The 113719-nt window shown below is 40.3% G+C and overlaps 3 protein-coding genes and 1 long non-coding RNA gene across 10 annotated transcripts; 1 reads left to right on the top strand and 3 right to left on the bottom strand.

Annotated features, from left to right (window-relative positions):
* Positions 1 to 4111: 4111 nt before the first annotated feature.
* On the bottom strand, positions 4112 to 52554 carry Pcbd2 (pterin-4 alpha-carbinolamine dehydratase 2). Of its 5 annotated transcripts, none has more exons than XM_076855854.1 (4): positions 52072 to 52554; positions 48199 to 48330; positions 5567 to 5647; positions 4112 to 4352 (listed from the first exon to the last, which is right to left on the bottom strand). In XM_076855854.1, exons 1-4 carry the CDS (start codon positions 52153 to 52155, stop codon positions 4257 to 4259), a joined length of 393 nt encoding a protein of 130 aa, XP_076711969.1. In that variant the 5' UTR covers positions 52156 to 52554; the 3' UTR covers positions 4112 to 4256. The 5 variants fall into 5 exon arrangements, with proteins under 5 accessions (XP_076711969.1, XP_076711970.1, XP_076711971.1 ...); XM_076855855.2 differs by lacking the exons at positions 48199 to 48330; positions 52072 to 52554 and adding exons at positions 23974 to 24089; positions 43875 to 43932; XM_076855856.2 differs by lacking the exons at positions 48199 to 48330; positions 52072 to 52554 and adding an exon at positions 47121 to 47192.
* Positions 51688 to 53039, top strand: LOC143399140 (uncharacterized). The gene is made up of 2 exons (XR_013091391.2): positions 51688 to 51798; positions 51879 to 53039. It is a non-coding gene; the product is annotated as an uncharacterized LOC143399140 (long non-coding RNA).
* Positions 53040 to 55325: 2286 nt separating this feature from the next.
* On the bottom strand, positions 55326 to 69903 carry Txndc15 (thioredoxin domain containing 15). Its single transcript, XM_076856641.2, has 5 exons — positions 69491 to 69903; positions 62797 to 63284; positions 60584 to 60747; positions 57866 to 57996; positions 55326 to 56033 (listed from the first exon to the last, which is right to left on the bottom strand). The coding sequence occupies exons 1-5, from the start codon at positions 69555 to 69557 to the stop codon at positions 55837 to 55839; spliced, it is 1047 nt and encodes a 348-aa protein (XP_076712756.1). The 5' UTR covers positions 69558 to 69903; the 3' UTR covers positions 55326 to 55836.
* Positions 69904 to 89922: 20019 nt separating this feature from the next.
* On the bottom strand, positions 89923 to 100115 carry C5H5orf24 (chromosome 5 C5orf24 homolog). 3 transcript variants are annotated; one of them, XM_076856640.2, is made up of 4 exons: positions 99846 to 100115; positions 93875 to 94304; positions 92103 to 92176; positions 89923 to 91029 (listed from the first exon to the last, which is right to left on the bottom strand). In XM_076856640.2, the coding sequence occupies exons 2-3, from the start codon at positions 94299 to 94301 to the stop codon at positions 92136 to 92138; spliced, it is 468 nt and encodes a 155-aa protein (XP_076712755.1). In that variant the 5' UTR covers positions 94302 to 94304; positions 99846 to 100115; the 3' UTR covers positions 89923 to 91029; positions 92103 to 92135. The 3 variants fall into 3 exon arrangements, with proteins under 3 accessions (XP_076712755.1, XP_076712754.1, XP_076712753.1); XM_076856639.2 differs by having other exon boundaries at positions 89923 to 92176; XM_076856638.1 differs by lacking the exons at positions 89923 to 91029; positions 92103 to 92176 and having other exon boundaries at positions 93729 to 94304.
* Between the last annotated feature and the right edge of the window lie 13604 nt (positions 100116 to 113719).

Raw genomic sequence — 113719 nt, 5'->3', positions numbered from 1 at the left:
CAAGAAAGATCTGCTTAGCTATATGTTGTATTAAATGTTTAGGGGCTAAATTGGTCGGTTCCTCGAAACCTAAATTCTTGGACCATTAAAAAATGAGGTAACCACCCCACCATCTCTGCTGTCCTTGATATTCTAAAATAAGTGCATATGTCCATTCCTGGTAAGAAAATATACTGAACTGGGTGACAACATCTTATTTACTCCTAGCCAGACAGGATGAAAAAGTTCCAGTGAATTATTACACAGAGGGTGATTACAGTTAACAATACTGTATCATAAAATCCAAAACAAAAGATTTTTAACATTCTCAATATAAAATAATGATAGATGTTTGAGATGATGGGGAACCTAAGCATGCTGAGTTATCAATATAAAATGTATAAATGTACCAAAACATCACACTGTACCCCATAAAGATATACAGTTATTATCTGTTAATTAAAAACAAATCATCACAGCAAATTTTAATCAGCTTGATTACCAAGATTACCTAAGATTCAAACTTTAGCTGCACCCTGAGTCTACCCCTTCTCCCTCAGAGAGCAAGAGACCAGTTCTTTTTTTTTTTTTAAGTATTTTTTTTAAAGAGAGGGAGAGAGAGAGAATTTTAATATTTATTTTTTTTTTAGTTTTTGGCGGACACAACATCTTTGTTTGTATGTGGTGCTGAGGATCGAACTGGGCTGCACGCATGCCAGGCGAGCGCGCTACCGCTTGAGCCACATCCCCAGCCCGAGACCAGTTCTTCTTATGACTCCTATTGCTTTCTTTGGTCATGTGTCCCCCTAATGCCACAGTGGCCTTCTGCAGCAGTTGCTCAGAAGGGCTGAGTTAGCTCTGCATCCCCATCTGCCCCAAGATGTTAACCCACCCTCATCCCCTGCAGCACACAAGCTAGATGAACAGGATACTGAACTGAGCAGCATCACTCAGTTAGTGTGGCACAGTGGAAGCGCATCTGCAAGGACCCCAGAGGGACACTTCTGGGACTTCCTCTGGGAAAAAACAGAAAGGAGATTAAAAATGTAATGCTGGGTGCGGTGGTGAGGAGAGACAGCCAGCTGCAGGCAGGAGAAAGAGCCCAGTTGTTCCTAGTGAACCACATCAGCACGGCCCATCACAGCTGAATGCGGTTTCGGAAGCCACTGATGAAGACAGTCTGGGAACGGAACTCCAGCTGGGAGAGTGGAGCACAACAGGAACTCGGAGGTGGTGAGCTCATCCAGGGCCTCCTGAAATCCAGATCTTCCCACACGCAGGTGGGCAGGACAGGCATTCCCAGATGACAAGCCCAAGTGCCACCTCTCCCGCCCTATCAGCAGCAGCTCACTCTGTGGGGCCTGGGCAGCCCTACCTCAGCTGCCTCAGCAGGCACAGCAGCCTGGGGACCCTTCAACCATGGTCCCAAGAAATTGGTGCTGAAATACAAAGTTCACATATTATAACAGCCAAACCTATTACTGGGATGGGAAGTTTACAAAACTGAAAGTTCAACTATTACATTTTTGAGTGTGAATTAGAAAGTATTCAGATTGTTCCATACTAATACTGTAGTCCAATTATTCAATACATTGATAAAAGTCGGGCTTATTTCAAATATAATATACAGGCTTCTGCTTTCTGCCTATAGTGAAAATACAAAGAACCATGCTTATTTTATTTATTTCCAGATTTCTTAAATCATATCAAAGAAAAAAAGTAGCCATTATTTCCCAAACTTTCATTAACTTTTTTTAGAAAAGGACAAAGTCAAACGTGCTGGCCCTGGTTTGTTACATGGAAGTCACTCAAGGAGTAGACTGTGTCTGTTTAACTCCTCTCTCCTCTGGTGATCACTTACCAGAAAACAGGGGGAAACCAAAGCTTACCACATCAGAGAAACCACTGTCAGCACACAAGGATTTGGGAGCCTTCAACTTTGGCAAAGTCTCTTTCAAGTTGCGAAGTCAGTTACTTGAAGTAAGTCTGGGGATTCATCTGCTGGAATTTGGTACCCTGAGTGTCTCTACTGACTTCTGACACAGGATCTTTGATTCTAAACTGTTTTTGAGTTCCAGCAGATGCAATCCCCTTAACATGGACCTTATGTCAAACCCTCACGTGGATGCTGACCGGTAACTCTGCTCCAGGTCTTTGTAATTAGGAGCTATAGCCTGCTTTCCCCACTGTGCTCTATGTGGCATATGTTAATGCAGCCATCTGTCTAGCCTCAGATACATTCAAAATAGGAGGCAAGGCTTACAATGGTGGTGAGTGGAACAAGTTAAATGACACCAAAGTCAGAGGCAAATATTCTACCAGACAACTGACCCAGTTTTGATAAATCAAATACATGGAGAAAGGGTTGGGGAGAGAAGAGGGGTGGTTGCTCTAGGCTCAGAGAGAATAAAGACACAGCCACCAGATGTGAGGGGTAGACTTCATGTGGATCCTAACTAGAACCAAATTACTGTCCAAAGACTTTATTGACCTCAGAGCAATTTGGTTTGGCCTGGGTATTTGGTGGTGCCAGGGAATCATGGCTTATATTGTTATATATGACAATGGCATTGTTGTTTTATGTAAGATGATGACAATATTTTCCTAGAAATGCTTACTGAAGAACACAGAAGAGTAATGACATGCTATTGGGTATTTGTTTTTAAATAGTTTATCAACAGAAATGGGATTATATGAAGGAACTGGGCGTAATCTTGGTAACTGCTATATCTGGGTAATCAATACATAAGGGTTCAATGTACTATTCACTCTACTTTTGCATATGTTTAAAATTTTTCATGTTTAAAAAGTCCATGTGAAGATGGTGGAATGAGACAGATGTCATCACCCTAAGTACATATATGAAAACACAAATGGTGTGACTCTACTTTGTGTTCAACCAGAGACATAAAAAATTGTGCTCTAGGGCTGAGGATGTGGCTCAAGCGGTAACGTGCTCACCTGGCATGCGCGGGGCGCAGGGTTCGATCCTTAGCACCACATACAAATAAAATAAAGATGTTGTGTCCACCGAAAAACTAAAAATAGATATTAAAAAATTCTCTCTCTCTTTTTTAAAAAAAAATTGTGCTCTATTTGTGTAATATGAATTGAACTGCATTCTGCTGTCATATATAACTAATAAAATTTAAAAATTGTTTTTAAAAAGGCTCACGTAAAAATTGAAGCAATGAACTAAAAATCTTTGGTAATAAAATGTATAAAAGTTCCAAATCTATAATGTAGGGAAGAGATTATAAAAAACACATAGCTTTGCCTTTTCCTTTGAAAAATTCTAGGCAACAGAAGTCATAGTATGAAGGCTTTTGCTCCCCTGGGGCCATAGAGCCTGTGGCTCTCCGCTCCCTTCCCCTCCCTGCATATTCCATGCCCACGGGGCCAACTGACCAAAGCTGTCTTTCCTTGGCTAACAGAACCAGCCAAGCATGGACTTCAAGGAGAACTCAGCCTCCCTGTCCTGCTGGAGCAGGGGCTGGGCTGAGGAGGGGAAGGTTTGCCTGTTATAACAGAATGCTGCTTCTGGCCTCTGAAGTAAGGTGTCTTACAAAGATGATCCTTGTTAAATCTCGAGATCCCAAGGCTGCAGACCCTCAGTTCAGGGGTCACAACATACAAATGATGCAAAGAAATGACCCTCAGTTCCTCCTTAACCCTATAAGTCCAATAATGGCCTGGTAAGCAATCACCGTGACAGAGAGTCCTTGTGTTGCCACATCTTGCAGGAAGCCACGAATGAGACCCTCATCCTCTAACTCCCTGTCTGAAAGGTAAGACACACCAAGACAGCTCATTTTTGTGACTTTCATGATCTAATCAATTAAGTAGTAGCAGCACCAAAATCCAAATCGACTTTAGCTTCCTACAATTTGTTACGTAAGATTAAAACCCATTCCCTGCAAAGTGCCTAATTCCTGTACCTTACAACTATTCTTCAACACAATGCTTTTATGAAGTCATGATTTTGAATTTCTGGGTTATGAAAAATGTGACTATTCCCTTTCCTAAGTTCTGGTTTTTAAGAATCCATTTCTCTCTTTAAATATTATTAATGTAATTGCTAGGTTGAGTTATCTTATGCCTGTGAATAGATGTAATAAAAAACACCTTAGGCTCAGGTTTAGGTCATCTTGTATTTACACACTGATTATACAAAATGTAGAAGGATGAACTCCTTTAAAACTTGATTTTTGTTCATGTAAATTGCCTTCAAGATATACTGCAGCAGTATATAAGATTATGCGTGCGTTTTGAAGAAATCACACAGAAGCAGCCACTTTCTCAATAAACTTGGCCAGTCTCACATCTCTTTTGGTCAGTCCGCCAGAGTCATGAGAGGTGAGGGTTATCTGGACCTAAGAAAGAAGAAAGCAGCTTTTAAAACCCTGAGCTACAATTCATGGAATTCTCCTTGGGTGGTTCAGAAATCAATCTATTATCCAACATTCATATTTGAGAATAAGGGGGATCAAATGATTTAGAAAATACATTATAAACAATAAACACAGCATTTCCAAAACCCAGCAAACTCCAGGACCACAGTCTTCATCAGAGGGGGCCCGGCAGCCACCCAGGATAAAAAGGTTGTCTCATACGAGGAGGAAATTTAGCTGCCAGTATCTCAAACCTCGTTTCTTGAGAAAAAAAGAGAGACTGGGGTTCCATTTTAACTCCCATTACTTTAATTACACCAACTATTTTGGGGCCACTGAGAAAAGCCAAGCTATCAAATGCAATATCTTAGCAGTGATGTTAAAAAAAAGCACATTTCCAAATTAGGGAAGGGGTGTGTGTTGGGAACACTACCTCTTGACAAATTGGTTAAAAAGCAAAAATGAAATTATGGGCAAAGAAAGGCAACTAGGAAAGAAAAATTGATGCTAGTATGGGGGTGCTTTGAATTATTAAAAAAAAATATATATATATATATATATATACACACACACACACATATATATATAAAATCAAGAATGGTGATGTTTCTTTTTTCGAAGAGGACTTCCAGAGAGAAAATAAACCCTCACAAAACCTGGATGGTAAGATAGTTCAAATGGTGTGACCATAAAGACAAGGACACTTTTGGGGGGAAACATGATTCTTCTCACTGTGGTCTCTAAAACTTTGTAAATTTTGAGGATCCAGAATTTAATAAACAGTTATTTTATAAAGTATAATTCCTGAGAAAATATATTTCAATAAGATAATTAGGACATATCTATCTTATTTGCAACCCTTTCTTTCAATAAATTAGTTTCAATTTAAAAGTTTACCTGCGTGGCTGATATTCAAGTTTAATTCAGGAACCTAATTAGGCCCAACTTTCTTTTTATTAAAAGTTTCAGTAGAAGACAAACATGAAAATAAAGAGCCTATTCACTGTTCTCATGAGCAGATCTGAAATTTGTTACTAATTTGCAATAATACACAGAGATTCTAAGAGAAAGAATCAGAAAATACTTTCTTAAGCACAAGCACATTTAGTTGCACAAGATGACAAGGAAGAAAAGAAGAAAGAAGTTTCTCGAACTCCATAATTAAAATTGATCCCAAAATAAGGCGATCCGTTTACCTTGTTGTACACATTGAGCCACTCGGGGTGATGATTCATCTTCTCCGCTTGTAGGGCGACTCGGGACATAAAGCCAAATGCCTGTATAAGATGAAGTCAAGAGCAATCACTGATATTGGCCTCCACCCTGTCTGTGCCTGAGAGACTCCAGAGCAACCCCACCAGATAAAGACATGCTAGAATCCGTAGGAAGCCTGGAGAAATCAAAAATGAAAGGATCGCTCTCTGCAGGCCTGGGGTAACGGTGTGGCAGACTGTGTCCGGCTGCTCAGTGGTGAAAACAATCAGGCTCAAATAAACAAACCAGGAAATTGGTCTCACCCAGTGACCTGTCTGGACTATTTAATTGTCCTCAGGACAAGACCCTCCAAAATAGCACAGGAATAATTTCCCCAACTCGGTGCGCTGGATTTCACTACCTGGCCCCAAATCTTAGGAGTCACTTTGTTTGCAGCTCTGTGCCGTTTGTTTTAGTGACTGGGTTGCTAAGGCATCAACCATGAGATGACGGAAAAAGGCCTTCTGAGTGTGACTTGAACAAAAGCACTGGCAGACCTGAACTACTTCCTCACCCCATCTCTCAGGTGGGAGGAATGAAGGGCTATTTTTCACTACATTCTAGAGCAAAAGAAAAAAGAACAGCTTGCCTGCTCTGGGTCTTCTTGCTACTGCCGGCCCTGTTGCTCTGAGGTATCAGTGCGTCTGCCTCAGGACACAAGACAAGCTGGAAATGAGCAGAGGACTAAAAACCAGCCACAGGCCAAAGTCTGAACCTATGGGGTTCTGTCATCTTACCACAGAAACATGGAAACATGAAGCAGAAGACAAACTTCTCGCTTTCAAATTTTTATGAGAGTAATTACAAACAATAGCAGAAGTCTGTCTCTTGTGTGCAGAAAGCAGAAATACTTGGTCAGGTTAAGGCAATGGCACATTAATTACAAAGTTAGAGTGGAATTCACAGGGCAGTGCCCATTACACCCACATAAATAAATATTTAACTTCATTACCCCATCCAGAAAAACCAATATGTTGTTGGTTGGGCAATGTTTTTTGGATCACCAAATGACATAAGAGCACATTTCCTAGTTAACAGTGGAAGAGTATGTTTGATACCATTTTAAACAATTCTTTAATTGATTTTTTTAAAAAAATAAATGACAGTGGAATGTATTACAATTCTTATTACACATATACAGCACAATTTTTTATATCTCTGGTTATATATAAAGTATGTTGACACCAATTCATGTCTTCATATATGTACTTTGGATAGTGATGTCTGTCACATTCCACCATCCTTGCTAACCCCCTGCCTCCTCCCTTTCCCTCCCACATCTCTGCTCTATCTAGAGTTCGTCTATTCCTCCCATGCTCCCCCTCCCTACCCCACTATGAGTCAACCTCCTTATGTCAATCTCCAAAAACATTCGGCATTTGTTTTTTGGCGGATTGGCTAACTTCTGTTAGCATTATCTTCTCCAATGCCATCCATTTATTTACCTGCAAATGCCATGATTTTATTCTCTTTTATTGATGAGTAATATTCCATTGTGTATATACGCCACATTTTTTTTATCCATTCATCTACTGAAGGGCATCTAGGTTGGATCCACAGTTTAGCTATTGTGAATTATGCTGCTATAAACATTGATGTGGCTGTGTCCCTGTAGTGTGCTCATTTTAAATCCTTTGGGTATAGACTGAGGAGAGGGATAGTTGGGTCAAATGGTGGTTCCATTCCCAGATTTCCAATGAATCTCCCTACTACTTTCCATATTGGCTGCACCAATTTGCAGTTCCACCAGCAATGTATGAGTGTATCTTTTTCCCCACATCCTCGCCAACACCAAGGACCTGAACAGACACTTCTCAGAAGATGATATACAATCAATCAACATATAAATGAAAAAATGTTCATCACCTCTAGCAATTAGAGAAATGCAAATCAAAACTACTCTAAGATATCATTTCACTCCAGTCAGAATAGCAGCTATTATGAAGACAAACTACCATTTTAAACAATTCTATACTGTTTGTTACAGTTCCCATCTCTTTATTCGGGATAAAGATTTCCATTTTGACATTTAAGAACTGAATGTTTACCCCATTAGGAAAAGAAAGCTCAAGCAAAACCCACTTAACCATATGTGGAATTATTCGTGGAAAAACAGCATTTACTCTCCCAGCCCTTCTCAATCCACAATCTGATTCTCCAGATTCTATGGAGGTTGTGTACAAGCAGGATGGGAAAGTCTGTTTTAATTATTCAAACACAGCTAACCTGTATTAAATGGCGTTAATGAAAATTTCTCCTCTGCAGTGGAGGTGTCTTATTTAGTATTAGCAGAGATACAATGTGTACTTCTTTAGATGAGTTATTTTTTTTTAATAAATTGTATTTACATGATAGAAGCTTTTTCTTTTATCAGTCTGCAGTATGCCCCTTAGGTATATAGAGACAATACAGCTGTTCAGGGCCTGTCCTTTGGGGCCTGGGAATCCTGGATTGAAACTGACTCTACCATTTAACTGTCATGTAACCTAACTTCAAGTCTGTTTTCTTATTATTAAAGTGGAAATAATAATAACTCATGTAACCATTTTAATAAAAAATTATATGGGTACATACAGGCACTCAGCAAGCATTTGGCATAGAATAAGATATCAACAACGGCACACACTGATACCTCTACTGCTTCTGGTCAAGCTGAATAAGATAAACTTGACAAAACACATGAGGGGTAAAAAGTTTTCCACAGGCCTGAGAATCTAAGATTCAGTTGTTTAAGAATGGCCCTTCTTTTCCCATTTGTCACGAACAGAGACCCCCATACGTATACGGATCGCACAATGTCTGGGGAAATAAGCTTAATGGCAAGAAATTATGTGGACACAGTCGGTCACCGCTCAACTTCTTAAGCCCTGTGGTCATAATTTCTTTGAGCCATGTCACCCTAAAACATCCAAAGTGATGCCTTGTTACGATTTGGTTGTGAGGTGCCCCTCAAAAGCTTCTGTGTCAATGGAGGAATGTTCAGAGGTGAAGTGACTGGATCAGAAAAGTGTGACCTTTCCTTTAGTCCATTCATCATTTGAATGCACTGACAGGGTGGTAACTGTAGGCAGGAGGGGTGTGGCTGGAGGAGGTCAGTCACCAAGGGCACACCCCAGAGGGGTCATCTTCCCTGGGCCCCCTTCACTGGGTTCCCTCCCCCACCACCCTTCCTGGCCCAGCCAGGAACTGAGCAGCTTTCCTGCACTGGGCACTCCCCCATGGTGTGCTGCTCCAACTGAAGCCCCGAGGAATGGATCCAGCTGTCTATGGACCGAGACCTCTGAATCAGTGAGCCCCAAATAAACGTGTCCTCCTGTAAGTTGCTCTTGTCAGTATTTTGGTCACAGCAACAAAAACCTAACTAAAAACATGCCGAGAATCCCTAACCACTTCCTAAGAGCCAAGTGAATACAGTGAGACCTGGACATGGTCAGAAGTGCTCTTCAAATCTTTGACAATCTTCAAATCTTTGACTCTATATAAATATTTTAAAAGCACACATCTAAAGACCATTCAAGAACCAAAGTTTTGTTAGGGCTGGTCCAAGTTCCAGAACATGGGTTCTTCTTGTCCCAGCTTCTGCAGCCTAGGAAGGTCACCTCCCCCAGTCAACTCCACACCCCCAGGTGCATCCAGAGAGCCCATCTTCCCATCAGAAGCTCCCTTGTTTAATAACTGCTGGAGTTGCCTGGTTCTCTCGAGGCTGCAGGCCTTTCCGTGTACTTGGTGGCGTGGACACCCTGAAGCTGGACTACACCCAGCACATGGTCATCGGCATCAGCATTGCTTGTTGGGGTGCAGCTATCCTGACAGACCTTAAAGGAAAGGCCTACCAGGCTGTTGAATGTACCAACCGTGAATCTGTCACCTCCTACCCTGGACCCATGACACAGGAAGCATTGGGTTTATGGTTATTCTGCACAGACATGGGTTGTCTTCACTCCTGTGAAGACAAGACTGCAAAGACAATAAAAACCCTGGGTGTCATACTTTGGCTGTGAGCATGGCTTTCTCTTCAGGTTATAGAGGGACCAGTAAAACCCTCAGAAGAAAAAAAAAAATAAAGACTATTCAAACTTGTATTTTCCTCAGTTTTGCATATTTCCCTTCAATTGATAGAAAGTATCACAAGCCTGATAAGCCATTGTATAGGACATAGTCATAATTCTTCCTTCTGGGAAGAATACGCAATCTGCTTTGTGGGCAAAGAGACAATTCCATAATCTTCCTTCTACATAAAAGAACCAAAAATTTCCAAAATATTTATTTTCCAAAATATTTATTTGTAGTTTTTAAAACTATAAATCTAAAACATCCATAAGAATACATGTTTGGGCTGGGACTGTGGCTCAGCGGTAGAGTGCTCGCCTAGCAAATGCAGGGCCCTGGGTTCAATCCTCAGCATCACATAAAAATAAATAAATAAAGGTATTGTATCCAACTACAACTAAAAAAATAAATATTTTTTTAAAAAATACACATTCAAACTATAAGAATGACTACATAAGGAACTTAGATGAGTAGATAAGAGAGGAAAAAAGAAAAAATTCAAAGGGGAATTTTGATTATCTGAAATACAATGAAGAAACATTACCAAACACTCAACGAATGATGAAAGGCATCTGTCCCTTTAGAAGATTTCTTTTTACAGCATAGCTATTTACTGGCAAGGACTCCAGTTGGAAGCAAAAGGTCTTGAGCTAAAAGTGTAGGCCTCTAAAACCACTGCATCAAAGAAAGCTGTAAATAGCTCAAGGCAGAAGAGATACCACCAACAACTCAGTAAGAGACTTACACGACAGACCAAGAAAGTGGGCAAAAATGAAATACAAATCAACAAGAGTTTAGAAGATTACACAAAAATAAATATACAAGGAAAATAAAGGAGAACTAACATAAGAGTTAATTATCACAATGAAACAAAAAAAGATGGAGCAGCCAGGTGCAGCACACTCACCTATAATCCCAGCAACTCAGGAGGCTGAGGCAGGATGATTTCGAGTTCAAAGCCAGCCTCAGCAACTTAGTGAGGCTCTAGGCAACTTAACAAGACCCTGTCTCAAAATAACTAAAAATAAAAAGGGCTGGGGATGTGGCTCTGTGATGAAGTGCACCGGGGTCAGCCCCCAGTATAAAAAAAAAAAAAAAAGAAAAGAAACAGGAAAAACATGGAGATAGAATTTTAAATTTTTCCAGAAATAAGAGATTTAAATCTATAAATTATGAAAATTTAACCAGGTCTACCCATCCTAGTAATGTTAGTGATCTTAAAAATTTTTTAAACATCTTTTTGGCATCTAGTCAAAAAGATTAATTCATGTGTAAGGATGAAAAGGATCTGCTGACCTCAACTTCTGTATACCAACATTCAACATTAGAAGTCAGAGAAATAATAATCACAAAGACATTTTAGAAAGTGAAAGTGCAAACAAAATTTTATACCCAGCTAAACTGTTCTTCAGAAACTAAATACAATAGACATTTTAGAAATGAACTTGAGGGAATTTCCCATTCCCCCATCTTGAGAAAACTATTAAATGATGAACTGTAATAGATGAATGGGAAAACTGTACCAAAGGCATTGGCAGTAAGTAATATATTCATTCAGCTTCAGGAATCCATTTAACAGAATTGTGGGGATTAAAGTTACAGAATAAAACATAAATGTTATAAACAATTTAAGGGGTTCAAAGAAAAGGGGAAAGCAATGAGAAAGACAAATGAGAGTAAAACAAAATTTTTGAGTAACACAAGATTCAGTGTTAGAGAAATAAGTATATTGAAGGTTATAAAACATAAGCACTAGAACTAAAAAATAATACAGACTAAAATTAAATAGTAAAGTAGGATAGAGTAGAAGCATAATTCTGAAATTGCTTAATGGGAATGCTATCTAAAGAAACAGAGGACTAAAAATTTTATGTAAAAATTATAACAGTACCCACAATAAAATAAAAATAAACATTCCCAACAAAGTAAAGGAAAACAAATAAGAAAATTTTAAAACATATCAAAAATCATATATAGATGATATGATTTAAAATAAGGAAGAAAAAGTATGCTAGTTCTGTTATGTTTTTTAGACCAAACGTCTGTCTACTCAACAATGTAAAGAGACTAAATCCAGACCATTCAAGAACCAAAGTTTTGTTAGGGCTGGTCCTAACAATTAAATTAAAATAAGAAAAAACTTTCATACTGGATCACAAAGCAAAGTTCAATCACTGAAAATAAAAGCATATGAACAAGTACAAAAACAAAATTTTTAAAAATATGGTATTTACACACAGTTAAAGGAGTTACACTTAGCCATAAAGAAAAAGGAAATAATGGCATTTGCTGGTAAACGAAGGGAGAAGGAGAAAATTATGCTAAGTGAAATATGCCAGACTCAGAAAATCAAGAGCTGTTTTCTCTCATATGTGGAAGCTAGAGCAAAATAAGGGAAAGAAGGTGGCAAGGGAGGAGACTGGATATCATGGAAATATAAGGTATTATCAGTAGAGTAGAAGACAAAGACAGAAAGGAAGGGAAAAAAGGGAAAGGGGTAGAAATATGGAATGCATTTGACAATAGCATGTTACATAAATATATAAATGTACCAAAAGAACTTCTCCTTGTATGTATATATAGAAAATACCAATCAAAAATAAATAAAGAGGGCTGGGGTTGTGGCTCAGCAGTAGATCACTCGCCTACCACGTGTGAGGCCCTGAGTTCGATCCTCAACACCACATTAAAATAAATAAATAAAATAAAGGCATTGTGCCCAACTACAACTAAAATAAATAAATAAATAAATATTTAGTAAATAAATAAATAAAGAGCTTTGGGCAGTGGCGCATGCCTATAATCCCAGCAACTGAGGAGGCGGAGACAGGAGAGATAGCAAGTTCGAGATCAGCCTCAGCAACTTACCAAGGCTATAAGCAACTTAGGGAGATCCTGTCTCAAAAAAAAATAAAAAGGGCTGGAAATGTATCTCAGTAGTAAAGTGCCATCTGGGTTTAATCCCCAGTACCAAAATAAATAAATAAAGGAGTGAAAGAAAGATAAGAGAGAAGAGGAGAAAGAATGGGGGAGGAAGGAGGGAAGGAAAAGTGAGGTAATAGGAAATTAAGTCAAATTCCTTGCATGTGTTATTTTGTTAAAATGAACCAAAGATTATAAATATAATGCTCTAATTTTAAAAAGTCATGGAAAAAATAATATTGGATAGGCTGATTTAGGATAAAACACTAAAAATTACAAAAGAAGGGCAATTAATGAAATGAAGATTGAATAATTATGAATTTTTACACCTCAAATAACACAGGATCAAAATAATGAGACAGAAACTATACAAAATATAGGACAAATATAAACACTTAGTGTTGGTGACTTTAATTTCTGTCTTTAACCTATTACAGATTAAGAAACAAAAAGGTAAGGATATGAACTACTTGAATAATAAATAATAAAAGATAGAACTATTGGTATATTTTAAACTCTAAAAACTGAGAACACAGCTTTTAAAGTACCCACTGAAAATTCACAGAAATCAAACATACTTAGCCCACAAAGAAAATATCTCAATTAATTGTAAAAGTAGAAAGAATACTGACAACATTCTGCAATAAATTAAAAAGAAAATTCAGATATAAAGCAATAAAATAAAAAAAACACTACCTGGAAATTTTTTCAAATCCTTCTTTTAAAACTCTTGGGTCAAGCCAGGCACAGTGGCTCAGGCCTGTAATCCTGGCAACTCTGGAAGTTGAAGCAGGAGGATCACAAGTTCAAAGCCAGCCTCACCAATTTATTAAGGCCCTAAATAACTTAAAGAGACCCTGTCTCAAAAATTCAATAAATAAAAAGGGCTGTGGATGTGGCTCAGGGGTAAAGTGCATCCCTTGGTTCAATCTCTGGTACAAAAAAAAAAAAAAATCCCAGATTAGGAAAAAAAAAAAATCTAAACAACAAAAAGAAATATGCCTAAGAGTGACACCAAAAAATAAATAAATAAAATAAGAACAGATCCAGATCATTTCAGAAATCGAGATTCTTTGAATCAAAAAGAATTCTAACCTTCAAGGAATACTTCAATCTAACATCAATTAAACTATCCAGAGTGTAGTAAAAGAAATAATCCTAGATTACTTTTATAGTCCAACCTAATACTGTCTCCATGATCCCATAAAGATAGCTTATATAATGAAACGGCAGAGTTTTGATATATTAGTAAAAATCCTAACAAATAAAACCTAATAACATAATAAGAGAACAAAAGAACATGATCAAGTAAGATTTATTCTAAGAATGCAAGGATGGCTCAATATTAGAAAATATATTAACATAATTTACCACGGTGAAGTCAAGGCAAAAATCATATGATTTTCATAAATTCTGAAAAAATGATTGATAAATTTAATAATATCTGTTATTTTTAAAAATTCTCAAAAGTTGAGTGTGGTGGCATGAGCTTATAGTCTCAGGGAGCTGAGAAGGATGAGGCAGGAGAACCACTAGAACCCAGGAGTTTGTGGCCAGCCTGGGCAACACAGAGTTTTCCATCTCAAAAATAAATACATAAATAAAAAAACTTTTAATGATAGGGATAAGTGGACCCCTCCTTAATGTGATAGAACACATTCTCAGTCCAAGGTAGCATCATTCTTGAGAGAAAAACATTAAAAGAAATCTCAATGAAGAGTACGACCAGCCGGGCACAGTGGAGCACGCCCGTAATCCCAGTGACTCAAGAGGCTGAGGCAGGAAGATCAAGAGTTAAAATCCAACTCAGCAACTTAACAAGGCCCTAAACAACTCAGTAAGACCCTCTCTCTAAACAAAATACAAAATGAGGCTGAGGATGTGGTTCAGAGGTCGAGTGCCCCCGAGTTCAATCCCCAGTACCAAAAATAAATAAATAAGTAAAGAGAACTAAAAATGTCAACAGTATTCTTGAACAAACAACAACTGATTAGAAAATATATTGGAAGAAAAGATTCCATTTAAAATGATACCAAAAAATTACTTAGAAATAAACAAGAAATGTACAAATCCTGTAAGCAGAAAATTTTAACCACTACTAAAAACTAGATAAATGTTACTACATTAAGAATATTTCTCTACACAGCAATAACAACCAGGCAACAAAACCAAAAGACAAACAGTGCGCTTGCAGGTCATATTTTCTTAGGATAAAAGAACTCCTGCCCATGCATAAGAGACAAACCACCCATTATTTTTTAATTTGCAAAGGGCATAGATAACAATAAAGAAATATGAATGGTTCTGAACCATAGAAACTGCTCAAATCTCATTCATGAGACACAAATCAAAATTATATTAAATCCATTAGTTTGGCAAAGATAAAAAAGTTTGATAATACTTTGTTGGTGAAGATATAAAAGAAAAGGCACTCTCAGAGATGGTTGGTGAATATAAAATGATATGCCCCGAGAGTTCCCATTGGTTGGGGAAGTGCAGGAGGAGGGTTTGGGGGGGGGGGATATTTCCGGCTTCGGGATTCCTAGAGGAGCCGCGTGGCATTCGGGAGATTTCCCCAGGAGCGTGTGTGAGGTTTTTTCTTGCAGTTCAAAAATAAAGTTTGTTCCTGCTTCAAAATAAAATAAAATAAAATGATATGCCATGGAAGTCAACCTGACAATATCTATAACAATTTAAAATGTCCACACCCATCAGGCCTGGTGGCACAGACTTAAAATCCTAGCAACTCCAGGCTGATGAAAAGTTCAAGAGGAATCACAAGTTTGAGGTCAGCCCCAGCAATTTAGCAAGACCCTGTGTCAAAAATAAAAATTAAAAAGGGACTGGAGATGCAGCACAGTGGTAGAGCACTCCTGAGTTCAATTCCCAATGCCAAAAAGCAGGGGGCGGGGAGGGGGTCCATACCCTTAGGGAAAAAAAATAACCAAGCTTTTAGACCAAACGGGCCTGTAGACTCTGTCCTACAGACACACTCATACACAATGAGTCACTGCAGTACTGCTTGTTATAGCTATAGATTTGAAACAGCCAAATGTCCATCAACAGGGAAATAATTAAACAGATTATTACAGATTACACTGGAATACTATGCCGCCATTAAGCAAAATGAGGATATTACCATCTGACATGGAAACACCTCCAAGATAAGTTCCTAAAAGAAAAAAAAAAAAAGGGTGCATAACAACAGTCTATGAATTGCCTACAAAAGAAAAGAAAATCTCTGGAACAACATGCAAGAATGATGGAGGTAGCAGTGAATGGTGGGGAAAGTAGAGAGTGGGAACTGGGTGATAATCAGGAACAAGAACTGACCTACTATACACTTGGTGCCTTTGGAATTTGTATGTAGATGACCTATTTTTAAAAATTAGTTAGTTTGGGGAGAAAATGAACAAGCCATGCAAATGAAGTTCCCGCTGCAAAGAGAATAAGGATCCTACAATGTATGTAATATGGTTCATATTAAAATATTTTGGCTCATGTTAACTTCTTAACATATGCCTACCTGTTTAGGTGGGTTTTTAGTGCCAATTTACAGCATAGTTTGTCTATGAGCCATGTTCTGTTGAGCCACGGCCATTTCAAACAAACATATGGCCAACAAATAACATATAATGGCTGATAATAGTTTCAGTCTTTCCTCTATTGCAAATTACAAACATTTTATGAACAAGTCAATGAATGCATGATGAAGTATGACTTTTTAAGTCACTCTGCCATTTTCAGGAATGTAAGCATTACAATCACAGTAAATTGGGCCAATGAAGTTTGTCATTTGGAAATCTCCAAACCATCAGCAATTAAAGATTTTTCCATGAACCCCAAATCAAGTATTCTTTGGGAACTTTAATTTTTCTTAAAGTTCCTTTTGTTTCATTTTATTCCATGGAACTATGAAAGACTATCAGATGCACAAAACCAAAACAAAAATCCTGTATCAGTCTGTGAAATGTTTAACAGCACCCTGAATTTAAAATGCAGCTTGAGTCCAAATAACATGTATGATTTATTAAAGTTCTAAGACTTAACGTCTAGCACATATTTACAATACGAATCTTTCATTACTCAGAGCAATTCTCTTTGATATATGTTCTTTAAATCAGCTGCCTTTTATATTTTGATTATAGACTATTTTAATTATGTACTAAAAAAGAACATATCTCCCACTAAGAAAATGAGCACCAGCTACTCCAAAGTAATTTCCCCAGTACAATCTCCATTAAGCCTCTAAATACTTCCTTTACTAATTCAATGAATTAGAACTCTATTGTTTATGAATCACCTCTATGTTTGTAGGCCTATAACCCTTCTTTTAAAAAACACAATTGCTATGGAAGGAAATGATATTTATGTCTGATTAGAAATGAAAACACTATTACATAAATCAGTTTGGGCATTTCTTCACGTCTTGAAACATGATCGGCAATTTACTCTAATTGGTGATCAAGGAAACTATCTTGTGATCAATTAAAGTAATTACCAGATTCCGGCAACACAACCTACCTTAATTTCAGCTAGAGTCTGCACTTCTTCAACTTTAATTAAAAATAATGAAAATTATTAAGCAAAATGCAAGGCAAGATCATTGCCAAGCACGCACATGTCACAGGACAGGACCTTCCCTTGGTGTTGGTGACTTATCAATCACATAACATTGCTTGGTGTACTGAGGAAAAGCAATCTGTGCCCCAAAAAACATGATTACATGTCTCACCATGACTTTCACATGAAAAACACTATTCACTGTTTTAGCCACTACAAAGGAAACATCAGATCTTAATTTGCAGGCAACACGAGAATATTCTCAACTAGAATTGTTAGGAACAGATCCAGCCAAAGATGTATTTCATCCATGTTTTTGTTTCCTCCCTCTGACACTGAGCCATATTTTGAGCCCAGAGGTCAACTGCAGAGACTTCAGAATCAGAGACCTGGGTTTAACTCCTAGCTCCACTATCACTAGCTATGTGATCTCAGAAGTTATTCGACCTTTTAAACAAGCTTCAGTTTCCTCATATGTAATTCATGTAACACCCCTTACAGTACTCCTGGCACTCTGATGGTATTCAGTTAATGTTAGTGTCATCATCAACAACACTTCAACATAATAATGTCTGTGGCCAGAAAAGAAGAATCCCATTCAGACCTAGAAGACCAAACTGAAGGCAAAAATATAATAATAATAATTCACCTTTGCAAGGCTGAGGAAACCAAAAGCATCTCTAAAATTGTTTCTCTGAGTGGGTGTCAGCAGGTGGCCCTATCTCCCTGAGGAAGCAGGACTAAAGGCCTGTCCTGAGGACCACTGCCTGGGCCGTCTATTTTGTGTGTCTGGGAGCAGACACAACCCACCAATGCTGGGCTACTAGTTTACCAGACCTCAACTGGATCCACTACAGAGCTCACCATTCCAGTAATTCAGACCAAGAACATCCAACTCTAAAACTGACCTGGCTTTCCCAGGGACCAGAGAAAATGTCCACAAGCCACTGTAAGACAAGCATGCTCTACCATGCCTCGGGTTAAATTAGTTCCCCCTCAGCTAGTGGAATCAAGTACACCACCTGCGAGATAGCATGCACACTTCTAAACTTTTCCTTCAAACACGGTGTTCACAGACCATAACATCTTAGAACCTTTAAAAAAAAAGTTCTTAAGTCACCATTTCTCGAAATTGCCATAATGTCCTAAACAGCCAATTAGCAAAATAAGGCAGCTCTTGACATGATACATCTTCAATATATACCATTACATGAAAAAGCAAGGCACAAAACAGTTTTCCTTTGCAGAATTAGGATGTGTCATTACATTAGTAAATTCTTCTTGAGTTCCCAGCTAGGAAGGTTCCCCTTTGACAGGGTTCTACTAATTTAAGTCCACCTTCTGCAGGCAACAGAGTTTAACCATCATAAAGCATCTCTACACACAATGTTACCTAAGGGCCCTTTCTTCTCCATTTTTAGTGAAAATTCTCCAACTAGATAGATTTCAACACAGCTAATGTGTGCCAAAAACATTCTGGCCAAGATGATTTTTTCCCTGAAAGACACTACTCATTTCCGAATTCCTCTGAACATAAGTTTAAATTACATTTGCCTGTATCTTCATCGGTTACTACTGGGCAGTTGATCTGCCCAGTCCGATTATCTGCTTCTTGGATTTCTCACAATCCTTCAATTTTCCTCCCTTTGAATCAGCACATTTCACCAGTTTTCTGTCCACTCTTTCCCTCTAATACAGACCAAAACACTGGTTTCAAAACCGCCCCCAAGAGGAATCCACCACAGAAGCCACTTACTGGAGTTACCTGACACCAAAATAGCCTCTGAAGCCTCGCTGGTCACGCTGGGCACAGGACTGCTCTTTATCACCAACCCTCGGCCTGATCAAGGCTTTCTTCCCTAACCTGCTGATAATCCCATTCGTTAGCTTTCAGGGTCTCATGAGGTGAGAAGTAATTCAAATACTACGGAAGTTTTTTTGTTTTGGTTTAGCAATCCCTTTTTAAGTTCCTTGGTATTTTCATCACTATAAAGTTTATAAAAATTCAACTTCATACAGAAAAATATCCCTAAGTTTCTACTCCAAGTATCTAAGCCAAGAGGATACAGAGTATCTGACCAAACACATCTTTAAAAATTGAATGATATGCAAAATGGCAGTCTGCTTACTAGCTTTTCTTCTTTATAATCAACTGGCTCCTTTCAAGAGACACAACTACTACTAACATCATGTAATTCCAGTTTATATCTGACATGAAACTGTCTTTCCCTGTTATCATACTGAAAAGAATCTTAGTGCATCCACTTTTAAAAAGAGAGAGAGAAAGGGCAAAAAGGCTTCCATTCCATTGGGACAGGTTAAACTGAAAGTCAAGATCCTGTAATGATAATCAAGAGGGTAGAGGGAAAAAACAAGGTCTCGGGGCAGTCAGAACACCTACTCCCCATCATGTGAGGGGCTCAAAAATATTTTAAAGAACCAAAGGAACACCTATTTTGGCTTAATTGTACAGTAAATACATTTTCTACAAATAGAACACATTTTGTAAAATAGAGTATCATCCCACTTCAAATCACAAAAGAGCTGACGGTACAAAGAAGTCTGCGAAACATCAACGAATAAGTATTTATCCTCTCTTTTACTGAATCATAAGCTGGGAATCAATTCCCCTTTTAAGAGTTTTTAAGCACGGTTGCTGCAACATTTGCCAATATTCTCTGTAAGAAAATACATCACCCCAATGTTGGAGCCCAATTGGACATCATGATAACTCCACAGAGAACCTCCAGTGACAGACAGTGGCAAAGCATCCTGGAAGAGAAAAGCCTGCCAGAGACACATTTCAGAAAACTGTGCCCAGCAAAAAGCAGCCCAGGAAAGAGACCATCTCGTAAGTTATCTGTTTTGGTTTCAAAGTGCACTCACAGGTTGTGAACTTGGAAAGGTCCCTGAACCTGTCTTCAGACACTGAGCTAAAGCAAACCACAAATATATTCAGAATTTATCACAACCTGTTACGAGGAGGAGGCTTAAGGAGAGTTAAATTTTTACCCTTAAAGACTGAAAGAAGGGACTTTTTTGTTTTTGTTTTAAATGGTATTACTAAATAATTAAAGAAAGATTTCAGGGCTTAAGGCCACATAGAGAGTCAAGTAAGCTTAGCACTCAACTCTATTTTTGGTATCAAAGACTTGCAAGTCTGGTGGGTGGTATCATTGTATCCTGAAAATTTCTAACTTCAGCCACGTCCAGATCCATGGCATTGAGCAAATCCCAGACCTCTCTCACCTCTACTAGTCTCTGTAAATCTGAGACTACTTCTGAACTTCACTGTGGGGTGTAAGGAGGCCTCATAAAAATGCAGAGTGCTGTGCACAGAAAATGTGCCACGAAGAGATTCTAAACAGGTTCCCATTTGCTTGAATCAGACACGAAGCAATTTCGTGCCATTTTTTTAATCTAGAAAATTTGTTCTGTGAGGCCGAATGAATTTAGCTGCATCCTAAATACAAATTTAGCTGCATCCTAAATACAATGAGAAATTATAAGTCTGCCAAAAATTCACAGATAATGCTAATTACTCAGAAAATGATGAATAATAGAGAAAACATAGGAAAAGTTGGTTAAGTCCATTCTTTTTCAATGTTCCCATAAATTAGCTTAATTTTAGCTGTTGATCTGTGGGGGTTGTTTTTAGTTTTTATTTTTATTTATTTATTTTTTAAGTTTTGGTTTTGTTTTGTTTTATAATTACTATCCTGAAAGAAAAAAATTGATTTTCTGATTATATGTAAAGAAGAACGTGTGCTCTCCTCCTCAGAGCAGACTCCCACTCGGGTCCCCGCACAGCAGTCCCTTTCTCCAGGCAGGTGAGGCTGGTGCAGGCTACACGCAGCAGAGCTCCATCTCAGCACCAAGACGGCAGAGCTCCTTCACGTCTCGCCACAGCCAACGGTTGTAATGCAACCAGCTCCAAAACACTGGGGCAAAAACCATATGATAGAGTGGGAGTGCTCTGCCATGTCATGCAGTTGCTACAGAGAAATTCTTCCCTTTTGTTTTTAAAAGTTTATTATTTCATACCTTATGCAAATCATACTTTATATATTAGGCAATAATATTTGAGAAATACTCAAGTCAAATTAAAGGCTTCAATAGCCTTGCCAAAAGCACTGTGATTTTCCTATAAAAAAATTATTCCAATTTGTTGATCTTACATAGGATGAAACATACTGTAACAATCTTCATAATTTATGTCCTGTTGGGACACAATGATTTAAAGTAACATAATACAGAGCCGCATCACAGCTAATCTAAACCACCTGACCAGATAAACACCAGCTTCCCTTCTCTCTTCAGCAAGGGCATTTCTGTTTATTGTCATATCATTTCCTCATTCTAGGAACATGCAGAATAAATGCAGCCAACCTGCATTTCAGTGGGAGGCTGAGCCGTCCTTTCTCATGTCAGGGAGTCTGTGAGCACACAGGTACCAGCACAATGTCAAGGGCTTACAAGACAGAAAACAATCCAAGAATTCCACCCTCAAAATCATTTACAGTGAAGCAACTATGGACTCATCCAGTACAATCTGGGCCAGGTGCAGTGTTATAAACCACAGTCTTTTGGGTTGTTTTTTTGCTTTTTAATGTCACTGAAAAGGTAATTCTTTAAAACAAATTATGAGGCTTACCATGAGCCAAGTTTTTGTAAGTGCATCAATCCTATCTCTTAGCGTGCTCACAGAGAGGATTCATGATTTGATTCACCAAACTGAGATGCCCAAATTAACCAGTGTCTTTTAGGGCGAGGACTCCTGGAGGAAGAAAAGGACAAAGAGCCCAATATGGCACCGGCTATGTTCATTTCTGGCATACGACCATACAGGCAGATTTCAAATTGCAAGTTTTCTCCAAGGTCGGAATCCCCTCACTGGCTTCACATATGCAAAACCTTACTAGGTACAGGGAACTTTTCAGAGGAACTTGAGGGAAAGGTTTAAAGTTTCAATCGTGAAAGAAAAAGTGCAGGAACACATGTGCATTCGGCAGATAACAATTCACTGAAAATATTTTAAATCAAAACAAAACGCCTGTCTGACCAAATTTTTATAAACTTGGTTGGGGAAGAGGAAAACAAACAATTGTTTAAGGGTGGTTTCAAATATTGCTTTCTGCTGTTACTGAGAATTTTCAAAGCTTTTCATGCTCCATTGGAAATGGCTCTGCTTCACAAGCTGTTCTGGTCGGTCCTGCCAAAGAAATGGTCTGATACACTTTATTACAAGTTTATCAATTTGCTTACCCAGGCAAATATATATAATTATCTTTGCCCAAAAAGATCAGTGTAAAGTAGGACTCCTCACTGAACAACGAGATTACTAAGACATGAGGGGATGAGACAGGACCAGCGTGTGCAGGCATCTGCTCTTTAATCCCAGCTCTGCTGTGGTCCACCTAACACAACTCTGCCATCCCCAAGGGCACACAACCCAGGAAACCTGACCATCCCCATTTTCCAGTCTCTCACAAGTATTTGTACAGGAATGGAGAGAGCAAGTAGTGACACTTCTGTCACAACCAACAACCTTTTGATTTGGAAAGGAAAATCTAATTTTGGAGTATCCTTTCTTTGGGGGTTGGAGGCAATAGAGAGGATTGAACCCAGGACCTCGCATATGCAGGCAAGGAGTCTACCACTGAGTTATAGCCCTAACCATTTTTATTATTTATTTTTGAGATAGAGTGTCATTAAATTTCCCAAGCTTTCCTTGAGCATGTGATCCTCCTGCCTCAGCCTCCCAAGTACCTGGGTCGGCAGGCATGCACCACCATACTCAACTTCAGGCAATAGACATTCATTAACTTGGGTTTAAACTTGATGTCATGCACATTTGTAAAAATTTCAGGCAGGAGAATACAAGCAGTATTGATGATATTCTAAGTTTAGTGCTATCAACAGTGAATTTTTGTTAATAATGGGTATTTTGGAGGCCTAAAGTATTCATAAGCTGGACTGAGGCCCTACTTGCTAATTGCTTCCATGATCTTTGTATCTTATGTATACCTTCCCAGTTGTTCAGAATCACTTCAAATATAGCTCATATTGTTCTGAAATGTCAAGGGCTCAGGTTGCCATGGGTTAACTGGCCTTGTACATAAGCACAGGTTCTCTGATAATATAAAGCCTAGCCCTGAGCTACAATGTGACTGTCAACAAGTCCTGTAAACTTTCATTTTTATTAATCTGTATACCAGAAGGTTGTCCCAGCAATTCCATTTCTAGATTTATGCCCTATGGAAACTCTCATATCCATGCACAAGGAGACAAACTTGTACACAAGTTGCAGTCAAATTATTACTGGAACTGACCATAATAGCAAACACTGGAAAGAATCTAAGTGTTCAATAGGGAAATGGATAGACTACAGTTATTTAAATATCTGATTTGCAAAGAATAGGCCATTTAAAAAAATACCTCAAATATATAAGAAGCAGTGCAATATAATGGAAGATTATTAGATCTGAAATCAAAAACCTGAGCTCCACACTTGAGCAAGATACATACTCAGTTGGGTAAGAGGAGGTGATGTGTACCAATCACACTGCACAGAGCCCTTACGCACACAGTAATTAATGTTTAATTACAAAACAAAAGTTTTAGGGCTGGGGATATAGCTCAATTGGTAGAGTGCTTGCCTGGCATGAACAAGGCTCTGGATTCAATCCCCAGCACCAAAAAAAAAAAAAAATTAACTGGGTAATGATATCATCTAGTATACACAAAGAAGAGTGTGTTCTGGTTATTTCTGTGTATGTTACTTTTTTTATTTTCATCATTCATATGGAAACACCTGAGTAGACTCTCCTGATGAAGAAGCTCCTCTTCTGAACATAACTGATTCTCGCTGACTGCAGATCTACTGGATCTCAGGGCTATTGGTCTGACCACTGATTCTCACTGTTAGGTCTGAGGACAAAGGAAAGGGAGAGATACAGTGACTATTTATTTAAAAATCTACTCTACACCAGGTCATACACACAACCCTGTGAACAGGTTTACCATTCCTATTTTACCAGAGGAAAGAACTGCCTCCGAGAAGGTGAACCACTTGCCTGGTCACGCACTGCATAAAAGTGAGGCTGGGATTCAAATTCAAGTATGTCCAACTCCAAAGCCTATGTGTGTGCTTGTAGGTACAACCCCCCAATGTCAGATTGTACTTTATTTTTTCCTGTCTCTAAAAGTAAATTGCAGCAAAAATAGGCTTGCAGTGAATTTTATTTTAAAATTTTAATTACAAGAGAAAAGTATTACAGAAGGTTTAGAAAAAGGAAAAAAGCTATTATATATTTTGTTTTTATTTCCTCCCTGTGCCTTTTTCCCCACAATTGTTATAACATTCATTTATCTGTGTATCCTGAACCAAACCACTTTATAACAAAACATCCTACTCATTTTCCATGTGGCTCCATGATTTTCCTAATTTTTAGATGCTTCATAATCTCAGAGTGGGTAACTCTGTTTTAGAAAGTATTTTATGTAAATGGTTCAATCAAGTAGAAGAGAGACATGTATAAACCAAATATATCTTTTAAACCAGACTTTCTGAACATAAAGATTCTTTGAACTCTCTCCCAATATATGTTGCAGAGTTTCAGAGACAAAATTAAAAGCGTAATTGCATAATTGGGGTTTTATGGGATGAATGAGAAGTCTTAGAGAAAACATTAGATAATATGATAAAGTCCCTTACCAGGGCACCTTTTAAAACAACCAATTATTTCAGGTATTAACAATTTGTTGTGCCAAACAATGACAATTAAACCTCTGGAACAAATAATCTATCCACCAGACTTGAGCCAGCAGGGACACTGTTGTCACATCCTCCAAGGTGCAGGCAGAGTATGTTGTGGAGAGATTCCCGGAGCAGATTTCTCTGGGGACCAAATGAATTCTTTCTTTTTTTTTTTTTTTTTTTTAATTTTTAATTTTTTTTTTTTTTTAGAGAATTTTAATATCTATTTTTTTTAGTTTCCAGCGGACACAACATCTTTGTATGTGGTGCTGAGGATCGAACCCGGGCCACATGCATGGCAGGCGAGCGTGCTACTGCTTGAGCCACATCCCCAGCCCCCGAATGAATTCTTGTGCTCAAAATACATCCAGCCATGCGTATGACTGTGGACCTGCCACCCAACCTCTACACGCAGGGCCTGCACAAGAGGCACTTACAGTGGGGCTGTGAGAAGGCGGAGGAGTTGGGGGCAAGCACGCTTTCTATATTTCTTTATTCTTTGGTGCTCAGAGAACAGAGTTCTTCTCTGAAATGACCCACATCTCAAAGTTTTCAAAATTGAGACACTGGAAGAGTTTCATGATGAGGTCAAAGTCTCACTGCCCTTCTTGGTCGCCTAATCTCACCACAAGCACCCAGTACTAACTTGAGAGCCATTCTTACCTTGGAGTGCTGAGATGCATTCTTTCATGAAAGCTTGGGAACTATGACCAGTTACAAATCCAGGTTCATAATAAAAATACACTGTGCTGTGACTGTGAGGTGTGGGCATGAGCTCAAACTAGGGTGGCTCTGAGAGGAGTGCAGAATCTGGGGAGCGATGCCTCAGGAGACCAGGAGGGTTGGAGCCGGCAGGGACTACATGAGTTACCTGCCCCAAATTCCTGAGGCTCAGAAAAGCAGGCCTGACAATTTTTAGAATTTGAATTCATTTTATTTACAAACATGGTGTTCTGCTTTAAGTCTCTCTGGATCCGTGCAGAATGTAATGGAAAAGTACCCAGAGTCCTGTGACATAGGGAATCCCACAGACTGAAAAGGAAAAGGCCAAGTTCTCTCACCTTGGATAGTTACTGCTCCCTCTCAGCCTCAGCTTCCTCAAGATAGGAGGAAGGGTTGGGCCAATGACAAGTGGAGTTCCTCTCACTATGTGACCACCACAAGGAGAAATGTGTTATGTTCCCTGGTGACTTAAAAAAGATTCTTCTCTTCTCGGCACATTGTGGGATCTCCCAAAAGCCAACAATCATATTATTTAGGAGCGAGGGTTTTTTCCAGGGTACTTGGAACAGAATTCAGGGTTCTCTGTCTGGCCTAAAGGACCTATGTGGGGCCTGAGAAATGTTTTTTACAAGCTTCAGCAAAACTTTAAGGTAATCAAACATCCAACTTATCTTTCAGATTCATATACTGGTAGACAGACCCAAGTCACAGATGTCTGTCTCAGTCTTTCCAGAAAGAGGATTTTTGAATTTTTTTGTATATTTCATGTGAAGCTTCTGCTCACAGTAGGCAGAAGGCTGTGCCTTCCTTATGTGGATTTAAGGTTTTTAGACCTGCAGAGTTGTCTACACATGATGGGTGCTGTGTAGAATTCTAGTGGTCTCTGTCTTTTTTGTAGAGACTAGGACACTCTGTTCCTGTCATTCTCCTGACTGCTCCAGATTTCCCTAAAGACATCCCCCAAAGAAGATGAAGCGTCCTTCTACGACCCAGCAGATGCCCCATATACATTAATATGGGCTTCTCAGGTTATGAATACAAACTTCTAAAATTTTCAGAATGTCAAAACAAATCAACAAAACCTGAAACTAAGAAAATGGCTATATTAGAATAAGCTTTTTAAAAACTTTGGTTATTTATTTATTTTTCTTTATGTGGTGCTGAGGATCAAACCCAGTATCTCACATGTGCTAGGCAAGTGCTCTACCCCTGAGCCACAACCCCAGCCTTAGCGTAAGCTTTTAATAAAGTTACAAATTCTGACTGGCAAAAAAGAACAATGACAGATAAAAGAAACTTAAGTATACCTGCTGCCTACCTAAGGCTGAATGCAAGTTAGAGTTTTCTCTCAAAATTTAATGCTATTCATTGTTTTCCTTAAGCATCTTTCCTTTAAACATAAGTATGAAGCTGGGCGTGATGAGGTGCACCTGTAGGCCCAGTCACTTCAGAAGCTGAGGCAAGAGAATCACTTAAGTCCAGCAGGAGTTTGAGGCCAGCCTGGGCAACAGAGTGAGACCCATTCCCAGCAACAAAAAAGCAAAAACAAAAAAATCGTATATGTGGCCAGGTATATCCCAAGTATGATATTTTTGAAAGAATAAAAACTATTATAATAATGGACTTAAGAAAAATCTGCTCACAAATATGACAAGAAGGAAAATGAAGGTTACGATAATATAACCAGTACTTACCTCATTCCATTTATTTAGATGTGCAGCTAGTACTACTTTATTAAAATGCTTAAAATATCATAGCTAAATAAAGAGAGTTTTTTTGTTTTGCCAGTTGTAGTTTTATGCACTAGTGAATGAGTTTGGTTATGCCAAAACAAATGAGAAATGGATTAGGTTTTAATGCAATATTTTAAAAATCTGATAATAAATTCTTTCAATGGCATCCTAAATATATACAAAGTATAATTTATTTTTAAAATGTTCTAATTTATTAAACATTTACACAATGATTGGCATCATGCCATAAAATTCCTATGCATGATCTCAAGTTGGTGACCTTATGAAGTAGACTTTATTTATTTATTTATTTATTTATTTATTTATTTAAAATTTTTAAGTTGTTGATGGACCTTTATTTTATTTATTCACTTATATGTGGTGCTGAGAATCGAACCCAGTGCCTCACATGTGCTAGGCAGACGATCTACTACTGAGCTACGGCCCAGTATGTATACTTTTAATACATATGTATATTTTTAAGTAATTAAACTTTCGATGGGGTTGGGGATGTGGCTCAAGTGGTAGCGCGCTCGCCTGGTATGCGTGCGGCCCGGGTTCGATCCTCAGCACCACATAAAAACAAAGATGTTGTGCCTGCTGAAAAACTAAACAAATAAATATTAAAAAATTCTCTCTCACTCTCTCTCTCTCTCCACTCTCTCTTAAAAAAAAAAAAAAAAAAACTTTCGAAACCTCTCAGACATCACTTCCCAGCCTCCCAACTCCAGCTCTCCCTACTGCTGCCACTTCCCAGCCTCTCCTCACACTAAACTGAGTCAAAGGTTAACTTCCATTCTGAGACACACTCTAAACTCTAATCTTGTGCTGCGAAGGACCCCACCCAATATACAAACTACCAAGCAAAAAGACTCTCCAAAATTAGTAGGGTCACAGAGGGTGAGATGACACCCTCGTCAGAGAGTGGAAATCGGCTGTAAAACTCAGAAGTCATGTAGATACACCATTTTATAGACAGAAATTGGTCAGCTGGTGCAAAGGCTCCTTTAGTACTACCTCTGCTGCCATTTCTTAGTGAGAAAATGACTTTTAAAAGCAAGGCAAAGAGCCTCGGGAGACGACTGTCAGGGAACCAGAGCTGTCTCCACTCCTGGCACCAAAGCCCATGGCAATGGTGACAGACCTGGAGATATGCATGATGACAAATGCTGAAAGGCAGAGGCATCGTGGCACGGAGACGGCAAGAACTGTGGACCCAGAATCAAGCCCTCAAACCCCCACACTCACAAGCCAAAACATTTCCTCATGTGTGAAACAGAACTACTACCAACAATTTTTGGAAATAATATTTGAGTCTTGGCTCCCAACTGAATAATTTTGTTCTGCACCAAAAACAATTCCATTCAAATTCCCAAAGTCTTTGCGTAGCTTTGTGCTAATTTCAGAATGGAGTTTCCTTCCAGAAACCCAATGAAATGAAAGGCAGAAACCAGGAAAAGAAAAAAAGAATTAAATAACATACATAAGATAGCTTGCCGCTTTATGAAAAACAAATGAAGAATTACACTCACATCACACTGATAAAATGAGAGGCTGCCAGTGGTTCTCAGGGCAGATGTAACATTTTAACAAATGTGATTGTTTGTGAACGAAATAATTCTGATCAAAAACTTAATTGCAGCCAAAGTGAGCCCTGGGCTGTGTCACCATAATCCATTCTGACAGGAAGCAGTGAGTGGAGATTCCTACTGTGAACGGAGCACATGTGAAAGGTCAGCTTTGGCCTGGAACTTCAAAACCGTTAACGTGTAAAACAGTGTGCATTAGAGCCTGGAATGGCTAACCACTGGATTAGCGGATGTCCGCTGTGTGGGTCTGATGTGCTTTTGGCAGGTAATGGCTAATTGGTAAATAGGCAATGTATTGTAACTTCCTTCTTTGCCTCGTCCCAACATTTACCAGCAGAATCTATTCTTAATTATAGTCCTAGAATATTGCAATATTAGATTTATTACATGGTCTTGGTACAATGAAATAATTTATTTCTCAAATAAAACACATTTTTAATAATTTAGTGAAGGAAAAGTTGCATGTATTTAAGAAATAAATGTCTGTGCACAGGAATGGAAATTTTTTTCATATAAAATGGATATATATATTTGCTCATCAAATAGCAACTATAACTGCCAAATTTTGCCAAATAAGGATTTCATTAGAAGAAATATGTACTTTACTCTCATACAATAATCTGAAAACCCAATTATACAAGAGAATTTTATGTGGCTTAAAACAAAATTCTAAATAAAAATGCAGCTAATACCACAGTTTTCATTTTTCAACATGGAATGTTATTTATGAAAGAACCAAGTTAAATATTGCCTTATAAGTCAATGCATGCAACAGTATTTTATACCTATTTATTGCTATAACATTGGTCTGTTTGGTTTTAAATTACAGCCATTTCTCCTCTATCTAAGCCACTTAAGGTAATATGGCATTAATGAGTGATAAAAACTGGCACTGGACACTTCAATGATTGCTTTAGGATCTTAACTCATTTCTGAGTTTTGGGGAAATAATACTTCCCTTTAAAAATATGCAGGTCATCTTCAAGTTTAAATTCTGTTCTCAAAACTATTCTCTAAGGTCATGTTTGGTCATTGGGCAAAGAGAACTCCTGGGCCCACTGTGAGTCAAAACAAAGAAGGCTACTTGGTGAGGGAGCCTCATCCCCAGCAACTTCATGATTCCTGTTGCTTTCAGAACATCAACTGATACCTTTGGAAACAAAACCAAACATTTGCTTCTAACTGGAATGGATAGCTGAAGAGAAAAAAAATCCTGGACAGCAAAGTAATCAATTTCTTAAGTTTCTGCTTTTTGTACAGGATCTGGAAACTTCAATGTATTTGGAAATTCCAGAACCTTCCCAACAGTCTGCTCCTGAAAGTATGTGCTATCCACAGTTACCAATCCACCACTGTGCACAAGCACCTTCTCAGAGTCTAGGCCCTCATCACAGGGGCTGTCCCCCAGCTTTCAGTGTGGTGGGGGAGCCCAGACAGGTCAAACATGAAGAGCTGTAAAAAGGCAAAGGAGAGGCCGGGCATGATGGCACATGCCTGTAATCCCAGTGGTGGAGAGTCTGAGACAGGAGGATTGCGAGTTCAAAGTCAGCTTCAGCAACTTAGTGAGGCGCTAAGCAACTCAGAGAAACCCTGACTCTAAATAAAATTCAAAATGGGGCTAGGGATATGGCTCAGTGGGTTGAGTGCCCCTAAGTTCAATCCCTGGTGCTCCCCAACCCACAAAAAAGAGGTAAAGGATGGGGAGAGGAAAGCAATCAAGAAGCTGCTGGACACATCCACTTGATGTTTTCACTCCTCCTTTCAGTAATGTTCAAGTAGACACCACAACAGCCATCTAGATTCACAAGTCGGGCACCTAAGTTGTCCAAGGAAATCAATTTATCCTAGAGACACAAAAACAAGATGTCACAATTCCCCCCGCAAAGAATTTTACAAGGTTCCAAGCTGGTCATTAAGAGCATTTTCTGTTAAGTGACTAATTATACCTGGTAACACACTAAGTCATCCTTTTAGTCTCTTTCCTCATCATTTCTTCCATCATCACAGCTTTCCAGTATAATTCTTGGCTGCTGTTCCACTTTCTTGGTGACACTTGGGCTCAAAAAGAGCTTACAAACTTCCCTCTAGAAAAGTGACCAGCAGCAGAAAGTTGTTCTACACTAATTTCAATTTAAAGCAAACACGTCAACTCAGGATGATGGACACGGAGCGGAGAAGCTGCACCCTGGTCTAACCTCAGTGCCAACACTCAACATCACCGTCTCACTCAGGAACAAGATTACTGCCAGCCAACTGCAACTTTTAATTAAGAAACACAGTTTGCTTACTTCTTAATTGGTTCATATTTGTTTACATGGTTTAAACTACAAAATGTCCCGAAGGTTGAATTTAATCTTTAATTCAGTTCTGGTCTATGAATCAATTTTTTTGCAAATACAAAGAAATATGTTACCAGTTTCTTTTCAAGAAACCATCTGAAATGGGAGGACACCACAGAAATTGATCATTCAATGCTTATTTGTAGGAGCATATTCTCTGTTACTTGTAAATTATTTTGATTTACAGTGAATCATTATTGTATTCATAAATGCTGGAAAGTTGGTGAACAACATGATATAATGACACTCCAAAATTATTTTATAACTGCAGGTGTGCAAATCATAACACGTGGGAGATGACTCAAAGGATAATGGGGACTAGGGCAGTTTAAGAAGGGTCACATAAAGGAGGGAAAGGGATAAGCACATGGGCCTCCAATTTTCTGAGATGTCTTTAAAACACACCATGCAGGATAGGAAGATGCAGTGGAGCATGGGCTGCAGAGTCAACAGTCACACTTAAACAACCCAAGGCAAAATGCTTCATAATTTACAACAATCCAATCACACCGCTCATTCTTTTGAGGTTAAATGCTACTGACATAAGCTACACCTGAATCCAATCAGCGCAGAGACGTTGAGAAGATTCACACGAAAGGACTAAATTTGTCACAAATGGGTTGGTTTCCGATCTTAATGTAGCCAAGTTGCTTTACTCTGACCTCCATTGAACAAATCAACTTAATGGGCACTAGGAGTGCTATAAAACTTAACAATGGAGTGATTTTTAACTTTTAAAATATAGTTATGAAGCAAAATGTTGGATAGCTTCTACAATACTGGAAATCAAATTAAATCTAGATGTTTTTTAACAGTCTTGACAGATATAATCCTAGTTACCATGTAAATTTATGGTAAGCTGCTGTGATATTAGCCACAGGTGCTACTTTTAATATATGAGCCGCATCTGGCTGGGAATAGAATTTCTCAGAGGACTGAAAATGACCTCACTATCAGACAATGGAAGGGGGGGGGGGGAGCAAGACCACTGTGGCATATAAAAAGCTGAAGATGTGGCCCACAACTAAATATTTCACATAAAATTCATTTTAACTCTGCGGTTGTAGGTTAAAGGATATTATGCTTTCAATATTTAAGAGGCGTAGATATATTTCAACCAAATAGCCAAAAGATTAAGAATGTAAGATGGTTATGAATACCCTAGCTATGTATATAATGCTAGTTTGCCAACCTTTGATCAATGTTGGAAAAAATGATGTGCTAAGACTTGAAAAGAAAATTCTTTCATGGTTCCCAAGCATACGACATGAGTGGACACCACTGAGCACAGTAACCCAAGATGTTATAATTACAGATCTCTAGGCAGAAGCAACTCTCCAGTGCCTGGCCAACAGCACTGGCTGTGTTTTTAGTTCTTTAGAGTCATTCATCACAACCAAGAAAATATTTTCACCAAGTAAATCTGATTTTTAAAAAAATCACTACAAGTAATTACCATTCTGGGTTTACAAACTAGTAATATCACCCAGAGACAAATACAAAAGGAAAGTACAAGTTTACTACCTACAATGAAAAATTTTTAAATAAAGATAAATATGTATAAAACACAAAATTGTTTGCTTTTAAGAAACCCTGAACCATTTGAAAGCCATCATTTGCCAGATAACTGGCAAGTGTGGAAATGTGATAGAGGATTTACAAAGACTTGATTTCCTACGAAATAACTCTTCCTGAATTAAACAAGCCTTCTTTATCTGAAAAAACTCTCAAAAAGTGAAAGCTTTCTATGAAAATATTTCCTACACCCTTGCACTAAGCTGTGAGAATAGTAGCTACAAAGCCCTATAACATAATATTTTCCTTCTGGGCTTCTCAAGTAACTTGAAGGGCTTGATTTTTTAGCTTTAACAGATTAATTCTATCTAGGTGATGATTTCAGTTTACTTTTTTAACAAGTGACTAGATCTATACCTGATCTTAATGGGCATCAACATCCTGAGGACCTTTAGCAAGAAGGACATGGCAGCTCGCTGACATCTGTGTGCTCAACCAACAGCATCAATGTGGAGCAGTTAGAAAAGGGAGGCTCACAAAGCCTCTCTACTGTGACAGCACTTACTTTATAAAAGTACTGGCTAAAATGACACATGACCTTTCTGTCCAATGTGATACAATGTACCTCCCACCACTAAAAATCAGGAGGCAAAATATTTAACTAATTCAGAGAAATGTTTACCACACATGAGGTGAAAAAAGAAACTGACTAAAAATTATCTACAATATAATCCCAATGTATATTCACACACACAATAACATTATTTTTAAGTGTATCTTTCTGTGTTTTCTAAATTATAAGACATATTATGCAACCAGGAAAAAAAAAAAACATTTATTAGCCAGTTGAAGGTACCACACAAATGTAGCATGGTGGTATCCTTCCTGTAAGAGAGAGAAACCTGGCTGATCTCCATGGGGAATGAGTAACCCACAAAAATTAAAGACTCTTGTTTATGGCTTGCAGTTTTAAACAAATAGAAGATGTAAGGAACATATCTTCAAATGTACACTAGAGAATCATGCTGTGAGACTGAATTGCAATGGCCTCTTGTACACATCTGTATCCATGGCTATATAGTCAGTGGCTTAGAAAGATGGATCCCTCAATGCACAACATGTGGGTCTCTCTGTGCAGAGTTCCATTATTCCAGGTGAAATTTCCAGTTGCCTTTTGCAGACCTTCTTTTCTGGAAGTGACTTTCCCCTCCCAATAGAAGCTGACCTCCAAACTGTAATAGATTTAAGACTGATAACTGGTCAATTGAGTATTATAAACTAATGTTTTCCAGGCCCAGCACAGGAAACCATGTAGTAAGTTTCAGGTCAAATTCCTATCAGTAGCTGGCTACCTTTTTGTTCAAAATATGCCAAGAACGCACAGCCTCCCATGTGTAGAAAAACACTCAATTTGGAATAGCAGAGCTGTTCATTCAAAGGTCTAAGACGTTCGCCAACAAAACTAAAAATCTACATTCTGAGTTATTCTACAATTCTTCAAAAAATAGATTCGTGTTAAGAAAAGCCATCACCTTAGCATAGGAAGGCTTGAAATATGTCGCCACTGCCTGCTTCCTTGGTAAGTCTGAGCTCATTCCTTAACTTCTCTGACTTTTCTACTGTTCACAGAATGAGGATACCAACTCCCATCCAGAGAAGGCTGCTGGGATGTTATTGCACAGGGCAGCTAACAGCAAGCTACTGACACCCCATAGACCTCACTCACTCACTAGTCCATAAAGTACTTTGTGATTCTCCAGACTGTCATAAAGAAAAGTGATCTGGCTATGTTTCAGGTAAATAATGCAACGTTCATTGTCACCTGGAGGCTGGGCATGGTGTCACACACCTGCAGTCAACTACTTGGGAGACTGAGGCAGGAAGCTCACTTGAGCCCAGGAGTTCAAGACCAGCCTAGGCAACAGAGAGAGACCCCATTTCAAAACAAACAAAATGAGTCACATATATAGAATAATCTAAAGCAACATTTTTACATTAAAATTTCTATAAATAATTCTCCCCAAATAGGTTCAATATATTTTTAACTTTTCTATACAGAACCCCATCAAGTTATGATGAAAGAAAAAAAAGAAAGAAAGAAAAATCAGCCAAGAGTGCTTCACCAGTAGTCACAGAAAAGAAAATAAAGAATATGAAACTAAAAAAACTGTCAGGAAACAGAAATGAGTGCCTAACAGATATGAGGTAGACAGGCCTGTGGCAGCCTCCCAGTGTGGGTCCTTCGTGGAGTCTTGGAAGGACCTGCTCTGAGCCCCAAGACACCAACATTTACAACAGACTGTGGCTGTGGCTGTGGGTGGCTGAGGCTATGGTATGAAAATACTGAGTGAATGCAAGTGTGAGTGCTTTTTCTTAGAGGCAACTGACTAGAGGTGCCAGGAGTAGCCCGAGTCCTTTTCTTTTCTTTTTTTTTTTTTTTAAGAAAGAGAGAGAGAGAGAGAATTTTAATTATTTATTTTTTAGTTATCAGCGGACACAACATCTTTGTTTGTATGTGGTGCTGAGGATCGAACCTGGGCCGCACGCATGCCAAGCGAGCGCACTACCGCTTGAGCCACATCCCCAGCCCGCCTGAGTCCTTTTCTACTGCTTCAAAGTTACACACAGAACTTTGAAAAGCCATTCTTCTGGGAAGTGCCCAGTGGCATAGAGACCACCCTCTCATCCCTGTCAATCACTTAGCGGCCAACTCAGGAACCATCTGTGACTAGGAGTAAGGAGATGGGAGGTGAGGAAATGTCTCTAGTGAGAACAGGTTTTAGGTAATAACCCGTAGGAAGCTAAAAGAAGAAAAACGCTTTATTCCTTTGAGTCTAAGTAAACTGACCCACAGTGAACCAAATCAAGGGACCCCATGTATTCAAATACACATAGGTAATGCTGAGCTGCATACTATGGGAGAGGTACACAAGCACAACCAACCCAAGTCTCTGCCATTGAGGTGCTTATACCTGAGCGGGAGAGACTCAGGTGAGTAGCTGTGTTGCCCTGCTGCATGATGTAAAGTGCACTAACTCTCAACCGAAATCTGCCATTGATTCACTGTCACCCTGGCAAATCACTGCATCCCTGGGTCTTCTGGTCACCTTCTTCTTTCCAGCTCTGATAGTCATAGGATCAATTCAACTTTAAGATTCACAAGTTTAATATCAAAACGTGGATGAAAGAACTTCACACAAAAAACAACCTAAAGTCTGAGTCCTAAAAGGAAAGAAGACAAAAAACCAGCATCCGAGTCATGGGAGGATCTGTGTAAGCCAAAGAGCTCCTCTTCCCCTCCAGGCTGGCCTGCACCTGCCCCACCAAAACCATCCTCGCCATGAGCACCGAAGACCTCCATGCGGTTTGACCTAATGGTCATCCTTTGGTACTCACCTTGCCTGGCATCTTAGCAGAACTGACCCTTCCCTTCTTTTAAAATGCCACCTTCTTTTGGATTCTGTTGTACAACACTTATCTCATTTTCTTATTCCTCTAACAGGTCTGAGTCTTTTGCTAGCCCCTCCTCTTCTTTCCAGTCTCTAAACAGCCCAAGTCCTAAGCCTGCTTCTCATGCTATAATTTCTTCCTGAGTGACGTCATCTATTATCTCAGCCTTTTTCCATACATACCTATGACCCTCCCATTATCTGTGACCCAGACCTCACCTCTGAGTTCCTGATTCAGACATCAAACTACCTCCTTGAAGTTGACATTTGGATGTCTCACAGCAACTCACACTTAACAATGTCCCACACAGAAATCCCTGCGCCCCAGTCCTGTCCTCTCCCACATTTCCACTCGGTAACTAACATCTCCAGTTACCCAGCTCCTTCAGACCTGAAATCTGAGAGCCATTCTCAGGACCCTCTGCTCTTCTTCCCTACCACCCACCAATCTCTCCTCCCTAGTCAGGAGAAACTTGAGTATTCTCTTTGTATTTGCATTTTCCATAAGAGTTAAGTGTGTTACTACCTCTGGTTTCTTCTCATGTGAACTCCTAAATATAGTCCCAGCCCTCGTACTTCTGTGCTTCTCCTGTCCCTGCCCCAGTCCACCCCAGCAGTGATATCTCATCTGGAAGAATACAATGGCCTCCTCAGCATTCTCCCAGTTTGACTCTGGCCTCCTCCACTCATCTTCTACATCCTGTGATTGGTCTTTTCTAAAAAATGCCTCAGCTCATCACTTCCTTGCTGATCCCTTCCCTCCCTTCCCTGACTGCTCTCTTCAAACAGAACTAGGTCTCCCCAATATCTCCTCAATAATATTAGGCCTCCCCACTACTCTCTCTCACAGTGCCCCCTGCTCTTGTGGTGATGGTCATCTGTGCTTGTGGTCTTCCAGGGTACGCATCAGCTGGAGTCCAATCCTGGCTCCATGCTTACCAGCTGTGAAACTGTGGCCAAGTCCCTTAGACTAAGCATCAGTTTTCTCATCTGTAAAGTGAGGGAAACATCTACTTCACAAAGTTTTGTGAGGATTAAATGAATAAATGCATGTAAAGTCCTTAAGTGTTCATTAAGCATTACCTATTAGGATTTTCCTTCACGGCACTCACCGTAACTTGTGATTATACTTTCCTTTTTTCTTTGTGTATGCTCTCTCCCCCACTAGGCTGTAAGCTCCGTGGAGAAGGGGACAGTATCTGCCTTGTAAACTGCTGCACCCCAGCATCCAGCACAGTGCCTCACCTAAAGTGAGTGCCCAGTTGTTGTGTATTAGCAGGGAATAGATAAAAATAGAGGTGGGTAGAATGTGGACAGACAGGGGCAGGATGGGCTAGGATCTGGGGTGGCAGGGAGAAGAACAGTTTGAATAAAAGAAGACAAGAATGGAACTGAGATGGCAGGGGTCTTGGCCCAGTCCCAGCATGGCCACTAATTTTCCATGGCCTCGATCAAGGTACTCTCCTGCCTTCGGCCCCTCACTTCTTTAGTCAGTGACCTCTGGGTGACCTCTCAAGTATCTTATAGTTCTAACCTGTAAATAAAGAGACTTCTTGCAGGGCTGGGTTTGTGGCTCAATGGTAGAGGGCTTGCCTAGCGTGTGTGAGGCACTGGGCTCGATCTTCAGCACCACATGAAAATAAATAAATAGGGGCTGGAGTTGTGGCTCAGTGGTGAAGCACTTGCCTGGCATGTGTGAGGCCCTGACCTGAGTTTGATCCCCAGCACCATATATAAATAAATAAATAAGATCCATTGACAATTAAAAAATATTTTTTTTTAAAAAAAGAAAACAAATAAATAAAATAAAGTCCTATCAACAACTAAAAAAATTTAAAAAGAGAGAGAGACTTCCTGTAGGAGTAACGAGAGACAGGGTTAGGGCAGGACTGCAGGCAACTTTGAAAGCTTCTAAGAAGATGAAATATATTCCGTAAAACACAACAGAAATGTGTTGGGATTTCTGAGCAGAGACCGAGTCAAGAGAGTGGCATGCAGGCCAGTGGGAGCAGGGAGCAGGGAGCGTCTAAAGGTGACAGACGGTGAGAAAGCTCCTGACAGAACTCTAAGGGGAAGGCAGGGACACCCGGACCAGAGCAGAGTCCTAGGAAGACACCGAAGAACAATGGAGCAGTTCTTGGTGACTGGTCTCCGAGACAATTCAGCTTCAGGTCTGAGTGCTTGAAAGGATGATGGCAAAGCGGAAGTAAAGAAAGGCCAGCGTTGGCTTTCAGACACCCCAAGCCTGAGGCAATGCTGAAGGTGGAGGAGACTGCCCCGCGAGGGACCCAGCTCACAGAACCAACAGAGGGCCCTCCTTTCCCCAACACACCCCCTCACAGAACTTATCAGATCTCCAAGGACCAACTAAAAACTCCCCTTCTCCAGGCAGCGACCCTGGAGTACATCTCCTTCAGCTTACCCATACTTCACATTTTAGTGCTGATTAATAGAGCAACTTGAAAAACTAAACCGCCTTGCAAAATTTAGATGCACCACCTCCCCAGCAAAACTGGGAGCTCTTGTAGGCAGAGACAGAACCACATAGTTCTCTTACATCTTCTTCCTTCCACACCTTGGGCTGGACAGTGCCAGTCTTTTGGCAGCTGCCAATTCAAGTGCCTTGCAGCGCTCACTAAGCCAGACAAAACCAGACCATGCGGTTCCCGGCCTGCCCAGCTGGGGCGGCTCCAGGCACCTGGTCTGTGTCCACAGCCAGGGCTGCAATGGCAAGGGCAGAGTATTTGAAACTGGTTTGATGGATGAATATGGCAGAAGACCACAATCCTGCCCTGCTGGCTAAGAGCACACTGGCAAACAGATTCGTCAGATGCATTGCTGTTTTCATAGGACTGATTTTAATGATACAATTAAATGACCTCTGGTTGCTCAACAGTGATACCTAGGTTACTCCCAAACAAGCACAGCTTTGTTTGTGTCAGCTGGTGAGTATCCCCATTCTCAGGGAAGTAAGGTGAAACTCATTTAAGGAAGGAAAGTAATCCAACAGGAAATCCCTGGAAAACAACATATCTCCTAAAAAATAAAAACAACAACAGCAACAACAAAAAAAAAGCTTTCTATATCACAGTAAGATAAAAGTGTTGTTACCAGAACCAGTACGTGAGTCTGGCACCTGCTAACTGTGACATGAGCCAATGTGACCACAAGCAATCCTATGGTCTCAGTCTGGTTCAGTGCCGTCCTGTAAAATTCTGTGAATGAGTTAGAATGCCCATGAGTGTGCCTAGATCACAAGGGCAATATAATATGCTGGTGAATTAACTGCCACACAGAGGAGAGGATGTTATGCTGTTTTATTTAAAAGGACACACACAAAAAAAAAATAAATAAATAAATAAAAGCAGAACACAGAAAGCTCAGAGCCAGGGAAAAAGGACCTCACCCACCTGTCCACACTGTTGGACCAAATCCCTCCTGAGAACAGTCAGCAACTGGCCACTATCCAGCCACCATAACATGAGTGCAACCGAGAACCCTGAGTAGCTCACACAGCCTCCACATAAGCACCCAACATCCATATTCTGAAGCATCTGAATGTATATTTCTTTGACACAGTTCGAATGCACAAAACTTGCAGTGCAGACCTAAATGCCATCGATGATGGCTATGCTGAAGCAGCGAGCAGGCACACCAAAGAAAAACAGAAACAGAATGAAAAAGAACAAGACCGAGGGGCTGGGGATGTGGCTCAAGCGGTAGCGCGCTTGCCTGCCATGTGTGCGGCCCGGGTTCGATCCTCAGCACCACATACAAACGGAGATGTTGTGTCCGCCGAATACTAAAAAATAAATATTAAAATTCTCTCTCTCTCTCTCCCTCTCTCTTTAAAAAAAAAAAGAACAAGACCGAAATACTTTTATTATTTAAGGTCTCCTTCCAATTATTTTCTGCAATTATTGAACTGGCAGTCCGCTGTTATTAATTCATATTCAACCTATTTAAGCGGCACCAGCAATGTGGGCTGGAAACAAATGCCTCAGTAATTTCCTAACTCTTGAGCGTTATTTTCTTGTCAGTTAAATTTAAAGCAACCCATTTGTGACCACTTTATACCAAGTTAATCTCATCTAAAGTGCTTCACAAACCCTAACAGCTACGCTAAGGTTTTATACTAATGAAAGCAATTTACATAAATGAAATTTATGTCAATGCATTTCATGACAAATTTTTTATTTTATAATAATTATGGTACTTATATGATAACATCTGTTGATATTCACAGTCTAAACCTGGCAAAGATTTAAAATCACAACACTTTCCATGCATTATGTACATTATCTGTGAAAAGCAATAAAAAAGCAATGAATGCATTAATCATACCAATATCATCTGCAAAGCATAAATCTGAAATACCTTTCACGTCAGCTCAAACTGCTTTTTTATTTTTTACACACCTGATTTTACGCCATCTGTAAAAGGGCAAGACAAAGACTGTTGAGGAAATTATATGTCTTGGCTGTTTGACTTTTACAAAATACTCAGGCTAAGTTCTGTAAACAGAAGATTTACTACACGACTAAGAAAGACTGATGCAGTTAAAAGTCCGTTTTTATTAAAGGGCGGTGTAATGACCACAGTGTTTTCGCATTGCAGTGTGGCATCATATTTACATTGTTGACACCTGTTTTACATTTCTCCTGTCTATTACTGTGTGTGCTTTTACAAAATGCACATCAGGTTTAAGCCAATTGTATGGCACATCCAGCAGAAGCAAAACTTCTAGGCTCTAGTTTCCCCACCTGGGTGGACACCAACACTGATGTTTCGGCCACCATGTGATATCATCAACACAGTCCCACCTAGGGCTCCCCAGGACTTCAGGAAGAACTCCAGAGTGAATGCCAAGATGAATACCACACAGATATTTTGGTTATCTTTTCCAAGTCTAGGAAATGTGTGTTAAAACACATTCATCTCTCCTCTCCATTCCAAGGAAAACCATGGACACTTTCTCAGGTTTCCTGTCTGCTATGGTTACAAAGCCCATCAGTAAGCACATATTAAATGTAGGCTACTGTATGTGATAGCCACATGAGTTTTCACTTTACCTGCTCCCAGACACACAAACATCAGCCCATGCCTTAAGCAAATGGCACTTTCTAATCTACACCATGCCCAAGTCTTGGGCACCTCCTCTCCGGTATTGCTTCCCTACCCTGCACAGGCAAAATATCTCTTCCAAGACTGCACAGGTGCACTGCTGACTCATAACTGTGATGTGCACAACAAACAATAATAAAACCCAAACTAATTCATTCACAATGAGAGTTGACTGAGACCTCCTCCAAAAGCCTGTGGAGGGTTGTTAAGACTCGATAACGGTTGTCTTTCTTCTGGTATCATCTGTCTTTCTTCTGGTATCTGACTTCACTAAACATTTCAAAATGTTAACCATAAGCCTATTATCAAGTCCCTCAATAAAACATTTTTATAAAGTCAGCAACAATAACTTTCAACTGCTCTAAGGCAAGAATCTCTCTGGGCACAGGAAGAGAAACATTTTACAAACCCAAAGCCACGTGTAGTGCTACCACTGCGAGGTGTACAGACCACCACCACGCAGCCACAGCCATGCTAGCAAGACCTTCAGGAGGCTCCTCCTCACTCCCATCCCAGCTCCAGAAGTCCTTCAATGGCAGCAGTTATAAACGTGAATGTGATGAACAAGCTGGAAAACAAATAAAGCTTGGGCCTTGCCTTGCAAAAGGTACTACACTTGGACAAGCTGTTAAACTGAACCTTGTACCCCCTTCAGAGGCGAAAGCTGGCAGAGTACTAGCCAGTTCATAGGAGTCAATGTCAGACACCCAGCAGCCCCTTGGGAAGGAAAGACAAGGCTCCAGGAGTACAGGGAACTGGAGCCCCTCCTCACAGAGCATGGGCCCTCTCCATTACCAGCAGGAAACTCCTTTGTAGCCTCCACCCAGAGTCCTTCCCAAAAGGTATCAAACCAAATCCAGTGCCCAGTCATGGCTGCTTACCTACTCCTGATACTGAGCTAGTTTCCCTGCCCAACAAGGGTGATCCCAGGTACCCAGTAGTGTGGAAATGAGACAGCTTGCCCAGGGGGTACGTATGGCAGCTGGCCAGGCTAGGCTCCTGCCCTGGAGGGCTCCACCTGCTGGTATCTGGAGTTGCTGTTTCCTGAGTTCCAGAGCCTCACCTTCTGCACCTACTTGTAAAGCTGAAACTGTCCTGATTTTGTACATGACAATACACAACAAAATTCATCTTTATGGGACACTCACACCCACATTTCTAACATTTTGTTCTTTCAGTGCAGACACCCTGCAGTTGCCAAACACCCAAGAATAAGTTTATATGTCAGTTACAGACCTCTCCCTCCTTATGTCTACACAAATAGAAAAGGAAAGTCAAGCTCCTTTACAAATGCCAACCCCACCCTGTCTGAGACCAAGCACTCGAGTATGGAAATTCTGTGCCTCAAGTCCCAACACTGTCATGTTGTCTACTCTCAAAGTGTCACCATCTGTCACCATCTCACTGCCCATCAACCCACGAAGCACTGCAGACCCTGTGCACACTGCCAAGGGCAGAGGTCAACAGCAACCCACACCCATGGCTACTACATCTACCTATGCTGAGAGAATCCCTTGGGGATTTTCACATTTATCATCTCAGATTTGTCCCCATTTGAGCTACCAAATAAAATTGGGTTATGTGAAATCAATCATATCTTGGTAAAACCTCTGAGAAAAAAGAAGGTCAAACATATTTTGCTGGCTCTATCACTATAATAAAATGTGAAAAAGACCAAAGCTCTGAGAAATAGGTTTCCATCCAGAGCCCCTGAAAATATTCCTAAAATGTACAGTTCATTTTCTAAAGTAATAAAAGAAATAAAGACAGACGCAAACTTGTGATACCAATTTACAAATACTACATAAGCAAATCATTTAAAAATTATAATGTCCAACCAAGTGTAATCTTACTCCTGAATTTTTTTTTAATTTTTGTTATTTTCGATGGACAGCATGCCTTTATTTTATTTATTTATTTATTTAATGTGGTACTAACGATTGAACCCAGTGCCTCAAACATGCTCTGCCACTGAGCTACAGCCCCAGCCCCAACTCCTGCTGAGGACAGGACTGTAGCGAGGGAGATGCAGTCTTACACAGTGCACATGTGAATACACAAATGCCTGCTCTCACACACATACACAGAAATAGGCTCAGGGTTTCAATGGTCACCCTCACATACCCAATTTGCATACACACAGGGACTGTACCTAGAAGACATATTCCTAGGTTAGGACCATAGGCGCGTAGATTTTAAAAGTTGACAGGCATGGGGGCTGGTAGTGTGGCTCAGTGGTAGAATCCTTGCCTAGCATGTGTGAGGCCCTGAGTCTGATCCCCAGCACCACTAAAAACAAAAAGGAACAAACAAAAAAGGTTGGCAGCCATTGCCCACTTACCCTCCAAAAAGATTATATCAAATGACACTCCCAGCTCCTCACCAGCCAGCTCCCTGTCATAGTTGCACTTCCTCACCAGCCCAAACTCCAAGGACCAATGTTTTAATCCCTCCCTTGCACACACCCTCCCCAACTTTCCTTACTTTGCTCCTGTTTCCTTCGATACTTATTTGACAAATGTTCAGCTTTCCTTCAGCCCAACTCCACACCTACTCCAAGCCTGTGTCTTCGCAGCTAAATGTGCCTAGAAAAACAAACAAAATCTTCACTTTAAATATGTGACCAAACTCTGAAGAGACACTAAGAACTTCACAGCAACTGGCTACACCTTCCCAGAGAATTCATCATCTTAGTCTCCAGGATGACCATTCCTCCCACTCTCTCCCCAGCCCTCCAACACGCCTCCCTTCCGCATTCACTGGCTACCCATCTATCTCCCTCAGTACCCGTCACTCTTCCTGCTTTCCCATGACAGTGCACACACCACCCCTAGGCCTGCACTGCCCCTCCAGTCCTGTGTTCTCACAGTTACCCCTCTGGAAATGCTCACACTGGTCTCTCCAGCCTGACCCTAATGCCATATATCCACCTGCTAACCTGATTTCTCTCCTTGGATGACCTGTAAGTATCTTAAACCTGAAGTGCCCCAAGCAAGGTTCATTCCCTACTCCCCTCCCCCACGCCCTGTCTTCACAGCTCAGTAAGTGGCACTAATGCCACCATCCTTCACCCTACAGCTTCCACACCCTGAGGTTATCCTTGAAACATTTCCAGTCTATCAGCAATATTTTTTTTCTTTTTTGGTGGTGGTGGCCTTGCACATTCTAGGCAAGTGCTCTACCACTGAGTGATACCCACAGTTCTATCAGCAAGTCTTGATTACTCCACCTTCAAATGATATAAAGAATCCACATCTCTCTCCACCTCCACTGCTTCCTCCAGTCTCCGGTTGTCTCTTGTATATAGTTTGCTTGCTTCCACTCCTGCCCTCCTACCACCTTTTCTCAGAACAGCCAAACATGATTTGTTTAGAACATAAGCCAAATGATGACATTTCTCTGCTTGAAATAGTCCAGCAGCTTTCTTCTACAGAACAAAATTCAAACTCTTCACCAGGCCACAAGGCCCCAGAGCCCTTTCTTCTCTCTCTGTCTACTCCAGAACACTAGCTTTCTGGCTCCTGCTTAAGCCAAGATCATCCTGCTTCAGGAACTTTGTACTTGCTGTCCTCTCCATCTAGAATGTTCTTCCCTTGGATCCTCACACACTAAGCTCCTTTGCATTACTCAGGCATCACACATCTCCACCCGGAGAGACCACTTCAGACTATTCTATCTCAAAAAGGGTCTCCCCCTTCACCTTCTGTTCCAATCTCCCAGATAATTCTTCTTATGCCACTTATGAGGTGATATTGCATTATCTACTTATTATCTATCTTCCCCACTGAAATATAAGCCACATGAGCTTAGAAGAATGCCCAGCACAGAGAAAAAGATGCTTAACAAATATTTGGTAAATCAATGAGTATTATTTTTTTAAATTATTTTTTTTAAATTTACCTGCATATACAACTGTTACATTGTGAGTAAATTATACCTACAGAGAAGACTAAAAGAAAATGGAAAAAATAAAAGTAGTTATGATGATTTAAAAAATAAAAGTAGTTTTTTTTTTAATTTATACAATTCTATTTTAACATTATGTTGTTGCTTGAAATAAAAAGACAGTGGCTTTTCCAAATGATAAACGAGGATCTGTTAGGGCCAGGAAATTACTACCCTACTCATGGGTTGTAAGCAGGAGCCAAGCAGCTCCTGGTGTGGGGAGCTGGCCCGGGAACATGAAGGGGCCTTGGTGCTCTCCTGTTGAACACAACATCAACAGCAGACAGAGCCACTCTGCAACCATGATGGATCAAAAATAGACCATTCTGGGAGCCGGGGTCGTGGGTCAATGGTAGAGCACTTGCCTAGCATGCATGAGGCACTGGGTTCGATCCCTGGCATCACATAAAAATAAACAAAATAAAGGTATTGTGTCCATCTACAACTAAAAAAAAATAAATAAAAAATATATAGTCCATTCTGTAATGATATCTGAACACAGACAAAACAGGAATGCTATCCAAGCCACAAAACATGAAACACCCCCCTTTCCCAGCTAATGAGGAACTACTGCTTCTTTTCCAGTTTTAGCTTTGGCCCCACCTTAGTCTGTTGTCCCATAGGTAAGGTTAAAATACTGAATCATAGAATTGTCTCTTTCCAGGCAGCATACAATGCAGAGCAAAGTCCTGATTCCTTCAGCACTCTCCAAAATCACTTAGCACAAGCCCAAATCCTGTCACAAGTCTGCAACACAGTCTTCCTGAGATGCCCACGGTTCCCTATAGGGTGTGCTTTCCCTTGCTGCAATGAGCAATAAAGCCAACTTGTTCAACTAGATGTGTGCTTCTGGTTGTCTTGGCTGGACTGCCGTGACAGTTGTCATGACATCAGTGCCATTACAGGAAAAGTCACAGCAGACTGCTGGAAAATTGACCCTGAGATATAATGTCAGTGCTGGTTCTCTGAATACATTCTCTGACACCAGCTGATTTTCTTAGTATCTATGGTCTTCTGTTTCCTAAAAGCTGAGTGAAGGTGGGGGCGCCTAGTTAATGAAATGTCCCAGTGAATAATATTAGTTAATCAGGGATGCCCTGCAGGCTTCCCTTCCCCCATTTCTGAAAGTGGTCCAGAGTGCAAGGTTGGAGTGGTGCTGGAGGACTGACTCATGGGCAGGGCCTGAGGCAACACCACTCAAGTACTTTAAGCCACATGTTCAAGCCCAATAAATTAGCCCGGGCTTAAAGAAGTCAAGCTGTACACATGTAAGAATTTTAATAAGCTTGGAAAATGCTACCTAGAGCTTATACACAAGCTTACTGTACCAATGGGATTCCTTGCCACCAGCCACAGAGTGCTAAGCCCCTGACAAGAGCTGTCGAGCACGTGGGGCAGCAGGGACAGGGAGCCTGCTTGGTCCAGGTTTCCTCAGGAGTTGAGGACTCAGAGCAGATGGCTGGCAGCCAGATGGATGGAGAACAGAATAGGGCAGGCAGCTCGGTGGAGCCAACGGCATTTACTAGGAAAACATGCCGAGGGTTTCTTTGGTGGAAATCTGGTCCTCACACACCCTTCTAGAAACTAGCAAACACTACAATCAATGTCTGCATTTATCAAATGCCTGTTTGTACCAAGAACTGTGCTAGGTACAATAGAGAGTTATTTAAACAAACATGGTCTCTGACTTCTAGTTGCTGACACCTAATATAAATAAAAACAATAAATCTGTCCAAAGGATTACCAAACTAACTGAACAAACACGAAATAGTCAAAAGCATTTACCTTATATAAATGCAGCAGAGTAATAATTGAAGGGTAAGTCATGGGAGATGACTCTCTAAACAGGGTGGGACCTAAATGGAACAGTTACCTTGTTGAGTCTCCAAGAGGGAGGTCAGGTTTTAAGAAAAGCTTCCAGGATTGGCTACTGGGCTTGAGGAAAATGGGCCAATTAGGGAAGAGGGTACAGCTTAGGAGATGACTTGGAGGCAGAAATACAACTACAGGAAGAACCAAAACTACCTAGGAAAAGGAAAGGTAATCAGTTCAATAGGTGTGTGTTTCTATTTTGTTTTATTTTGTTTTGTTTTGTTTTTGTTTTTTAAGAGAGAGAGAGAGAGAGGAGAGAGAGAGAGAGAGAAAGTGTTTTTAATATTTATTTTCCAGTTTTTGGTGGACACAACATCTTTATTTTATTTTATGTAGTGCTGAGGATCGAACCCAGTGCCCCGCACATGCCAGGGGAGCACGTTGCCGCTTGAGCCACATCCCCAGCCCAGGTGTATGTTTCTCAATTGGTCTTATTCATACCCCTTTCTGATAAATATAAAAATTTCACACCCTCCTTTAAGGTTATTTAAAATTCCAAAACAAATTTTCTATCCAACACCAGATCACATCAACAGTGATTTCAGAATTTGATTTTCCAAATAATAGAAATTACCTCTTCCCCGAGAAGAGGTAATTTTTACCTGGATGGACAGCAACAAATATCAGCAAGGATGCCCTCTATCTCTCAATTTTGGGTTTTTTTTTGTTTTTTTTTTTTGGAGGGCAGATACCAGGGATTGAACCCAGAAGCACTTACCTACAGAGCAATATTCCCCAGCCCTTTTTACTTTTAATTTTGTGACAGAATCTCGCTAAGTTGCTTATGGCCTCACTTAGTTGCTGAGGCTGCCCCCGAACTTGCGACCCTCCTGCTTCAGCCTTCCAAGTCTCTGGGATTACAGGGGTGTACCACTATGCCTGGCTTTTATCAATGAATTCTTAAGAGAGGATGTGCATCCTGGGCCCAGACAACTAGTAGTAACCAAAAGAGTTACAGCCTGCGGTGATGCTAACCAGAATTTATAATTACCTGATTAAAATTTTTGAAGGAAAACTCCTTGTAGATGGCATCCCGCTCACTTAATTCCGACCATCCTGCTGCTTTGAGGTCAAGCATAACTTGGTTCCTCTCCTCTGCTGCCAACAACTGGGCATCTGAAGACTATAAAGAGAACACATTTCATATCTGAAAATGTAGAGGTTTATTAAACTCTTTAAATAAACTCATAGCTCTCTACCTTAAGAACAGATGTAGAAAAGTCTCAAGAGCAACAAATTCTAACCAGCTTTCATTTCTTTGTTCTAAAAAAACCCAGACAAAAGCAAGACCAGCTCTATACAAAATAAGCTGCCTCCACAGTATGGCTCTCCTGCCCCGTACTCCTGCCTCAAACTTCATGTTTTGGCAACTCTGGTTTCTTACAGATGCCCATGAGACTGACCACTGCCACTGGCCTCCAGAGACCGTGGCAGAATTTCAGGACTTGGGAAACTGAGGTAAGAATACCCACTGAAGGAAATTCTGCAAATCCATTAGCAGGACCAGGATTCCAACTCAAAGCTCTGAACTCCTGTCTTAGTGCTCTTCAGGAGGGTCCCCTGTCACCTGGTAGCCCTCACCAACTAGTCATATGGGTTGTAACTATTTTTGATTAATAATCCCTTTCATCTCTGACAAAAACCAATCCCCAGAGGGAAAAACCAATGTACATTTACATAGAATTTGATATCATAACTTCTGGGGTCCACAGACCCTCTACTATAAATAAAAAAGACCTTGTCTTAATAGAGTACATTTACGAAATCCTTTTCTCAGAGCACCAGTATGAAAATCTTCCAGGAATGATACTGGCCAAATCATACTGTTATACTGTACTGTGTGCATGCATTAATATGGAACAACAAATCCCGTAAGTATGTTCAACTCTAATGCACCAATTTAAGAAAACTTGGTAAAAGGGCTGGGATTGTGGCTCAGTGGCAGAGTGGTTGCCTAGCATGCACCAGGCACTGGGTTCTATCCTCAACACCACATAAATGTAAAATAAAGATATTGTGTCCACCTAAAAATAAAAATAAAAATAAAAAGACATGGTAAAAAAAAAAAAAGAAAAGAAAAGAAAAGAAAAACTCCCTCCAGAGTTTGTCCAGAGTACTATCCAGTCCAAAGCACAGGGGTGTACAACCCACCTTGCGCCTTCTCCCCCTGGTGATAACATTCACAAATCCAGGTTCTTTGGTAAATGTGCCCACATTTCCTATGACATTTGCTTTTTAACTTTCAAAACTCTAACCTTCAGGCTAGAGCTGTAGCTCAGTGGCAGAGCACTTGCCTAGCATGTGTGAGGCACTGGGTTTGATCCTCAGTACGATATAAAAATAAACAAATAAAAAAGGGCATTCTGTCCATCTATAACACACACACAAAAAAAAATTAAAAAAAAAAAAAAAAACCCTCTAAACCTCGCCAGGCACAGTGGCACATGCACATAATCCCAGCCACTCAGGAGGTTGAGGCACGCTCAGCAACTTAGCGAGGCTCTAAGCAACTTGGTGAGACCCTGTCTCTAAATAAAATACAAAAAGGTCTGGGGATGTGGCTCAGTAGTTAAGTGTCCCTAGGTTCAATCGCTAGTACCAAAAAAAAAAAAAAAATCATGGCCAGAGAGAAGGTTAGGTTCTCACTCCAGTATAAGTGACAACCAATATCTTATGCCTCACCCACTTGCAGGGCTACTGTAGTTTCAGGTGAGAGACTGGCACTCAGAAAGTCTGAACTAATGTCATCAAAGGACAACTGGGGATTCTCCAGATTCTCTGCCATGAAGCTGCAACTCATGCCCACTCCTAAAATCCTAAAATCTTTTATCACTGATATTAATATAGTTAATACTGTTTTGCCAGGTATGGTGATGCATACCCATAATCCCTGCGACTTGGGAGGCTGAGGCAGGAGTATCAAAAATTCGAGGCCAGCCTCAGCAATTAAGGGAAGCCCTGAATAACTTAGTGAGACTGTCTCAAAATAAAAAATAACAATGATGGGGGGAGGCTGTGATTGTGGCTCGGGGTAGAGCGCACACCTAGCACATACGAGGCACTGAGTTCAGTCCTCAGCACCACATAAAAATAAATAAATAAATAAAGGTATTGTTTCCAACTACACTGTGTGCATGCATGAATATGGAACAACAAATATCTAAAATACCTAAAAAAAGGTGGTGGGGGGGATATAGCTCAGTAGTAAAGCATCCCTAAAGAAGAGGAAAAAAGGAGGTAATGAACAAACTTTCTAGTTTTTCTTCCTTGCTACACTTCCCCGAAACTAACAAAAGGAAAAAATTAGAATACCTCTTCAACAAAAACATTTGAAGGCCTGTTGCTGAAAAAGCATTTACTATTAAGAGCCAAAGAGCTATCCATTAGTCTTACACCGAGTTCTGAAAATTTTCACACTAAGGTCTACCACAAGAATTAATCTAAAATTTCTATTGAAGACAACTATTTTAAGTCAACTCAGAATTTCAGAAAAGAATCAGAATCTATGTTCACACTGCATAGTAGGTGAAGAAAATTAAATATGCCTTTGTTGTGCAGTAGTCACTTGAAGGCTGTGGAATGCGCACTCTTGCAATGCTTCTCTCTGGTGCCATCCACAACCCCACTGAGATCAGCGGTAGTAACTCTGGCTCATCACAGATGTCTGCCCAGCCCAGGAATCATGTCCAGAACTGTGAAATGGAGCCATTTCATCTACATAACACCTATGGCCCTCTTGAGGACATGAGGACACACCCTCAGCAGAACCTTTCCTTGGAGGCCTCGAAATTTTTTAATGGCAGTGTGGGGAGAGAAAAGCACAGGATTTGAAAGAGTAAACTTGACTCAAGGGCTAACTTTGTTACTTTTTTACTGTGGGATGCTGAACTTGGCCTCTCTTAATTCCAGTGTGTGTCTGTAACGGGGATATTATAGTATCTACTTGCCAAGATTTTTTCAAAGGTTTAAAGAGAACTTAAATGTGAAGGTACCCAGGAAAGAGCCTGGCATGTGACAGTCACTCCAATCAAATCCTTCCTTCCCAGACACCATGAATTTCCGTGGTCACCCACACCAAGAGCAAAGGTATGCCTTAAGACATGCCTAGCTGACAGTAAGCACTCAAGTTGTTCTCGCTTCCGTGGCTACGAAAGCAGAGTGCTTATCTTCTTCCACCATCCAGCGATTTTAAATTTCTTCTATTAAAGAAATTTGAAACATGCTCTAACTTGCAAATTGAGGATATGAAACGGTGCGTTTAATGCAAAACTGTTCCACTAGGTGGTGCTGCATGTTAAAATTTTTCCTCATGTTAATTGACTCCAAAGTATTAATTTCCACAGCAGGAAAACTGAACACCCCGTCGGAAGTAAGAAAAATCAATGTGTCGCAAAAAAAAAAAAAAAAAAAAAAAAAAAAAAAAAGGCAATTTATTTATTAATAGTTCCCCCAACAACTCAGCGCTAAGACAAACCAGCCCACTACCGAGGGAAACAGGCGACTGCCAGCCGCCCCGGAAGGCCCTGCTCGCACTGAGCGTACCGTGTCCAGGACCCACCTGCGCCTCTGGTCATTAGCACACAGAGTGGCCGTAAGCATCAGTTTTGCAACTAATTTTCATGTTTACTTAAAAAAAAAAAAAAAAAACTCGTCCTCTTTGTTTCCGGCTAGGAAGTTCATAGGCTACGGAGGAATTTTTTAAACCAAGGCGAAGTGCCACTGCTGGGGACATACTTACTCCGACCCGCGCGCAGGCAGGTACCAGTTTGCACAGCCACGGCGACCCCGCGTCCGAGTCCGCAGGCCCGAGCCCTCCCGCCCCTCACCCGGCGCCGCGGGACCGCCACGAGCGCTTGGCACTCACCAGGGCCGCCAGACCCGGGCTCCGGTGCCGCAGCGCCGCCAGCAAGGGCCGCGTCGCCCCCAGCGCCCCGAGAACCGCCGCCATGGCGTCCGCCGCGAGCTGCCCCGCGCGCTACTTGCCCGCCGGCCCGGCCGCCTCTCCCCGGAGTCGGCTCTGAGTCGCAGGCAGCGCCGAGCCGCGAGCCCAGCCGCCACTCAGGCCCCGGCGCGCCCCAGGGGCCTGCAGGAGCTGCAATGGCCGCTGACCGGGCTGGGTGCCGGGCGGACGGACGCGGCGCTCTGTCCGCGTGGTCCCCGCCGAGTGCCGACTGGCCGCGGCAGGGAGCAGCAGGGCGCTAGGTTTGCCGCGCAGCCCTGACCTCGCCTCGGGCCTCGGCCTGCCTGGGACTCGCGCACCGTCCGACCTCGCGGGGCTCCCTTCTGGGGACGCCGGCGATAGAAGGCAAGGGCAAGGGGGCACGAGGGAGCTGCCCTCTAGGTAGTTAGTTCAGTTCTGGGGACAGCGGACCTTAGTGATTCACCTCGAAAGCATGTAAATCAGGCAGCCGTGGGTTCGAATCCATCTGTGGCCCACCGTATCTGTCTTGATAAAGTAGTAAGAGCTGCATCTTTAGCCTCCCCGCGGGCTCAACACCCGAGCCTCTCCAGAGACAGGTGAGGACAGGAGAACTGTCTCGTGTGTTGGGAGGTATTCTTTCTTTTATGTATTGTATGTGTGTATTTATTAATATTTTTCTTTTTGAGATGTAATTGACAAACCATCAGGTTCACCCTCTAAAACGTAGTGTTTTTAGCATTAACTTGTATTCGAAATAAGCATATTAATGACATAAGTAGGTTTGGAGAGTTTACAGCAAAAGAATAGATATATACAAAAGATCAATTTAACCGTTGTGAGCCGTCAGTTTTTTATCCCACATGGACTTGAAAAAATATAAAGCCTTTTGCCTCAAAATGGCCTAAAATTCATGGGCTTCTGGCTTGGCCTGCTTTCTTCCCTTTTGCCCACTTGACAAGACATGGCTATCTGAAAAGCAAAACCCAGGGGAAGACTCAAGCTGGGGGTGCGGGATGGGGGAGGCCTGAACAGATGTCACTGGCAACAGGCATGTTAGACACTGGCTTCTTTCGCAGGGTTCCTGAGGCAGACAGACTACAAGTGTAATTAAAGTTTGTATTTCCAATATTTACACTAGGTGTTTACGATCATGAAAAATATTCTTGAAATTTGCTTATTAAAGTGAGAACTGAAAAATGAACTGCTATGTATGATTTAACAAATTAGTGACCCTTCATCACTTTCCTTCCTTAACACTTTATGAAACTGTAGCATCTCAACTCTAGTCAGGCAAACAGCCAAAGAAAGATGGTAAGGGTCAGGGGAGTGATGTCATCTGAATGCTCTGCCTTCACACATAGTTCCCAGATTACTAGGATTTAAGCCCCTTAGCAAAGACTTAACTGGGTACATCCTGTGCAGTGGTCAACCATGTTTGGCTTGCGAATGTTAGGCTTATCCTGGACTGCTTCCTTTCCTCCTGCTACTTCCCTTTCCTTCCCTCAAAACCAGTGTTTCCTGACAAATCTCTGCATCTCCTCTGTAGGGAATAGCCTTGCTCCTTATTTCCCTCCAGGGGAACTCCACATAGCTGGTCTTAACTGAGTGTTAGAAGCAAGCCATGGATATGCTGGTCATCCTGGGAGCCCTCCCTCCCCTTCCAGACTAGAATAGCAACCCAGTATATATTACAAGGCATGAAAACACTTAAATCTTTTATATATAATTACAACACTGGAATTTGCCCCCAACAAAATTTGTAATTCTTTTATATTCCAAAATGAGACTATATGCAATTATATCCAGCCAAAGAAGACAGGTAAGTATGCTAAATCTATTCAAAGGTCTGTTAAGATTAAGAAAACTACTAGCAACAGTGAGATGTTAGTCATTTGTTAAGCAAAAAAAAAAAAAAAAAAATCCAGTTGCTAAATTTTCACAATAGTATGACTACAACACACCGGAGAAAGCCTAGAGGGAAAGGCAATCAGTGGTTTCCTGGGACATGGTATGGAGCTGGGGAGGGTCCCATCTCTCAGAGGTTCTAGAGTAAGAAGGCTTATGTTTGAAGCTTGGTCCCACCACTGGAAAAGCAAGTTCTGGGGGCCTCCTTTTACTCTTTGAAATGAGGCTATTTAAGAGTATCCATCTCAGGGTTATTTTATGGATAAATGAAACAATATGAGTAAAGCATTTAAAATAGTACCTAGCACTCACAGTAACAGCTCAAATGTTAGTTACTATCACAGATGGAATCATTAAAGGTTTTTTGTTTTTTTTTTTTTAATAACTGGAATTACAAGTATACTTGTGAAGTTCAAATCCCAGCTTCATTAATTTACTATCTATGTAGCTTCAGGAAATTACTTAACCTCGTTAAGCCTCAGTTTTCTTATTTGTAAAATGGACACCATAATGCTACTGTCCTGAGCTATGGTCCCCTTCTGCCAGAGGACATCCTAACCATGGCTGTTCACAATATGACACGTAAAGCTGTCAATTCTCATTCAGTGTAACACTCAGGAAACCAAATTCTGTAGAATTTAGGGTATAATGATATACACATTAAACTATCTAAAACACTGGAAATAATTAGTACTGTGATTACAATATGCTTTAGCATAGAACTAATAAATTACCTTGAGTTATAAAAATATTTACTTTGCAAGGCATGGTGGTGGACGTCTGTAATCCCAGCTATTCAGAAGGCTAGACAAAAGGAAAAGATGATCACTAGTTCAAGGCCAACCTGGGTAACTAAGAGCCTATCGCAACATAATTTTTTTTTAAACTGGGTGCAGTGGCACACACCTGTAATCCCAGCAGCTCCAGAGGCTGAGACAGGAGGATCAGAAATTCTAAGCCAGCCTCAGCAACAGCAAGGTGCTAAGCAACTCAGTGAGACCCTGTCTCTAGATAAAATACAAAATAGGGCTGGGGATGTAGCTCAGTGGTCAAGTTTCCCAGAATTCAATCCCCGGTACCAGAAAAAAAAAAAAAAAAAAAAAAGATCAGGGATGCAATTTAGTGGCAGATTACTTGCCTAGTGTATGCAAGGTCTTGTGTTCAATCCCTAATACAAAAAAAAAAAAAAAAAAAATTTTTTTTTAATTACTTTTTCCTAACGTCTGTCTTACCTAGAAACAAGTGAAATCACTTTAAATTCTTTCAGTGAAAGCAGAGATCACAAACACCAAGATATTTCACTTTTTTATTTTCCATCAGTTGCAACTGTAAGGATACACTGTCAGTTCTAATTATTCTTCCCATAACAAAACATGTTCCTGCTTAACCAACTCTGGAAGAGAAACTGCAAACAGAAAACCAACTTTCCTAGACATAAACAAGGAACCAAGAATTTTCTATTTCTGCCTTGTACACAGTAATCACAATGGCACTATACTTATTATTATACCATAAAATGTCTTCACATTTCAAACTGGATTATTCCTAAAATATTGGGTTATATTCAAGCAATGAAAACAAGAAGAGTAAGTTCTAATGAATAATTTTTGCATCTGCTTATTCCAAAACTAGTTAAAACACCAGTTTGTAATTCTTTTACCCATTCAACAAAGGCATGATTCTTTTAACTTGACTGAAGTTGCAAGTCAACACTTCACTGGAGAAAATGTATGAGATTACAGCAATAATTTCTGAAATGAAAAACTACAAGTTCTCCTCTCTTCAACTTCTTTCAGTCCATCACTACTCAGCATGTTCCTGCTCTTGTCCTGGAATTAGCCACCGAATACTCTCAGTTCGAATGGTAGCATACATAATAAAACTAATTAAAAAGAATAAGGAAAATACGAGCAACCAGTCCACGCTTTTTATCAAAGTGCTGGGAAGAGGGCCTATTTGGTCAGCTTGAGTTACCACCACATTTTTCTTGGCTTCTATACCTGAAAGAAAAATCAATTGTTTCAAACCAGAGAGAAAACACATCCGCCACAGATTTTTTTGAAGTACGATGCATGGTATGCAAAATGACATGCAATCCTAAAATAAACACCACCGCTATTATATCTGGGATGAATTTCACCTGCTTGTCAGTATAATTTGTAGCTTGCCTTTCTCCCCACCACATCAAAGGATCAGGAATCCATTCAACTATTCCAAGCTAAAATTCCAGAATTTCTGTGGACTCATCAGAGTTTTCTTAGTCAATGCCTTGTAAGAGCTGCCTTTTGTTCTCCTGAGACCAAAGTTTAACAAGCAACTAGTAAAGCTACTTATTTGCAGGAGTTCACAGAATGTTTTCACATGTTTAAGTAATGCTGAATTCAAAATGTTTTTAAATAAGTTACTAAAAAAATTGGTAGAACTAGCAACTATTAGGATTGGTAATCACCAAAGACACTAGGACTCCTAGATTTTGTGTGTTCTACATTTTCCTAGAACAGAGAAGAAAATGGCTTCCTCTCCACACACCAGTCTGGGATCCAGTACTAGACCTGGATTCCTAACCACGTTGTGGCCCACTTGCACCCCTCCAATTAACTTAGCACTTTGCTCTTTAGTGTTAAGAGAAAAGTGATTGCATGCAACTTACTATATATGGGAAGTGTGTTCTAATTTGAACTTTTTTCCACTGAGTACACTTCAGAAAGAAGGTATACTCTTAGTTAAGACAGTAAGGCTTTTGAGTAGTTAAGTTTTACAATGGAGGAAATTTTCTTCAATTTAAATGCTCAAACTCTTACAAAGAGTAAAAAGTGAAATTGTGTTTGTTTGCTTTGGTTTGATTGTTTGCAGTGCTGAGAATCAAACCCAGGGTCCTGAGCATGTTAGGAAAGTGCTCTTACACTGACCTGCACCACCAGCCCTGGCCATATGTTTAAACATTAAGGAATTAAATTAAAGAATTAGAATAACATCTGCAAATAGATTAATAAATGAATGCCAACAAAACAAAAACAATGCAGGCATATCTCATAAGCATAGTAGTTGGATGAAATAAGTCAGACACCCAAGAATGTACACAATACATCTCCACTAATACAAAACAGGTAACACTAGACTCTGGTATGGAGTCAAGACTGGCTTTCCTTGCAGAGGGGCTATTTTGCTCATGTGTTTCTTGTACTGAGTACGGGTTACTCAGGGTATAGATATCTTTTTACATACATTTTCAGTTGTATGTAATGTTGAAATTTCACTTTATAAAAATTCATCACTAATGATTTATGTAATTTTGTGTAAATATTAAATAACTAAAAATGAATATAAAAAGGTGTCTATAGGTAAAGTGTATGATATGTTAATTATATTTTAATAAATCTTTTTTTTTAAAATGGTATCTATAATCATTAAATTACCTACTCATGTTAAGCTTGCCGCTGATGGAGAGGTATTTAACAAGATCACGAGTTCATTAGAAAAGAACTTTAATTAATTAATTAATTAATTTTTAAATAAAATAATTTTGACACTTTAAAGTCAATCTAAAGACTTAAGCAGATCAAAAGGTATACACTGCCAGGCACAGTGACGCACTCCTGTAATCCCAGTGGCTGGCAAGGCTGAAACGGGAGGATCGTGAGTTCAAAGCCAGACTCAGTAACTTCAAGACTAATAAGCAACTCAGTGAGACCCTGTCTCTAAATAAAATACAAAATAGGGCTGGGATGTGGTTCAGTGGCTCTGAGTTCAATCCCCAGTAACCCCCCAAAAAGAAAGGCATACACCCCCAGAAGTAAGATATCTTCTTCCCCAGCATATTATTTCTACATACCTGTCTGGTTAAAAATGAAGATTTTCAGTGTTTCCAGTGTTCGATCTGTATGATTGAATCTAGCCATCGGTTTAGCTCCTTGAAATAACAAAATGTTAGGAACAGCTACAGTGCCAAACCTGGTAGAAAGGCTGAGAGAAAGAAGTCAATTAGAAAACCTGAGTTAATTAACAGCAAGCTTTCTCATATCAGAATGGTTGAAATAAATGAGAAAGGATCAGTTTTGTGTGACCTGAGGAGATTTCCGATATTCAAATTTGAAGCTTTCAGTTTTTTCTTGACCTCTTTCCTTATGGGTCAGGATTAGGGGTTTTCCTGAATTGCTTTCTATGACCGTGTGGATCTACCCATGACCCAATTATTCCACTATTTAAGTTCCTAACTGTTAAACATCAGAACAGAAAATTCTAATTCATGGACAAAGCACACTGTATCAATTTATTTGACAGAAGAAATTTCAATTTCTTCAGAATGCCCATCTCCATCCCTAAAACAAACAAAAACATCAACTTACAGAAAGCAATTGGTTTGGTAAATTAGTGCAAGGGAATATATAACGTAATGCACCAGGAAGTTCACAATTAGGGGAAGAGGACTTGGAAGTAATCTGACCTGGGTAGGATTATTTCACCTCTACAAAATACAGACCAGTCTGGGTTCTAGTCTCAGGCCACTGAACCAGTTGTGACCTATAGGCAGATTATTTAACCTCCCTAAACCTCAGCTTCCCCCATTAGTGAAACAATAATATTGGATAATCAAAATATTCTTCTCATCAAGTAACATGCTATTTGCATATTAATATATGAGATTCCTATGTTATGATTTAGATTTTTTTTTTAATAGTATTGGGGATTGAACTCAGGGGCACTTGACCACCTAGTCACAACCCAGCCCTATTTTGTATTTTATTTAGAGACAGGGTCTCACTGAGTTGCTGAGGGCCTTTCTTTTGCTAAGGCTGGTTTTGAACTCACGAACCTCCTGCCTCAGCTTCCTAAGCCACTGGGATTATAGGCATGCGCCACTTCACCTGCCGCCTATGATTTAGATCTTAAACGTCCCCAAAAACTCATGTGTTGAAGGCTTTGTACCCAGTGCAGTAGTGTTCAGAGGTGGGGGCTTTGGGAAGTAACTGGATCATAAGGTCTGACTTCATTCATTAAATGATTGACCCATTTATGGGTTCACAGCTTAATGTGTTTGGGGTCAGGCTTGTGACTACAAGCAAGCTCCGTCTACTTCCTGGCCACCAGGAGCTGAGCAGCTTTCCTCCATCAGGTGCTTCTGCTATGATACCTTAGCACACCGGCAGGGCCTGAAGTGACCAGGGGCTGAAGCCTTGGGAACCATGAAACAAAATAAATTTCTATTTCTTTTATTCCTTTATTCTTTTTCCATAAAAGTTTCATGTAAACATTAGCAGTTATAGACCAACACTGAAAAATATCAGTAGAGTACTAATTAATAAAGCCTTTACCATCACCTTGACCAGGTTCCCAACATTCTAGACTGATTCACATACATTGTTTTGTGACCTGGTAAGGAACATCTGATTTAGAAGAAGTGGGAACACAGTTTATAAACTGGCCATGATCACAGCACTTAAGAGTAAATGCAAAATATCTGAATAAATTCTCTAACTTGTTTTATTAGACATTTTAAAAAGATGAGCTAAGGGTGGTGGCACATGCCTATAATCCCAGCTACTTGGGAAGCTGAAGCAGGAGGATCAAGGTCAGCCTGGACAATGTAGCAAGACCCAATTTACCCTCCCTCCCAAAAAAGATAAAAACTGAGTGGGCAATATAACAGAAACATAAAACAAAGGTAAATGTTACTTTAATGGATTAAATTAATTCATTACTTTATTGAATGTTTACTGTGGAACTTACATGCAAAGAGTAGATGTAAGAGCTGGGCGCAATCCCAGCAGCTCAGGAGGCTGAGGCAGGAGGATCACAAGTTCAAAGCCAGCCTCAGCAATGGGGAGGCAGTAAGCAACTAGTGAGACCCTGTCTCTAAATAAAATACTAAATAGTGCTGCGGATGTGGCTCAGTAGTTGAGTGACCCTGAGTTCAATCCCTACTACTCAGAAAAAAAGAGTATATGTAAGAAGAAGGAAGGAAAGAAAGGAAAGACAAGAGAAAATACAAGGAAAGGAAGAATGTCAAAGTAAACACAGAACAAGGGTCCTAAGAGTTAGGCTGCCAGGGATGGGGACCTAATCTGCAGGTTAAAGTCACAAGAGACCTCATACTGTGACACCAGTTGCACTAACTCACTCTGGCCAGGATCCTCCAAAGTCCTTTGGACTTTATTCTGCCAAAATGTGACACCTTTAAATCCACCACACAGAGACGAAGCCACTTTTGTTAAGGGTCTTCCAAAAAATGATGCCACTGGTTTGACACTCTTGCACTAATTCACTTTTTTTTTTTTTTTTTTTTTTGACACAGGATCTCCCTGTGCTGCTCAGGCTACTCTCAAATTCCTGGGCTCGAGTGATTCTCCCACCTTAGCCTCCTGAGTACCTGCGACTACAGGCATGTGCCACGGCACCTGGCTCACACACCTCAGTCTTGCCTTTCCCTTCCTTCCATCATCGCATAGTTCCCCCTCCTCCTCCTCCACTTCTAACTTATCTAACTGCAGCCTCCACAAAACCGCACCATCAGCCAAAAGGATGAGCCATAAACCCCGCCATGGGAAGATACCTGCTGTGCTGAGATGCATCCAGTGCCAAAAAGTGAAGCGCTGGAAACGCCCGGGGCAGAGAATTAAAATGAGGGGCCAAGCTGGCAGAAAACCGGCACCATGGAGTGTAGAACAGTACCAGGGTACAGTCACTACCATTGGGGTTTAGAAAATCCATAAGGTCCTGTGGTGAAAGAAACAGCACTGACGTCAGCAATAAAGTACATACACATGCTTCTGGCCGGACACTCAAGAAAGAGAAACGCCTGCTGCCTCCAGAGAGAGGAACTGCAGCTGGGGCAGGGAGAGCTGCGCAACTTCCTTAGGAACCTTTGGGATTCTAACCACATGGATCCAGGAATTAGTAGAAAAGCAGTACCAAATGACACAGTATGTATTTTCCTCTAAGGTTTTCGAATATGACTAGAGAGCTGTTTTAGTATTTTTCATAATTCATTACTTCAAATGCAAATACTCACAGGGTATAGGCCACTGCCCATGCCTTTGAATTGTGCATCTCAAATACTATGATTTAAATCCCAAAGGCCCATGGTGTCACTGGGAGGTGGTGAAGCCTGAACAGGATAGACCTACTGGAAGGTCTTAGGCATTTCGGGTGTGTACTTGAATGGGATTTGGGGACCTTGGTTTCTTCACACTCTCTCTTCCTTTCTAGCCTCCATGAGAAGAGAGCTTCTTCTGCCACACACTCCCAACATGGTGTACTGCTTCACCACAGGCCCAACAGTGACAGGGTCAACTGACCATGATCTGAAACCTACAAAATTGTGAGCTCAAACAAACCTTTCCTCTTTTTAAGTTGATTATCTAAGGTATTTTGTTAAGAGTAACAGAAAACTGACTAACACATCCATCAAACAATCTCAAATGATATTTGGGTCTGATACTATGATATCAGACCCAAACTATCACTTTAGTAGAGCTAAGTCTCTACCAAGCAACTGGATCAATGCATGAGGCCAAAGGTTACCTAAAGTCAAGAGTGCACTGTCCTTACCACCAGCTATTTAAACTATAACTCAGACTATCCTGGTTATGTATGTGACTCAGTAAAACAATACTGCAGGACTAAGGCAAAATGTTTACCACATTCAGGAGGGGATGTGAGACCCCAGGCTGACCCTTGTTCCTAGAGAAGCTACATGCACTAACTGTATCATGCCCTCCCTGACAAGAAGCAATCACAGCTTTCAGAGCTGGGATTTATTTTTCTCATACAAGCAGCCTGACTTCATCCTGCTCTTCTGGCTTCTCAACTACAGAAATCGTCAGTCATTGTCCCAGAATTCCCTTTGGAATCATCATTTATCCAACTAGCTGGAAAAGCATGGCTGGGTTTAGGACAACGGTCTCAGCTCTCGCTCCAGAACAATTACTGGTCCACATTCTTTAGAGGAAAGAAAATGACAATCAATGTGATATAACTTCAAGGGAATTATAAATACGTCTCATCTAAATACTGCTAAATTATAATTTAGTTCAATTTTTTTTTTTTTGTCTTGTTTTTTGAGACAGTGTTTCACTACTCTGGGTTCAAGCCAGCCTTGGAAGTAGCTGGGACTGCAGGCACAAGTCACTGACCAGTTGTAACTCAGGTATTTTATGTTGCCTCTGTAATAAATACTTCGTTTGAAAGCAGGGCAAGTGTTCTACCACTGAGCTATATCCCCAGCCCTGGAAGTCAAATGCTATGATTCTGATGCTAACCAACTATCTATCCACTGGGGTTTTTATCATAAGGCATGATGATGAGATTACCCAAAGAATGACTAGAATTTGGCCACCTAAAAAGCATAATTGAGCCAAAGTGGTGCACTCCTGTAATCTCAGCGATTTGGGAGGCTGAGGCAAGAGGATAGAAAGCTCAAAGCCAACTTAGCAACTTAGTGAGACCCTGTCTCAAAAGAAAAAAAAATTTTTAAAGGGCTAGGGATGTGGCTCAGTGGTAAAGCACCCCTGGGTTCAATCCCCAGTACCAAAATAAAGCATAATTAAACTGTGAGCTCAAAACTGTGAACTCATTAATTCTATTTCCTCCTTTTCCTATAAACTTCACCAGAAGCAAAGTCAACTTTCATTAACAGGGCCACTCAATGTTACCCCCCACTTAGAACATGATAAAGATGGTGGCCCTCCCTGTGAGAGCTGGTAGAGTATTCATCATAGGACTCATGCGCTGAAAGGAGAAAAGTGCTAAGTGTTTTTTTCTTACCTGGGACATATTTAAAATTTTCAGAGTGAAATTCTCCAACCCTGTCACATTCCTCTCCTCACAGTTCACCTTTGGGGACTTGAGGCTCTCGGTGTTATTGGCGTCCTCTGCAGGGGCAGGATCAGGTTCCACCACCTCGGGCTCCGCATAGTACTCCTCTTCTCTTTCAGGGAAGCTTGTCCTACCTCTGTCCAGAGAGAAGAGGCTGTCTCGGGCGCTGCACCTTGAGTCTTCCTCTCCATCAGCACCACAGGTGCCACCACTGGGCTCCGAGCTCCGTCTGTCCTCAGCTTCCCCAGGAATCACTGACAGCACCACCATGGGATCTCGGTTAGCGTCCAGCCCCAGCCCAGCACCGGCCTCCTCCGAAGCCCTGTCCCGGCCCGTGTGGTCATGTGGGGGCTTCTTCTCGCTCAGGTACACAGCCCCTGCCTGGAGATGGGAAGCCGGCTGCCCCTCTGACCATATGTGATCATTTTTCTCTGCAACTAAAATATGCCAGCATGTTCAGTGATACTCAACTCAAAAATAAATGAACTCTTCAAAAAACGAAATTTTCGCCTGTGGAGAAAAAGTTATGCTTCCCATCAGACTATCAGAGGGCTATCACCATTCTCCTTTTCAGGAAGATTGTCACCAATCTAGATTAATGGATACCAAATAAATAGACAAATACATAGGTTCACCTGGAACCCACTGCCTACCATGTGGGTTATAATCAAAAGATTCTGGTGCAGACATCCGATCAGGAAAATATGATATAAACACTTCAACATTTTCGTTTGCTTGATGAGAATACTTAATAAAATAACTGTTGTTGCTGTTGTTCGGGAGTTTTTTGCAGGGAGGGGGTGGTGCTATAAACAGGGATTGAACCCAGGGGTGCTTAACCACTGAGCCACATTCCCAGCCCCTTTTTATACTTTTATTCAAAGACAGGGTCTCACTAAGTTGCATAGAGCCTCGCTAAATTGCCGAGGCTGACTTTGAATTTACAATCCCCCTGCCTCATCCCAAGTGGCTGAGATTACAAGTGTGCACTACCCAGCAGAAAATAATAGTTTTATGCAAGACCCTACTAGGTCAAAGCATCTATGCACCCTTGGAACAGCTCTATGAGATGTGCCAGATGGGATGATCAAGCCCACAATAATAGATGACCAAGATAAGGCACAGAGAAACTCAGTGCAATGCCTGATGGCACACAGCTAGTGACAGGCAGAGCCAGTTCTTTTTTTTTTTTTTTTTTTAAAGAGAGTGTATGTGAGAGAGAGAGAGAATTTTTTTTTTTAAAGAGAGAGTGGGGGGGAGGGAGAGAGGGAGAGGGAGAGAGAGGGAGAGAGAGAGAGAGAGAGAGAGAGAGAGAATTTTTTAATATTTATTTTTTTTAGTTCTCAGCGGACACAACATCTTTGTCTGTATGTGGTGCTGAGGATCGAACCCGGGCCGCACACATGCCAGGCGAGCGCGCTACTGCTTGAGCCACATCCTCAGCCCCAGCAGAGCCAGTTCTAAGGACAAAGGCTTCTGGTTGCTACTCCAGAATGGGCCTAACTCGCCCCACAATGAATCCTCGGAGGATGCCAGGCCATTCTGCCTAAGGAACACTACTCAAGCCACAAAGCATCTCCTTCCTAGAATGACCTTGACAGCTGGACTCTGCTGTCCTACCAGTCAACCTTGAGCTGCTGTTCTTGGAATGCTAAGAGATGGGCCCAGCAGTGCAACCACTACAGCAGAAAGGAGAGGAGGACTTTCCTCCCAATTTGGAGCCAGAAGGTGGGTCCTGGGCCAAATATTCAGAAAAGGGAAGAGTCCCGGGCAATCCTGGTGCCCATTTAGCAATTGCCATAGACCTCTGTAGGTGACTCCTGCTCTCCAACTCAATTCAATGCCAGACACCAGACACTGACCAATGGAAACAAATGATGCTGGCTGCCCTCAGAAAAGCTCACCATGTGGCTTGGGAACTACCAGTGAATTGTGTCACCAGAGTGAGAATGAGGGGGAAAAATCATTTGTGTGTGTAGGGGTGTGTGTGTGTGTGTGTGTGTGTGTGTGTGTGTGTGTGTATGTGTGTGTATATAAAAATCATATGATAACATAATATATAGTATATAAAAAATGAATGAGTCGGGAGTGGTGGCACATACCTGTAATCCCAGCAGCTTGGGAGGCTGAGGCAGGATGACTGCAAATTCAAAGCCAACTTCAGCAATTTAGAGAAGCCCTGAACAACTTAGTGAAACCCTGTCTCAAAATTAAAAATTAAACAGCTGGGGATGTGGCTCAATGGTTAAGCAACTCTGGGTTCAATCTTTGGTACCAAAAATCAAACAAACAAAAAAAATGAATGAATGAAAAATATTTTTTAAAAGTGGGGCTGAGGATGTAGCTCAGTGGTAGAGTACTGTCTAGCATGCATTGGACCCTGGGTTCAATGCTCAGCAAAGAAAGACAGACCCCAAAACTCTTCTACTTGATAAAAACTATAAATCCATACATCCAAGAATCTCAACAAACCCCTAGCTCAACCAACTACACCAAGGCACATCAAAATCAAATTGCTCAAAATTAGTAACAAAAAGAAAATCTTAAAAGTGGCCAGAAAAAAAAACAAACAGATATATGCAAGGACAAAGGAACAAAGACACAGATGACAGTGGATTTCTCATTAGAAATAATGTAAGCAAGAGCAGAATTTTAAAGTACTGAAGGAAAAGAAAAAAAAAAAAAAAACCACAAATCTTGAATTCTATACCCATCAAAAATATCTTACAAAAAACAAAGATTTTTTTTTTTTTTAAAGCCCTGCAGGGACTGGGGTTGTGGCTCAGCAATACAGGGCTCGGCTAGCACATTTGGGGCACTGGGCTTGACCCTCAGCAGCACATAAAAATAAAATAAAGGTATTGTATCCAACTACAACTAAAACAAAATATTTTATAAATAGATAAATAAACCCTGCAGTGGTGCACAACTGTAATCCCAGCTACTCAGGATGCTGAGGCAGAATTACCTGAGTCCAAAGTTCAGGACTAGACTAGGCAACAAAAGAAGACCCCCTCCCTAAAAAAAAAAAAAAAAGAAAAAAAAATCCAAAAGCTGAGATAGGGACTCAGTGGTAGTATGCCTAGCATGTATAAGGCCCTGGGTTCAACCCCCAGCACTGAAGAGAAGGAGAAAATTATTATTATTATTACTATTACTATTATTATTATTCACTGCCATAGACTCACACACAAAAATCTTAAAGGGACTAATTCAGGCAGAAGAAAATGAATACCAAAGGTAAATAAAGATCCACACATAAAAGAATAAAGAATGGCTGAGTGGGAACTACATGGATAAATGCCCACAATTCTTTCCAAAATTCTTGTTATGAAGGGGACAAGGAAGACGTAGTAGTTTATATATTTATATATATATATATATATATATATATATATATATATATATATATATAACCAAAGAACTAAGAGAGGTTTTTATTTGTATTTTTAGGACATAGGAACAATTTAAGGATATATAACACCAATGGAAAAAGAGGCAGGGAGGGACAGGTGACAATGTTAGGCAGCAAGTGAGTCTGGTCAAGCACTTCTGTGACTACAACAGAGAGAAGGGCCAGGGTGCCCAGGCAAGGAGCTTTGGCAGTTTGGTGGGGAACAGGATCACACTAGTGCTCCATCTATAGCCTTTGGTTGATGAGCATAAACAAGTTTGCTGCGCAGGAAAAGAAACCAGAGAGTTGGAGAAGAAAGAAGGTTTGGGGGTCAACCCTATACCAAAACACCCCAGCTCCATGGAGATCTGCCCTTACTAACCTAGTTAACATTCTAGATCCCCTAAGTAAATAGAGAATGATAAAACATTGAATCTCCAGAAGAAAAATCTCAGGGTACATTTTTTTCTTTTGTTTTTGGTACTGGGGATTGAACCTAGGGGCACAACCCTAGCCCTTTTTTTTATTATTATTATTATTTTTATTTTGAGACAAGGTCTTGCTAAGTTTCTATGCCTTGTTAAATTGCTGAGGCTGGCCTTGAACTTGCAATCCTCCTGCCTCAGCCTCCCCAAACACTGGGATTACAGACAGGTGTGTGCCACCACACCTGCTCAGAAGACAATTTAGCCTCCAGGTAAAATTCCAACATGCCTATAATCCCAACATCCTGGGAAACTGAGGTAAAAGGATGGTAAGTTTAAGGCCAGCCTGGGCAACTTAGCAAGACTCTACTTCAAGATAAAGAAAAAATTTTTTAAATTTCTTTTTAAAAGGGCTGGGGATGTTTTTAGTACCACAAAAAACAACAACAATAAAAAACTTGTACACTGTGCCAACAGGGACAATTTAGAATCCAGATCTTTCTGATCATCCTCAGATAGATGTTCCCAGCAGAAAACCAACAGAGAATCTCGGTGATGCCCAGAGTTGGTATTTTGAGTTCAGGAATACAACCCCTTTCCCCCATGAAGATATATGTGTACATAGTACAAATTAGGAACAACAGCAATCTTACATTGTCATTTAGCTATTAGGAAGAAAAGAAACAATGACGGATGAGTGCAGCGGCCCACATCTATAATCCCAACTACTCCAGAAGCTGAAGCACGAGGATCCAAAGTTCAAGGCCAACCTGGGCAACTTAACAAGACCCTGTCTCAAAATTTAAAAAACAGGCCCCACATGACATGGCTCTGTCTGTACTCTCAGTCCCTGTTTTGTCTGGTTCATCACTGAACCCTCAGGGCCCAACTGTCTGGCAGTAAGAATCTACTGGCTGACTGCCTAGTAATGACTGGTGGCAGGGGTCTTGAGGCCAGGAGTTCACTCCGATCCTTAGGCACCTGGGCAGCACTGCCGCTCCAGATGCTAATCTGCCAGTGGTGCTCTCTACAGAGAAAGGCCTTAGGTTTTCAGCCACTCTGGGAAGGAACCAGCTGGTGAAGTTTCCTTGTTCTCACTCTACTCATGAGCAGTCCACGATGACCAGTGGTCCACCCCATGGCTGGTATCATCCTCAGGATCTGTATGAATGTGACCCCGACTACAAGATGGGCTCACATTGACTCCAACAAGTCAGTCCCCTGAGTTAGCCGAGGATTCTGCCAAGAAACAACACATTTAACTTGGGCAATTGAAGAACTGAATAAGCGGGCTGGGGTTGTGGCTCAGTGGTAGAGCGCTGCCTAGCACATGTGAAGTGCTGGGTTCAATTTTCAGCACCACATAAAATAAACAAATAAATAAATAAAATAAAGATATTGTGTCCAATTACAACTAAAAAAAAAAGAATTAAAAAAAAAAAAAGAACTGAATAAGGGACCACCAATATAGAGACTAAAGCAGTGATAAGGAACTCCAAGGCCAGGAACAGCAGAGGGGAAGGCAATCACTGACTTTACTGGTCCAGAGGCAAAAGCAGTTACAGAACCTGGAAGAACACATGCAGCTCAGAGAAGGCAGCTTTCTAACATGGTGGCCTTTCAGTCAGGGGACACAGCCCGCCTGGGCTAACCCCTGAAGGGAGACAGCTAAGAAAATCAACATACTGACCTCACTTTCCCCCACCCACTCCAACCCAAAGGCAAGAGACCAGCTGTTTTTCTACACATGACTTCCTACCTCTGAGGCTAGTGGCTAAGTGTACTGGGAATACAGAGATTTGGCGTGAGGTCAGGCAGACATGGGCTTGCCTCATGTGACCCCTTAATTTCCGACTATATGACCTTACCAAAGGACTTACTGGCTCTTCAGTCTTCGTTTACTCATCTATAAAATGGGAACAATAACATCTACTGCATAATATTTAAAGATTAAATAACACTTTGCACTAAGCACAGTACCTGGCACACAATGAGTACTTTCATTAATGGTAACGGTGTGACTGTACCTCCCCCTTCCCCCAGCTCAGCAACAGTCAGCTGCCCTGCCTCTGTTTTTATTAAGGTGTGAATGAAAAACAAGGCCAAAGGTTCTGGACTGTGAGGAGGCGGGCAGAAGAGCAATAAGACTAAAGCCTCCATTACCCACTCTCGCTATCGTCCAGGATGACTGCCTTCCCCCACTTAAAGGAGTCCCTGCAAGCCTGGCTTTGGTGGTCTCCAGTAGTTTTTCTAGTCTGTCCTTTATGGAGGCACCTGAGGCTTCCCTAGAAAGTGGTCCAGCAGAATGAACTCCAGCGTGGGCTTTGAAGTCGGAGACAGGTTCTGGCATTTACCAGAGATGCAAACTTGGGCAGATTGCTTGGCCTCTTTCATCTCAACTGTAAAATGGAGATGTTAATGAAACCATGTCGTAGGGTTGGTGGGAGGACTAAATGGGATAAAGGTGCACAGCACTAGGCACGGTTCCTGGCTTCTAAGAAAGGCCTTAATAAACGTCGGCTATTCGTTATGATGATGGTTATGAATAATAAAGAGCTCATAGCAAGAGAATACACCTCGATAGGCGTTTAATACACAATTCCTCCTGACGGGGTCACTGCCGGCGATGCCCGCCCCGCCATCCCCTGCCCCGGACCACTGATCGGCAGGGAGCGGGGGAAACTAGGTCCGGAGCAGCGCACAGCAGGGCGTGCATCGCGGGCCTTGGCGCAGGTAAAGAGCGCCTCCCGGGCGCGCCTCCTTCTCGCCCCGCTTTTACACACCACCGCCTGCCGCCCTGGTCACTGTCCCGGCCCGAACTCACCCTCCAGGCCGCGGGCCGGAAGCCCCAACAGCCACAGCAATACCTGCCACCAACCGAGGAGCCGCATAGTGCGGGGCGGTGGGCGGCCGTGACCAGCCCTGCCGAAGGGCAACCGGCGCACCGCGACGCGAGTCACGCTAGCGCGGGAGGAAGCCTAGGGTAGAAGAGCCGGGATCGCGGGCGCGGCCCCGCGCCGCCATCTTGGCGTCTGGCGGCTGCCGCGGGCGCCATCTTGGAGTCGGGCGGACAGCTTCTGGCCGCTGATCTATGACTGGCATTCCAGGCCCAGCCCCAGATGTCGCAGGTCTTTTTCAACTCTCCTGACCCCCAAGTCCAGAGGAGGGCTGCAGCAGAGGTCCGTGGCCCCCATTCGTTGCGTGCAAGTCAGCACCTGTGTGGGCAGCAGGCACTTCTCCAGCCCGAGGAGACTCCACCCTGCGTTTCCAAAGACAGGCCCAGAAGTCGCCTTCAGGCACCTTGTGGAGAGGCAGAACCTTTGGAAGGTGCAGATCTTCAGATCTCTTACTTTACACGCTACTCTAGCAAGGGTTGCCAGCTAGAATACAGGATAAACCCAGTGAAATTAGAATTTCACATTGACTCAGAAATGCCTAAAGGACAATTCTTATAACTGAATATGCTACATTTGTGGTCTTAGCGGTACCTGTCTACTCAAGGTAGGAGTTTTTTGTTGGTTCGTTTAAACTAAGATAGGATCTCAGAAAACAATCCCCCAAAGTATGGCACTCTGGCATGCTGAGTCTTTTGAACTAAGAGACATTGGAAGGCCTCTTCAGAAGCAGTCTCAGAACCAAGGTCTCTCCCTTACCCCCAAGCAAGCCATAGAAATGTTGACGAACAGCCCAGGGGGCTTTTACTCCAAGAGAGAATTTACAAAGAGGCAGATCATACCAAAGCAACGAGGCTTTATTAGGACTTGTACTTGAATTGGAGAGAAACAGCACCGCGGATAGGGTTCCTGGACCTGCTTTTAAAAGAGATATCAGGCAAAGTTTTTAATGGGTTGGTGGTTGTGTGTGCAGGCCACGCTACTGTTGTTGCCTACCGTTCAGGATTTCTACACACGTTTCATCTGATCTTTGCTCTAGGCATCTTGGACCGGGTCTACACTTGGCATGGTGATTGGTTATTGGCTCATGCATTTGGGTCTGCTCATCTGGAAGATAGGGAAGGCTCATTACTGCCATCCCAGGAAGATCATTATACAACAGATAATATAGCTGTCCAGAGGCTGCTGGAAAACCCCTTTACAAGCTTTAAAGAAGGCAGGTAGTGTAAACTCAGCCAAATTAGCTTCTGGAAAACAGAAAACATGGCAGGGAACTCGACCAGTTTCTTATTCTCATTCCCCCTGAGAAATTTTATTCTCCTTAATCTTAAGAAGTCATGAACAAAAGTATCTTTAGCTCTTTCTTGCTAACTGAGGACATCCAACCTCTGGTAACTGGAGGTGTAAAAATCTCTTGCTGACTATTCTAATGACAAATAAAGTCCCAATTCCTCTTTTGAAGGTATTTGTTGAAAACCTTACATAACCTTCAGTTTGACCTGAAGCTGCTGTAACCTCAAGGAAATAAATTTAACCAAGAGGTTTATAACATAAGGATCAAACAAAGAACATTAACAGTAAGATAATTAACAGAGGTCCAAGAAAGGGTAGAGACCATGTTATTATGCCAGGTAAAGCATCCCTTACAGCTTTCCTGTAAACCCACTGGGTCTGATCAAATATCCTTTTAATGTTTACCTCAACTTGTCCTAAGTACAAGTACTTATCAAAATACAGCAGAAAGTACTAGTGACAGGACATGCCACCCTGTTCTACCAGGAGATAATCTAGTGCTAGACTGTTGTCAAGAACCAAATTTGCTAAGAAATTAAGGAAACCTTAAGTCCTGTAATAGTCTCATGGGTGTTTGGGTGATTGTGGTTAGATTGTACAGGGTAGTTTCACGATTGGCCAACCCTCCCCATGGTGCATCCATACCTACTGTGGCCCTTTTGCCTTCCAAAATAAGGCTGATAGCCTTCTTATTACAGTATAAAAGAAGTGGTTTTGGGTAAAATATGGAGATTTCTGAGGGAGCAAGAAATCCCAGAGTGTAATCACTTTTGAGCCACAGGTCATCAGTATAATCATAGGCTAGAGTCTCATCAAGGAGGAGGTGGTAGAGTTTGTGGCCAGGTGGGTGTTTGCAGGGAGGCTGCATAGCCAGACCTTGCCTTAGGGTGCCGACTAGAAAGAACAGTTGAATTATTCCTGGCCTCTAGGTCTCTGTGTACCATGATACTGGGGGAAAAGAGCATGGCCTTGTTAATGGGCCATGAACTTCCACAAGGATATTCTTGTTCAGCCAAAGAGCTTTGGAAATGATTCAGTAAGTAAATGTCTCCAAGCAATATGTGTCACTGTATAGTTCTGAATTTTGCTTCTTGTCAGGGAGTCTTAATGCAGGGGCCTGGACAAGCTTTGAGGACTTCCATGCCTTCTAGTAATCTTCATCTCAGCAGAGGGTCTGCCACGTGACCAGCGTGAGCTTCATAAAAGAAGGTTCGATGCATAAAAATTGCTAGTGAGTTTTAAAATAAAGAGACAGACTCTCATTTACCTTTATTCCCAGTTCCGAGACGGCTTCTCCTAGCTCAAGCCTCCAGCCACCTAATGCGGTGGCGAGGTTTACAGAAGAGACTGGCAAGAGAGAGAGCGCACGCCAGGGAGTGAGCTTTTATTGGGGAACAAAAAATTCAAGGGAAAATCCCATCCAATGAAGGTTAAGGGGGGAAGCATCCCAAGGTCAGGGCCAGCGATTGGGTCTTCAGGTCAGTGGCCAGGCACACCTCTGCACAGACAAGCTCTCATACCTGGGACAGGGTGTGGGATGGCTTTAACACAACTGTGTTCAAGCGCCTCTCAACCAGCCAGGGAGGTAACTCAAATCACATGTGAGGATGGCCTCCCACAAGAGGGATTCCCTATTATCACTCCACCCCACCAGCCTTTTCTCTTTTTCTTTTTCTTTTTTTTCCCACAAGACTAGGGATTGAACCAGAGGTACTTTACCACTAAGCTACATCCCCAGCCCACTTTACTTTTTATTTTGTGCCCACTAAGCTGCCCAGGCTGGCATCAAATTTGTAATCCTCCTGCCTCAGTCCCCCAACTAGCTGGGATTACAGGCTTGTGTGCCACTGTACCTGATACTGTGAGATATAAATAGATAGATAGATAGATTTTAGTTATAGATGGACAAAATTTTATTTATTTTTTAATGTGGTGCCGAGAATGGAACCCAGTTCCTCTCACATGCTTAGCAAGTGCTCTACCACTGAGCTACTACCCGAGTCCTGTTACTGTGATTCTTAATGGAGGAGAATATAAATAAAAGCATCTTTTAAATCTAGGACTATCAAGTATTGGGCATTCTAAAAGACCTGGGTGAGGAAGGTGTAAATTTTTTTTTTTTTTTAAGGTGTGCACTTTTATTGAACTGGTCTCAAGTCAGTGTACAGGTAAGCCCTGGCTGCCTCCACACCTTAGCCCACTCCCAGGGAGACCAAAAGCCTTCATACATCTCAAGTTGGGGGACAAAAAGGGGGGCCACAATGGCTGACCATTCAAAATAAAACAAAAAAGTATTAAGGCAAAGATTAAAAAATTTGCATTACATAATTTATACAAAAGCAATGCTGTCACCTCCCCTGTATGAACTCGTGTGAGGGTGTAAAATTTAAGGACTATATGGTGATGTCTGCTTCTTTAACCATAGAGGTGAGAAACAAATCATTATTTCCCTACAAGCTTTTTTTTTTTTTTTTTAAACAAAATAGAGTATTGCCAGAAGATCAGAAGGCCTGATGAGCCCGTGTTTAAGAACCTCTGCAACAGTTGTTGGATTCTTTTAGAACTTTAGGTTCTAGAGGGTATGGCCTTTTCCAAGAATGGTCTGTTCCAGGTTTCAGTTGTACCTAAACCGAGTCTATATTTACAGCATATCTGTAAAGTCAGTGTTCCAAACTGAGGCCTGCATTGAGTCTTTATGTTGTCAGGAAGGTGCTGGAGTTTAGAACTGGGGCTGTCAAGGACGACTGGTAGATGAATTCCTTATCCTGGTTCTGCAGCAACCTGTTATCTCTTCTTCCTTTAGGAAAATAGAAGCACCCAATTTACTAAGAAGATCCTTCCCTAACAGGGGTATAGGGCATTCTGAAACATACAGGAAGGACTGGGCAATGGCTGCAGACCCAACTTTACAACTGAGGGGAAAAGTAAAACTTCTCATCTTAAGCTGCCCATCTATAACCATCATCATGCAAGCCAACATTGGAAGAGGGCAGGACTCAGGCCTCTTCAATCCAAGTGCCAATTTTCCCACTTGGGGGACCATGCTTGGACGTGGGCTGCTGCCCAGCTGGCCTTCTCAGGGATGATGAGGACAAATCCTCTTCAAGTGCCCTTCCTTTTGTCAGTATGCACACTGATTTTGACCTTGGCATCACAGCTTGCACTGGAGGCTGACTGTAGATCTTGGGAGCCTCGTATGTTAACCTCAGTTTGTGGCCAAATCAGGGTAGTCAAGAGTGTATCTTTTTTCCTAGTTTTCTACCCTTCTTGACCTCCTCTGCCCTGTCTTTATTGTTATATACCCTGAAGGCCTCTATCATGAGGCTGCCAGTGCCTTGCCAGGGTTCCTTCTTCCTTCCCAGGAGGGTATAAGCAACCAGAGAAAATTAAAGTCTAAAATATTTAGTGAAGAAATAAGACACAGAGTCAGAAAAAATAGTTTTAAGGAGCTTGGAACACCTGATAGGTCCAGCCCACACAGAAGCTGGAGCTGAATAATTAGGAAATGTCTCCCATTGTTTTTTTAAGGGGTACATCAAAGGCAGGGATAAGGTTTCAGGGGTGAGGTCTTGCTTCCTGATGTCTTGCTGTCAACAGGTTGATTGGCAGCTTGGCAGGTCACACCCATCTCTGAAAGGTTGTGTGGCTGTGGCAGGTCATCCCATCTCTGGTGCTATGTAGGACCAGGCAAAGCTGACTAGAGGGGCTGGGGATGTGGCTCAAGCGGTAGCGAGCTTGCCTGGCATGCGTGCGGCCCGGGTTCGATCCTCAGCACCACAAACAAACAAAGATGTTGTGTCCGCTGAGAACTAAAAAATAAATATTAAAAAATTCTCTCTCTCTCTCTAAAAAAAAAAAAGGAAAAAAAAAAAAGCTGACTAGAAATTCACATGTATTTGGGCAGTCTTGCCCTCTGGGATTGCCATGGTAAGTTCCCAAACACCAGATTTTCCTATTCACTGGCTACGATGCTGATTTTAGTTCACACCTAGTCCACAGGTGGCTCTCGACAGGCATCCCCCACCAAGGCCAGCAGCAGGGCCTGGGGTCCCACCTAAGGTTTTACACTTTCCTTCATATATCTGGGGCAGCTTTTGTCATAAAATGTATAATCATCCAAGGTTCCCCTCCCACCAACTCCAGGTCAGATTTGGTGTATTTCCAGGAGGCCTCTCATGGGGTGTCTTACGCACACCACAGGATTTTTTTCCTTTTCCTGGGTGACCTCAACTTTGTCATAATTAACAGGTTTGACTAGGCATCTCTTCATTCCCTTAGAAACACAGGTTAAAGCCAGTCATGTAGCACATGCCTGTAATGCAAGCGACAAGGAAGCTAAGAGAATTGCAAGTTCAAGGCCAGCCTCTGCAACTTAAGAAGGCCGTCTCAAAGTTTAAAATATAGTAATAATAAAAAGGGTTGGGGATGTGGCTCAGTGGTAAAGCACCCCTGGGTTCAACCGCCAGTACCAGAAAGAAAGGTTGTAAGATATTCTATTCTAGCTCTGTGGATGTGCTCCTGGGAGTCCCATTTAGGGTCTACACTTGGAACCACACATTCCTCAGGTTATTGGACATTATATTCCATAGTGTTATCTGCTTAATCTGTAAGCTACTTCAACAACCTTTTATTTTATTTTATTTACTTATATTCTTTTTACTTCTTGCACTTTAGGAATCTTGTTGAGGAATTTGGATCCTAAGCCAACATAATGGAAGATTGGGCCTACATTTTCTTTTAGTAGGCACAGGGTCTCTGGTCTAATGCTTAGGTTCTTGATCCACTTTGAGTTGAGTTTTGTGCAGGGTGAGAGATAGAGGCTCAATTTAATTCTGCTACTTATGGATTTCTAGTTTTCCCAGCACCATTTGCTTCAACAACCTTTTTAAGAATCCATTCCTTTTCATTAAGAGTACAATTACTACTGCAATCATATCCCTCCAAGCAAAGACAAAGGTCAAACTCAATTTAAGGAACTCATCCCTGAATCTATTAGGGTTGTCTGAAAAGTTCCTAAACTTTTCCTTATTTTGGGCCATGTCCATTACTAAGAATGGGGCATGCACCCTAATAATTTCTCCACCTCCATCTGACACTTCCCATAGGAGAAACAGATTCCCTTGAGTAGGATGGGTGTCCACTTGTTTCCTGATCTCAGTTCCATTAGAGATGGAATGGGTGGATTAGGTGGTCTGAGAGACAGAGAGGAAGAGGCTTCCACTTTGGATGAAGGGGGAATGGAGCCAGGAAAGAGCTGTCAGTTGGTTCAGGAGATAGAAAGGGCAGTGCTGAAGGGAGTGGAGTAGATCTTTGTGCTGGATGTGAAGGGGGTGCAGGATTCTGAGGAGAGGGACTAAGCTGCTGGCAGGGCACTGGGTGGAGGTGAGAGTCAATCAGAATGTCTGGATGGTGGGTCTGTAGACTTAGCAGACTTAGAGGTTACAGCCACAGAGACCAGGAGTCCCTCAGTCCAGGTCCTAATGTAGCTTCATAAAGATTTGGACATAGAGAATTTCTGTCTACTTTTTCTCCTTCTTACAGAATGGTTAGAGGTGGAAGATGATGGTATAGTTTAGGGACCTATTTTTATTAGCCAATGCTCATGGTTCCCTAGCTTGTATTGAGGCTAGACAATTTGGGTGGGGGAGAAATCATTTATTTTTCTTGAGACCATTAAGTTCAAAATGGTCCCAATTAGCTATCAGACAGCCAAGGGGTGAGTCTTTCAGAATGCTCAGAAAATGTCTGATATCTTTATAGTCAGTGACCAACAATCAGAAGTCAAGGTGATAGATGTAAAACCTCAAGAATGGACTCAAGGTGGGTATGTGACTTTTCTGGTCCCATGAGGCCTGTGAACAGAGATGTTGGCAAAAAAGATAAAATAAATAGGTAAGAGGAAAGAGAAAAGGGGGAAATAAGCTTCCCATTGGGCTATTGATGGTGTCCAGAAACTTTTAAGAAATCCTCAAGAAGCTCTTTTACTAAGTCCAAGATCTGCTGAGTTCAAGTTCATGCTTTCTTTCAACTGAAAAGCAGGAAAGGAGGTGTTTTATAAGACAAGCAAAGAGGAAAGACAGGGTCTCAGGATCTCCAAGGGCCATCTCCCAGAGAGTACAGACATTATCCACACAGGAACAGCACTGGGGTGCCTAGAGACAGGCTGTGATCGGCCAAATGGCACAAGATCTGACAAGTTTCAGGTCCCCACAAATAAAGACATAGAGAAGAAAATAACAGGAAGAATCAAAGGCACTCATAAAACAGGGGTGTGTCAGGTTCAGGGAAGAACTACAACTGAATCCAAAACAGTGCCTGCAGAGACTACCAAAGAGGTGAAACCTTCCTGCAGCCTAAAATACCAGGACAATCAAGACTGGGGCCATTGCAGCCCAAATCCACCCTCCCTGAAGGTGTCCACTGTAGGATGCAAGGCTCAAACTTTAAACCAGAACAGAAACAATAAACAGAACTTAAAAGGTAAGTATAAGAGAAGCCAAACAAAGGATGGAAGCAGGGCTGGGGATGTGGCTCAAGCGGTAGCGCGCTCGCCTGGCATGCGTGTGGCCCGGGTTTGATCCTCAGCACCACATACAAACAAAGATGTTGTGTCCACCGATAACTACAAAATAAATATTAAAAAAAATTCTCTCTCTCTCTCTCCCCCTCTCTCTTTAAAAAAAAAAAAAAAAAAGGATGGAAGCAGTCAAACAGAAAGCAGCAGTGTCATTCAAGCTGAGGACGGCCAGGGCAGAAACCTCTGGTTGTGGTAACGTGAAACAAAGCTGCAGGCGCCACTTTGTCAGCCACGAGGCAGCTCCACACAGGCTGATGCTGTTGTCAGTTCTCTTCTTTGGGACCCTTTAAAGTGAGAGGTCCAGCTGGGCCACCAAGAATGTTGCCAATCAGCCCAGGGTTCTTTTGCTCACTTCGAGACAGAAATCATTAAGAAGCAAACAATAGGGCTGGGGATGTGGCTCAAGCGGTAGCACGCTCGCCTGGCATGCGTGCGGCCCGGGTTCAATCCTCAGCACCACATACAAACAAAGACGTTGTGTCTGCCAAAAACTAAAAAATAAATATTTAAAAAAAAAAAAAAGAAGAAGCAAACAATATCAAAGGAATGAGGGTTTATTATGCCTATGCTTGAGCCTAAGAGAAAGAGCACACTGGATAGGGTTCCTGGACAAGCTTTTGAGGAGATATTAGGCAGTTTGATGGTTTTGCTATTGTGTGCACATAGGCACTGGCGATTATGGCTCACAGTTCAGATGCACGTCTCATCGGATCTCGCACATTGGGTTCGTCTATGCTCCACAGAAAGATGGAGGAGGGGGGAGGTCATAAAGTGGTTAGAGCTTGAGGTTCTGCCCATACAAAGGCAGGAAAGGCCCTTTGTAAGTTTTATTTATTTATTTTTTGGTATTAATTTTTTTTATTGGTTGTTCAAAACATTACAAAGCTCTTGACATATCATATTTCATACGTTTGATTCAAGTGGGTTATGAACTCCCATTTTTACCGCGTATACAGATTGCAAAATCACATCGGTTACACATCCACGTTTTTACATATTGCCATACTAGTGACTGTTGTATTCTGCTGCCTTTCCTATCCTCTATTATCCCCCCTCCCCTCCCCTCCCATCTTCTCTCTCTACCCCATCTACTGTAATTCATTTCTCTCCCTTGTTTTTTTATTTTTATTTTTCCCTTTCCCCTCACATCCTCTTATATGTAATTTTGTATAACAATGAGGGTCTCCTTCCATTTCTATGCAATTTCCCTTCTCTCTCCCTTTCCCTCCCACCTCTCATCCCTGTTTAATGTTAATCTTTTTCTCATTCTCTTCCTCCCTGCTCTGTTCTTAGTTACTCTCCTTATATCAAAGAAGACATTTGGCATTTGCTTTTTAGGGATTGGCTAGCTTCACTTAGCATAATCTGCTCTAATGGCATCCATTTCCCTGCAAATGCCATGATTTTGTCATTTTTTAGTGCTGAGTAATACTCCATTGTGTATAAATGCCACATTTTTTTATCCATTCATCTATTGAAGGGCATCTAGGCTGGTTCCACAGTCTAGCTATTGTGAATTGTGCTGCTATGAACATCAATGAAGCAGTATCCCTATAGTACGCTCTTTTAAGGTCTTCAGGGAATAGTCCAAGAAGGGCAATAGCTGGGTCAAATGGTGGTTCCATTCCCAGCTTTTCCAGGAATCTCCATAATGCTTTCCAAATTGGCCGCACCAATTTGCAGTCCCACCAGCAATGTACAAGTGTACCCTTTTCCCCACATCCTCACCAGCACTTGTTGTTTGACTTCCTAATGGCTGCCAATCTTACTGGAGTGAGATGGTATCTTAGGGTGGTTTTGATTTGCATTTCTCTGACTGCTAGAGATGGTGAGCATTTTTTCATGTACTTGTTGATTGATTGTATGTCCTCCTCTGAGAAGTGTCTGTTCAGGTTCTTGGCCCATTTGTTGATTGGGTTATTTGTTTTCTTATTGTTTAATTTTTTGAGTTCTTTGTATACTCTGGATATTAGGGCTCTATCTGAAGTGTGAGGAGTAAAGATTTGTTCCCAGGATGTAGGCTCCCTATTTACCTCTCTTATTGTTTCTCTTGCTGAGAAAAAACTTTTTAGTTTGAGTAAGTCCCATTTGTTGATTCTTATTTTTAACTCTTGTGCTATGGGTGTCCTATTAAGGAATTTGGAGCCCGACCCCCCTTTGTAAGTTTTAAAGGAAGCAGTTGGTATAAATAGACTGGCTTCTTGTACAAGATGGAAAATATGGTTTGGAAATTGGATATTTCTTATTCTCAGAAACTAAAATTCCTCTTCCACAAAATGAGTCATAGAAACTAGATTCCTTTTCCCCAAAATCAGCCCTAAAACCAAGAAATATCTCTGAAACCTTTACCAGCTTTTCTATCTGAGCTGGCCATAAATATATTCCCTGAGCTGGCAAAAGAGAAGAGAGAGAATGACTCCCACCTTGTCAGAAAGTAGGCATTTTGGCAGGAAGAGCCTCCTAAAATTGAATAAAGCAAATTTAGAGGAGCCACCAGTGCTAAATCAATAGAGTGTGGCTTTCAAAGTTATTATAAGAAAGTGAAAATAGGAATCTATTTCAGAGGTCTTTACAGCAGTCTGTTGGATAGTATGCCAGGGTTAAGGGGAACCTGGGCTGTTTGAGCAAGTGGTGAATCCCAGCTCCAGCACTTATATATTATAACCTTGGGTCAGCAGTTCTTAAAGTTTGTTGTCTTCATCTGTAAAATGGCAATGAAATATATAAAGCCATGTAGAGTAAATGAGTGTAAAAGTGATGAGCTTAGTAAACACTTCAAAGTCATAATGAACTTGATCCCATAATTCTACTAAGATAACCATGGTCTCCTTGTGCCCATCAGAGAGAGACTGTTAGACCAGAAAGATACATCATTAATCTGACTCTGTGGATGATCTTTGTATTCTAAACAGGCTGCTGTGGTTTTGATACAGTAAGCCCTCACATGGGTTCAGGAGGATCTGAGAGAATGAACAACATGGATGAAACAGCCCACGGTTCTAGAGTTTATCATTCCAGTCATGTTGGTCAGGTTTTCATCATCGTGGCCCAAATACCTAACAAGAACAGCTTAGATGGTGCTGTGGTTGTGGCTCAGTGGTAGAGCACTTGCCTAACACATGTGATGCACTGGGTTTGATCCTCAGAACCACATAAAAACAAATACATAAAATAAATGTATTGTGTCCATCTACAACCAAAAATAGAAAGAAAAAAAAAACCCCTAGCATTTCTAGTTAAGTTTACCTTAAAAAAAAAAAATCCTTGTACGGTGGTACTCACCTATAATTCCAGCAGACAGGATGCTTATGAGTTCAAAGCCAGCCTCAGCAAGAGCAAGGTGCTAAGCAACTCAGTGAGACCCTGTCTCTAAATAAAATACAAAAAACAGGGCTGGGGTTGTGCTCAGTGGTTGAGTACCCCAGAGTTCAATCCCCAGTACCCTCCAGAAAAACAACAGCTTAGAGGGGGATAGATTTGATTTGGCTCACAGTTTCAGCCAGACCCATTGCTTTGGGCCTGAGGTGAAGCAGAACACCATGATGGGACGGCATGGAGAGGAAAGCTGCTCAGCCCATGGCAGCTGAGGAGGAGGAAGGAATGGGGTGGAGAGAGAAATAGAGAAGGAACATGCAAGAGGCTGGGAAGAAGAAAGAACCTTCCAGGGCTGGTTCCCAGTGACCTATTTCCTCCAACTAGGTCCTACCCCTTAATAGTCCATTCAGCCATCAAATGGATTAATCCACTGGTGAGGTTAGAGCCCTCATGATTCAATCATTACCTAAAAGCCTAACATCTGAATATACATTGGGCAGGGGGGCCATGCTTTCACCATGAGACGTTGGGGGACACAGCAGATCCAAACCGTAACAGTCATCATTCGGCTTACTACCTCCCTCATCCCCAACAGTACATAACAGCTCATCTTTCCTTCTTTAACCTATTGTCTGTCACTCTCCATACCTGTTTTTTTTTTTAAAGAGAGAGAGAGAGAGAGAGAGAGAGAGAGAGAGAGAATTTCAATATTTATTTCTCAGTTTTTCAGTGGACACAACATCTTTGTTTGTATGTGGTGCTGAGGATCGAACCCTGGCCGCACGCATGCCAGGCGAGCGCGCTACCGCTTGAGCCACATCCCCAGCCCTCCATACCTGATTTGAGAGTGCACGTAAAGCCAGTAGGACAGAGCACTAAATGAGTTTATGATTAATGAAAATGAGCCAATCTGACTCATCTGGATGTTCCAACATGGATCCTTATTTCTATTATGTCCTTCATTTGTATTTTAAATGTATTTGGACAGGTATTCTTGTTTGTTTTTTGTATGGGGGATTGAACCCAGAGGTGCTTAACCATTGAGCTACATCCTCAGCCCTTTTTCTTTCTTTTATTTTTTTGAGACAGAGTCTGCTAAGTTGCTTAAGGCCTTGCTAAATTGCTGAGGTTGGTCCCAAACTTGTGACCCTCCTGCCTCAGCCTCCTGTGCTACTGGGATTATAGGTGTGTGCCACTGGGATTATAGGCGTGTACCACCGCACCTGGCAAACTTGCTATTTTCTAATTTTTTAATTGATTTTTTTAAAAATAAATGACAGCAGAATGCATTACAATTCTTTTTTTAATATTTATTTTTAGTTATAGGTGTACACAATGTCTTTATTTTACTTTATGTGGTGCTGAGGATCGAACCCAGTGCCTCACACATGCTAGGCATCCGCTCTACCTCTGAGCCACAAAGCCAGCACCTACAATTCTTATGGCACATATACAGCACAATTTTTCATATCTCTGGTTGTATGTAAAGTAAGTTCACACCAATTCGTGTCTTCATACATGTACTTTGGATAATGATGTCCATCACATTCCACCATCCTTGCTAACCCCCTGCCCCCTCCCTTCCCCTCCCACAATTCTGCCCTACCTAGAGTTGTCTATTCCTCCCATGCTCCCCTTCCCTACCCCACTATGAGTCAGCCTCCTTATATCAGAGAAAACATTTGGCATTTGTTTTTTTGGGATTGGCTAACTTCACTTAGCATTATCGGAACTTGCTATTTTCTTGATACTGAACATTTCTCTTTTATTATTATAAATAATAAAAGGGGATTAAACTGACCTCCTTCAATAATCTATAATATTCCCAAGATACAATGTAGTTTAAAAAAAAACTTTTAAAAAAACCACAGGCTTCTCACCTTTTTTCAGAACATACACCCTAAATTTTGATTCCCACTCAAAATTAGACTTTACTCTTATACATGAGATGATACCTGGTATGATCACAAGTATAAACTTCAGCAGAAAAATATTAATTCTGGAGCTGGGGTTATAGCTCAGTGGTAGAGTGCTTGCCTAGGACAGGTGAGACTCTGTGTTCCATCCTCAGCACCACATTAAAAACTATAAACCACAAATAAATAAAGGTTAAATTCTTTTTTTAAATATTTATGTTTTTTAAAATATTTTTTTAGTTGTCAATGGACATTTATTTATTTATTTATTTACATGTGGTGCTGAGGATGGAACCCAGTGCCTCACACATTCCAACCAAGCGCACTACCGCTGAGCCACAGATTCAGCCCCAATATTTACTTTTTAGGTGTAGTTGGACACAATACCTTTATTATTTATTTTCATGTGGTGCTGAGGATCCAACCCAAGCCCTCGCATACATGTGCTAGGTGAGCACTCTACTGCTGAGCTACAACCCCAGCCCATAAAGGTTAAATTCTTAAAAAAAAAAAATTAAAAGAGAAATATTTTTTTTAATATATATATATTTTTTTTAGTTTTTGGCGGACACAACATCTTTGTTTGTATGTGGTGCTGAGGATTGAACCCATGCCAGGCCGCACACATGCCAGGCGAGCGCGATACTGCTTGAGCCACGTTCCCAGCCCAAAAAAAAAAAAAAAATTTAATTCTGTATTTCTAATCTGGGCACTAAGTCCTAAAGCCATCTCTCAGATGGCTTTCTCCCATAGATGTCAGTTCCATTTGACTCAGTAGGAAACAGAAAAATTCTTGATCTGTGGCACCTGGGGGATTGACATAGCTAAGGTTGGAATACCACCTGAACTCAAGACTTCATACCATGTTATATGATCACTAATTTATTTCAGATGCTTTGCTGTAGTTTGGGTCTGAAATATCCCCCAAAGACCCATGTAGTAAAGGTATGGTTCCTAGCTTGGCATTACAGGGAGGGGGTAGAACATTTAAGAGGTACCTTATAGGAAGTCTTCAGGTTAGTGGATCTGTGGCCTCAAGAAATTGTAAGACCTTGGTCTCTTTTTTTCACCTTCCAGCCATGAGATGAGACTGTAACCTACCACGTGCTTGCTCCCTGCCAAGATGTGCTGCCTCATTACAGGCCCAAAAGCAACGGGCTGATTGATCACAGACTGAAACCTCCAAAACTTTAAAACTATAAGCCAAAATAAAATAAGCCTTTCTACTCAGGTTGATTAACAAAGTATATCAGTGACAGAAAGCTAACACATGCCGTCATACAATCAATACTTTTATAATAGCTTGTGTAAGTATTCGATTTAAGTTAGCTGATTTTAAAATTGGCACAGTGCCACACGCTTATAGTCCTAGTTACTGAGGTTAAACTGTTTGAGCCCAGAAGTGTGGTGCCAACCTGGGCAACACAGTAAGGCTCCATCTCAAATAAATTAGGTTGGTTTCACCTAAACACTAATGAAAAGGATCTTATAGGGAGAGGTTTAATGTGGGAGGCCAACCTTACGGGTGACTGAGTTACACTCCCCAGCTGGGTGCTGAGACGCTCAGTCACAGAAATGGGTGTGTCTTGCTACAGCCCCATGGGTGAAGCTATGCTCACCTGTTCCTCTGTAATATAACCCCTTGCCCTGTTTAGGATAGAATCTTCCATGGAAGTGCCTTGTGTGTGTCCCCTTCTCTTACTGTGCCCTTGGGTGTGGCCTACCCAGGTGTCAGTCAACCTGCTGACAGTGGACATCATGAAGATAGACTCAGCCCCCTGAAACCTGACCCCTTGCCTCATTTGAATAGCTTCTCCTCAATAAAAGGGATCAGCACGTGCTCTCGCTCGCTCTCTTTCTGGGGACCCTTAAGGTCAGAGGAGCTGTCACAGCAACCCCAAAGAAAAAGGTATTTGTGTCTCTTGTGTGGTTATTTCGTGCAGCCCAGTTAGCCCAGTTTAACTGGAGTGACCCCTGAGCCTTTTAGTCGAGAGAACAGAAACCCGGCAGTTTAAGATTACAGAGAAGAGGATAATCCCTAAGAAGAAAGATACACTTCCAGGGAATGATAAACTTAAGACAGTAAGAGGATGACCTTCTCTATTGTAACAGGAGAAAAAGATGCAGGCAGATAAGCTGTTTTCTCTGTCAAGAAGAGCAAGGGCTGGGATTGTGGCTCAGCAGTAGAGCACTCGCTTGGCACGGGCGGGACCCGGGTTTGATTCTCAGCACCACATAAAAAAATAAAGGCATTGTGTTGTGTCCATCTACAAAAAAGATATTCTCTAAAATAAATAAATACTCTATCCATCTACAAGTACATATATATATTTAAAAAAAAAGAAAAGCAATAGTCGATGATAATGGTGGTTAAATTAACAAATTAATATTAGCATGATTTAGTTTTAACCTTTTGCTTGTTTGAAGTACTAGGAATTACACCCAGGCCTTTGCTCATGCTAACCATGGATTGATTCTACCACCAAGTCACACCTCCAAGACCCTTAACCTTGTTTTGAGAGGGAAATTTCAGGAATTAGAGACTCCTTAGACGAGTGATTCATGTTATCAGTTACCTAGTGCTGCATAACAAATTACTTCAAAACTAGGTATCTTAAAACAATAATAATTTATTATCTCACACCATTTGTATGGATCAGGAATTCAGAATTCATTATATCAAAACATTTTCATGTAAATTAATTGAAGACACTTAAATTTAATTATTTTTAAATTAACAAAATTTAAATCATCATAACAAAATGTTAGGTATTTTAGTTTCCAAACTCTAAGTCAGTATGGAAATTGCCCATATACATTATTTCTCATTTCTTTTTTTTTTTTTTTAAGAGAGAAAGAGAGAGAGAGAATTTTAATATTTATTTTTTTAGTTTTCGGCAGACACTACATCTTTGTTTGTATGTGGTGCTGAGGATCAAACTTGGACCACACACATGCCAGGCGAGCGCGCTACCACTTGAGCCACATCCCCAGCCCTATTTCTCATTTCTCTCTCTCCACTTTCTTTCCTTAGAAAGAAAAAAGCTACTTGACAAAGTTAATATGCTAGTAATTGTGCAGGGATTCAAATCCAGATTCAATGTGTTTTGCTACGAACAGAAACAAAATTAAAAATATTTCAAATATCAAATTAGGAAGATGAAATCAAATAGGTTACTGAAATAGACCAGAGTGCCCTAGAAGAATGCTTTACCAGTACTCAGTATCTATCAAAAATCAGGGTTCGGGCTGGGGTTGTGGCTCAGTGGTAGAGTGCTTGCCTAGCAAACATAAGGAACTGGGTTCAACTCTCAGCACCACATAAAAAATAAAATATTGTGTCCATCTACAACTAAAAATTAAATATTAAAAAAAATCAGGGTTCAAACATTTCACAAAGGCTTAGGTCAACAAAATCTAGCTTCATATAAACCAACTTTAAGAAAAACAGTACTTTACTAGATGCCATGAAAAGAACAAGTTTATTCAAATACTTCTCTTCTCATTGGTAGGCTGCTATGGCAGGGGCAAAGCAGAGAGGAAAAAAAAAGTTTAGAGGGTAATTTATCAAAGCAGGAAATGCCTCAGCAATTTAGCAAGACCCTCAGCAGCTTGTGAAAGCCAGGCATGGCAGCACACATCTGTAATCCCAGTGGCTTGCGAGGCTGAGGCCCTAAACAACTCAGCATCCCTGGGTTCAATCCCTGGTACAAAAAAAAAAAAAAAAAAAAAAATTCTGTATTTACAAGAAAATTTAAAAACATAATAGTATTACTGTTAAGGTTTCTTTCAGTTTATAAATATTTTGTAAAATAGCAATTCTACAAAATTATTCTAAAAATCACATATCCTAAAGTTCAAAAAAATTGCCTTGCTATCTAAAAGACCATTTTGTTAGTTGGGACATCTTGTCAAACCAAAATGCAAGGATGCTATCAAAGAATAGGAGAGTCATGTCAGTCTGACCAAAGAACCAAACCAGCTCATACTAGCCAAAGATGGGACAATTTGAACATCAAAATGGATAAATCTCAGTATTACTGAAATGAATTGCATATTACAATTGTGAGTCCATAATAAAATTAAAAACTTTTAATCACTTTTGGAAGATACTGAAGAACCAATTCATTATTCTGAAAACTGGTAGGTAAAGAGAATCAGGCATTTACCTGTCTTTCCTGCACAAAGTGTACTTCAGGATACCAAATATTTGATCAAGGGGAAACTTTTTATATAGAAGTATTTGAGTTATTAAAGAAACAATAGAATTTAAAGTTATTTTCTGTCATGTATAACTAATTAGAATAAAAATTTTCTTTAAATCAATACATTGCTAAAGTTTGCAGATAATCCTAAAACTAAAAATAATTTTTAAAAGTTATTTTCTAACCTCTAATCAAAGAATGGAGCTAAGCCAAGATCACCAATGGCTACTAAAATTATTAAGGAAAAAGATGAAGAATTTTTAAATGCATGGACAAGACTAAGAATACCTGAACTCACGGATCAATTTTAATATCACAATAAGAGACAACCAGTTATTATGGGCAACCTAACATGATGCAATAGAAGTATATAATATCACCTAAGAAAAACCCTTGCTCAATAAATCAAATTGAAGCTGGGCACAATGGAGCACACCTGTAATCCCAGCAACGTGGAAGCTGTCAGGAGGATTGCAAGTTTGAGCCCAGCCTCAGCAACTTAGCTAAGACTCTATCTCAAACCATAAACCGGGCTGGGGATATAGCTCAGTGGTAGAGCATCCCTGGATTCAATCCCCAGTACCAAAAAACAAAAACGACGACGACAAAAAATAAAATTGGAATCTCATCACATCTCTAGATCTCTCTACAGGTTTTCAGAACTATAGAAGTTAGAGAAATAAATACTGCAATCAGCAAAATCCAGAATTTGGGAGACAATTACCCAACTTCATCAACAATAAGTAAGAGGAGGGGAAAAAAAGAGATGGAATCCATAAGAGAGACTTAAGAGACATATCAACTAAATATAATTTGGGACCAATGTTTGGATCCTGATTCAAATATTTATGTGACAAAATACCCTAAGAAAGTATTATCAAACCAGATGGAGTGTAACTCAATGGTAGAGTGCTTGCCCAGCATACATGAGGCCCTGGGTGTTCCATTCCCAGCACTTCAAAACAAAAACAAAACAAACAAACAAACAAAAAACAAAACAAAGAAGGAAAAATAAAGAAAACCACCAACCAAATTCAGCAACATATATAAAAATAATTTTATGCCACATATATATTAGAAATATAAGACTGGGTTAATATCCAAACATCAACTAATGTAATACACCATAGCTGTAGAATACACATTTGTAGAACACCACAAAATGAATGACATAATGCACAGATGCAGAAAAAGCATTTTACAAAACCCAACATGCATTCATGATAAAGAACTCTAAAAACTTAAAAGGGGCCAGGCATGGTGGAGCATGCCTGTAATTCCAGTGGCTCAGGAGGCTGAGGCAGGAAGATCAAGAGTTCAAAGACAGCCTCAGCAACTTAGCAAGACCCAGTCTCTAAATAGAATATAAAAAGGGCATGGCTCAGTTAAGGTCCCTGGGTTCAACAACCTCCCCCATACCAAAAATAGATTAATAAAACTTCCTCAATCTGTTAGAAGACATCTACCATATCCGTACAGCTAACACGATAATGCTTAATAATGTTAAGAGTGAACACTTTCCCTCTCACATCAGGAAAATGGCAGTGGTATCCACTTTCACCATTTCTATTCAACATTGTATTGATGATTATAGCAAGTCCAAGAGGGAATAAAAGGCAATTAAAATTGCAAAGTTTAGAAAGAAGTAAAACTGTCATCATTCACAGATGCCATTGTCTTGTATACAGTCACTATCTATGATGGATCAACTTAAATGCACTGAATAGAAACTATACTTTGAATTTTTATCTTTTCCCAGACTAGTGATAGGGTATGATACTTTCTTGTGAGGCTGGGCAGTGGCAGCCAGCCAGATGCAGCTCCCAGTCACGTGCTTGATCTTGACAGTAAATAACCAGCATTCTACAGTGTATGTGTTGCTAAGATATGATGTTTGAAAGATTATGTATGATCCTTCCGTCTTAGCCTTTGGGTAGCTTGAATTACAGGCATGCACCATCAATTCTTTTGTAGGTTTTTGAAATTCAACTTCAAATTTTATTTGCTCTTTTCTATTCCAACTTATCTTTCCACGTAAGGGATTTTTTTCATGAAGGAACAGATAGTAAATATTTTAAGCTTTGCAGGTTTTATGTCACAACTTAACTCCACCACTGTAATGCAAAAGTAGCCCAGATGATCAGTAAACACATAACAAACATCAGGGCTGGGGCTGGGGCTCAGAGCTAAAGCACTTGCCTCACCCATGTGAGGCACTGATTTTGATCCTCAGCACCACATAAAAACAATAAAAAAAATGAAAAGTAATAATTAAAAAGTAACAAATATTCAGTAAAAGTTTATTTGCAAAAACAGACAGTGGGATGTAGTTTGCCAACTTTTGTTTTAGATAATCTGCGGCCTTCAGAGAAAATGGGAAAAACAAAAATATACGTTCATATAATTAGGGGAAAGCATATTTTTAATATCTCAGATATTTGACAATCATGAAAGATGCCCATGCTGGTCTCTTTAAAGTTAACATAAAAAATTAGAATACAATGAGCCATGTTTAATATCTGGTTGGGGGGTGGATTAAACCCAGAGGGGCTTAACCATTGAGCCACAACCCCAGCCCATTTTTAAAAATATTTTATTTACAGACAAGGTATCGCTGAATTGCTTAGGGAGGTCCTCACTAAGTTGCAGAGGCTGGTTTTGAACTTGCAATCACCTTGCCTCAGACTCCCAAATCAATGGGATTATAGGCATGCGCCACCAAGGCCAGCCTGAATTTTTTTAAACCAAAGGGATTGATAATGTTTAGATTTAAATATAAGCCTTAGAATATTAGCCTGATGTAGCTTAATAATTGGAAGAAAATGGAAAGACAAGTGAACATACTTTCAAGGATTTAAAATTACAAATATATAACCATTTTAAGAAAAACAAAATGTTTAGAGGGGTAGATTTCAGAATGTGAAATTAAAAAAAAAATACACTATCCACAATCATGAAAAAGTATACTATTTATTATTACTCTACATGAAAAGGTACTATGCTAAAAATAATAAAAGTAGTCAACACATTGTTGGTTTTAAAGTAATGACTTTATTAATAAATATACATCCATATGATGATGTAGATACAAATCATGAACACTACTCCATTCCCATACACATAATTGCACACGAGTAGCTCAAGTTCATGGACATAAAAACATACACAGTATCTATTCAGACTTTTTACAGCAGAGGACAGCGTGCTTATTATCAGGTAATTATTTTCTCCCTAATTATGTGGGAAAGGAAATTGTAAAAACTTAAAAGAATCAAAGTGGTCTGATTACTTTAAATCACACACTGGATTTACTATAGCATTAAATTTCCCCAAAATCAAATACATTATATGTGAGGGCACAGATTTATCTACTTGAAAGAAGAGGGAAAAACCAAAGAAAAGATTTAGATATATTCTAGAGTTTAAGAGTAAATACTTAAGCTATAATAAAACAAAAACATAATAGCATGGAATTATTTTGTCCAAGGAAAAAAATATTTTGAACTTTTGTGAACACTTTTATAAACACATTTATAAAGGGATCTTAAAATTTTACTGCATATGGGAACAATGACTAACAGAGTAGCAGTTATAATCAGTATCCCCTGAATTATTCTTTTAAAGCTTCACAGAATATAAAGAAATTTATTATTTACTTATTTTTTTCTTAGCTCATACACTGTGGTTACTCTTACACTGGATGAATTACCCTTAACCTAACAGATCCAGACTTCTTTTCCCTTGTTAACTCAAAGAAACTTTACTCTTATCTCATGAAAATATATGTAAATTTACAGTTTGATAGATGTTTCTTTTAAAATGTAAATAAATAGAATTTTTATAGTTTAATTGAAACACTGATTTTAAAAATGTCCCCAAATATTGAAAATCAAACAAGATACTAATTTTCTTCCAATACATTGTGCCAATATTTTTAATATCCAGTGCAAAACCCCCACATAGTATCAAAATCATCCCATACTAAAGATTAGTTATGCAAGGTTTCATCTGTGAAAAAATGAAAATTTTATCTGTGTTAGCTTATTAATAATAATAGTAAATAAGACGTGTTAAAAAATATTTTTTAAAGAAAAGAGTAAAGCAAACTTACTTGAAAAGCAGATCATTTTCTGACCAACAGTTTAACATAGAATATGTGAAACCTATTTTGTGAAGAAGAGAATTACACAGTATAAAATTAGCAATTTATCTTTGAAGGAACAATCATATAGTGGGGGGAAAGGCCAGTTTTCCCCAACTGATTATATTAAAAGTATAGGCAACTGTTTAACATGCTATTTCAGTGTTTATCATGACAAGAGACAGTGTTACAAAAGATGCACGATGTAGTCTTTAGATTATATAGAAGTAAAAATATTTTATATTTTAAGACTTCATTCATGTTATCACTTATATGTCTTTCTCTTTAGCATGGCACCAGTGAACTGTTCACAAGGAGAAAAGTAAGTGGAATCAGGAGATGTTCTCCAGCATATAGATCTAATATTCCAGGTAACTGTTCACATGAACAGTAAATTTGGCTTTCTAAAAGATGTTATCCATTCACAACTGTAGCCATTTGTCCCCCTTTTTTCCTGGGACATAGCTCCTGATAATAAACACTATTATAAACATACCTCCTTTAGCTGATTTCACCATTTCAGAAACATGTATACAAAATTCATTATACAATAATACACCTGCTTTATCTTCTGACACACAGCACAGCACCACTGAGTAGATGTGCTGGGGTGAGAGGGAATGAATGCAGGAAAAGGCAAGGGATAAAAGGAAGAGCATGTTTAACAAAATCAGGGATGAAAAGAAACTGAAAGGGCAATGTCTAATGGACTTAACATGCAACCAAATCCTTGACAATGGTGTACATTAAAAAAACTGTCTTCAGGAACTAGATTGAAAGTATTTCTAAGCAGCCACCGCTGAACATCATCTTGAGAAACAGCTAAGTGAAGAGAATTGGATAGATGAACACATGAATAAAGATGCAAGCATTTGTGTGTGTCAGAAGTTATACTGTTCTGAGTAAATTATTCAAAGTTTTATATTCTAAGCTTCTGCAAGAAGAAACTTTTGTAGCAATTTAGCTGCCAGAATGTTACAATTAATTATGTAGTCATCCAACATTGTTTGCTATGGTTTGTGCAAAGCTAATATTGAGGTCACTGTTTTAGTCGCCAGTGCACAAAGTCCCCACAAAAAATGCAACACCTCTTACTGTAAAGAGCAGCATAAAGTCCAGCTCATTGTGTCAGGCATCACTGGAACACCTGAAGGCTTGCTGCTTTTTTCCTGATAAAAAAGGTATGAAACATGACATCCATTTGCAATCAGTTTGCATTAACTGAGAGCAAGCCCAACCAACACATTATGTGCCCTTTTAAGTTTTTAATTATTTTAAGTTTCTGGGTCCTGCAAATCTACATTTTAATCTCAAAGGCATTTAAAATTGGAAGTACAAACATTGTATCTTTAAAGTTCAGTGGAATTTTTTCCAATCTGAAGTTTGTAAATTTTTTTAGAACAAACTCATGATGAATAAAATGCATATTCATAAGGAAAATCACTTTCAGAAAGAAGGGAGGAGAGATTTCCCTCTACCTCAATGGTACATTTTGCCCAACACTTTCTTCCTTTTTTCTATTTTGCTTTAAGCAAACATTATTTGGGGCGGGAGGGGGGGATCCTTTTGGAGAAAGTGGTCTCACTAGAGCCATAATATTTTTAATTAGACTAAGCAACAATTTTCTTTTACATGTTTCATGCATAGATGGATTTCTATATTTCTTAATATTTGGGTTCTGAGTCAGGAAACTTCATTCTGTTAATACCATTTTACAGTCTACCACTCAAATTGTGCCCTTTGGTAAATATAAACCTGAAAACATAGTAAGTGCTATGCAATGGGACAACTTCTCAGAAAAACTAAGAAAATTCCGAAGAAATGAGCACTACTAATACGTTTTTAAACATAATACTTTAAAATCCACCAAGTATATGAAAAGCAAAATATAGTGACTATAACTACATGCAGACCTTAAGAAAGTTTTTTTTCTATTATATTAAAAATGCTATTCTCAGAATGCATTGTATTTCACCAAAAATGTAATGTGTAGTTTTTATAAAATAGTTTAAATTTTTTGTAAATATGAATTGTTTGTAGTGTTTGGTATATATGCTCTTAGGCAATTAAAAATACATAACCTATCACTGCTAAGAGGCAAACACTAAAGAATTCTTTTAGGAATAATGGTTAAATCAATTAATGCCATGTAGATCAATAAATAAGAAGCTGCTTAAACTCAGAACATTAAAAATAAGTTTTTAACATCTGAAATCTATGTAAATTCCAAAGCATACAAACAGCTGTGTACTCTCATGAAAATGTTACAAAAACTCACACAGCCATTACCTCAAGTAATCCTGAATTATTAGTTTGCTTTTTTTGCTCCACCAGTTAAATACCTTATATACTATCTTTATTATATTGTAGGCTTACTTCACAAACTAATATAGGTATATAATGGTTTCAGTTGTTTAGCATATAAAGCATCTATTAGAATGGCCCAAAAGTAGTAATAAAACAGAAGACATAATCATAACCCTAAAAGAAAGACAAAAATGATTAGGTATTATGCTTAAACCTATGTACAAATACAGTGCCACTGCTATGCCCTGAATGGATCTGTCAGCCAGCATATGGCAGCTTCTGAGCAAAAGCAGGGGGAAAAAATCCAACAGAAAAAGAAATTTAGAAAGTCCAGAATATAAAATTATATGACAAAATAAAACCATGAAGCTTTGGGATTATTCACAATCTCCTAAACGTGGCCTTCCTCTCCTACCTCATTCATTCATTGGGTGGCTTGACTTCGCTGCTGGTTTCCTCTACCCCATGAACTGCTCTGCCATGCATCATTGGATAAGGAAAAGCAGCAGTGCCACAGCCATAACCAAGATCGGCAAGACGGGATAGAGCTTTAATGCTACCTGGAGGTCTCCCTGGGCTGACTTTGTATCCCGCAGCTTTAGTTGTACCCAAAGGTCTGCCTGGACTTGTCTTAAATCCAGCCGCTTTGGTAGTTCCCAGGGGTCTGCCTGTGCTGGTCCGGTATCCTGCTGATTTGGTGGTTCCTGAAGGCCGGCCACGCTTACCAGATCGGTTAAGATTTTTCTTTTTCTTTAGTTCATCTTTTATCTCTATGCTTCTGCCACTTGTAGGCTGCAAGTGTGTTTCATTTAATGGGTCTTGCCTCTGACAAACCATCGGTTTGTGGCTGACAGTGTGGCTGTATTTGCTTTGCTGGGAGGAATATATGTCAAACTGATCAGCAGCTCTCATAGCATCTTCATTGAGGCAGGAAGGCTTGCCAGGCCCACAGAACGCTGGATTACTGCTGGCAACTGGATGCATCATTTTCTACCAAAAATAAGAGACAAATATGCATAAATACACATACACAAATACATATCTGACAGACAGCATTCAGTGGGAAAATAGTCTGTCTTCCAACAACTATGTACACTACCTAAAATTAGGCCGACAGGCAGGACTCTAGACCACTTATAAACAAACACATAAGATTCAAAGATCCTTGTTTTTCTCAACTTAATCACGGGTAGGACAAATGTCATATAAGATAACTCAATTATAATACTAATTTAGTAATCATGATATTCACTGATTAGGAGCTGGTGTAAGCAGAAAACAAATGTTACATTTTGTAGGCTTTTTTCTTTTAGATTATTAAACCCCAAAAGGATAATAATAATGCCAAGAACTCTTCATTAATCTGATTCTTTTTTTTTCACTTTGCCTAACTTTCTTAGAATGGCTCCCTTTGGCCTTTTATTATATTCCTAACATGTATACTTCTAACCTGACCACAGTTTCCACAAGAGAGACTCCATCATTATTGTAATTTATTATTTATACAGAATCCTGAGTGTGTGTTACACTTTACAAAGGACAGAATGTGCCAAGCAAAGAACATAATCTCTCGGCCCATGGTACATACTCCTTCAAACATCCTCTAGCCAAACAGAAGACAGTACCAACACAAAAGGGAAAATAAGGTTCCCATTAGTTAAAATGAGTGAACATTTTATATATGTTTATAATATACACACATACAAACACAGACTTATACTACAAAAACACAGTTAACAACCATTAAAAAAAAACAAAAAAAAAAAACTCCTATTTTGAAGACAAAATCTTCAATGTGCAACACTGCTTTCTTCCTTGATGATAAGTGTTGTGAGGATCTTCTTTCCTTACAGGAGCCCTGAACAGTTTAAAGTCTCTGACTATGAGGATATCCATGTGATTTCTTTTTCTATATTAAACATGTATTGGGCCTGGAGTTGTGGCTCAGTGGTAAAGCACTTGCCTGGCATGTTTGAGACCCTGGGTTCAATCCTCAGCACTGCATATCTATTTGTCTATCAATCAATCAATCAATCAATCCATGGACAACTTTTTCTTTTTTTTTAAGGAATGTATTAAGTCACATACAACGCATGCCTGTAATTCTAGTGACTCTGGAGGCTGAGGAAGAAGGATCACAAATTCAAAGCCCTAGCAACTTTTTTTTCATACACGACAACAGTGGAATGCGTTACAATCCGTATTACACATATAAATCACAATTTTTCGTATCTCTGTATATAAAGTATGTTCACACCAATTTATGCCATTATACATGTACTTTTTTGTTTGCATTATAATTCTTAATACACATACGTATCACAATTTTTCATATCTCTGTTGGGTTGGGGATGTGGCTCAAGTGGTAGCAAGCTGGCCTGGCATGTGTGAGGTCCTGGGTTTGATCCTCAGCACCACATAAAAATAAAATAAAGATATTGTGTCCAGCCCCAGCAACTTTTCAAGGCCCTAAGCAACTTGGTGAGACCCTGTCTCAAAATAAAAAATATAAAGGACTGGGGATATGGCTCAGTAGTTAAGCACCCCTGGGTTCAATCCCAGGTACTATTAAAAAAAGAAGAAAAAAAGTATTAATAACACCCCATGACAAGCCAGCCATAGCCTTACAGACTATGGTATTACATTGCAACAGGTAAGAAAGATAAGGATATGGATTCTAATTTGGATTTAGGAAAAAAGTCAAAATGTACACTAAGGTCCAGTTTCAAGTTGTTAAATGTTTGCCTGCACCCTTCATATGGGTATAACTGCATCAACGCCTCAGTTATGAAAATAGTTACTACCAGAGGTCATAAATAGTGAGCCAAAACCACTGTAAACTCATTTTTAAAATTTTATTGTAATGACAATGATGATTTGTAGAGTACTAAATCCAGGGGTGCTCTACCATTGATCTACATCCTCAGCCCTTTTAATTTTTATTTACCTATTTATTTTATATTGGAGAATGAACCCAAGGGAACTTTATCACTGAGCTACATCTCCAGTCCTTTTTATATTATGAGACAAGGTCTCACTAAGTTGTACAGACTGGCTTTGAACCTGTGATCCTCCTACCTCAACCTCCTGAGTCACTGCCACTGATTTCACTGTAAACTTAGTGTAGTTTATAAAGGCAAAAGGAATTGAGAATCAAATCAGAATCGAACTGTTGGATTACTAAATGCTTGCTGAGAATCAATAGATATAGAACTGTTGGACAACTGACTTAATGTCTTAAGTATGAAGGAAAAATATTTAAAATGAGAAGCTACTTGTTTATGGCAAGAGCTTTATAAGCCTGGGAATATAAAACAAGACTGGGCCAAACACAATCACTAAAAAAGAATATTTTTTTCACTCACTTCCCAAAGATATAAGGAGAATTACTTATTAAATATCACATTACCAGCTCCAATTCTAATATTAGGTAAGAAATGATAGATCTTAAAAATAAGTTCCAAACATACATTTACCTAAAGTTAGTTTTTGAGCATTTGATATGTGCCAAGCAGTAAACTTGGCACTTTGCACATTATGTGCTTTAATTCTCAGGACAAGAAACTTACATTATTTTCTCTATTTTTACAGAAACAGGCAAAGACTTTAAGTAACCGCCAGGGTCACACATAGGGAAATGGTTTAGTCAAATACGAATTTAGATGATCCGAATTCTGAACAAACAATTTACAGTACAGAAATCAGATATATTTGTATGCAGGTTTTTCAATAGCAACACTCATTTGGGTAAGAAAATTGTTGTGGGGTCTGTCCTGTGAACTATAAGATGTTAAAAAGCATCCCTGGTCTACACCCACTAGATGTCAGTAGCAACACCTTCCTTTCTCCCCACTCCCCAAATTTGTGACAACCGAAAATTTCTCCAGATATTGTCAAATGTTCCCTGGAGGGCAAAATCATTCCCCACCACAAGAATCACTCAGCTATACTACAATGAAATCATAAGACTCAACTTAAAATATTCCTATTTTTTATTCATCTCTTTAGCCACTTCCAGGACAAATATCCACAAACCTTTCTGTTGGTAACATATAAAAACAGATAGATTTCCCTTCCAAATGGGAAAAAAAGGACTACACACATTCCTCAACATACATCAGTTGAGAAATAGAACAAGAATAGGAATCAAAATAACCGTTTTTTGCCCATAAAGTCAGACTAGAGATCATATGCAAATACAAGGAAAAACCCACAGACCTGTGAAAGGACTACCAGAGGAAAAGTAAACCTCTTTTCAACTTTATTATTTGAAAATTGGGCTTAGGGTATAGTTCAATGATAGAGTGCTTGCACAGCATGGGTGAGGCCCTGGGTTTGATCTCCGGCTCTGTAAAAAAATAAATAAATAAAGGAAATGAAAACAATTACCATTCCCCCAAAACCAGAAATCATCCTGTTAGAACATTCTCATAAAAAGAGGAAGAAAAGTGTACAAGTTCTTTCTCCCACAGGTGAGACTGCCACTTAAGGAAGAAAATAATCTGTCTATAATCTGTTTCAATGTTTTATAGTCTTTCCTTTTTAATTTGTATCACTAACCTTACCAAAACTTTCCCTCTGGACCTTACTTCCTTTACCTCATTTTATCTTAATATATGACAACATTCACAATCTGCCAGCACTCAGGATATATAGTCTCAGCTTATATTATGTTAGGCTTTTAGAAGAAAAAATGAAGCCACATATCCTTTACTCAGATACCAAACTACACTGAGAAAAAAATAAAATAAAAACTCAGATGTACAATTAAAAAACAAAAAAAGCACACATTTCTGATTCCTTTAATCTTCTCCAGGAATTTATGCCTTCAGTTTGTATTGTGTTATTTTGCTTTTGACATAGATCACATTTATAGAGGGTCAACGAGCAAGACAGTATTCTAAGTACTAGGACACAAAATGGACAGGAGTACAGCTGTATATTCCAATGGGTAACAATGACACACTGAATAAAGAAAACTTCTGAAGTGTGAATTTTCTGTTTTTCCTTCCCTACTACTGGTCAAAAAACAAGTATTATATTCTGCTTATCCAATAACTAAGGAACTAAACAAGAAACTTAATGACAATTATTCCTGTAAATAGTTAACTAAAATAGGAATTAGTTAAAAACAATCCAATTTTCAGACTTCAACCTTATTAAGACATGAATCAGCACTATCAGATCCTTGTGTGCAGAACCATCATATGTATTTATATGCAGGTATATATGCCTGTATGCAGCATCTGCATAATACATAAGCATTAACCTTGCATTTCATATTGCTCTTCCTTCTTCCGCTCCAGGGAATGCCAGCTAACTATTCTTGATTCTTTCTTTGAAAGTATACATGCACAATTCTGAAGAAAGTTGAGATTGACTACTACATTTTTAAAAAGTGTGGAGTGAATGGAAGCCACTGTGTTGACTACTAAAGGTTAAAGAATATCTTTTAAAATGATTCACTAAAGGTAGGGGGGTCAACTAAGAGCTTCAATATATTTTGACCATGACTAAATTCGAATTTTTAAAGGATAAGCTAAAACTTGATGTTCCTGACGATTTTTACTGTGTATTTTTAACTCTCCCAGTCTTTTCAGTGAGCTTTTTTGGTAAAAGAATTCTTTTCCCTTATCTTGAACGTGGCAGTCATTACAGCCAACATAAAGAACTGTAACTATTTTTAGTAATTTCAAAGGCATTCACGGGCTTTCTAAAGATGAAGAAACCTTTCCTTTCAAGAAACCCAAGTTCTGCTCTACTCCAAAGATAACATCACAATTCTCAGACATATACACTTAAGAACATTTGGCTAATAATTACATATCACCACGTACGATTTTATAAATCTAAATAAAGTGTTCGTTTGTACCCCATCTCAATCACTCTGAAAGTCCATCCAACAAAAGCCAGTTGCTACATACCCTGCTCTACCATGGAAAGTTTTGATACCAGGACAGAACATAAATAACGGCCTCCTTTGTCTTCTTTCCACTCCCTTTGCCCTACGGCGCAGTTTCCCCAGTGCCAGAATCCATAAGGCGTTCGAAAACGTATCACCAGTTGTGTGTCCAAAAGGGATTATTAATGTATTTGCAATAACAAGTGTGCAGAAGATAGGCGCCCACAGTAAAGAGAAGGCTGTGTACCCTCCCTACATCAAAATTCGTAACCTGCTGTCTGTCCACTCTTGAGTTCTGCAAGCGTCGAAGTCCCCAGGCCACTTCGTCTAGACGCCAATCAGCCTCTTATTTAAAAGGCGGAGCGAGGACTGCGGTTTTTGACCTCTCAAAGAAAAGAAAGGGTGAGCCCTCCCCCGCCCCGCCGCAGGAATTTCTCCCGCGATGGCTCCACACCGGGAAGGCAGGCTACGTCCGCGTCCTGCGCTCTCTCTGGGTCAGGCCAGAGCCCCTGGCAGGCGCGGGTCGGAGCGCTCTCCTCACTAGCTACCAGGCGCGGTCCTCGCGTTCCCCGCGGGCGCCGCAGCCCCGCCGCCGCTCCCCCAGCTGGAGAAGCCGCGCGCCCACCTACCTCGGCCACTCGAAGCCCGGCCCCTCAGCGAGTCCAGGGGCTGCCCATCGGCTGGGAACCTCACACTGGCGTCGCTTTCTCCCCAGCCGCCGACTCTGCACGGGGCAGGGAAGGATTCAGAGGGACAGGCACTGATGTTGGTGGCGGCAGCGGCGAGGCAAAAGCGGCGCCCAACTCCCGCCGCGGGCACCGCGCACCGAGCAGCCCCGGACCCAGGAGGAAGAGGCCGCCACAGCCCCGTACTGCGAGAGGCGGCGTGCGCGAGCTCGCGAGGACCGCGCACGCACACGCACGCACACACGCATCGCGAGACCCAGTCTCCCGCCGACGACTAGCACACGCGAGCTTAGGGAGGGATCCCAAGAGGCCAGGGTGCGCTTGCGCGATGTGGACCAGGCCGGGCCAGCGGTCTGAGCTGGGGTTTTTCTGTGAGAGGTCGCTGGATAGGAGGATCCAGCTAAAAGGGATTGATTCTTTTGGATTGATTCTCACCCCAGTTCTGTGATGTCGGAACATCCATCCACCTCATTTCTACAATTTAGGATTAATAAATGATTATCAGGATTTGAACCCAACAGTTTCGTTCCAGAGACAGCTTTTTTAATAGCTGTTTGTGAAAAGGGTTTGTTAATGTCTCGTTGTGCTGTAGGCTTCCCACACCATGTTAAGGGACTTGGTCTGTACTGGTTTCTTAACGGATGGGTAGGGAGAAATCTCCATCTGCAAACAAAATGGAATATTCATATACTAGGTGTTGGGATCCTCAGACCTAGGGTCATGTGATAAAGTCTCATCATATTTTAAGTTTTTACATCTATGCCTCTTTAGAATTGCCATATTCTTCATTCCACCATCAAGCAAGAAGTGATGGGACAAGCAGTAGTTGATTACAAACTCCTTTGATGCAGTAAGCCGTGTGGCCAGGCACACTAGTAATCTCAGCTACTAAGGAGGCTGAGGCAGGAGGATGGCGAGTTCGAAGCCAAGTGGGGCAACCTAGCAATAGACCCTTGTCTCAAAATAAATAAACCTGCGGGGGAGTGGGTACATGTCTGTAATGTCAGTGGATCAGGAGGTTGAACACGAAGACTGCCAGTTCAAAGCCAGTCTCAGCAAAGGTAAAGCGCTAAGCAACTCAGTGAGACCGGTCTCTAAATAAATACAAAACAGGGCTGGGGATGTGACTGAGTGGTTGAGTGCTCCTGAGTGCAATCCCGGGTACCAAAAATAAATAAATAGACCGGACCTCAATGGTAGCGCACTTTCCTAGCATGTATGAAGCCCTGTGATCAATTGTCAGTACCCCACCACCACCAAAAAAAGATGTCTGGTGTATCAGTTACTGAAGGATATGGAAAATAAGTCTAACTCCTTTGATGTATAAGCCGTATGGCCAGGCACACTAGTAATTTTCCCTAAGCTTCTGTCATTTAAAATACCAGGCAGCAGCCAAAGCTGAGGAACACAAAAGGAACTTGCACTTGATTGGCACCTGACCCCAATACAAGGAACCCCAGGAATTGCCTTCCTGGCCCACCCTAAATGAAACCTGTATAACCCAGACCCTTGCTTCAGCCCTACCCCATTTTCTGCCCCAGAGTGCGCGGTGCTGGTTTCCACCAACTGACTCTTTATTCAGTTGACTCTGTATAAAGAAAAGCTTGCCGTCTCCATCAAGTGTGTGCATCATTTGTCCTAACAGTCACCACATATAAAACCCACTTAGCAGAGTGATTAACTTCCTCAGTTTCCTCCTATAAATTTATAGATGTCAGAAAGGAGAGGGTCTCCAATTAGTGGAGATAATGAGGGAAAAGCCACTTTATTAAGCAGTAGGGATTGGGTAAGGAGATGGCTTGTCTTCCCTGGCAGTGAAGGCTATCTGAGGAGTCAACAGAGCATTGAGCTCTGCCACAAGCGCAGAGCGCTGCCAGGTGCTGTTCTTAACCTGGGAATGAAAGGAGCAACAACTTTTTTTGAGTGAAAGCACAAGAGGGAAGTCAAACACAAAACAATCAAACCATTCATTCATATGGTCTATTGCCTACATGCTGAGTGCCAATAAAAACTTCGGAAACCAAGACTCAGGTGCAAGTCCCCTGTTGGGAAAGTAGAACTTTCTGGGAAGCAGGGCTTCATAACATGATTCTAAACATTTTAATCATTCCTATAAAATATTAGAAACCAGAACTGATTATGCTTTGTATTGTTTATAAAAAAAGGAAAATATCAGCATAGGAAACAGTAAAATATGTATACAAATTTTGGGGTGTATTAAGTAACCTACCAAAAAAAGTTTTCTCTAAGCAAGGCTTTTTACTCTTTTAGTATATTGTAAGAATACATCATAGCACCCCAAGAAATACACCATAACTATTTCAGGCTGTAACAATGGTCCACTTTATCTTTGGAATATAAACTCTGAATATATGCTCTGAGGCTTAGTTTTAAAAGACAAGTTCTTTTCCTCTCCTTCTCCCTAACCTGGGGGCGGGGGAACAAGATTACCTTGAGTTACCTGTGCTCCACAGGAAGCAGATGACTGCCAGAGGATCTGGGAAGAGAATGTCTCCCAAATTAACAAGTGAATTCTAACACACCATTAGGGGTCCCTAGGACCCCCTACCAGAGCACACCTGGAAAGTACCCTTTGAATAGCTCCTTTAAAAATCCTCAGTTTTCCCTGATGAGCAGAATCACAGCCTCTGGAACAGGAGTCCCCTGTGTTTCTCCTTTGCTAGCAAAGCAATAAAACTTTTTTCCTTTTTTCTCAAAACCATGTCCTTGTTATTGAATTGGCATGGGGACTAGTGAAGCCAGATTTAAAAATAGGTAGTTAGTGTAGTTAGGTAAATTGGGTCTAACATTGAGTAAGATAAAGAAAATGGAGACCATTATCGAGAATGGAGTCCAGGAAACCAGAACAACAGCCGGGAAAATTGAAAAATTAATGTCCCCAAGGCCCAGAACCCATCCTAAAGAACTGTTAATGAAGTAGCTCCCAGCAAACAGGGAGATACTAATCAAACCACCCTCCCCCGGCTCCATCAGTCCACTTCTCTCCCACCTCTTGGCATTCCCAAGTGGGAGGACTAAAAGAAGACCTAAGATATAACAAAGGGAAGATCTCCCCCTTCCACAGATTCCACTTTTTTTTTTTTTTTTTTTTTTTTTTTTGGTGCTGGTGATTGAACCCAGGGCCTTGTACATGCATGGCAAACACTCTACCAACTATATATATAAACACTCTACCAACTGGCTATATCCCCAGCCTCAGATTCCACCTTTCGAGGGTCTCCTTCTTCCTCCAGGAGGAAATCTTTTCTGCTATCCTTTAATAAAGCCTTCCACTTCTCACTCTACACTTGCCTCTGCGTGCTTCTCTGGTGTTATACTTCAGCATTTGGGGAAGCAAGGACTCACCAGCGCTTGTCTAGCACTCTAGCACATTCGAGGACCTGGGTTCGATCCTCAGTACCACATATAAATAAATAAAATAAGATATTGTGTTCAACTACTTCTAAAAAATAAATATTAAAAAAATAAATAAATAAAATGGCATTTGTGTGTAAAAACACTTAAGAAACAGAAACTTTCATACTAACAATGTCAGGTGATTTGCATACCAAATGTAGGGGTAGCCAGAATAACAGGAAGCCAAACATTCCTGGACCCGAATTCCTTTCTGCCATTTGATTCCTATGGTACCTGGGGTAAGTCACTGCTCTTCCACATAATGTGTGAAATAAAGACAATATCCTCATTGTAGGACTGTAAAATTGAATAATAATTCTATTTAAAGTAACCATCAGTATTTGGAGGCCCATTATACTATTCTATTTCCAAATATTTAAATTTTTCCATAAAAGATCTTAAGCTCATACAATTTTTTGTTATATTTTTTAAAAATAATCAAATATTGATGGTCCAAGAAAGTCTTGAATAAAAATAAAGTACTCATCAGTCACATTTCTCATCTGCAGATTTGAGTGGAATAGCTGAGGAAGACTTGCAGATTTGAGTTTTGAGTTGGGATTTCAAGGCACCTGACATGGGTTGGTAGAGTAGAAAGTGAGGCATTCACAGGAGAAATAGTAAGTACATTTACACTGGACAGACATTTCTGGGTAGCTGAGCCAGGAAAAGTCATAAAACAAGGTTTACCAGTCATTTGGTAAATCTCACCTGTGGGTAATTTATCAAGGAAGGAAAAACTCATTCCAAACCTTTTGACATACCTATTCATTTATGCTATATATATGCTATATATATGCTATATATATCTATTTTACAGATTCAGTGGAGCAGATGAGTGTTAAAACTACACAAAATAGCACTTCAGCAAAATCTATGAACTATCTTCACAATAGTCATTATAATTATAATGGACAACTTCTTTTTTTTTTTTTTTTTTTTTGGTTGGAGGAGTACTTGGGTTTGAACTCAGGAGCACTCAACCACTGAGGCACATCCCTAGCCCTATTTTGTATTTTATTTAGAGACAGGGTCTCAATGAGTTGTTTAGCGCCTTGCTTTTGCTGAGGCTGACTTTGAATTAGAGATCCTCCTGCCTCTAGGATTACAGGTGTGAACCACTGTGCCCCACAACAACTTTAACTTTTTATGTAGGAATCTATCATCTTTTGAGGAAATTGCTCACAAGTCAACTCTAATTTGTAGAAAGTTTGACTCAGATCGGAGCAGTCAGCTATTAGTGTCTAACCACGTCCTAATTTTATTTACCCAAGTTGCCCAAAATCAAATGATGCTACTTACCTGTGTGATAAAGTGCTCATTTAGGGCATCCAAGACCCTCAAATGAGAACAGACCTCTGGAATACCTTTATTGGATGCCATAATATAACTAATCTCTGCTGTTTAGCTCCATGTACTTTGTTAGCCACTCTTCTCTCGAAATCAGATATGGCCACGTGACATGCACTGGTCAAAGAAATGACAAGTGTGAGACCCTCCAAGACTCTTCTCTGCCATTAGGACTGTGATATTCCAGATGTTAAAGCAGCTGTCATTCTGGATCACAGAATTAAAAAAAAAAAAAAAAAAAAAAACCCACAGTAAAGCTTTCCTTCTAACACAGAAAGATAATTTAGTATGAATAATAACTTGTTTTTTAAAATCAGAGAACTAGGGATGTTACTATAGCATAATCTGGCATATCGTGGCAAATTCAAATGCTGTTATTTCTACCCTTGGTGAAAAGTTAGGGGACAATTGAAAAGCTAATATTTTAAAAATTGAGGAGGACAGCAGGCACTTTTACATGGTAGGAGGGCAATTATATAGGAAAGAATTTAATCTTTCCCAAAGAGGAGACTTGCCTTTACTCTTCTTAGATGTGATCTCTAAGCCCTTGAAAGTCATGCTTGATAGTGTTCTGTTTTGTTGTTATTTTGTGGTGCTGGAGATTGAATCTCTACCATCAAGCACCAGTTATTTTTACTTTTTAGAGAAAGGGTCTTACTAAGTTACCCAGGCTGGCAATCCTCCTACCTGTCTCCAGAGTAGCTGGGATTACAGGAGCATATTTTCCTTTTCTTTCCTTTTTATTTATTTTTTTGCCTGAGGCTTTTAGGAATGTTTATCTATCAATGTGATTTACTGTGGCAATGTTGAGTCACAGGGTATCAGTTCCAAATCCTGAGGTCCTGGAGACTGAGGTAAGCCACATGGGTAGCTGAGCATGTCTATTTGACGAGCTCCAATAAAAACTCTAGACACTAAAGCTTAAATGACCTTTCCTGGTTGGGAAGGTAGGATTTTCTGGTAGGCTGGCATATTGGCGCAGAGAGTTACCAAAAACAGTTAACACTGATCAGGACTTGAAAGGGAGAGTATAACTAGAAGGTCTGCAGTGGGAACTTTTTGGACTCTGCCCTGTGGGCCTTTCCTCTAGCTTCTTTTAATCTGTATCCTTTCACTGCAATAAAACCATGGTGGAACACCTTTCAGTGAGTTTTGTTCTACTAAACTGAACCAAAAGATATGTCTTGGGGAGCCCTGAATTTGAGATTGGTGTCAGAAGGAAGAGGAGATTTAATAGGCTGCTGTGCTCCCCCTAACTTCGCGAGAACGTTTAAGTAGTACTGGCAGTGGATTTTAAGAGGCAGTCTAAAATGTCCAGTTTTAGGTTTTCCTTATCATTCTTTTCTCCTTTGTGATATTCTTTAGTTTCAGAAAATTTCGCTACAGTTCAATAACACTTTGCTATTATTATGTCTCACTGGGAAAAAGGAACAATGGAAGACCACATAGATATTTTGGAAGTGGAAAAAGTAGTTAGCTAGTCCTTTCTATACCTATAATATTGTTCAAACCCCCCAAAAGGTGATTGGTAAGGATACTGTTCAAAATTCACATTCTAGTTTTCAGGATCCCTGAGCAACATCTAAAGAACACTCTAAAGTACATAGATCTAAAGCTTAGATCCCTTAGCCAGAGCAAATGTCTTTAGTGTTTTTATAGGGTTATGCCTCTTATTAAAAAAAAAAAAAAATCAGTAGTGACTTGTGACTCTGGTAAATTCTGGAACATTGATACAAGGATTTGGACAGCTTACTGTGTTAAAACTGTACAAGTGTATTGACAAGCTATACCATGCTTTTCAATTTATGTATGTATGTATGTATGGGTCTTGCCACATTACCCAGCCTGCCCTTGAATTCCGGGGCTTAAGTAATCCTCTCACTTCAGCCGTTCCAAGTAGCTGGGACCATGGGCAGGCTCCAGTAAGCCCAGCTTCCCTGGTTAAGACATGGTGGAAGACTTGGTAAGGGAATGCCAACTGAATGTTACTTCAAAGAATGAAGAAGGAAGGAAAGGTAAAATTTAAGTAGAATGTTGCTAAGATAACACACTTACCTATTCCTAAGGTTAAATTACTCAAGTTTACTACCTTATGTCAACATCTTCTTAACATTATTAACATTTATAATAACATTATATTAACAACATCTGCTTTCCTGTCCCTTAGGCAACAGAATATAAGTAATAAAAACAGTATTGTCATATTTTAATGATAATTCTGCTTGATGAGTAGGCCAAACTGAAAAAAGTTAAAATACCATGCATGCAGTGCATTTTACTTCCTATACAATATTCACTGTATTGGACAGGCAGGCTTTAAGTGAACATATAGATTTAAAACTGAGATGTGGTACTTACTAGTTGAGTGACTATAGGCAAGTTACTTAGTCCATTCAACAATTATTAATTAAATGCAAGATACAAAAAGATGCAGGACACCCAAGATCTTTAAACTTTTAAAGTTTATTCTATTGAGGGGGAAAATAATAACAACAACAACAACAACAACAAAATACAGTGTTCAATATAATGAAAACATTGGGTCCACTTTTTTTTTTTGGCGGGGGTTGGGTGGGGGTACTGAGTTCAGTACTAGGGACTAAACTCGGGAACACTCTACCATCAGCCACATCAGCAGCCCTATTTTGCATTTTATTTAGAGACAGGATCTCATTGAGTTGCTTAGTGCCTCACGGCTGCTGACAGGGCTGGCTTTGAATTTGCGCTCCCCTTGCCTCAGCCTACCAAGCCACTGGGATTACAGGCAGATTACAAGCGTGATCAGTTTTTGTTTGTTTTTTTTAATTCTTTTTTATTTATTTATTTATTTATTTTTTTATTTTTTATTAATTTTTATTGTTGGTTGTTCAAAACATTACCTAGTTCTTGATATATCATATTTCACACTTTGATTCAAGTGGGATATGAACTCCCATTTTTACCCCATATACAGATTGCAGAATCACATCAGTTACACATCCATTGATTTACATATTGCCATACTAGTGTCTGTTGTATTCTGCTGCTTTTCCTATCCTCTACTATCCCCCCTCCCCCCCTCCCCTCTTCTCTCTCTACCCCCTCTACTGTAATTCATTTCTCCCCCTTATATTTTTTATCCCTTTCCCCTTACTTCCTCTTGTATGTAATTTTGTATACCCCTGAGGGTCTCCTTCCATTTCCATGCAATTTCCCTTCTCTCTCCCTTTCCCTCCCACCTCTCATCCCTGTTTAATGTTAATCTTCTCATGCTCTTCGTCCCTACTCTGTTCTTACTCTCCTTATAACAAAGAAGACATTTGGCATTTGTTTTTAAGGGATTGGCTAGCTTCACTTAGCATAATCTGCTCTAATGCCATCCATTTCCCTGCAAATTCTATGATTTTGTCATTTTTTAATGCAGAGTAATACTCCATTGTGTATAAATGCCACATTTTTTTTTTTTTTTATCCATTCGTCTATTGAAGGGCATCTAGGTTGGTTCCACAGTCTTGCTATTGTGAATTGTGCTGCTATGAACATGGATGTAGCAGTGTCCCTGTAGTATGCTCTTTTTAGGTCTTTAGGGAATAGACCGAGAAGGGGAATAGCTGGGTCAAATGGTGGTTCCATTCCCAGCTTTCCAAGAAATCTCCATACTGCTTTCCAAATTGGCTGCACCAATTTGCAGTCCCACCAGCAATGTACAAGTGAACCCTTTTCCCCACATCCTCGCCAGCACTTGTTGTTGTTTGACTTCCTAATGGCTGCCAATCTTACTGGAGTGAGATGGTATCTTAGGGTGGTTTGGATTTGCATTTCTCTGACTGCTAGAGATGGTGAGCATTTTTTCATGTACTTGTTGATTGATTGTATGTCCTCCTCTGAGAAGTGTCTGTTCAGGTCCTTGGCCCATTTGTTGATTGGGTTACTTGTTATCTTACTGTCTAATTTTTTGAGTTCTTTGTATATTCTGGATATTAGGGCTCTGTCTGAAGTGTGAGGAGTAAAGATTTGTTCCCAGGATGTAGGCTCCCTATTTACCTCTCTTATTGTTTCTTTTGCTGAGAAAAAACTTTTTAGTTTGAGTAAGTCCCATTTGTTGATTCTAGTTATTAACTCTTGTGCTATGGGTGTCCTATTGAGGAATTTGGAGCCCGACCCCACAGTATGTAGATCGGAGCCAACTTTTTCTTCTATCAGACACCGTGTCTCTGATTTGATATCAAGTTCCTTGATCTACTTTGAGTTAACTTTTGTGCATGGCAAGAGAAAGGGATTCAGTTTCATTTTGTTGCATATGGATTTCCAGTTTTCCCAACACCATTTGTTGAAGATGCTATCCTTCCTCCATTGCATGCTTTTAGCCCCTTTATCAAATATAAGATAGTTGTAATTTTGTGGATTGGTTTCTGTGTCCTCTATTCTGTACCATTGGTCCACCCGCCTGTTTTGGTACCAGTACCATGCTGTTTTTGTTACTATTGCTCTGTAGTATAGTTTGAAGTCTGGTATCGCTATACCGCCTGATTCACACTTCCTGCTTAGCATTATTTTTGCTATTCTGGGTCTTTTATTTTTCCATATGAATTTCATGATTGCTTTCTCTATTTCTACAAGAAATGCCGTTGGGATTTTGATTGGCATTGCATTAAACCTATAGAGAACTTTTGGTAATATCGCCATTTTGATGATGTTAGTTCTACCTATCCATGAACAGGGTATATTTTCCATCTTCTAAGATCTTCTTCTATTTCTCTCTTTAGGGTTCTGTAGTTTTCATTGTATAAGTCTTTCACCTCTTTTGTTAGGTTGATTCCCAAGTGCGTGATCAGTTTTTTGACAATTATCTCAGGATGGTTCTAATGAAGTGCCAAGGTACATACAAAACAGATATAATGTACTAGTGTCTAATGTAGAGGATTTTTCAAGACCATAGCCATTTATCAGTGCTTATTTGCAACAAAAGCATACTTTTTAATGTAGCACTCTTCATTTACCTCCCAACATTTTTTTTCCCCATAACTTACACACTTTGAATTCAATCCAACATTTTTTATTGCTTCTCCAATAGGTGATTAGCCTGACCCAAGACAGGCCAGATCAGAGACAAATCAGTCTTTTTTTTTTTTTTTTTGCAGTGTGTGTGTGTGTGTGTGTGTGTGTGCGTGCCTCTCCAGTATTAGGGATCAAACTCAAGGATTTGCCCATGTTAGGCAAGGTGTCTCTACCACTGAGCTATGTCCACAGCCCCAAACCAAGTTTTAATAAAACTTTAGAATGACAAATAGTGATTGTGTTAATGCAAAAACAAAACCATAAAAGAAATATTTGTCCAAATCTGGGAGTTGCCTGCCTCTAAACACTTCAATTGAGACTGAAAATATTTTGGTAAGGGTGGGTACTAAGGATTGAACTCAAGGGCATTCAACCACTGAGCCACATCCGAGCCCTATTTTGTATTTAGAAACAGGGTCCCACTGAGTTCTTAGCACCTTGATTTTGCTGAGGCTGGCTTTAAATTTCTGATCCTCCTGCCTCAGCCTCCTGAGCCACTGGGATTATATAGGTCAAGTGTTCTTAAATACTTCCTTGAACTGAATTATAAACATAGGAGATAATGAATCTAATTTTCTAGATTTTTATACATAGCAACTGGTTGTAGAGAGCTGTATTAGCAATAAAGGAAAAGTGTTTTAGTCTAGTCAGGCTGCTGTAAAAAAAAAAAAAAAACACAGACTGGATGGTTTACAAAAAACAACTTTATTTCTCACAGTACTAGGGGCTGAGAAGAGCAAGATTGGAGTGTCCAAGTACCCCCCAATATATGAACATTAATAATTTTGGATATGAAATGTTATATCCAAAGTGTAACAGTATATACAACAACTTATTAAAAACTTACAAAAAAAACATAAAGGGTGAGATCTAAAATTAAAAACAGAAGCTTCCATATTTTCTTCCTGTTTCTCAATGGGTTACTGTGTATATGCCCCATGCTAGAGATCACTGCTTTAGATGACAGGCCATCAGAATCCAAAAGCAGCCAGGCACACTGGCATTTGTCTATAATTCCAGTGTTTGAGGCCAGCCTCAGCAACTTAGTGAGCTCTAAGCAATATTTAGCAAGCCCCTGTCTAAAAATAAAAAATAAAAAGCAATGGGGATGTAGCTCAGTGGTAAAGAACCTTTGGGTTTAATCCTCAGCATATGCACACAAACTCAAACCAAATCAAATCCAAGAGCAAAAGAAAGGGAAGGTTGTCATGTCAGTGATTATACCAGTAAAAGTTATAGAAACATGTATGATCTCTTTGAAGCTCCTAGGCCATCCACCTGCAACCAAGTTTTCCAAATCAAAACCTATAACAGAGACTTGGGATCTGGGTTAGTCTCGGGGATGGGAAGACTCATGAAAAGTCCACAGTTACACTCTCAAAAGACACATTTAAGACAAAAACAGAGAGAAAGAAAAGATGCTGCTTTCAGGGATCCTTGGGCTGGCTGAAGAGTATCTGAGCACTTCTTGGCAATTGAGGGATAAATTTCAAAGACAGTTTAATAGCTAAGGCTGTACTTTCTAGTGCCTGGAGTTGGTAGGTTGCTAAAAATCTGTTACCAAGTCCAAAGAAAGTGTTTTCTGTGGAAAAAGTATGTTTTGTATGGAACGCTCACATTTCCTTTACTATATGCAAGATTATAAAAAGAATAATTTTCAAAACAGGCTACTAGGTATTTCCTTACATACATTATTCAAAACATTTTAAATTCTAAAATTAGTATTATTAGGATTCCTATCCTAATAATATATGAGTGACTCTGAGTTCCAATACTTCAAAGGGGTGTGCACTACCACACCCAGCTAAACTTCTTTTTTATTTTTTGGTACTGGAAATTGAACTCAGGAGTACTCAACCACTGAGCCATATCCCCAGCCCTATTTTGTGTTTTTTTCAGAGACAGAATCTCACTTTTGTTAAGACTGGTTTGAATTCAAGATCCTCCTGCCTCAGCCTCCCAAGCCACTGCAATTACTTCTTTTTACTAAATTCTTATTTCCCCTACCCAACTTGGCAGGGTTAGTGCAATTAGAATTTCTTCTCGAAGGTTTGAGTTTCAAAATCGTGAACTCCTATAAATTGATGCCAGAAACAAGAAAAATAATCAAAAGTAAATTCTTCCCTAGGCATGTGATTTGACAGTATTTAGTCACTGATACTGTGAGGATTTTATAAAGAATGTCTGTTAAAAATTTTTTCTTCACAATCCTACTGGGACTCCTGCCTGAGGCAAATTATAAATAAATAAATGGATATAGGGAATCAACACAAACAACAAAAAAACTTTCAAGTATCATAAATGCCAACATATCAGGAACTCTTTACCTAGTGAGGGAAATTTAGCCACTTTTAGCTCCACAGAGCTGCCTAGGAGTCGAACAGATATTTCATTAAGCAGATGTTTAAGAATACGATATTATATTAAAATTAAATGTCCTACCACAGTAAGATCCTTTGTTTTTGGTGCTGGGAACTGAAACTAAGTGTGCTATACCAATGAGCTTTACCAACCTTTTTAATTTTTTGAAACAGAGTCTTGCTAAGATGCTGAGGTTGGCCTTGAACTTGTGATCCTATTCCCTCAGCATCCTGAGTTGCTGGGATTATAGGTATGGGTCATTGTGCCTGGCAAGGTTTTCTGATGGTTATAATTATACTAAATAAAAAGTTAACACTCACCTACGTTAGTCAACTTTATGTTGCTGAGACCAAAATACCTGACATAACAACTTAGAGGAGGAAAAGATTTATCTTGGCTCATAGTTACAGAGGATTCAGTTTGCGGCTGGCTCTATTGGCTGAGATGAGGAAGAACATCACAGTGGCAGCAGCCTAAGAATGTGGTGGTGGAAGTCATCAGCTCATGGCCAAGGGCATGCCCCCAGTGCCCTACTTCCTCTAGCTACACCAGCAGTCAATCACTCAGTAGTTTGTTTGAATTATTAACACATCAAATGAGTTAATCCACTGATGAGGTTAGAATCCCCATGATCCAATCACTTCCTAAAAAGCTCCTCCCTCTGGAGGTTGCTGCATTGCTTCTAACACATAAGTTCATAGGGAACATTCCAGATTTAAATGATAACACTCCCTTAACCCTCAACACACATTCATTCATCCTCTCTCTCTTTATTATATGCATACAAGCATTCCCCCCCCCAACTTTTTTGTAAAACTGGGGATTGAACACAGGTGCACCCAACCTCCCTTTTAATTTTGTGACACTGTCTCCCTAAATTGCCTTAAACTTGCAACCTGATCCTCCTGCCTCAATCTCCCAAACAACTGGGATTGCATTCATACACCACCCTGCCCAGCTATACACCCTCTTTTCAAAAATAAATGTTACTTTTTCACAACAGAAGATTTCCACATTTTTTTTTTTTTTAATCTTAGTAATGGATATTGAACTCAGGGGCACTCAACCACTCAGCCACATCCCAAGCCCTATTTTGTATTTTATTTACAGACAGGGTCTCACTGAGTTGCATAATGCCTCGCTAAACTGCTGAGGCTGACTCTGAACTTGATCCTCCTGTCTCAGTCTCCTGAGCCACTGGGATTACACGCATACGCCACAGGACCTGGCAGAAGATTACCATTCTTAAACAAAACTGTGTACCAAAATGTAAAGGGTTGGTGGCTCCAAAGTCAATCAATGTATCTAACTTTATACTATTTATTGAGAGGGAGGTCTCACTATGTTGCCCAGGTGGTTTCAAACTCATAGACTCAAATGATCCTCGCTCGGCTTCCTGAGTAGCTGGCATTACAGGTAGGCATCATCAAACCTACCCTGAGACTCAAATGCAAGAGTATTTTTAACAGACTACATTGGGCAAGTCACTCAAAACACTTGCCAATTGTAAGAATTCAGCATGATCTAAAAAGAAGCAAAACAAGCCAAGAAGTTAAGGCACACACCTGTAATCTAGCAAATTGGGAAGCTGAGGCAGGAAAATCTGAAGATTGTGGCCAGCCCCAGCAATATAGTGAAGCCCTAAAGAACTT

The sequence above is a fragment of the Callospermophilus lateralis genome, chromosome 5 (genome assembly GCF_048772815.1).
Source record: "Callospermophilus lateralis isolate mCalLat2 chromosome 5, mCalLat2.hap1, whole genome shotgun sequence".
In the NCBI taxonomy this organism is placed as follows: Eukaryota; Metazoa; Chordata; class Mammalia; order Rodentia; family Sciuridae; genus Callospermophilus; species Callospermophilus lateralis.
This window is presented reverse-complemented; position numbering and strand designations above follow the sequence as displayed.

What these genes read in the sequence shown, in the direction of transcription:
- Pcbd2 (XM_076855854.1), bottom strand. Translation starts at nt 52,155, where the DNA reads ATGGCGGCGGTTCTCGGGGCGCTGGGGGCGACGCGGCCCTTGCTGGCG. An exon ending in CCTTCAAAAATTTTAATCAG is followed by an intron (nt 5,648 to 48,198) that starts GTAATTATAAAT and finishes CATCTTATACAG; the next exon opens with GCATTTGGCTTTATGTCCCG. An exon ending in GGCTCAATGTGTACAACAAG is followed by an intron (nt 4,353 to 5,566) that starts GTAAACGGATCG and finishes CTTCTTTCTTAG; the next exon opens with GTCCAGATAACCCTCACCTC.
- Txndc15 (XM_076856641.2), bottom strand. Translation starts at nt 69,557, where the DNA reads ATGCGGCTCCTCGGTTGGTGGCAGGTATTGCTGTGGCTGTTGGGGCTT. An exon ending in TCCGGCCCGCGGCCTGGAGG is followed by an intron (nt 63,285 to 69,490) that starts GTGAGTTCGGGC and finishes GGCATATTTTAG; the next exon opens with TTGCAGAGAAAAATGATCAC. An exon ending in AAATTTTAAATATGTCCCAG is followed by an intron (nt 60,748 to 62,796) that starts GTAAGAAAAAAA and finishes CTTTCACCACAG; the next exon opens with GACCTTATGGATTTTCTAAA.
- C5H5orf24 (XM_076856638.1), bottom strand. Translation starts at nt 94,301, where the DNA reads ATGATGCATCCAGTTGCCAGCAGTAATCCAGCGTTCTGTGGGCCTGGC.